This window comes from Amphiura filiformis, chromosome 7 (genome assembly GCF_039555335.1).
Source record: "Amphiura filiformis chromosome 7, Afil_fr2py, whole genome shotgun sequence".
In the NCBI taxonomy this organism is placed as follows: domain Eukaryota; kingdom Metazoa; phylum Echinodermata; class Ophiuroidea; order Amphilepidida; family Amphiuridae; genus Amphiura; species Amphiura filiformis.
This window is the reverse complement of record NC_092634.1, coordinates 692,144-836,322: the sequence shown is the minus strand read 5'-3', so window position 1 is coordinate 836,322 and position 144,179 is coordinate 692,144. Positions and strand designations below refer to the sequence as shown.

The 144,179-nt window shown below is 36.3% G+C and overlaps 2 protein-coding genes across 2 annotated transcripts; one reads left to right on the top strand and one right to left on the bottom strand.

Annotated features, from left to right (window-relative positions):
* Positions 1-27,846: 27,846 nt before the first annotated feature.
* LOC140156536 (uncharacterized) lies at positions 27,847-90,241 on the bottom strand. Its single transcript, XM_072179477.1, is given in 13 exon segments — positions 27,847-29,671; positions 29,673-30,692; positions 31,803-31,903; positions 33,922-34,116; positions 35,904-36,004; positions 41,093-41,239; positions 42,709-42,835; positions 47,536-47,627; positions 49,341-49,526; positions 55,561-55,713; positions 57,531-57,722; positions 78,560-78,791; positions 90,110-90,241. Coding segments are annotated over 12 exon segments (4,227 nt in total). The 5' UTR covers positions 78,782-78,791; positions 90,110-90,241; the 3' UTR covers positions 27,847-27,980.
* Positions 90,242-95,220: 4,979 nt separating this feature from the next.
* Positions 95,221-116,815, top strand: LOC140156606 (glyceraldehyde-3-phosphate dehydrogenase-like). The gene is made up of 10 exons (XM_072179544.1): positions 95,221-95,307; positions 107,463-107,520; positions 107,886-107,985; positions 108,968-109,074; positions 110,562-110,768; positions 111,739-111,877; positions 112,654-112,748; positions 113,275-113,437; positions 114,298-114,395; positions 115,260-116,815. The coding sequence occupies exons 2-10, from the start codon at positions 107,498-107,500 to the stop codon at positions 115,324-115,326; spliced, it is 999 nt and encodes a 332-aa protein (XP_072035645.1). The 5' UTR covers positions 95,221-95,307; positions 107,463-107,497; the 3' UTR covers positions 115,327-116,815.
* The last annotated feature ends 27,364 nt before the right edge of the window (positions 116,816-144,179 follow it).

Sequence of the window (144,179 nt, the reverse complement as noted above, 5' to 3'; positions counted from 1 at the left end):
TCTTGACTGCAATAATTATCATATTGATAGCCATTGCTGGCATTGTGGGAAATTCTATGATTATTACTGCTGTAGCTTTCTCAAGAAAACTTCACACGGCAACCAATGCGTTTGTGACTAGTTTGAGTGTTATAGATCTGCTGACTTCTTTCATTTTGATATGGTTTGCTGTTAGTAAGCTTGGAAAAAATGGTTGGCCTATACCGCAAGCCTATTGGATTTGTCAAGTAACTGCTTTCATGATTTTTGCTTCCATAGGGACCAGTTTGTATACTTTGGCAGCCATTGCTGTAAATCGACTCATTCGCATCACAAAACCAAATCTATACAATAAGATATTTTCCTCTTGGAAAATGATACTTATTCTGGCCTTATCATGGATTATCGCACCAGGGTCCATCATGATTTCTTTGTTGGCCGGACATGGAACTCTGGGATACGACCCAATATATCGCGAATGTTCTATACCAAGCGAAGAAACTGACGTGTTTAGTATCGTCATCATAGTAGTTGGTTTACCTATTCCATTTAGCATCATAACTGTTAGCTATATATGGATATACATCTTCTTAAAGAGACATTTTAAAAAACAGAGGCGACGTTTTTCTGATTTTCCTTCTGCATCAACTGATCAGTTCCAAAGTGGAAGTGAACCAAGTGTAGCTACGTTAAGATCAGGAATTTCAATACAAGACCTCACGCAACAACAAGATAACCGAAGAGAAAGGGTTTCCAAGCAGCAAATTGAAATCACTAAAAACCTGTTCTTGGTTGTGTGCGCCTTTTGTGTATGTTTTCTTCCATTTTTTGCCATCCAATTATTTCCATTCGCAAATGCTTACACAAGACGTGCTGAATTTTATATAGTTGTAATTCCTTTCGTCAATAGTGCCGTCAATTTCGTACTTTATGCCAGCAAGCATCCGGATTTCAAAGTTGTGCTGGGACACATGATGAGGTGTACATATCGCGATATTCCGCAACCTTCAAGATTACTTAAGTTTCTTCTCCCCAAGAATAACAATTAATAACTCGAGTTTAAATTGCAATTTAAGGCTCCGGGTGAGCTGACAGACCTCTCTTACTTCCATGGACAGAATGAAGAGTAATAACGTAAAAGCTCAATCTGCCTGACTGTAGGTTCTAACCCCCGCCATGGCGTTCTGGAGCTCAATGTAATTATTTGTTTTTTACTTAATTTCTATTTACGTGCTCGTGTTTTTTATTATAAAGCGCCTTGAAAAAAATGGAGCTGATGTCAATTGAGGTCGAAGGTCAGTTATGGGTCAAATCTGAAAATCTCCCCATTTTGGCTTAAAACTTGACCATAATAGATCAGGACAAACACATAATTGAGAGTAATAGATTGTCCAATGATTGGAGTCAAATATCATGCTGAGGTCATCAAAATCAGAAGCCACCACCTACCTTTGTGGCTCTTGAGCCACAACAGCTCTAGTTGAATCTCTGATGGTTGTAGGCCAATATCACTTGATGATGTCAGGGCATGGAAGTAAGAGACATTGAAGTGGCCTTTTGCCTTTGTTTGGTGTCCCATCAGGAGGGGTCCAGAAAATCAGTCGGGAGACAGGCTGATCAATTGTGCGAATGCAGCGATCAGCAAAACATAAACGACGTTTTCTAATCAGTGATGACACAAGGGGGATGCTGCCGTACAATGCAGTGTTTGGAATGTGGTCTCGCCAGCTGACATTTAACATCCGATGGAACAGTTGTGTGTAGCATCCATTGAGTCGGTCCTCCACTTTCTTAGTAATGGTCCAAATTTTGACCCATACAACAAAATGTTTTCAATACAGGCTCTTCAAATCAGACTCAGAATTCTGATTCGGAAATTCAGACTCTAAAAAGCCCTGGGCTTGTAATGGCTCTCGGCGGCACTGGTGCAGAAAGTGGTAAGCCTACAATGATTGCATGATTGTCATACGGATTTGAGCATTTGCGGCCATGTGTTTATTGAGCTATGAACAAATCAACTAGTGGCTGGATGTCAAATAGTGTATTTCCCTTTATTATCACCTTCGCCTATTTTGCTTAAGTACGTGGGCAAATGATTTCAGCGGTGATGGTGAAGGAAGTGGAAAATTCAAATTGTATTTACTATGTTGCATGAGTATTATTTATTATGGATGGCAAATCATTGTACTGGCAATTATCAAGCAAAGCAATCAAGACACTGTTTTACTGTCTGTCTCTCCCGTTTCGGCAATGTGGAATTTAACCCTTATCCAAGGGGTGTTTGCCACATGATTTGCCCTTTTATTCACGACATTTGATTTTTTTTTAAAATAAATCATAAATAATACTGACGCTGCACATTGTACCCAAGCCCGTATTTCACAATTGACTTGAAATAGACTTTATATACTGGTGCCATTTTGAAAGTATGATATTGAAAATTGGTCCCTTCGTTATGTTGTTTTGTAATTTGGACTTCTTGAGTACATTTTAAAAATGGTGGTCCACCTTTCAGAAAAATTAAAAAAATACAAACACAAAAAACAAAAACAAAAAACAACAACAACAACGGGACCACTTTCCCATTTGAAACTGTTCAAAATAATACCAATAAGTATTTGGCGGGTGTAGGTTTAATTTTGAATGTAAGCTATTATTGGAGGGTAATATCCTGGTTATGGGCTTATTTATACCTCAATTGATTGCGGAGGGTCTGCCCACTGCCAAAAGTTATTTTAATAATGGTCTTTCATAGAACTACTTCAGGTAAAGCTATGTAGAATTTAACATTTGCAGAAATAAGATAATCCACAATCCTCCGAACTTTTTTGTTCTAGTTCAGAGTAGAGTTACTACAAGCAGTACTAAAATAATTGGTACCAAAAGTTTAATGGATGAGTCTGACACATCAAAAATCAACATAAGATCCAAATACTTTGTAGACTAATAGTCATAAACTATTCATTCTGGGCATTTCAAGAGTATCTACTGTTCTATTTAAAAGTGACAGGCTATATTATATTGGTCTAGTTTCACTTTCTCCTTTTGTTTTGTCTAGTTTCACTTTCTCCTTTTGTTTTCGAATGTTGCCTACGCACGAAACTGAGTGAGCATTAGGGGCTATCCAAAAATTATGAGTCCTGGGGTATTAAAAATAAAGCTTACGGAACGACAATATTTTAGTAAGGGGTTGTGTAATAATTAAGAGTCCGGAGGGGTACAATTTTCAAACGGCGTGCCGTCAAATGCTGCTTCCTCCTCCCGGCCTGCCAAAAATCGCTTGCGTTCCTTCTCGGCCTTTCAAAACATCTTTGCTCCCCCACCTTGTACATGCCAAATTTTTGGACCCCAATTTGCAAACCTTTAATGGTCTAGATATATATTACGAGCGCAGAAGCATATTTGATCGCTTCCGCACTGTTTTCCTGAGCCTTTTTAGAGCTTGTTATTCAAAAATCGCTCCATGCATATGTGCAACAACAATCGCTTAACCCCTCTCCCTCGGTTTGCCAAAAATTGCTTGTTCCCCCTTTCGGCTGGATATCCACCCCCCCCCCATTTTACCCTCCCCAGGACTCATAATTATTGGACAGCCCCTGATGCTCATTCAGTTTCGAGCGTAGGCAACATTCGACAACAGAAGGCGAAAGGGAAACTAGACCAAATAGACCTTGATCTTGTTCCAGTGTTATTGAATTGAATATATTGACCGAGCTTTTATACTGCAATGAGGAAGCATGTTTCATGTAATCAGATCAAAAGAGTCAATGGTTATAGTTGGTTGTCAAGCTGAAGAGATCTGAAAGTAACGCAACTTGATTGAACTTGGAAGACAAAGCGTTTTATCTTATCCATAGCCGCAATGGATAACATAAACTCTACATCTAATGACACGATCAACATTGACACAAGCGAAGTGTTGAATATAGCTTATTGGGAGCAAATTTTGACCGCATCACTTATTATATTGATAGGCATTGGTGGAATTGTGGGAAATTCCATGATAATTACCGCTGTTGCTTTCTCCAGAAAACTTCATACGGCCACCAATGCATTTGTGACTAGCCTAAGTTTAAAGATCTGCTATCGTCTTTCTTCATGATATGGTATGCTGTCGGTAGGCTTGGAAAAAATAGTTGGCCCATACCACAAGCCTATTGGATTTGTCAATTAACTGCTTTCATGATTTTTGCTTCCATAGGGACCAGTTTATATACTTTGGCAGCCATTGCTGTAAATCGACTCATTCGCATTACAAAACCAAATTTATACAAAAAGATATTTACCTCTTCGAAAATATTTCTTATTCTGGTTTTGTCATGGGTTATCACACCAGGGTTCCTCATGATTCCTGTGTTGACCGGACATGTAACTCTGGGATATGGCCCAATATATCGCGAATGTGGTATACCAGCCGAAGAAATTGATGTGTTTAGTGTTGTCATCATATTAGTTGGTTTACCTATTCCATTTATCACCATAACTGTTAGCTATATCGGGATCTACATCTTCTTAAAGAGACATTTTAGAAGGCAAAAACGAGGTTTTTCTGATTGTGCATCAACTGATATGTTCCGGAGTGGAAACGAGCCAAATGCAGCCACGGTAACATCTGGAATTTCCATAGAAGACCTCACGCAGCAAGAAGATAACAGAAGAGCAAGGGTTTCGAAGCAGCAAGTTGAAATCACTAAAAACCTGTTCTTGGTTGTGTGCGCCTTTTGTGTATGTTTTCTTCCATTTTTTGCCGTTCAATTATTTCCATTCGCAAATGCTTATACGAGACATACTAAATTTTATATCGAATCAATTCCTCCTTTTATCAATAGTGCCGTCAATTTCGTACTATATGCCAGCAAGCATCCGGATTTTAAAGTTGTGCTGGGACACATGATGAGGTGTACATATCGCGATATTCCGCAACCATCAAGATTACTTCAGTTTCTTCTTCCAGAGAATAACAGTAAATTAGCTCGTGTTTAAATTGTAAATTAAGGCTCCGGATGAGCTAACAGACTGAAGTGTAATACCATAACCATGGTAACGTAAAAACTATGCCTGCATGACTCGTCTTGTCTTCCCGGCTACTTGATTTGAATCTTGTTGCGCCACTGTGGTATGCGAACATTGTATTACACAAGCTTTCTAATGTATAAAAGGCCGAGTTGATTATTATGTTTATGTGACAACATTAAGGAGTCGCTAATTTGAAAGCTGCTGGTGTTTTTATCTGTAATGAATAAAGAAACTGAGACACAGTCATCATCATTAATCATGTTAGTCGGCTGCGGAGCAGGCGACTACAAGCTTTCTCCAACTATTGCGATCTTGGGCAAGCGAAACAATTTTGTTTGGCTGCAGCATCCCTTCAGTATCTCCCAAGTGGTGCTGGACATACTGTAAGTACAGTGTGCGCGGCCTGCCGTCCCTGTTTCCTCTTTCCATGTGGTGGAATATAAAGGCCATATTCTTTCACTGGCTCGTCGTCTTCAAGACGCAGTATATGGGCGAGAAATTTGAGTTGATGACTCTTGACTCTAGCAACTAGTGGAGTGGTGTTGGTCCGATTGTAGATGGTTTCATTTGGAATCAGATCCACACGCTTGATGTTTAACATGACTCTGTAGCAAGATGTTGCAAAGGCATTGAGCTTGTTTTCCATGTCCTTGGTGATTACCCATGACTCACACCCGTACAGAAAGACCGTAACACAAGTTGTCTCAAACAGCTTGATTTTTGTTTCGATTGGCAAGGATGGGCTTCTCCAAAGGCATTCCAGTTTCCGGAAAGCTGCCCAGGCTAGTGCTTTTCTTCTTTTTAGGTCTCCAGCATTAGAGCCCATCTTGGAACCCAAGTACTTGAAGTCTGTGATATGGTTAATGGTACTACCGTAGACTTCAAGTGCTGGTTGGGCGTAACAGTTTACAGTCATATTCTGTTTTAGGTGTGCTGATGACAAGGCCTAGATCTGCTGCTGCAGTTGCAGTCCTAGTAAGCTGCGACTGGGCCCGGGCTGTGGAAGATTCCAACAGGGCAATATCATCAGCAAAATCCAGGTCATTCAGCATCTTGGCAGGATACCTGCTTGACCGACGTGAGTAGGTAACAATTCCAGCGTCAATTCCAGAAGTTGATTTCATCAGAAGGTAGTCTACCAGGATAATGAACAGGAATGGTGCCAACACATCACCCTGAAGCACTCCAGTTGTTACTTGGAAAGGCTCTGAGATACTGCCATCTACCATAACGGCACTATTGGAGTCTTTGTAGAGCACCTGAATGGCATTGACTACAACCTTTGGTATTCCATAATGCCGCAGCACTGAAAACATGACGGACCTGTTGATGGAGTCGAAGGCTTTTTTGAAGTCCCAGTACGTAACATTTACCTTTAAAATAATAATGATCAGTTTTAATACTACTTGTTACGATGAGTATTCAGGAGTGTAAATACTAAGAACAAGTTGTATACAGAATACAAGACGTCAGGCCTGTACGCAGGATTTTGTTTTTGGGGGAGGGGGTGCTAATTTTGAAAAAGTGGACCTTTACTCCATGGGGCGATTTTATGAAAAGTGGACTTTCTTCCCAAAATGTGGACCTTTTTTAAACTGAGAGAAGATTCAAGTAATTTAAATACTAACTACACACCTGCTTAGTAAGGAAATCTTAGAGAAGATTTCATGATACAAGGTTTCTTAAGGCAAAACATAACATTCAACAAAACCTTATGTCAACAACGGCTAGGTACCAAGTACATGTGTATCGACTTTGTCTTTAATTAGCCTGCGGCAAAAATAACAACTAACAATGCGCAAAACATATAAATGGTTTATTTCATTGATATTTACTGGTGTCATTATTGACATTGGTACATGACAATGAAGTAAGAATAATGTTTTGTGCGTAGGTCAGGCCTAGTCCCAGGGGCCTAGTTGATTGAGAACAAAAGTAAGTTGAGAACGAAAGTATTGGAGTGCAAAAACAAGCAAGATATACAATATGTTCTCGTCATATCTTCAAAACACCAAGTTTCATGTTATGGCTGCTATCGTACTTGTGCGCTACATCAGCGACAATTGCACCAGCGTGTATAACTGCAGTCACTGCAATCCTTCATTAGATCCAAACCCGCCTCTCGTACCACAAAGGATTGAACTTGGAAATCAAAGCGTTCCAGCTTAACGTGGCGGCAATGGATAACATTAACACTACTTATAATGAAACGAACAACATTGACACAAGCGAAGGGTTGAATATAGCTTATTGGGAGCAACTCTTGACTGCAGTGATTGTTCTATTGATAGCCATTGCTGGCATTTTTGGAAATTCCATGATAATTACTGCTGTTGCTTTCTCTAGAAAACTTCACACGGCCACCAATGCATTTGTGACTAGCCTAAGTGTTACAGATCTGCTAACGTCTTTCTTCTTGATATGGTTAGCTGTGGGTAGGCTTGGCAAGTGACAATGGACGGCCTATACCCGATTGGATTTGTCAAGTAACTGCTTTCATGCTATTTGCTTCCATAGGGACCAGTTTGTATACATTGGCAGCCATTGCTGTAAATCGACTCATTCGCATCACAAAACCAACATTATACAAAAAGATATTTACCTTTTGGAAAATGGTTCTTATTCTGGCCTTATCATGGATTATCGCACCAGGGTCCATCATGATATCTCTGTTGACCGGTCATGGAACTCTTGGATACGACCCAATGTATCGTCAATGTGCTAGCAACCATCCAAGCGAAGGCATTGACGTGTTTAGTATCGTCATCATAACAGTTGGTTTACCCATTCCATTTATCACCATTACTGTTAGCTATATCTGGATCTACATCTTCTTAAAGAGACATTTTAGAAGGCAGAAGCGAAGTTTTTCTGATTATCCTTCTGCATCAAGCAATGAGTTACGGAATGGAAGTGAACCAAGTGTAGCTACGGTAAGATCTGGAATTTCCATAGAAGACCTCACGCAACAACAAGATAACCGAAGAGAAAGGGTTTCCAAGCAGCAAATTGAAATCACTAAAAACCTGTTCCTGGTTATGTGTGCATTTTGTGCATGTTTTCTTCCATTTTTTGGCATCAAATCACTACCGTTCACCAATGTTTATTCGAGACATGCTGCATTTTATATAGAAGTAATTCCTTTCGTCAACAGTGCTGTTAATTTCGTACTATATGCCAGTAAGCATCCGAATTTTAAAGTTGTGCTGGGACACATGATGAGGTGTACATATCGCGATATTCCGCAACAATCAAGATTACTTAAATTTCTTCTTCCCAAGAATAACAGTAAATAACTCGTGTTTAAATTGTAAATTAAGACTCCGTATGAGCTTACAATCTGAAGTGTAATTACGTAAAACCCCAATCTGCCTGACTGAACATGTAGGTTCGAACCCCCGACATGGTTCTGGAGCTCATTGGGACACGTCTTGCTTTTCCGGCCGCGTATATTTTCTGCAACCATAGTGCCGCAATACGTTACACCCTAACCCTAACCCTATACCTAACCTTGAACCCTGACCGTAACCCCTAACGCTAGCCCTACCCTAAAGGTGAGTTGTATAATTGCGGCCCCATTATGGTTGCAGAAAGAAAAGAGCTTTCTAATGTATATAAAGGACGAGCTGATTATCACGTTTACTAGTATGTGACAACAAGAATCGCTAACTTTGAAAGCTACTATAGACGAATCCATTTTCACGCATTCCTACACCTCAATGGCATGGCTGGGTCCCCCTTTAGGTCTATTCCACCTAAAATGTGAAAAGATGTGGCCTTGGCTGGGATATTTAACTGCATTCCATCACCCGTGTTATACGTAGACAAAAGAATGATGAAAGTTTACAACACAATACAATTCAACATCGATTTTTAAGCGGATTTAATCCACCCAATTGGGAGTATCAACACCAGTTTGATGCAGTAATGGCCGACTGAATACTGACCATCACTTGGCTCGTTGGAACTGAAAAACAGTACGTAACATTTACCTTTAAAAATATTAATGATGTGTATGTTGTGTAAAGAATACAAGAGGTGTTGTAGTGAGAGATGATTCAAGTAATTAAAAATAATAACTACACAACTTCTTAGTAAGGAAATCTTAAGAGAAGATTTTATACTACAATGTTAATTATTAAGGCAAAACATAACATTCAAGTGGGAAAAATATAAATAGTATTCTTAAACACTTGAGAATGTTCTTGCAATCTTATTGGTTATTACCCGTGTGATATGACACGAAATCACACGGGTCAGCGCGTGTGCATTTCTTTTGTCATGAACATTCCAGGAAAGGTTGTTGCTGATCCAAATGCCGCGGAATTCTACAGAACTAGCTCTTTCAATTGGCTGGTTGCCCACATAGAGTTGCATCGGTGGATCATCAGCTGCAACATCCCTTCAGTATCTCCCAGGAGGTGCTGGACATACTGCAAGTACAGTGTGCACGGCCGTCCCGGTTTCCTCTTCCCATGTGGTGGAATATAAAGGGCATATTCTTTCACAGGCTCGTCGTCTTCAAGACGCAGTATATGGCCGAGAAATTTGAGTTGATGAATCTTGACTCTGGCAACCAGAGGAGTGGTGTTGGTCAGATTGTAGATGGTTTCATTTGGAATCCGATCCACATGCTTGATGTTTAACATGACTCAGTAGCAAGATGTTGCAAAGGCATTGATTTTGTTTTCCATGTCCTTGGTGATTATCCATGACTCACACCCGTACAGAAAGACAGTAACATAAGTTGTCTCAAACAGCTTGATTTTTGTTTCGATTGGCAGGGATGGGCTTCTCCAAAGGCGTTCCAGTTTCCAGAAAGCTGCCCAGGCTAGTGCTTTTCTTCTTTTTTTAGGTCTCCAGCACTAGAGCCCATCTTGGAACCCAAGTACTTAAAGTCTGTGACATGGTTGATGGTACTACAATAAACTTCAAGTGCTGGTTTGGGCGTTACAGTTTGCAGTCATATATTCTGTCTTAGGTGCGCTGATGACAAGGCCTAGATCTGCTGCTGCAGTTGCAGTCCTAGTAAGCTGCGACTGGGTCCGGGCTGTGGAAGATTCCAACAGGGCAATATCATCAGCAAAATCCAGGTCATTCAGCATCCTAGCAGGATACCCGCTTGACCGACGAGGGTAGGTAACAATTCCAGCGTCAATTCCAGAAATTGATTTCTTCAGAAGGTAATCTACCAGGATAATGAACAGGAATGGTGCTAACACATCACCCTGAAGCACTCCAGTTGTTACTTGAAAAGGCTCTGAGATACTTCCATCTACCATAACGGCACTATTTGAGTCCTTGTAGAGCCCCTGGATGGCATTTACCACAACCTTTGGTATTTCATAATGCCGCAGCACTGAAAACATGACGGACCTGTTGATGGAGTCGAAGGCTTTTTTTGAAGTTCACAAAAGTGACTGTCAAGGGAAGTTGGTACTATTTGAAGCCTTCCATGATCCTCCTGAAAATGTATATTTGCTGAGCACAGCTGCGACCTGATCTAAAGCCAGCCTGGTTGCTTCTCAGTAAAGGATCATCGGTGGATAAGGTTCCTTTTTGGTGGAGATGAACATGGTCTTAGATTTACTGGCATTGGCATATAGATAATTAGAACTGAACCAGTTAGCATCAATATCCTTCTGGAAGTCAGACAGATCAGCAATGCAAGTGAGTGGTTTGTAAAGTGTTGTGTCATCAGCATAGAGCACCAATGCACTATCATGGGAGAAATGAGAAAGGCAACGATCATTATCACAGATAAGAAAAAGAAGGGGACCTAGGACAGAACCTTGCGGTACGCCTGAGATGACTTGGCCGGATCTGAAGTAACGCCATGAACCGCAATAACCTGAGTTCTGTTTGAAAGATATGAACGTAACCAGGACAAGAGTGGACCAGTGATGCCAACAGATCTTGCATTTCAGCTGCAAAGGATCACTGTCTAATGTCTTTCATTGCCTTTGTGAGATCGAAATGGGCCATAGTAACATTTTGATAAAAGTGGTTTTCCAAGTAAAGTGTCGGATGCGAGCCGTTAGACCAATATGCATATAATAACCTTGTCTTCTAACATAGTAACATTGTGCCGATTCTCCAGAACATTAAACCAGTCATGATGAAGGGCTGTTGTTAAGTCAATTGCCGGGAGTGAGACCGTTATTCTGATTGAGATGTTGGAGGATGTGCTGGTGAATGACTCTTTCCATGAGTTTACTGATAATCGTGTTACTCTGTGTTGTATTGTTGCCACAATACCATTTGGCATCGTGAATATCTGTACAATCTTTCAACTTTCCACTGGTAAACAACAACAATAAAAGGCAAAACAATATTTTTTTATTCTATTCAAAAAGTTAACGATCAAGTTAAAAATAGAATTCCAGTAATTTTTTGTGCGTAATCAACTTTTGGCAACAAAGGCGAACAGGTCAAATGGTTTTGAACAGCAAAGCATTACGGTCAGGTGGAAAACTGGTCATGATTTACGTAAGCACAATAGGTATAACATGGTTCAATAAATATAGAACTGCAGATTCATAGGTAGTGGTTATAAAATCAGAATAATTTAAGTTGTTCTAATGGTTCAATATTAAGTCTTAACTTATCAGAAACTTGTTTCTCTCTTATCATGTTTAATAACACGATGAGCCGGCTTTTTTCACTGTAATGTGGGAGAATGATACATGTAATCAGACTATCAGATCAGTGGATGTTATGCTGAAAAGTTCGGAAAGGAAGGCTGTCTGATTGAACTTAAAAATCATAGCATTCCAATTCCATAGCGGCAATGGATAACTTATACACTGCGGCAATGGACAACGTAAACACTACTTCTAATGAAACGAATAACATTGTCTTAGGCAAAGTGTTGAATTTAGCTTATTGGGAGCAAATCTTGACTGCAATAATTATTATATTGATAGCCATTGCTGGCATTGTGGGAAATTCCATGATTATTACTGCTGTTGCTTTCTCAAGAAAACTTCAAACAGCCACTAATGTCTTTGTGACTAGCCTAGGTGTTACAGATCTGCTGACGTGTTTCTTCCTGATATGGTATGCTGTCGGTAGGCTTGGAACGAATAGTTGGCCTATACCACAAGCCTATTGGATTTGTCAGGTAACTCCTTTTGTGCTATTTGCTTCCATAGGGACCAGTTTGTATACTTTGGCAGCCATTGCTGTAAATCGACTCATTCGCATTACAAACCCAAACTTATACAAAAAGATATTTACCGCTTGGAAAATATTTTTTATTCTGGTCTTAACATGGATTATCGCACCAGGGTCCATCATGATTTCTGTGTTGAGTGGATATGGAAATTTTGGTTACAACCAGCTACATCGCATATGTACTATAACAGGCAAAGGAGTTGGGGTGCTAAGTATCGTCATCATAACAGTTGGTTTACCCCTTCCATTTATCACCATTACTATTAGCTACATATGGATCTACATCTTCTTAAAGAGACATTTTAGACGACAGAAGCGAAGACTTTCTGATTTTCCTGCTACATCATCAACTGATGAGTTCCAGAGTGGAACCAAGCCAAGTGTAGCCATATCAGTAACACCTGGAACTTCCATAGAAGACCTCACGCAACAACAAGATAACCGAAGAGGAAGGGTTTCCAAGCAGCAAATTGAAATCACTAAAAATCTGCTCTTGGTTGTTTTCGCATTTTGCGCATTTTTTCTCCCATATTTTTGCATCAATATTCTTGCATTCACCAATGTGAATGCCAGACATGCTGAATGTTATGTTGATATATTTCCTCTCGCCAACAGTGCTATTAATTTTGTATTATATGCCAGTAAGCATCCGGATTTTAAAGTTGTTCTGGGACACATCATGAGGTGTAGGTATAGCAAAATCCCACAACCATCAAGATTACTCAAGTACATACTTAAGAGCAAGTACTAACCCAGACCCACCAAGTGATGGTTACTCCAGACTCCTGACGACTCAATAGCATTGGCATAAGGGGCTGCCGTTTTCTTCGGACCGATTAGTAATCAAGAGTAAATTTTGTATAACCCCCTATTTTCTCACGTATTGAAAAATGTTATGTACACCATTCCGCACCTATACAGACAACTTTTTTTATATATATATACAGGAAGGATTGTAACTGCAATTTTAGCCAATATTTTATATCACAATTAGTCACAATCCCTTTGATTGTATAAGGTATATCCTTTATATCGTAAAAAGGGTTACTTCTCATGAAATCTCCATACATCTAAACATATCGTTATGATATGAGTTTGACAAAGTGCCGAATACGCAAAATCGTTGTTCTGAAAAAAAAAAACACCGGAGTTTGAACATCAGTTGGTACCATTCCACCGGTCCTTCTAAAAATTGAGAAATTTATAATCAATCATACGCGGACTTGCCGCTTGATGCTTAAATAAGCACATATTTCTAAAATTATACCATTATACTAAGACAATAAAATATCCTGTATCGGTGTGTTTTCTTGGTAAAACATGTCGTGTGTACTGTGTTTTAATAAATGGGTCTCTCATTTCCTCATTGCGACTGACTAGTGAGCTCTTATTATATACTTACACCTTTTTGTAGCAAAACGGATACTTAATAACCTCAATGCTTTTCTGAGTAAAGGTGTTCCTTCAGTTTTCTCTTTTCCTGATAAATAGTCTAATTTGTGTCTGTCCTGTTGTTGGTAATCAACAGCAGTGGACAGAGGCGGTGTAACGATTTTAGGTATGTTTTACCTTTTAGCTTGCCGAGTTTATTAATCAGGCATGAAAATGATCATCCATGAAAAAACCTGAACAATTTGAAAAAGCCTGAAAAAGCGCGTGAAATGAGGCTAAAAGGTAGGCTGAAAACGGGCTGAAATTAAAAGAAAGTGCGGAAATTTGGACCACAAAAAAGCAGGAAAATTCTCATGCTTGATTAATATAGTTTTACCACTTTCTGCTCTGTCGATGTCAACTACAGTTGCGATACATCTACTGTCAAATCAGTGCAGACTAGGTTTGATGTTTTAGGAACATTTTAGATTGATTTTCATATGTTTAGAGACATATACCTCGGACTTGTTCTCGCTGGAAGATAACGGGATTATAATGACTCAAATTGTGGGATAGGCTTTCACGACAGGAGTTCATAACAATTGGTAAGTTTTTAGCAGGTTTGACGTCGGATAAATTTAGAACTGTCAAGCTTTCGTCAGAAGGACTTCTTCAGGACAAAGTACCTAAGAATGAGACATGTTAGTAGGCCGCCCCTTGACTACTGGTGGCTCTGAAAAGAGCCGTTCAGTTCACTGAAGACTACCCCTTGCTACCAGTAGGCAAAGACTGGCCTACGTGTCTCAGTATTACTAATACTGAGTATTAGGTACTTTGTCCTGGAGAAGTCAGAGCTACTTCTGACGAAAGCTTGACAGTTCTAAACTTGTCCGACGGCGAACCCGCTAAAAACTTACCAATAATTATAATGACTCAATCAGTCTTTATTGTATGGATTGCCTGACAGACAGCTAATCAATAGATCTGCAATCGACAACAACCATGACGTCATTGATATAATATTATTATTTTATTTTATTATTTTATTTATTACTATGTAATTTATCTAATTATTATCTACTTGTACTTCTTTTGACTCATACTGAAAAGGTTTTTGATTAAAGAAAATCAAGAAAAACTTCGTTATTAAAATCATATCAAATCTTTCTTACTCTCTTTCTTTCCGGTGAAATTTTGCTTGAAAATGCAATTTTTTCTTGATTTCTCAAGAAAAAAATGCGGTAAACTTGCTCCCAAAATGCCTAAAGACCATTCTTACAAAACCAGTAGAATGCGGTAAAAGGATGTACACTCACCAGCTTACCTTTCGATTATTCGTCTAGACCAGTCAGATTTCTCTTAGTGTGAGAAGCTCTGCTACGGCAGTGTACGGTGGGAATTAGTATTGCCAGTCCTGGGACAAGTGGAGAGTTATTATATACTGCGCCAAAAAAAGTATCCTTACACTTGGAAAAATAATCACAATTTCAAAACTGAACCATATTGGGGTAAAATTGTTTTTTAATCAGATGCACTGCCTAATCCTGCACATTATGACACAACATTGAATCTAATGTGACCTCAAGAAGTAAATTTAAAAGCAATTGACTAGACGAAGGTCCACTTTTAAAAGTGACAAACTGGCCTATACAACTACAAGGCGCAAAAAGATTCCAACATGCGCAACAAAGAAACAACACAGTTTCTTCAATGAAGCTTTATTTAAATCGGCATTTATTTCAGTGTTTAATTTTCTGTACTTTTCATAACTTCCATTATTTGTCAGCTCTTTTGTTTCAGTTTTCTTTTGTTCCTTTTGATTTAAATTAAAGGCACACATAAATTAGCCATTTGCCACTCAAATCAGATGTCTAGTCCGTGGAGTTTTGAATAGGCCAGTTTATCACTTTTAAAACTGGACCTTCGTCTAATCAAATGCTTGTAACTTTGCTTCTTGAAGTCACATTAGATTCAATGGGGTGTCATAATGTGTCGGATTAGATGGTGCATCTATTAATAAAAACAAATTTACCCCATTATGGTTCAGTTTTGAAATTGTGATTATTTTTCCAAGTATAGATATTCAGAAAGAGTGAATGTCAAGTAATGGATAAAGGAATCCAAATGGATGCGGGGAAGTTGTAATATCATGAACAGAGATGAGGGCACCTACATAAGCTATCTTTACAACCATGTTACTAAATGACCAAAGGACTGGCAACACTAGTTCCTGCTGTAGCGAAGATTGACCAACATAATCTAGACCCTAAACTATTCTCTACCTCTAAGCACACACACATCAAACCTATGATAATGCACACAGTATAGATTTCTTTGTATTTCTGTGAATTTTATTAACCTTTTAAATACACAATACTACTGGTATATTTTACAACTTTTCAGTTGCAATTTAGTAATAACATGTAAATGTTCAATACTTTCACACTCCCAGTATCAGCATAACATAATACTTTCTATGAAGTTCTTTGAAGTTTAGTTTTTATTAGGTAAATTTGCCATTAGTTTAGAGCACCAAACATTTTGAATCAATAAACTTAACTATATGTTTAAAAGAAAACAGCAGAGCTTTCAATTTGCATACACAACTCATGCATAATAGTTGCCAAAGTAGGAAAATAAAAAACAGAAAAAGTAAATTACAGTTTCAAATGATATGTGATCAAAGAAACATATGACAGCGTTCAAGCTTTGACTTACGTTTGGCGGACAGAATGGAGGAAACTTAAAGTGAAAGATATCCTACTTAAAGGAACTTTTTCTAGGGTGAAATTTTGTGTAGAATCTGAATCTGACATAAAAAATGCATAATTATCAACTTGAAAATTTTCCCCATAGCACTGTACAGGCATATTTCTGCCCAAAATCGTCAAATTTGAGCAAAAATTTTTGTTAAAAAAATAAGTCCTTCAAAATGGAGATACTTAAGGCTAAACAAAAAACATGTTGCTCTAGAGAAAGGTATTGGTTAGAGCAACATGTTCTTTGTTTAGCCTTACACCTCCCAGTTTTGAAGGACTTATTTTTTTAACAAAATCCATTACTTTTTTCACGCCCTCAAAATTCTTAGGGGTGGGGGTAGCATATTGCAAGTTATTTTCTTTTCTGTAAATCTAGCTTACTTATTTGTTATATCACCATTTAAATACTGAGCAAAAAGACACTTAAAACATCCCTATAGCTCATACCATTGTGGAGATATGGCATTTTCAAATCGAAAATGAGGCAAATATTATACTTTTTTCCAAATCAATTGTCACCCGAACCCTCAAGTTTCTACCCCTGCTATGAAAATAAAGAAATACATGGATCCCATTCAATGCTTTTAATAGCACAATTGTACCCTTGTTACACAATTAGCATAGAAAATTAGGCACTATTTGATAGTTTTCATGTTCATACACTCACAGGAAATTAGCAAGTCAAAATTTTTGTCACCCTAAAACAGCCATTTTCGGTCAAAATTGGACCAAAAAATGAATTTTTCTCAAAATCAGTGAAAAATAAGGGGTTTTAAGTGCCAAAATCTGAAAATAGGTGACATTTTACCCCTAATAACATTTAAGTAATCAAGAATTTTGACTGTTTTCACCCCTAAATACTTTTTTCACGGTTTGTCCGCCAAACGTAAGTCAAAGCTTGAACGCTGTCATATATGACTATTTAAAATTTTTGAAAATAATCTCAGCGAGTTTCTCAATTGAAAAGGTCAGATATAGAGGGTATGCAATACGACGTCACTCATGGCAGTCATCCTCATTTAAATAAAATTCTGCCCTCCAAAATGTATACTTGCTAATTCGCACGATAAATACAATAAAATAGATATGAATAGTTGTGGAATCGATCTAGAAACCTGTCCTCTGTCGTCCCTATCTTAGAATGGTCCTTCAACATGGCTGCCACTTCAATTGTTATACCGTTCAATCCTGTTACATAATAATAGTTTACTTTAATTGGTGAAGCCCTCTCTGAAAGCACAAGTTTTGCATTGCTATCATAACTTATTTGTCACTGATTTTTGCCAACAATAATGGCCTTTATATCTTGACCACACATGCATCATGCTACACTGACTTTCAAAAGATTTGTTTTTCACATTGGGCATTTCCAGTTGAATGAATTCAGTTTATTCACCTGGTGTATAGTCACCCATTCAGGTAACCCCATTTGAAGTTCACACTCCATGTGTGGGAGATTTAAGGTCATATGTTCTATAGAGGGTGTATGGATTTCAACTGGAATATCCCATTTCATACAATCTAAGGAATAAGTTAACAGCCTTAGGCCCGGTTCATAGTTTTTATTTGACAATAAATAATCTATGCAAAAAGTATTCATTATTGAATCTACTTCCATTCTTTTTCCAAAATCAATAATATATTTTCACCAGATATTTGACATCAAACTTGATTCCAACAATTTATTACAAAAAGACTGCATTATGGTATGTGCTGCTAGTTCAAATCCTTCACTTGATTTCAATCGATGCATGCAGGACCTGAAATGCCACATACAAAAATATATCAAATGAGAGGAAAACAAATATAAATAAACCATACAAAATTTGCATACGACAGTGCTTTATAAAAAAAAAAAAGTTTTGAAATATGATAGTAACTGGGAACTAATAGGAACAGATTAGGCCCCTTTTTACAAGACCAAAACTCAAAACATAAAATATGCAGCAAAGTTTCTGAAAAAGAAAACCCACAATATGTTCAGCAAATTTTGATACCTTTGTTGCCAATAGCCAAAGATTTGATATGATGAACCTTTAAATGAAAAATTACAGATTCAAAAAATACACCAAAAGCTACATTGTAAACAAACCAATATAATGACATTCGCTGGAAGAATGGTTATGGCTGACCAAGCTGGCATAAAAAGCAACAATTTTAAGCATAACTTTGAAATCTGTATCTTTTTCAGTCAAAGGATTAAAGTGGGAATAATTTTGGGGTTGATCTTGTAAACTAGAGGTCCTATGTTCCATTCCCGGTGACCCTAACCATGAAGCTCCTGTGGCCAAGTGGTTAAGGTGCTAGTCTCATAAATCAGAGGTCCTGGATTCAATTCCCATGTGGGATCACTTTTCCCGATTCCTTCTTTAATAATGGCTCGACAGCAAAAATTATAAAAATTCACAATGTTGGGGTTATTGACACAAAATAATGAGGTATCGAAATGTCCAAAAATAATATAATTGGGCTTTGTTTAGCTATTTCACTCTCCAGAGTGAAATAGCTAAAAAATAATAAAATGTTAAAATTTTAAAAATAATACAATTTAAAAATCCCCATATTTTGAGTTATAGTCTTCCAACAAGCAGGGTAGTTCCTTTTCAAGATATATTTATGAACACCAATTCACAGTATATTTCAACTGAGTCCTTACAAAATAAATTGTATTTTGAGTGACCAAGCATAATAAAATCCACTTTTAAACTAACTGTGGTCTGACCCCCTAAAAACTAACTGTTGTCTGACCCCAAGGTAAAAACAATCATATGGCATATTAATTTAATAAATATAAATTCACAAAAGTGGTTAAAAATAAGACTTTCTTTCACATTGTTTTATAACTACTACAGCATTTTTGATTGAGTTGGCAGTATTGTGTTTATATGCATGAGAAAAACTATAAGTATTATAAGTTGACTGATTACCAAACATTCTACACTTGTGAAGTTTACTGTTTTCAATAACATTCATGCAGTTATTTGTTCTTCTCTGGCATCTGGTTGTTTTGAAATCTTTAGGGTTTTTTTTTTGGCTAAAAGACTTGCAATGAGGTATTCCAGTAGAATTACATACAGGACATGACCTTAATCTCTCACACAGGGGGTACAGATTTCAAATCGAGTCACCCATTCAGGTAGCCCAATTTGAAATTCACACTCCCCTCCCTGTGTGGAAGATTAAAGTCATGTCTTCCATATGGGTGTATGGATTTCAACTGGAATTGTCCAGAATATAAATTGGAAGTGTCCCATCCATCAAAGAAGTGTTACTTGTGACCCACCACATCAAAACCTACCAGTTGTCTTCAGAAATGAAAATTGGACAATCTAAAAACTAGGATAAACAAATATTTGTTTAGCTTTAAAATGTTACAAAAGAAATGTTTTATGAGGCAAAACAAGTTCAAATTTGTTTTTTATTTTCTCATCTTCTTTCATTGTTATCTACGAATTAAGCCAGCCCACAACTGGGTTTGATCTGATGGGTCACAATACGCTGTAGAAGTGACGTAGTTAATCGGATTAACTACCATAGCAATAGATGAATACAATTTCCACTATACCGCCCTGCACTACAACGTTCACACGGTACCGATGCATTGAACCATAGATGTCAAAGAAAGGCTGATCACTCGCACCTGTAAGATAAGTATCTTTGAAAAAAGCGGTATTGTATTCAATCTATGTTTGCTGACATACACAGGTGATTAGTGCAATCTGCTTGTAGTGCAGGGCGGTCTATTCAAACATTGTATTCAGCTATTGCTATGGCAGTTAATCCGATTATGACGTCATTTCTACAGCATATTGTACTTTACACAAGGTTTGCCATCAGCTGATTACATGTCTATGTATGTGCTGTTACCCGTGCTTATACACTGCTCCCCTTTGGTCTTTTTATTTTATGGAGTAAAAAACAATAAAATACATAAGAAAATAGACATCAAGAAACTTCATAACTTTAGAACCAATTATGCTAGACCTTTGGTGTTTTCAGTAAATGATAGCCTATTGTATGTATAATGTAATAATTACAGTAACTCAATTTTCAAAAATGCCTCCTTTGGCCCCCATGGACCAGATCGTGTCACATATCGTTTATACTGTGCATGGCACGCAAAAATACTAGTTAGTCCCCTGGAATGATCATTCAGCTATTTATATACGTATATCAACAATTTCTCAGTACCATGTTATACAAGCTTTCAGCTGTATATATGTAAACAAATATAAAATAATTATACATTATTTGAAGAATTAACAATGAGGATTATTTATATACTGAAAGATATAGAATAGTTACTTCTTTGAAGAATTAATATAGACACTGAGTAAGACATGATTATATACATCACTCATTGATCGATATAATTACACAGAGAATTAATACAAATAATATATCTGCAAGTTGTCAATACATGATACATCACAATCAAAATATATCATATTCATGCTATACAATTGTTAACTTATAATCTTGATCATATATCTCAATAAAAATATAGTTACCATATATGTTAAATGGCAGTGTCCAAGCAAACTATCAGGCATGTGCAAGAAGTACGACCTGGGGTCCATTTCACTAAACTTTTAACCCTTTGTAACTCAAGTGACCGTTCGTAAAGTTACGAATACCCAATACTAGACGTAAAGTATGAAGGGTCCCTGTAGTAAATCCCTATTACTTACAAAGGGTTCCGTTCGTAAATAAGTTAAGTAACATGGAACTTACACCTCGTTGTAAGTTACGAACGATTTAAAAAAAGCTTCGTAAAGTTTAGTGAAATGGACCCCTGGTCAAGCAAACTGAGAACAATGGCGCTATCTAATGATTTGGGTGCTACCAATAGGCTTCAACATAAAATATCAAGAGCTATCTTGAGAACCACTGAATCAATACTAGGCTTCTTTGTACTCATTTTAATGCATTTTTCAAGCTGATTCCAAATATGGTCATGAAAATTTACAATTCTAAAAGTTTTGAATTTAAAAAAGAAAAACTTTGTACTCATTTTAATGCATTTTTCATGCTGATTCCAAATATGGTCATGAAAATTTACAATTCTAAAAGTTTTGAATTTAAAAAAGAAAAACAAAAAGAAAGTTTTGTCTGCAGTCTACACCTGCGTGGAGACAGTTGAAGTTGATTTTAAATTACAAGTTGATCTACCACCCAAATCCTGACAGGGGGGTTAGATTTTAAATCATTATGTGCTTAAATGTTTAAATACCTAAATTAGGCTCATGTTTCCAATAGTAACTTGGCTCTTGTATGTCACATATGGATTTGGATTTACCCCTATGGAAAACATGACCCTATAAATCTTCCACAAAAGGGGTGGAGGCACACACTTAGGTTACCCAATATGAAATTCATTCTCCCTGTGTGGGGGATTATCCCATATTCCAGAAAAATACAGCACTAATTTTTTTGAATAGTCAAAAAACATTATTCTGTTTTCATGTTATTACCAGTTAAAACTATATTTAACTACAGGATTAGGATTTAGCTATTTCACTTGGCAAAACAAGATAGTATTTCTTTAATTAAAAAAATAAATAGTGCTGTATTTTTCTGGAATCAGGAGTAAGGTCATGTCTTCCATACAGGGTGTAAGGACTTCAACTGGAATAGCCTAATTGAGCCTATGCTCAGGGTTGCCAAATAATTTCAGCCCAAATCGCAGGTCAAATATTCCAAGAGATGCCTAATTGTTCTCTTAACCATTAGGTTTCTATGGAACAAGAAACTAACGTAAGTCATGTAAGCTAATGTTGAATATTCACCAAATGTTTTTCCTATCACTGGGGTCTATGGGACAGGAAGCGGTTGTTAGTTGTGGCAGTGTCTGATTTCTCTCAGTATATTTCATGGGTTGTCTTCAATAAATTGTTCTAATACAGATCTTTCAACTAATTCTGTGTCCATCATAGAACACTTGGTACACATGCAGCTTCATGTGCAGCAATACACGCATGTACAGTGCATCTGAAATCTACACAGACCTGACCAATTACACCAGGATAACAATCCAGAAGACAGCGTCTTACGTTGTGTTCGCTACGTGTATGCCATGGGTATGTTCCATGATGGCCATAAATTTTTTGAAAGTCCTGCAGTTACAACAACATGAATGAGAGTTAAAAATCCTGAAATAATTAGAAAATACCCTGTAAATTAAGTTCCTGTACACAAGACACACTCTTGATAAAATCCAATCCCTGTCTTAATACAGTAATACCACAGAGGTTGTATAATGAAAGACAAAGATAAAGAGAATTTATCGCCTGACGTCATCTGTCAATCAAACTCGAGCACGGTTTGTTTACAAGTGTCGTGATGATGACTTGCTGAACGCGGATTTATAACCGGGCGCCTTATTGTTAATTTTGCACCTTTCGACATGCAAACCAGCTCACAAGTTAACCCTTTATAGTAGGAAACGTTCTTAACCGAAGGCACCATGTCCACAATGCCTAAAAAGTTGCTTTTTGCCTTGTAAAAGTACGTAATTTTTCGCCATTTGCTGCTATTCCTTTTCTCCGATCAGCACCAGATAGATCGGTCTTCCTTTTACGCGCTGATTAACCTGTGTAAACCAATCAAGGATCGTAATTGACAGTGACATCAGACGCGATAAATTCTTTTTATCTCTGTCTTTAATTATAGTTAGAGAGTCACAGCTATGGTCCATCAGCCATATTGGATTTGTATGCTTTGGTGACACACAAACTTGATGGAGTCTGCATTCTCTAATTTAATCTCTTTGGTTAATACTTTCTTTATAATCAGGCACTACCTTCTGAGGTAATCAAGCACAGCTAAAGTTGTTCATTTCCTTAATGGAGTATTTTGTGATCGGTGATTAGTTGTTTCGTTTTCAAAAACTTCCTTCACCCAAAATCGGTGATTAGTTGTTTCGTTATCAAAAACTTCCTTCACCCAATGGAATTTGGGGAGCTGCAGAAAATGGGTGGATGTTACAATCTAAGTGCGGATAGGTTTGCGCCAGGTTCGGCTGCAACTAGCCTAGTTGATGCGATCTGATTGTGATGATTCACCACGCAGCGAAATTACAGCGCTTTGAATCCTCTGGAAAAAGCGCTATATAAATTCCGAAATTTATTTATTTATTTATCCCATCCCTGATATATCCACGAAAAAAGCTCATTCCCAAAATTTCAGTTGATTCTGATTTTGCATTTGTGAGTAATGCATGTGCATTACAATGCTCCATAAGCCACTGTGCTGTAATTGTGTTCTGTTAACAGAACATAAATACAAATATGACAATATTTTTGCCAAGCGAATGAAGCTGCAAGAAATATTTTTCACACAAACATTACATACTACATAACCAGGGGTTTCCAGTATAAAGTTTCAACTTCTTCTGTGAAAATTTGTGGATGAATCTGTGTATCACAAAATGCCCCTTTAAATCAGAACAAACTTAACAGACAACCAACAATTTCTTGAAGAGGTCCATAAGTTGTCTGCTTTTTTCAATATACAGAGTCTGAATATTAAAATAACATTATCATACACTATACCATGTTCTCTCTAATAAAAACCCACATGTTCGGGTTTTTTTACTTTCCACAAATGTAGAGGTCAGTTGGAAGACACCAATATATTATTCCAGAAGGAGACTTCTTTTGTAGATATTTTTGTAGATCTTTAGTTCCATTTACAATTTTTTTCTTTTTCACAAATAGAAAAAAAAAAAGGAAAAAAAAAAGGGATTTTGAAAAAGCTGGTGAAATTGATAGGCAGTTTGGTTTGAACATACTGGGGATTTATTAGAGAGTGTATATGTATACATACTTTGAATATTTAAAATTATAGGCGACACTGGATAAGTCCTGTATTTGTGTATGTACCCATTATTATATCAGAAGTTTATACAATTGCATACTTTTAATTCAATTTTACAGCAAAACCAGATGATTTTCATATCACACAAGTCACCTATGAAATGACAACAAAAAACACCATTGTTATTCTATGATGATGGTACAATGTGTACGGTATATATTCACATCACAATCATTCAATTAGTTTGCACTGGTATTGATACCTAATTCTTTTGATATACCGTGTCTCGTCTCAAGATGAGAGTGCCGTCATTGTGTTTTTCATCACCACATCCATTGGGCTTCGACAGATTGTGACTGTGGAGCGGCAAAGTTGATAAAAGAATTTGATTTTTTTGGCTAGTGTCATATTCAGCACTATCAGTGACAAACAAGTTTTTTTACAGAGCAGACTAAGACTAAGTGTCTTCAGGCCTTTTAATAGAAATACTTTGTTGCACAAAACCTTTACTATTATTACGTTTTCACTTGCATTGCCTTATAGCCACAAACATATTGTACATTCATACACTCCTAGATACTGAGAACCAATCAGATGAAGCATTAGTAAATTACTAGCCATGCATAAATATTGTATAATTGCACGAGCGTGCACTCCATGTAGTACGCGCAGTGCTTTCGGACGTGTTCATTTTTCTTGTGGGTGGATGCATTTATATTTGTTTGCATTTTCCAACATTTTTAATGACAATTTTGCTATAAAAATTGCACAAAATAGTCTTGTATGAAATAGGTTGATAAATGCGTATCACTTGTTGCTCAAGAAATTGTATAAAACAATTCACTTGTACTGAGATGTTGATGCATCTAAGACACATCAACATCTCAGTACGCATGCATTATTTTGTACAACTTCACTCGCAACAAGTGATACGTGTTTATAAACATATCAATATATCATGCAATGTCATTCTTGAATGTAATACCCTGTATTGGGACATTGCAAGTAACCATTTAAAACTGCACAAAGTCCAGATTCAGTTTGAACATGTGTGATACAGCACATTAAAAGAGGGGACTATGCAGATGAAGTCAATTTGAGTTCTGTATTTCTGCTTTGAAAGCATTTTGCAAGCTTTAAAATGACACCTCATTTGCCAGAATTGATCAAGGCATTCATATTTTATAAGTGAAAAACTTTGCAAAGTTCCCCTTTTGATGTGCTGCATCACATTATGTGGTAATTGGCAATGAATAATAATCTTACAGATCATATACCTATATGCCACATATGATAATTGCAACCCGCCACATACTTTTTCCAATCTCATGTGTATAATCACTGAATGCCTAACATACAACAGGTATTGGTTCCATGATTTCATTTCAGTATACATTTAGATACTTTTTTTGCATTCAACATTATTTTGAAACATTGGCTTCTATTTACCCCTGGGATGGTCCCGCTATATTGGGGCAGAGAAGAATCCTGTGCAACATGATATATCACCTCATTTGATCTAATGACATTCCAATTATTTTATGCAGGTTCCTTTTTTTTCATTTTGAGACTAGACTGGTTAAACATGGATCAATAAAGAAATAAGTCAAGAAATAAACATATTTTGCTAGATCTGGATGTGTTCTGTTCATTAAGGTACATTTGTTTTACTATCGATCCATGTTGCACTAGATAGCAAATCAGTATTCGCTGTCGTAGTGCACGTTAGAATATGACCGTTGCTAGGTCAACTGGATCACTCTTTCTTTGTTACGAACCACTGATCGAAATAATCACAACACAAAGCCTATGGCATATCAAAATTTGGAACAGGTGTTTGAGCCCAGGCTTGGAGCAGTAACCAATGGTTACTAACGTGCACTACAACAGCGAATAGGAGATTTAAATAGGAGAAATGCATTATCTGTGTTTAAGGATCTACCATCAACATGATGACCATGCAAGGAGTGAATTCTATCTTTACTTTAGTTGACAGTTACGCAGCCCAATCTTGCCTATCTAAACATGTATCTAAATAAATATATAGTTGTACACTCCCACTTTTACTCTAAAGTTGCATTCTTTTACTTAATTTGATCTTTTTAGTGAATATATAGGTCATGATCACTGGAAGTAAAATAGTATTGCTCTACAGCAAGAGGACAAAAGATTATATAATATGGTTGAACTTTGTTCCACAAATGGCATAGACTATAAATTATCATGGCAAGCTCTTTGCAATAGATACAGCATATAAATATAATAAGGCTAATAAAGTGCCATCAAGCTTGTTTCCTGTTACGTACATGTGATGTGATGAAGCAAAATCAGTCAGAAGTTGGAAATATTGATTATGAGATATAGCCAAAAAAGGAAACATTTTCTTTTGTTTCTCTTGTTTTGGTAATTCTTTAATTGCTCATAAATATCTTTTGAAATAGTTGTTCAATTTCAAATGCAGCTTTCCAAACACTTTTTACTATCCTATAAGAAATTGAAAATTGAATATGACCGACTTCAGACTGATTAGGCTGATCACACCACAAATTTAGACTGAGATGAGGTGTCTCTTCATTTTTTACATTTATGCAAAACAGTCATTATTTGAATATTTTTGTGTAATATTTAGAGCTACATAAGGTCTGAGGATTGGAATTTATATGAAATAAGTATAAATTATGCAGGTAGAATATTAGAGAATTGAGCCGAGTACTGTAAAAGTTGAAATTTTTTGTGCGATTATTTTTTGTGCTTTGCTTATTTCGAACGGTTTACCTTGTTTTTAAATTTGCGATTCTAAGTTTCCTTACACTGACCTATGCACAAAAGGAATATATTCGCCCCTGAGGCCAATTCCACCGTTACGGACGTTACAGATACATGCAACTTGCAACTTTTAAGTGAATAGCACACATGTTTGCTGTTAGGATAACACTTTATTTCTTAGTATGCTACTAGTAAACACTCTAATGTTCATATATTATGAAGCAATTTTGTTTTGGCTTTCTTAGTTAATTAGCTACAGAAATTAGAAACGCAGCGTTCACGGACGTTACACGCGAAAGTGCCTGCCTTTTGACAGATGGTACATATCCTTAAATCTCCATTCAGTTCTGTGTTTTATTTTTTTCTGTTAACTACATTGAGCAAGCCCTGACTCCATTCTATGTAAACATGAAAAGCAAGTTTGAAATTTATACTCCTGTATTGTCCTACACTGTTGATTTAGTGTTACGGACATAACATTTTATGTCAAATGTAACGTCCGTAACGTTTTTCATGATGAAAAAAACCTGTCAAGGTGCTTCCTCAGATTTTTTTCTTTACTATCTTGAAGTAGGTGTGACATCAATCTATGGAGGCATGATAAGCAAGTTTGAAATAAATGCTCCTGTTTTGAGCAATAATGTTCCAAAATTTTGTTACGGACGTTACAAAGGCACTTTTGGCATGGAATTGGCCCTATGTTATTTTCGCTGTAACAGCTTGGATCGTGAATAGTGCAAAAATAAATGCAGTGCAAAATATTCCACTTTTAAATTATTTGTGAAAGATTACTAGTATTTTGGCCTATACAAACACTATGTAATGGCATCATAGCTATATATATATATATATATATATACTCGTATACCCCTTATACAAAAAAAATGCATTTAATTATGGAAGAAATCCTGTGAAAGGCATATTCAAATTGGAAAATTTAAGAATATTAAAAAAAAAGTAATAAAATAATGACTTTTTTCTGTAAATAATGAATTTTGACACAGCTACCAATGTCTGCCATATGTATACACCAGGAAACAAGATGTGGACTTTCACTGGCCTAATCTATCACTACATTAATATCATAAGGCCATTTTATGTTCCTGGGTGTGTATTTTGTTCTAGCATCACTGTACTTGCCAATTCAAGATCCCAGTTCATTGTCTTGAGTAGATCTTCACACTGTTCACGTGACACACCACCAAGTTGAAACAATGCTTCAGTTTTTAGTTCATGTACTGCTCTGTCAACGTCCCATGCATTGCCTATAAGAGCACCACGACTTTCATCTTTGGTGACCCCGTGAACTTGAGACATGACTCGACGCACCTTTTCTGTTGCTGTTGCAACCGTTTCTGACTGAAGCAGATCGTTGTCATCATCTGCGCTTGAAGTATGAGAACTCTCATGACGTGGACTACTATGTTGAGAACTACTACGATGACTATGTGAAGGTTTATGAAAGTGCGCCGTATGGGAGAATTTGGAAGAACTGCTACTTAAATTATCCTCCGGTAAAATAGGTTTCCATGACGACAAGTCAAAGGTATGGTTTGACTTCTTGTCTTTCACTGGTGACCCGTGTAAGTGATTTACATGACTTTTATGTCCGCCAATAGTGTGATGATTTGTGCCATAACCTGGTAAGTTATTGGTTTTAACAGATTCAGCAAAGAAGTCCTTGCTTCCTGCTGTAAGTGGAGGCGGGGTTACTAAGTAGTGTGTATCATTACCGTCTCTCATTATGGGTTTTATATGAGCCGTGGCTGGCGTACTACGTGGATTCTTTCCCTGAAGGGGGACATTGACAAAGGTTTCATTTTCATCAGACATATGAGCTGGTTTTGGAGGAAGTAAGAAATAGTGTGTGTTACTGATCTGCTGTCCGTCCCTCATAATGGGCAATATGTATGGTTTGTTTGAGTTATATTCTTCTTTGGTTCGCGGATGCGACATTTGTCGATGGTACGAAGGTCGGGTATCCGTGATTGGATCCCGTGGTGGGATTGGGGGTGCTGTGGTATCTTCCCGTCCAAAATCGATTGGGCAACTTTGACTGTTCTCCTTTTTGTTCTCTGATTTATGGAATACATGAGCTCCTGTGCGTGACGCTAGCGGATCTGATCGTCTCTCCTCTCGTGGAATAGTGCGCCTTCCACTTCGCACACTCGGTGGCTGTTGTAACAATGGTATTCTTGGTGGGAGATCGGGTGTTGTAGGGTCTAACACATACGTATTCCCAGGAGTACCATCTGCGATTGGGGATAAGTCTATCAAATTACCAGCTTTTTTGTCTTTCTTTGGATAAGACATCAAAAGCAAGTGCTCGTCATCTTTGTATTTTTTGGATCCAACAAATGTCGCTTGGACATCTTTAGGCTTCTCAAAGTCAATATCTTTGCTCGGAATCTTGATGTCATTTGCTGAGTTTCTTCTCAGCGATATTAAAGGGGCCTTATCATTGCTTGTAAAGTCATCATGATTTGTGGAGGCAAACCTTTGTGCATCTGTGTACATAGCTGGTGTGACATGATATGTCATTGGGTTAAAGTTCAGTTTTGAGTTCAGCATTTTAGCTCTGTCTGCCACCGACACTGTTGTCCCTGTACTCGTTGCAGCACCACTTGATTGCGCAACACCACTTGATTGCGCAACACCACTTGATTGCGCAACACCCGTCTGTCTCCCCGATGACATACTGTTATTCTGTGATTTCTGTGTTTTACTTGCACTTGCTGAGCTCGTAAATTTTTTCACTTGCCCATACACTGGTTCATTATTAGGCAACGTTTTTTAACGGATCAAAACTATCTGCCACCTTTTGGTGCTGATCATTTGGAACAGGGGAATACATGTGTTGTGGCTGAATTGGAGTCACTTTACTCACACTTAGTGGTGCGCAAGCTGCAGCTGGTTTACCTGCTTGTAAAGCTGCTTGGATAGGGTTCAATTGGCTGCTATTTGTTGAAGTGTTTTCTTTGGGAACATCATCATAACGTGGTGCTGTATTCGAGTTGGTTTGGTTGATGCTATCATTCTCCTTAGGTACCTCGTCGTAAAATCTTACCCACTGATTCGGTTGAGAAGTCGGTGCATTCCAGTCGGGACCGGATTCAACCGGTACATCATCATATCTTGGAAGTTGTGTTTCCCTTAGATTGTTTGCAGTCGTGCCCATATCTGCTGCCACAGGATCATATCTTGGCGCAGGTACTGTGTTAGTACGTTCAAATGGATTAGTTCTCACGTTTTGTACTTTTTTGGCTTCTTGACTTTGGCTGACATTTGACTGCTGACCTGGCTTCCAAGATGACTGTGTTTGTTGTGGAGCAATGCTTGTGAATGGATTACCAGTGGTGGAAGTTGTTGAGCTTGCATTCACATTGCTTGTACTTGTAAGTACATTACTCGTTTGTACAAAGAAGTCTTCATCAGGAACCAGATCATATTTAGCCCCAACCGGTGGAACTAAAGGATTTGAAAGAGACGCCTGCGGAGCACCCATAGCGGCAGGAATTGATGGTAGACTTGTATCTAGTAATGACACCAAATTGTCCACAGTGGCACTGTCAGATTCTGCTGCTGTTGTCTCACTCTCTGAGAAATCAATCAATAGTCCTGTTTGTGCTTCTTGTCCTCCTTGTGGATTGTTCTCATCTTTGACATAGAACACAGATGCACCTGCTCTGACCTGCGCACCTGTCTCAAGTGCATTTGTTTTACTTTTGCTTTTTGGTCTGGATAGTGAGGCAACAATTCCACTCTTTGGCCGTTCACCGCTTTTGTTGGATTGATCTTTGGATGAACCTGCAATAAAAAGAACAAGAATGGGCAAGATGAGCAAAAATCAAGAGAATACAAGAAAGAACAAAATCATTTTAGTTATTGCAGGCAGTTCAGTGCACATTACTTCCTTCTTGTGTTTATTTAATTTGGTGGTTCCAAAATGGGCTCACAATTTTGTCTTCATAATTAAGATAAATATAACTAATTACATTACAATAATCCTGAGACAATAGATTATGGAAAACAATCTCAAAGGCTAATAGGGACAGAAAAGCAGCTATTCATCCATATTTTATTTCACTCTTCTGCATTTTTTGTTTTTGTGAGCATCTACAGGAAAGATCATTAGTTGTGTTTGCTGCAATTTTTCTGATGAATACCATTTCATTTTATGTTTACAGCAAACACTTAATGGATAATTGTTTTGCCTGTATGAAAAAGTTGACGAAATATGATAAACTACAGTGGAAACTACTTCACACAACTCTGTTAACACATATATCACACAGTTAAAGTCTCAGGTATATAGCTTATAACTTGAATGCATTTCACTAACATTTACAATGCATTTAATGTCCTTGAACCCATCATAAGTCTGCATTATTTCTAACTCTTACATAAATCCTATAGAAGATTTACAATCAGTTTGGTACTCAGGATGGATTTAAGACTTCTGATTTGTCATACATGTTAATTAAATGCACCCCTGATTAGACAGATTCCTGTTAACTTTAATCAACTTTCATGAAAGGTCTTCACAACAATAGTGTCAACGAGGTTCCATTTTATACTGCAGGGATGTAAATGGGCAATATATCCATTTCCTGAAATAGAGGGGGCCGACTGAGGGCTTGCATGCGGTATTGAACATTTAGCAGGTGTGTCCGGAGAATAAACTGCCTAAAGGTTTTTTGGACCTTTTTATGACAAATTATCATCATCCAATCTTCCTGAAATTACCGGAATTCTGGAAATTTTGCACAAAAAATAAAAAAACGGAAACACAAATTTGTTTCTTTTTTTTTTACATTTCAGGATTTTTTGTTGTTGGCCAAATTTCCGGAATTCCGGTAATTTCCAAAAGGTTTCCATCCCTGATACTGTGCAGCAGAGCTTACATGTTCAACTTACGTTTTCTGTGAGTTAGAAGAAGTGATGGTTTAGATTCAGGATCTTTGTCATCATGATGGATGGCATATCCATCTGGTGGTTGCATTGGCATACAATAAACCCTGCAATACAAACATAACACACACATTTACTTCATTACCATAGTACAGTAGAACAAATGAATTTTAAAAGTCTTACAAAACCAACTTCAACAAGTGACAATCTACATGATGCAGGCACGTAACAAGTGGGTGTATACCTACACTGGGTTTCAGAGAAGAACGGCAGCCCCTTGCTCAGATTGACGTGAGCTCCCTGTTAATGAGCGACATATGCGGAGCTTTGTGTTCATTTCAAGGGCGCCGATCTGCTCTGACCTACCATTTGAAGCACAATCGGCTAATCAGATTATCGGTATGTTGCTATGATTGTCAGACGATTGATTCAGCCAATCAGAACCACACTTCCGTGTATACGTTCTGCATGCTCTCAAAATGTAAACAAGCGCCGTTCTTCTTTGGTGAAAACTTTAACAGGGGTAATGCAAGGTGAGGCTAGCACATTTTTAACCATGATATTTTTTGTTTTGCATTTAGCCAAGTGACACCCAAGATATGTGCCTCCCTTTAAACTAGCTACAAATTATTCAAGGATTTTTTGAAATATTGTAAGTTTTGGAATTCTGAACATGTGCAGATTATATTTATAAAAACAAATTTGTCATAAGAATAAAGCCCAGTCCACTGTACAGTTTGCCATGTTGTGTCTGCTAACGGCATGCTTCAGAATATGTGACAAACGCATCGGCAGTTTTGCCCAAGTGGCAAAACATCTGAAAAGCTAGGGATAAAATTACAACTGAGAATCGCATGCAAGAGACTTGCACATGGTAGACTGAAACATTGAGACATTACACAATAGTTCACAAGTTAATAATGCTTACCCACAATTCTTAACATATTAATAAACATCTCCAAGTGGGAGAAATAACATGTATCACACACTAGAGGTTTTTTAAGTAATTCGAAGCCAAGCTGGAACATACCTGATGCATCTATGTTGGGTACCATGTGTGTACGTAGTGCAAGGCATGGGCATGCATTCTACTTAGAGAATAAGCGATAGGAATTTTTATTTTGCCTATCCTCTACCGTGTGATAGGCGACAGGCAGGTCCAATATTTTGAGTAGTGGATGCCGGCGCAGCGGTATCCACTACGATAAAAATATTGGACCTGCCTGTCGCCTATCATAGGTAGAGGATAGGCAAAATAAAAATTCCTATCGCTTATTCTCATTCTTAGTCAGTTAAATATTATTTTAATAACTGTAAACAATTTTTTTAAAGCAAAAACTAAGTTACCGTCATAAAAACTCCCCTCAGTATAAAATGAACGAAACTTGTTTACAACTTTACGTATTCTGTTGCGCGTACTCCTAGCGCATTCGCGTATTCCGCACTAGTCTACGCATCCAGCGCGATACATACGCGCATCTCTACACGCGTGTTACGGATTATCAAGACGCATGATGACGTGGGGTCGTCTACGGCCTGATAGACGGCACCCAAAATCATGCGATTGTCCAATCAGAAATGTGTCTACGAACTAGACCACTCCCACTGACTAAGAATGGATCGTGTTATACATATGTGCCTTTATCGCTGAGCTACAAGTGTGTTGTGTATTCCATCTTGGCCAAGAATTATTTGAAATACCGGTACCTATTATTCATGTACATTAAATTACATTGTAAATATAACATACACAGGCAGATAAGCCCAGAGAAAAAACTGTTGACACACCTGCCTGTGTGGGGACTTAAACCCTGGACACACCTGCCTGTGTGGGGACTTGAACCCTGGGCACCCCTGCCTGTGTGGGGACTTGAACCCTGGACACACCTGCCTGTGTGGGGACTTGAACCCTGGACACACCTGCCTGTGTGGGGACTTGAACCCTGGGCACCCCTGCCTGTGTGGGGACTTGAGCCCTGGACACACCTGCCTGTGTGGGGACTTGAACCCTGGACACACCTGCCTGTGTGGGGACTTGAACCCTGGGCACCCCTGCCTGTGTGGGGACTTGAGCCCTGGACACACCTGCCCGTGTGGGGACTTGAACCCCAGTCCTTGTACTTACTCATCTATTGTATCTGGTTGACCCCATGAGTTGCCATCAATAGCTCCATGACCTGTATGTATACAGCTATCTTCTAATGGCATACTGATATCATCATGTTTTAGATTGCCTGTCAAGGACATCACCATCTTACGTGGGAACATACCAATCTTTCTTGTCCGTCTGTTCTGACCTCGCCACCATGTTAACTCAGCGCTGTGTGTAGAAGAATGGAAGATGAGGCAAAGGTTTGTTAGGTGAAAAATGGAAAAAAACTTGCAGGTGGAATTTAATGATAAATGTTGATCAAATGAGATGGAAAACCATTATGGTGGTAACTGTACATACAAACAAGTTGCTAGTGGCTCAGCTTTTCCTGACAAAATTTGACCAGCATAGTGCATTACCAAAACTCACCGAGTACATCACCATTATGATTACTAAAAATTGATTTTTTTTTAGAACTTGTGGAATATAGTCGCAAATATAGTATTTGACCATTTCCAGAACCAATCACCTGCATCTGTTCTTGTCACAATGAAAATAATGGCTGTTTCATTGTGATCAAACATTAGTAAATGAAGAGCACAGTAGTGGTGAGCTAAACAAATTTGGGAAAAGTGGTCTTCATCCAAGCATCATCAAACGTGATTAACCATCATTGATGTTATAGCCATCAACGTGTATGACAAGCAGGTATAAGCTATAATAAAATAGCAGTGGCTGCAGTGCTAACAGCTAAACTTACATCAGTCGTTTGAAGTTGCGAGTGATTTTGGTCACGACTGATCCGAGAGACAACCATTGGATTGCATTCACATAATCCTACCAGTAATTAAGCACCATGTGATTGCATGCACATGTAAACCTCTGTGATTGCTACCACCTTTATGGAGCAGAGTTCAGTATTGGCAAGGTGCCATACGAGTCAAGCACTAATAAGTCCCTAAGTGCACCTGAACACCCACAGTACTTGTAGTAGAGGATTTCCTTTTCTCGTTACATTACTAACTGGAAGGATACTTTCAATATATGTTGTCATTCTATTTCTACATTATAATGCCATTTTCACATCAATTTATTTTCATTACTTCCCACACAAAAAAACCCACAAGAAGAGGATGATACAAATGCATCAGTGGAAGTTACATGCAGTGTACACATTTCACAACAAAGTTTAATGCTCTGCGTGCTAGCCATAAGCTTCTACATAAAATGTCCAAGTTTTGAGATATTTTCTTAAAATATCAAGAGCTATCTTAAGATCCACTGAACCAATACCTTGTTTGTACTCATTTTAATGCATTTTTCATGTTGATTCCAAATATGGTCATGTAAATTTACTTTTTTGAAATATTTGAATTTTGTAAGCAAAATTTGAAACTTGTCGTCTGCAGTCGACACCCGCTTGGAGAGAGTTAAGGAACAGATCAAACTGAAACCGGTACTTTTGTAATTGGAATTGGGCTAATTTTATACACATTAACATAACTGTGTACATTAGTTGGATCATTAAAGGTCATAAACGGATATTTCTTTTCCTCTACCACCTGGTAGTATGCTTGTTTAGCACAAGGCCACAGCTAACCTGGGATATAATGAGGAAAACTAACACTTCCAGTGATTGTCAGTGGAAAGCACCTTCAGTATATTTACTTCTAACAAGTTCTGACAAGTTGGTGAGGCTATTAGTTACCATACTGTAAAAGTATTATTACAAAAAAATCTAAAGAATGCTTTTTGTAAAACATTCAAAAAATGTAGTATCATTATTATTTTGAGAAACACAATGCCTCATGTCCAATTAAAAAAGAAGAAGATTTTGGTATAACATCTTCAAAAAGATATTTCCTTTCCAGTAACAAAAATCCTCACCTCCATAACTCACCCTTTTCAGTTGTAATTCAGTATAACAAGCTCTCATCATGCGGGTATATATATAGTATTTCCAAACCTCAATCGCCTTTAACAAGCCGAGGCAAAAATAAAGTTCATTTTCTCACCTGCCCTCTATTACTGTTATAATGTCCCCTTCTTCAAACTTAAGCTTATCTCCTTCTTCCAGTTCTAAGCTTGTTGTTGCTCGCATCTCAGATGGTCGCAACTGTAAAAGAACAAAGCAAAGCGGTTAGACTAGAGAGTCAATATCCTAGGTGGTCAACCTGCCATATTGGATAGTTGCACATGAGAACCAAAACCTTGTAATCTATAAGCCAATATTTTCACGTACCGACATTTTCGCGATTAAAAGCTTCACTAACATTTTCGCGGGATGATGATTTCTTAGTAATTAAGCTTTGTAATTAAGCTTTGTCAAGCACATTCGCTGGGTGTTGAATTCGCTGACCTATGGCAAACCATGAAATGTGCGAAAGTAAAACAAAACTACACAACACCACAGAATACATCTGCATTGTATGAAATCTGGAGTAAAAATGGTACACAAAACCCAATTCCAGCTTTGTCTTTTTATTTTCCAGCATGCCTAGTCTTTAATTGTATTCAATATCATAAGCACAATATTTTCTTTATTTTAAGAAGGTCACCCATATATTTCACAGCTATTTCTTACTTCTTTCAGGTCATGTATACATACATTGTCTAGTTACTGTACAATAGACAATTGAATATAGCCTTGGGACATCAAATTTGGATACAAGCAAGACCCAAAGTCAAACAAAGAAGAAAATTAATAGCCGATAACAGCCTAAAGACATTTGAGCAGACAGCAGACTTGACAGTCAACATACATGGCAGTAAGCCATTATTGGTGCCTGCTAACAGAGCCATAATTTACAAATAAGAGCATGGTCAGATCAAAGATGGAGTATGCCAGCATGGCATGGCATGGAACAACTCAGATGTCACTGTCAAAGCTAGATGCAGTCCACAGGAATGCCATTTGCATGCACCATCATAGATCACCCTGGGGAAGAACCCTCCTCCCTCCAATTCTGCCTTTGGCCCACTGTGACCATAGACCAGTAGATGCCACCACAATGTTCCATCAATTGTAATGCTCCAGAGCTCTTATGCCAACTACTACATGTACCTAACAAGCTCCAAGCTGACCCTTGTCTTTGTACGACCTTGCAGTTCAAATTCCAAGATCTAACTTTGTTAGTCATGAACAGTCCTTCATTCTATCTACAGCCCGCAGATGGAATGTACTCCTGCCTCACATCCCAGGAATTGTGAAATGGGCTAGCTTGAAAAAGAGGTGACAGCTATCTAGGTGCCAACCCATCAGCTTTACCACAATGGTAGAAGCTGTCAATGTTTTGATTTGTCTTGACATAAAAAAGGCATCTTCCTTGGTGATACCCAGTACCACATTTAACCTACATGTACTTGTAAGTAATGCCCTTTCTCTTATTAGTGCCCCTCCCCATAGACTCCACTATTACTAATAAGGATGCCCTTTCAGTGTGCCATTAGAATGGAAATGATTTTTTTAAAGTTTAAAAACTTTAAATCCATTGGAAAATTTGTGCATTGAGTTGCAATAATGACCAAGATTTTACATTCCTACATCTATTTATTTACAACATTGTTTACATGGTAAATGATCAATTTGACCTTCAATACAATGTAAATAATAAGCACCCTCCAGTAATGACAGTATGTGCCTGTGGTGCTATAATATAAATTAAGTTGTATACATAACCAACAAAGGTGTAAAATAATATAAGTAACATCCTGAAGTGGTCAAATATGGTCATTGTTAACAACTTAACACAACACACTTTTAAATTACAGGAAAATACTGCTCAATGTCTTTCATAATACTTTGTCACCTCTGTCAAATTTACAGTCAACAGACAAGGTTATCCCTGAAGGGTAAATATTGCACTTTACATCAAAATATTAGTGTATCACAATCAGTGGTAGTACCACAGGGGAGGGGGACCAAATGCACCCCTGGTCAGAACTGCTGCCCTCCTCAGATACTCCCACTGAACCTCCTCAGATACCCAAAATAATCACTTTTTGCAGCAATTGTGCAAAAAAAAAATTTGTTGATTTTACCCCCCCAATTCACTTTGCCCTCTCCCATGTCCCCTGATAATTGTTTTTGGGGATGCATCCTCTGCCTTTTGGCAAAATGGCCCCTTTTTTGTTCTTTTCAGCCACTTTTTGACAATTCAGGCCGATTGCCAACCCCCCCCCCCCACATTTCAAGCTGGATTGGTGCTAATGGCTGCCACTAATCACAATGTGTTTCAATGACAATGTCACATCAAGTTGACCTTTTCAGCAAATATTTGAAACTGATCAGTACCAAATTCTTACATCACACATGTACCAAGTCAGGATTTCAAATTGAAACTGATCCAATATTAACCTGTTTTTCACTTCCTATTCCTATTATATACAATCCTGAAACAAGATTCCACTTCCTAACTTGATCACAAAAATTTCCAGAAAAATGTTTCAAAACTCTTATAGAATATATTCTTGGCATATTATGATGCCATATTATGACATGGTGTAGGTTATTGGCCCCATTCATTTCCTGACTTGTCTGGTAGTGTGTTATATATCCATGGATATAATAAGACAGGAACTACAATGATATTAGACATAACCAAACTTTGGCACCAATTTATTAAAGTGATGCTGTCCATCAAACTGATTTTGATCATGTTAAAAATACTATCTCTCATACAATTTTGTCAAGTTACTTACTAAGTTGTATTTGGAAGAAAAAAATAAATATTAATTTTTATAAAGTTACCCAAGCTTATTCTTTGGTAGTCTCATGACCCCTCATTGGGCAATTCTTTAACATCCACACTCCCCCTATGGAAGACATGATCTTAATCTCCCACACAGGGTGTAGATTTCAAATGGAATCACCCATTCATGTAATTCCATTTGAAATTTATACTCTGTGTAAAAGATTACAGTCATGTCTTCCATATGGGGTGTAACCCTGATCTAGATAACTCATTCGGGATGTATAGGGTTGGATGGAGGAACACTTAGCCAGGCTTTATCCTGATAGGAACTGGCAGTGAAGTGTTTGTCATCCAGTGCATAAAATTCAAATGTAGCGGCACATACAGTGAACACATTTATAGTAAAGTTTTCATGGTGCATGTACATTAATACTATTTATAAAGGGTTAAAAAAATCCCCCCTTTAAAATTACAAAACATTTGACTGCATATTCAAACTGAGTTTGATGATTTAAAAAAATTCTAAAACCTGTAAATAGATGAAACATTTTTCTTTTTCTAAAATAATCCCAATCAGTATCACCTACATGTAAAAGGAGTTTATATTATTTCATTGATATAATAGAGCCATGTTACACGACAGGAACTAGGCCGATATTAACACAGTCCAAGCATAATGCATGTATGGCACCGATTCATTTAATGGCTTCAGTTGGATGTTATCCAATATGAATGAGGAAGTATATATAGCCACGATGGGATGATATATCATACAGCGCTGGGGTTATATTGCAACCATACTTCATCAGGAAGAAGTGCTGGTGCAGAAATGAGCATGATTAGATGTCTAGCTTTGGCGACCTGCAGGCTTCGAAATAAGAAAAAAAATCAAAGGGGTCTTTTGGACCCCTGCCTCTGAAACTCTGGGGGTCCTCACTTATTCCAAGGGTCCAAAAATAACATGACACTTTTTCCTGGTTTTAATTACAAAATGTATTATTATTTTGAACAGGTTACAAAATGTAAACAACTTCAACAGTTCATGTTAACAATTATTACACACCCGGCGAAAGTAAAAGTAGTCTTGGTGAAATTGGGATGTTTTTTTGGCCAAAATAAGTATGGAACAACAAATATAGTACATAATGTACTGTCCCTGCTCAAATCTTTGTGGGTCCTAGGGACCCTTATGATAGGAAAGTTGAGGGTTCTTGCTTACTTTTGATGGATTTGAAGCAAGGACCCTCCTTATTTCGAACCCTGGCTACCTGTTAATAAGCAATTAACACTTGTTGGATTGGCTGATTTTGTTCATCTTTCAATAACACTAATCATATCATTCTGTTTAGAATTCATAAATTACAAAATACCCATAGAAGTCTAAACGGAAACATGCAAATATTTCACGCCACCAATGTCAATACAGGGTGAGTCTGAAAGTGCAATACTCAGGTGGCAATGCTGTTCTGAATTATGTGATGTAATCAAGCAAAATCAGTCTGAAGTCGGATAAAATCAAATTCCGCACTTTTATATTCCTAAATTTAGAAATTTGTAAGCTTGGTTTCACTGAAAATTCCATGTTTCTATTATCTATTGTTAGAAAGTTCTTCAAAATTTAGTCATCACAAAAACAAAGGAATGCATAATAAATACTGACATACTTTCCCCCATATCTGCTAACTAGTTTTTGTTGATGGACAGCTACAGAGATTTGAGGTCACGTTCACTGAAAAGCATTCAATTATCTAAAGAAACCTGCACTATGACTATATTATAAATCATTTAGCAACAATCAGGGACTTGCAGAAAAGAACACCATAATCTATTCAAATAACAATAAACTACTGCAGCCCGGATCAGCTCCCTATTGATGTATGCCAGTAAAAAGGGAACTACCTGTACAAAAATCTGTGGACAATAAATTTCACATATGGTACTTTGGTGAAGTGTATCTTGTTCAAAAATACAAACTGCAAAATTTGCCAAATAACCCTGATTCACAGTTTTTATAGAAATATGAGCACTTCTGCCTAGGAGTATTGTTATAATATGGCCCTATTAAAAAAGCCCAGTGATTCATAGTGCGCTATATATACACACAGGCATACACCCACAGGCCCCAGCACACTTTACAGGAATATGCTTACTACTGTTGCCCCAGACACAACATATAAATCATTTAGCAACAATCAAAGACTTGTAGCTAAGAACCGCACACCCAATTCAAATAACAATAAACTACTGCAGCCAGGATCAGCCCCAAGTTCTTGTATGAGGGTAGCCAAGACAGTTAAGCAAGTAGTTCCTTGCCCAAGGTATTTCAAGTTAGCTCAATTATTCCACAAGAATAAACAATGACTGCGGTGGGGCTCAAACTCACACCATTACACATTCATAGAGTCTAACGCCATACTGATTGAGCGAACTTGACTGGAGGTAATTTTCGAGGTCATAAGAAGTTATGGAATGATAAATCTTTGCAATCATGAGAAAACTTTGCCACCTACCTTACAGAGTTGTTGTCTAATAGTATCAAACTTTGGTCTGTCATGAGGTTCTTGTTGCCAGCATTGTTGCAATAGTGTATAGATAGGAGGAGGGCAATTATCTGGCCTTGGAAGACGCTCTCCTTCTTTACCAATCTTCTGAAGAATCTATCAGGATGAAATCATTATGATTATGAAGAGTTATATAATGGGTGCAAAATAACACAGGGTCTATAATAGTCTGTCTCGTCTCAAATTGAGAGTAACGCCATGTTGGATTTTGCAGTGGCAGACTCGAATAGCGTGTGCTACCTAATCTCGCAGGGCGTATACTCATACGAAGAAGGGCGATTTGTCTGTACACTGGTAACGCAACAGCAAAAACGCATTGATTCAAATCAGCACTGCCACTGCAAATTCCAACATTGCGTTACTCTCAACATGAGACATGACAGACTATAGGGTTGTACCTGATAAGATTGTAAGGAACAAACATTGATTGGCCAAAATGCACTGATTTATATACTTTGGTTCATGTTTGTTATTGACGTAGGTACATATTACGCTGGTCGCAGTTCAAATTATGCGATAAAAGTAATATACTAACAATGCAAATGCATGCATACATGGGCTGCTTGTCGGCATGCTTTCAGTGCAACCACGAAAAAGCACTGATGTAACTACTTGAAGTGAATCAAAGTATATCAAGATTGAGCCAAAAATCAGGGGCTACAGCCATACAGCCAGCACATTTTGGGCATGCCATGGAAACCTATGATAACTTTAAAATTTGGCATATGAAGATCCAATTGATGTTTGAAAATAGACATTATATGATGCTTTATTCAACAGCAATATATAATTGCATACCAAATTTTGAGAGAAACAGATTTAACTGACTTCTTTCATTTTGCTGTTTATTATCATTTCCAAATATACATAATCGAAATATCTTGAATCAATAATTTCAACTCCTTTCATTTCATGATTAAGAAAATGTAGAACATCCAATGTGATCGCATCATGAGAGTGTTGTTTGTGAAATTCATTTCATAAATGCCCAACATTGTAATGTGCGTTTTGAAGTATATAAAATAATAGGAGCAGCAAATCAGTTGTGTGAGATTCAGTACATGTATTGATTCCCTAATCATTGATCCCCTGCAGTTGCTTGATATAACTCCTGATAGCTACACACATTGGCCTGATCATAACATCTATATTCCTTCAATATTTAAATACTCCATGTTCTTAAGGGGTACTACACCCTGGCCAATTTGTGCCTATTTTTTAGCATTTTTCTCAAAATTATAAGCGCATTGGTGACAAGTAAGATATGTATATTATAGGGGCAAGGACTACAACTACTGCAGTGGAAATTTTATTTCAGCACAGACAACAGTTGTGGAGTTACAGTCAAAAATGAGGGAAAACCAATATTTGATCAATAAATCAATAACTACTTACCTTGAGTTGCTGAATTTTCAGTGCAGTAGTTGTAGTCCTTGCCCCAATAATATACATATCTTACTTGTCACCAATGCGCTATAATTTTTGAGAATAATGCAAAAATAGGCACAAAATTGGCCAGGGGTGTAGTACACCCTTAGCAGATGTTGTAACAATGTACACCCTACCTGAGCACCATTATATCCCAACCATGGTTCTTCACCACCGCTGAATATCTCCCATAGAGTCACACCAAACATCCATACATCACTGGCATGTGAAAACTGACGAGTCTTTAAGCTTTCTGGAGCACACCTAGAGATCAAGAAATAAAGCAGCACTATATAAATGACTATAACAGGTGAAATAGGGATGCAATATATTATCATGCATACCAACTTGGCTAGCTCATATTAGTATTTATAAAACAGGTGTCCTTCCATCATGATGTTATAATATAAATAAATATTCTAAACTCTATTTTCACACTGATTTTATTTCGCAAAATCTGGAATATCTATTCATTTCATAGCCCAGAAAGTAGCTTGATCTTCCGGTATATTGCAGAAATATTGAAAATATCAGAACTATTCAGGACGTGATCTCTCAAAAAACGATTTGTCAAATTAAAAGGCACATAAAATGAAGGCACTCGTCTGTCAACAAATAGCCATGTTACATTTTACAATGTTTTATTATACTAGTCTGATATGATAGAACCTTTCTCATCCTTTCTGCATACCTAGCTCATTCAAAAGAATCACTTGTGCACAGCAGTTTAAAAAACATAAAGTACACTTTTACAGATTTTGCATTCTGAAGAATAAAGGTTAGCAAGGTGAGGATAGAAATATGTTCCATCATGTAGGACTAAACCAGCCTTTACTTGAACTTTCGAGTATTGTATCAAATGTATGCATACTGGTTTAAGTAAAACTGTTTTAAACATGACAATGACAAAACAAACACATAAAATAAGAAAAGTGTGTGGCTTTATGACAATTAAGTTTTGTGTATTATATTGTTTTTGTAACTTTATTTTAATAAAAAGAAGTAGCTTTTTTGACAAGATTTTATATATTATTTTTGTAACTTTTATTTTGATATATCGACAACAGTGTATACTCTCTCTGGATGCGTCAAATCAAGCATTGAAAAAATTATTTATTATAACATTTGGCCGAAGCCAGGCAAAGCCCAATAGTGCTTAGAGGCTACTTAATTAAGGCCAATTACAATTGATCCTTAGTTTCCTGTTTCCCTTGCGTGTCCAAAATCAAGAATGGAAAAATATTTAATTATTTTATTTTTATTTAGGTATTTTCATCTTTTAATTGACTTTGTAATTACTTTTATTTGCTAATATCTGTTTTTGATCATCTCAACTTTGATTATGAATATAAAACAAGAACATTGTCCCCAACTAATATTAATGTAAAAAATCAATTATAAAGGTAAAATAATTAAATCCGTAGTCTTAGTCAAAATGACCAAATGGACTGTTGATAATAGTCGCGACCACATTTTCAAAATAAAGAAAGTAATAGATAATTAATAGATAATTAATAATTAAAAGTCGCCTCGTCCTTTATTTTCAAACTTGAAACAGGAAACTAAGAATTAATTGTGAAGGGCCTAAAGGGATGACAACCAAATGTGATGGGACAGGGATATAGGAAGAGGTCCAATTTTAGAAGCAGGAGGACAAACGGAGTACCCTGAGAACCTCTGAGGACGAGCATGGATCAGCAACCAAACTCACATGTAGCACCGCGGGAAATTGAACTCGGGCCACAGTGGTGAGAAGCAATTGAGATGACCACTACACTAACCCGTCCTCCTAAATTGGTCCAATTTCGGCTCAATAATTCGTCAAATTGATGTCAAATTGTAACACAGAATTAAACAATTTTAGTGTACCAAATCTAATTTTCACTGGGCCAAAATGGCAACATACAGCCACTGAGTAAACACTGATCACAAGGTTACAATATATTTTTAGAGTTTTTATTCATATTTTAAACGTAATACCATTAACTTATGACAAGTCAATTAAAAAGATTTACATTTTAAATGAAAACATACCCTTCTAAATGACTCTAACAATTATTTTTTAAATAACATTTTATAAACCACGAACCAGGTGTGTACTCTCATATGCACTTTCAAAGTTTATTTATTTTATAATAGCTATTTAGTTATGGCAGACAAAAGTCACATCACAAAATAATGAGAATGGTGGTCTAACGACCTGTTTTGTCATTATTTGCACTATTCTTAATTGTGTGACCAATTGTGTAAAATATTCTAAGAAACAACAAGTTGTACTTGCAACGATATTAGGCAAACATTTGGAAAAATTGTAAATGATAATAACAATGTTATTAAATTTTTAAAATTTCAGGGTTGTTTTTTTTTGGACAAGTTGTCAGCCTTTATTATACAAATATACATATATTTAAATCACTAAATCAACCATTTTCAGAACAAAGACTATTACACTATATACAAGTACAACAAAATGCGACGGCGAACCTGATGAAAATTACTGTTTATTGATACAACAAAATCAATTAACCAGTTTGGTACATTGCAAACTGCAAAGTTGAAGTTCATTATCAAAACAAAAGGAGAAGGTTGGGGTGGTTACCAATATATTTTTGACAAACTTGTGAAAATCACTCTGCACCAATTCTCTGGTTATGGCCGGGCATTAGAACTAATCATATGGTATACTGATTGACCATCTTTGATTAGTGTTTATGTAATATATCTCTGATATGAATCATATATAGGGGTTATCCCTTATTTCCCCTTTCCAGTAGAAGATAATATTTATTCCAGATGTGTATTCAAACACTGTGAAGTTGGTTAATGAATGGGCTATTCCAGTTGAAGTCCATACACCCTCTATGGAAGACATGACCTTAGTCTCTACACAGGGAGTGTGATTTTCAAATGGGGTTACTTGTATGGGGGTGATTCCAGTTGAAATCTACACCCCCCTGTGTTGGGGATTAAGGTCATGTCTTCCATAGGGGTGTATGGATTTCAGTTAGAGTAGCCCAATGTGACCGGATCTGACCCAATCAATGTCACATACAAAGTTATAATATTTTAAGATTCAGATACAAGCAAAAACCATAGAAAATATGATGCATTTAAACAGTTAGTATTATTTTAATAATATGTACATATTTAAAAATATGTACGTAAAATGTTCCTACATCAGAAAAATTTCCCAGCTTTCTGTCAACCTGTAAAACATGGTGTCGATTTTGTATACACTTCTAAAATCTGTGAACTAGTAACACAGAAGATCAGCCAATGGGATGCCAAAATATATCATAACCTATTTCAATCAGCCAATCAGGTAGCACCTTTGTGCCTTCACACCTATATATATATATGCTACACTGGCAAAAATGCACTGATCAATTGATGCTGGTTTTTTAGTATCCTTTTTGTGGTTATAAATTTGACACTTTCAGCTCAAATTCAGGAAATCAGTGGGATGATATTGTCAATCATGTGATGCCACTTAAACATGACATATAACCCACACAAATCCTATATATTGACATAATTAAACCACTTTTACTTCCATTTATTTCCAATTTAGTGTAATATCACAAAACACAAGGGCATGAAATAGCTATCTGCTAACCGACCGACCAGATAACTTTCCCTACCGGATACTTGGCCTGCTCGGTGCCAAATGAGCCAATCTTGGAAGTAATTACCAACGTGGTGTGACCATTAGCCTTGGGAAACTGTAATATTCCATGCATGGTCAAGGTTAATTAGACCATAAATCAAAAGGACTTTACTCTATTTGTCAATTTTAGCAGCAATCGTAAGTGTGAATTATTACCTTCTGTAGTTTGGATGACAAAAAGTTGTCATTGCTATTTTATAGCTTCTTTGCAAGGTTGGATCATTTACCTTTCATATATACTGATCATCACTACAATATATTACAGTTTTAGTGCCTTCTGCAATTATTTTGACTTTTGCTGCATTCTGAAGATTCCAAAGAGCTCTATAGTCATAAATCAGATGCAAAATAATGCTGCTTAGAAAATCAAGTGTTTCATAATACAATAAAATCTAGGAATATAAAAATGAAAAGGCTACTACTTGCAGAAGCTGAGATATGAGGGTGCAGACAGAATTTTTGTAGTGACCCTTACAGATCCATTCAAAGCCAAAGCAGTTCACCAAGTTGTAATCTCAGATTTAGAAAATGATTGGATTTTGTTTTTTGCCTATTCAATATTGTGTCATTATGGATTCGCTGGCCAATATTTTCATGGGCAATTATCACATAAATGTAACCAGCATCTTTGGGGGACATGGTACAGGCCTATGTAGTATTGTGCATGCTTCTATCTCTTATTCATCTTTTCAGTAATTCCAAGTATCCTTTGCTGCTCAAGGGTTTCATTTGCAGAGGCTGACACGCTATACCCAAATGGTCAATTGCCACAACAATTACGTTTCCCACCATTTTGTTGGTAGATAATAGTTTGTTCATAATGGCAGTTTGGTACCTATGAGAGGGGAACTTAGCATCAAACACATAATTAGACAGTGTTTCTAGTCCATTGCACATAAGAGTCAGAGTACACACTTGCAAATGCAGCCACTTTTGCAGGTTTGAGTGTGTCCTCATCCTCATTTGTCATAAGACAAATGAATTTGACATGTTATCAACCAGAAGATATCTTGTATTTCCCACAATGCAGTTCTCCCATTTCAAGTTTCTGATTTGATTTGCTATTTAGTGCGACATGGGTCGATAGTGACGAAATGTACCTTTAATAAACAGAGCACATCCAGATCTTGCAAAATAGGTTTATTTCTTGACTATCGACCCATGTTTAGACAGTTTATTCTCAAAATGAAAACAAAGGGAACCTGTACAAAGTAACAGGAGTGTCATTTGATGAAATGAGGTGATGTATCATGTTGCTAAGAATTCTGGGAAGGGTACAATATCTTCTACTACTCACCATGCATATGGCACTTTCTTATGTTCTGTCATGACATAGTAGTTTTCTGTGGAAGGTAATGCTCTCATCAAACCAAAGTCACCTATCTTAATCTGGAGAGAAAACAAAATATGGCAAAGAAATTTAGTTGGTAAGATAAGAATAGCTACTATATTAGTTATTTTTAGAGAACCGCCATCTATAAAGATAGTGACTTGGGAGTAAAGGAACAGCTAACTATAACATCAAGCATGTAAATTAAACAGATTTAAGCTCGGGAAGTCCAGAGAGTATCGTAACATGGATGGAGCTACTTAAATCTATGTTTTCAAAAGTTTGACTATAGGGCAAAGTGCCAAAAACTCTTCCCTGTGGAGTCCATTTGGTTTCCTCAAGACAGTAGCATCTGTATGTGATGCACAATTACAGGAGGTGTATACTCTTTTGAAAAGAGTTTTTCACAAGTATGAGCACCCTCCTTTGTAATTTGAATATCACCATGAGTACAAGACTCAGGGTCATGTATTGCTATGTACTACCAATTAGTTTAAAAGATAATGGAAGATCGATTGCAAGTGAATGAAATGTGGCAAATGAAATGTTGACAAGTCACTTAATTAGAAAGTCAATATTACATAGAGATTGCAATCCACAGATGCTCTTGACGAAGATCCAGAAACTGCAACCTGATTTCCTAGGCCACTGTATGAGGAATGAAGATCAGGGAGTATTTGCTTCTTATGGGGAAGATTAATGCAAGGAGAGATAGAGGGCAACATGCAGAGGACAACATAATTATCATCAAAGCATAAAAGCCAGGACTGGTGTGAATAACATCAAGCTGTTGAGATTAGCAAAGAACAGGCATTCTATGGTTGCCAATGTCACTGGATATGGTACTTAGAGAAAGACACTCTTTTGAGGAAGCCAAATAGGCTATACATGTATAAACCAAAAATCATGTGAATAAGATCATTTTTAGCTTGTTTTCATTGTTGAAAGGGGTTCAATATTACAGTGGCTCAACAGAAATGACCAACTCTGCACTTGATGTGTCTCCATATTTTATACCATTCAGGCAGCTAAAAGCTGCCCTCATTTAGTTGCCCTCGCAATGGGCTATTCTATTTAAAATCCACACTCCCCTGTGGAAGATTTAGCTAAAGTCTGCCACAGAGGGAGTGTCAATTTTGATTGAATAGAAAACACATTTGTGTAACTTCTATTTGAAATACTCGCTCCAGTTGTGGAAGATATAGGTAAAGCCACAATACATGGGGAGTATGGGTTTCAAAATGAATAACTCTGACCAATTACATTTGAAAAACATACTCCTGCTGTGGAAGATATTTCCAAAATCTTCCACAGGGGTAGTGTGGATTTCAACTGAATAGCCCAATATACAAATATGCAGACAAGTGGGTGCATTGTTATTAATTTCTGATGTTTAAATCCCTGAATAAAATCACAGGAAAATGAAATCACAGGAAGAATGGTCTGGGATTCTAGTTTCAATGATTTTGACCCTTACTAATTCTATTATTAGTATCCTGTGCTGAAGCATTACAATGCATTCAGATTTGTCAAAAATGACTCAAAAATAAGACAGTAATCACAGGAAAATGAAAAGCTGTCACACAAACTTACTTTTTCCATAGATGCCAAGAGCATATTTCTAGAAGTCCAATTTCAATGATTTTAACCCTTACTAATTCTATTACCCTGTGATGAACCAGTACATTGCATTCAGATTTGTCAAAAATGACTCAAAAATAAGACAGCAATCATGGGAAAATGAAACGCTGTCACACACAAAAAAAACTTACTTTTTCCATAGATGCCAAGAGTATATTCCTAGCAGCCAAGTCCCGGTGTATGCATCGTTTGGATTCCAGGTAGTTCATACCATTGGCTATCTGTATAGTGTAATCACATAGTGTTCCTAAGAGAAACCGCTCTGGTTCTGATCTGATACGATCCACTAACGCTCCAAGTGATGCTAGCTCTGTCACCTGAGAAAAGAAAGAAAGAATGGAAGGAATGACAAGTGAAAGAAGAAAGAAAAAGAGAAAGAAAAAAGAAAATGAAGAATTGGAGAAAAACAGAGAGTAAGGGAGAATGGAAGAAAGAAAGAAAGGAAAAAAAAAGAAGGATTTTTTTTTAAAAATTTCATTTTGTATATTATTGTACTAGGAACTTCATATTTAACGTAACTCTACATCACTACACCAGCACATCAACTCCTATCTGAAGGACTAAGACCCACCAAAAAGACTAAGAGGAAGGCTGGCAACAACTTCGATCTTCATGATCAACAAAGTTCTCAAGAATCTAAAACCTGCAACTGAAATTTGGATCAGCAAAATTCAATGAACTAACTGATGGCATGATGACCATTTTGGTACATAGAGTGAATGTTATGCTGAACAACGGTGATAAGGTGTAACAGAAGAAGAACATCATAAATTAAACAGACTAAATGATACACTGCAATCCTGAAACCTATGAGCGAAAATGATTAATTATGGAATTAGATTCAACTTGTTCTCTATTTAGATTTATTATGTGACAACATGTTGTGGCTGCCAACATCTGTTCACTTTATAATAGTAACTGATGTACAAATGCACTTTATATATTCAGCATAACTGACAGTGATACTCAGATCAAAGTTAATTTAATTGCACACTTTAATTAATGTTCAAGTGTATAGCAATCACTCATAATATTTTATTGATAGCAATTATTACAGATGACCTTATAGACATGCATGGCTCATCATGCCAAACAAACTATAGGCCTACACCATACAGGGCAAATACACTATGTAAATATCAGGACTCAAGTCAAGTTAATTATATCAATTAAAACTACATTTGAAGATCCACAGAGCAGGTATATCTTATGTTCAAATAAACATGAATAAAGACAATATAATTATTAATTAGAAGATAATAACATGAATAAACATAGGATAATTAGAGTGTGAATGATTTGTAACTTGCATGTATGTCAAACTAGATGCAAACTAATACGCATGCATCCCATTGACAACTTATATTATCTGTTCCGCATTATTTCAGAACACATTTAGTCTCCATTACCTACTTATCCTTGCCTCCCCTAGTTTTAGCCTGTCAAATTTACCTCGCCTCCCCCTGTCTGTATGGTTTGAATATGAATAATTTTGAACATTTTCAAATTTAAGCCAAATTTTTTGCGCACTAGCACGCTTTTTTGTAGTGTTCCACCACCCTTTGCTTAGCTCCTCTAAAATTCATGTACCTCCTTGTAGTTGTAAAACATATAAAAGAGCAATAGCAATACAGACTTTTGAAAAAAAAGTACAATTCCTTCAAGCTACAAAATTTATAAATTGCATTATGTCAATATAGTAAAGAAACTTTTATTTCATGACATAAATTCACCATAATTCATAATCTAAATTTGCTAGCTTCCTGTAAATTTACATAAAAGTATTCAACTTAAATAAATATGAACAGTACACAGAATTTTATGCTTCATTTAAATCATTATATTATAAATCATATTAGTTGTCTGTACTGCACTGGCATCATTGCAGACTTCTTTCCATGAACTGCTCATTACTAGACTCTACGTAATAAACATCCAATTACTAATGTCATATATCGTTCACACAAGATCATATGCCATCCATCCCTCTCTACCCAGAACACTATATGTGACCATCCACCACGAAGTGGTAGTAAAGTCGGCCCTAGATCATTTTCTGTTTATTGCAGATTTTGAAAGAATGCACTTTCAGCTTTACAATGACACCTCAACCAGCTTCATTGGACATCTGGAAATGAAGTTATGGTTCATCAGAGGTCAAATTCCTAGTATATTTTACATAGAAATCCATATACTATTTTTGATTGTATCTCAAAATGGAAAATGCTGACTTTACAACCAGTTTGTGGTGGATGGGCACATATGTGACCTGTTTCACGCCACAAGATTGTCAATTAGTTGGGCCTCCCTAAATGTCACAAAATTTAATATGCTACAGACTAATTAGTTCCATACTCTGATCTCTGCAAAATGGCCTAGTTTATACAATGTGATATGTACTGCATCTAGGAGTATTTAGGAAAATACACTTTCAATCATATAATCGGTTAATGTATTCAGAAACTAATACAGTCCTTTAGGCAACAAGGCATTTCGAGTAGAGTTGGTCGGTCAGGATTTTTTTGTGGATCTGGCTAAAATGACACTAAAATGACACAGAAAGCTTGAAAAATCTGGCAAAAATTTTGATTTGTTGCGAACATATTTTGAAAATGTTCTGATTTTTTTTCAAAAATTTATAGTCAATATCATACATGATTTTAACAACAACAAAAAATCCCAAAATGCAAGGGCTGTAAAATACGGTGTTTTTTTGTCGCTTATCCAACTTTAGGCCAAGGAAAGTCGATTTTGAGATTCCCGTCACCCGCCCTCACTTCATTTTCTGACCCTCACTTGAATACATTATTGTGATTTTCCAAAAAATACTGATAAAAACTGGTTATATTTGCAAAAAAATATAAATATCCCTATATTTTTTGTGGAAAAATCAAAATCAAAACATGTATTTTGCTGTCAACCTTTTTTGTGTGCAAATAACAACACATTTTACATGCGTGTTGGTCATAATAATGAAAGGCAGAAAAATAATGAATAATGAATAATGAAAAAGTTACCTCACTTGTTTTCAGAAATTATGTGATGGAGAAACTCAAAATTGACTGTTAGGGGCCTTATAAGGAATTCTTATAACAAAAAGGAACATTCTCATGCCTGAATAGATGAAGTGGGAGCTGAGTGGCTCATGATTTTTGAAAGGTTTTTGGTACATTATCAAAAGGATGGATTGAACCCACAAAGCTCAATGCATACCAGCCAGAATACATAGTCTACAAACAAATAACTGCATTATCATATGTATGTACTTTTCCACCAAGGCACAGGAAAACCAAACACACATCCTAACTCATAGTATCAATGGCAGCTTATACTAGCTAGTTCATAGTCATTTAACGTACACTAGTGGCATGTTGTCCTTTATCTTATGGATGTGGATATAGCAAGGGAAACACCAAACTTCCTTGTTTATCCAACTACTTCCACATTGGTGTATCAATTCCCCTTTTGTTTCATCTTATTGTTACATTATACCAGGCGTGCCAAAGCTGGTCATATCAACAAAATGCCGCACATTTTGCCTCTTAACTCTCCACACACGGGTGTCAACTGCAGACAGTGGTAACGCCATGGAGGCAAATTCCCCCAGTCAGAACTCTTGCCCCCTTGTTTCCCCCACTAAAACCCAAAATTACGAAAAATTTCCACTTTTTACGGCAATTTTGAAATTCCTGGCAACGCCACTAACGGCAAACGACAAGTTTCAATTTGTTTTTATTTCAAAAATTCCAGAATACTAAATTTTCATGAACATACTTGGAAGCAGCATGAAACATGCATTGAAACAAATACAAAGTAATCTAGTATTGGTTCAGTGGTTCTTAAGATATTTTGAGAAAATACCTCAAAATTTGGACTTTTTACGCAGAGCATTAACCACTTGATTTTATGGGACAGGTAACTACAGAAAATCACCTGCAACAATGTTGAAGTCACCCAATTTTTTTCTAAAACATTTGTTTAAATGGGATAGGAAATGGTCAAAAGTCACAGGGAAATGTTTTAAAGTAACCCAATTGGGCTGCAAAATTGCTGGTTTGGCAACACCACACTCTATGTGTGTAAATTGTGCGGCATTTCATACAACATGAAGGTCAATTGGTCAATGTTAAAATTAGAAATATGTGACAATGGAAAGAAAGTTTGTTTCCCTGTTGGCCATATGCACAACACATTACCTGTAGGTCAATTGTAGCATTTCGGTTGAACTTTTTTTCTCTTAAACTGTTATTTTAGATTAAAAAAAAAGTGTTATAAAAATGCCTCTTTGTAAATACTTCTTATACATGTAGACTAAATACCGTGTTCAACCTATAAGTGGTAAAAACTACTTGGGTTTTGTTACTGCGCTGCACCCATCAATAATGTTCCACTTTACCCTTGCATAAAGCTACCACCAATCACACATTACTTGTAGAAACCCAATTAGGGTACAGGTGCAGCATCCAACTACATCAATACACAATGTAATTATATTATGAGACTTGCCACTTCCAGCCTGAATAAAGTTTAGGATATGAATTCCATGAAAATCCATCTTTAGTTTTTTGAGACAAAAATTATAGCTATCAAATCAATATCTGCAACTGATTTGCCATTGTAAGGATTTAAGGTTACATTTCATTAATCCTCACTGAAACTAAACCCAAATAATAATAATAATATTCTGACATACTAAATACATTTATGTGCTTAGTTTGACACAACATAAGCTCATTGCAAAGGAAAAAAGGAAATAAGTTTTGACTTCTGTGCTGTTCAAGGGTCAACACATATGATCCCAATGCAATTCAAAATTGCCAATTTTCTGCTCAATTAATAATTTGTTTCTATCTTTGACAATGATTTAACAGCCGGCTGAATCTGGCCAAGATTACGCTTTTGATGCTCCAATTTATAGAAGTACAAATTACATGCAATTTTCCGGTAAGGTAGCAGCATTTGGCAGTGATTGGATGCGGGAATTACCTAACTAATTCTACACTTCTGACTCATTCTGTTCATCACACTTGATCAGCACAAGATCCTGTAATAGACTTCCTATTACAACACATCTGTGATACGATTTTACCTGAAATTCTGACTAGAAGATATTGGCAGAGGAGTGCAAACAATCCTATGTATTGCTCTTTCTATGACACCATGGGACTTTGATATATAAATGGTGGTCTGTAAATGATCAACCAACTGAACACCACATTTGAGGGGTGTTCAAAACATTTTGTTTTGGGACATGTCAAGCAGACTTTAAAACTGTGAATTCTTTATACATTTACAAACCAATTTACCATTTTCAGAAAGAGGACCAAATTTTGTACAAATTGGGTACTACTTAAAATTTTCCCATGACTTTTTGCCATTTCCTGTCTCAAATAATTGTAGAAACCAAGGGTTAGAAAAAAATATTGGTGATTTTTTGACACTCTTCATCATAATGAATGTTAAATAGTTTCCTGTCTTATACAAACCAATGGCAAAGGGAAATTTCCCCCCCCAATATTATGCCCTGTATTCCAGTTGAGATCCCAAAACCCCCTATGGAAGACATAATATTAATCTCTCACACCGGAAGTGTGAATTTCAAATAGGGTTAGGCAAAAAAAAAAGAAGTTTTGTCTCAAAGCTCACGAAAAATTTAAAAAAAAAAGAGAAATGCGATTTTTTTTTTTTTTTTTTTTTAATTCCCGACTGTTTAGTATGGAACTCAAATATCACTGTAAAGAATTCCAAATTTGGAAAAGATAATGTTTTATGGTTCATTGATGGAACCCCAGAAATTGTGTACTGTTGTTCTATGGGCCACTGATAATACACAATTTTTGCTTGCTGGAGAAAAGGAATTCCAAATTTAGAAAATACAGTGTTTTGTGGTTCATTTATGGTTGTGTACTGTTGTTCCATGGGTCAATGGGATACACATTTTTGCTTGCTGGAGAAATTTAACTCAAAATTTTGGGCCAAAAATGCTCAGTTGATGAGCCTCATTGGGGTGGACCCCCAGAAGCTGACTATTGTTGTTCTATGGGCTACTGTGATACACATTTTTGCTTCCAAAATCTGAATAAGATTGGAATAAGAATGTTTGGGTGGTGGGCCCCATTGGCATGGAAAAATCCAACATGTTACAATAAGATCACACAATGTTATTGTGACGTCGTTGGGCAGGAAAAATCTCCTTTGTGTCATTGGCCCCTGAACATGTTTACAGCAAAACCTCCTATGTAACCTGTTGGCAGTTTTGTTTTAAACATGTTCAGGGGCCAAAAGCACAAAGGAGGTTTTTCCTGCCCAACAACGATGATATAAAAATAGTAATTTCTATGTGTTTCTTACCATCATAAGTGGGGCAGATAACACCACTCCATATAATCTAACCAGGTTAGTATGGTCTAATAGATGCATCGAGTTGATTTCCTTCACAAAGTCTTCAAAGAAACCTGGTTGTCTAACGGTATCACTACGCAGACACTTCACTGCTACATTCACCTGCAAAAGAATAAAAAAAGAAAAAAATCTTTCTTGTTATTATGCTGTCCATCGGCATAGATCGCTTCTTCCCATTGGTTGCTTTTGCCGAGATTTTGCTGTTCTATCTCACCCCCTCGGACACGATGGGTACACTTACCACTGCACATAATGGGGGGGTCACAAACATGCCATAAAATAAACACCTCTTGATAAAACAATTCTAAAAGTTTGATTTCTTATCAGGGAAATGAACTTTAAATAATAACAAAAGACAAGGCAAATTGGTATTTTCTGTGCTGAGAAAATTGACTTGAACTAAAAGGCCCTGTACAAACCAATAGCGATTTCATGAGTGTGTCCCCTGACATGAGATGTGAGAAGTGGGTAGGTAAAGTTGTTTTCTTTAAACTTCCGTGGTCGTGCCTGTGCGTATCACGTACACGAGCGTAAACACAAAAGCAATAAACAATCACGCTGATTGGCTGATCAATGCACTTGACAACAAGCCGGCTGACCCATTGGTCTTTGGCGCGCGTAGCGTAGTAAGGCTTAACCTTGTCACTTCTACGCGATCACAATTCACCAGCGCGTACCCGGACCACGGAAGTTTAAAGAAAACAACTTTAAGTGCAATAGATGGCACAACCCTGACTGAGAGAATAATAGCTATATACAATTAGGAACAACCCAAAAGTTTGATGATGTCCTAGATATTAAACAAAAGTGCTTTTGTTAGGAGGCTGACCCCCTCCGTCCCTCCCTGTAATGAATTAGTGTGATAGATAGCAAATTCCAACCTCAACAATCAATAATCAGACTTTTTGATCTCTCTCCCTAACGAAAGGACTTTCATTTATATGACTTTTGAAGTTGTTCCTTATACATTAACCAGAGATGTAAAATGCCTGAAATCTGCCAAAACCTGTGCATCACATTAGTGATCTAGTTGCAGGAAATTACCATGAAAATAATAGAATGCCTGAAATCAATTGCAGGAAAACTTCTACATCCCTCCAGTACATCCCTTATAAACATTTCAATTGTATGTACATTTTCTCCATCTGGCTTTTAAGTCAAAAATGCTTAAATCTTTTCTGAAAAGTTGGTCATGTAAACAGCCTGTTAGGTATGTGGTTCTTGAATAGTGCAAACCGAACTTACTTTGTGATCAAGATGACATAACCTGTCATAAATCTATGAAATAATCTGTCATCAGAAGCTCAGAAATGAAAATATTGGATTTGACAAGAATAAAATAACCAATCATTTGAAACAAATGAAACTCTTTCATGTAACATAAGACTTGTTTGGACAACTCAGGGATGCAAGTGGGTAATTGCTAAATTTCATAAAAATCAAAGTGGCCCAGATGACTGAGCACTTGTGCGTGGCATTGAACATTAATGAGAGCTTGTCCGAAGATTAGGCTTTTGCAATTCCCCCCCCCCCCGATACATTTTATTTTTTACCCAAAGTCTCAAAACACCTGTATCATTTTTTGATATGAAGTAGGAAGGTTGAATCTAGAGTGGCTCAAATGAATGATCGATTTTGGTTATTATTCAGGAATATTTTATCATTTTATCAGGGAATGATTGAAAGCAAATGGGCTATTCCAGTTAAAATCCATACAACCCCCATGGAATACATGATCTTATTCTCCTGGGCAGGGGGGGGGGGGTGTGTAGATTTCAAATGGAGTCACCCATTCATGTAAACCAATTTGAAATTCACACTCCAGGTGTGGAATATTAAGGTCATATTTTCCCTAGGGGTGTATGGATTTCAACTGGAACAGCCCAATAGCTCATGAATCCAATGAATGTCAACCCTACCTTGCTGCCCTGTGGTGTGGTCCATACTCCTTTGCGTACCAACCCAAATGATCCATCTCCTATTTTTTCCGCCAGACTCAGCTCTGCTTCTCCTATCAGACAAGTCAGGTAGAGATCTTCTTAGGGGTCACTGGCTCCGACATGGTACCCCCTGGACCTTTGGGTTTGACCCGCGGTTGAGTGTCTCCTCGTCTGTTTAAAACCTGATGATGTAAAAATAAAAGTATTCATTAAAAAGTTGTTTGAATTATTACATATTTCAGGGTACTTTCTTCTTAGTTATATATGGTCCCTGCTCAGACCATGTTCTGACACGGTATCCCCTGGACCTTTGGGTTTGCCCCATGGTTGAGTGTCTCTCGTCGGTTTAAAACCTGATGATGTAAAAATAAAAGTATTTGTTAAAAAGTTGTTTAAATTATTACATGCTTCAGGGTAATGCCGCCTTAGTTATGGTCCTATTCTCAGACAATGCTCAGACATGGTATCCATTGGACCTTTGGGTTTGCCCAACATTGGTTTGCCCTGGTTTTGAGTTTCTCTTCATCTATTTAAATCCTGTAATATGAGAATAAATGCATTTTGAAAGTTGGAATAAAATATTACATTTTCACAGCATAATAAACCAATAGACCCAAATTAACCTTATTTGGATCAAATTGGTGTACAAAATACACACATTTATCCTGATAAAGTGACTTTGGGAGGGGGAATGCAGCACAATGTCTAATTATGCCCTACTTGAAACGGTTTCCCAGTTTGCTGCCACACTGCTGTCATCATTACTATCACCACCACCGCCTTGATTGAAAAGTGAAAAGTAAGTTGTGGTGTGGCCAATTTATAGTTACGACGGTATCACCAAAATTGAAAATTTAGTTTGCAGAATTAAGTAAAATTTAATATTATGCCTGTCAATCAAATCGTTAAACATGTAAACCCTATAAAGCATGTACTCAACATTGTAGAGGACACACCACGACTTACAATTGTGCCATTCTTCTCTGTACAAGGTAAATGCCACATCCTTCTGTAACAACTCCTAAACCCTATTGTTCTTACTTAAATTATTCAAATAGAAGTACAACCCTCAGGGGTTATTGTTGGTAATTGTTCCCTATTTTACTTGGCTAACAACTTGAGAAATTGCAGTGTTTTCATGGTATGTTGATTATTGTGACAAGTTGAGAGGGATTTCCGTTTTGTGTAAGGTGTGGAATGTTTTGAGTAGATGTTCAAGTATTTATTCAAGACATTGTCAGTTGTCAAGGATAGCCTTGATTGACTGTCTTTCAGACTGATGTATCAGGCAATGATTTGAAGGTTTTGAAAACTTTGAGTAAAATGCTAAGGACTTAGAGTGTGATAAAATATTATGGACAAAACAAATTATACATTTTGGAGCTTACAAACTATCAATAAAGAAAAGGGGAAAGGTATACCAACTTGACATGGGGAAACAAGTAAAATACAGACTAGACGGTACACAGAAGCATAGAAGTAGGTAAAGTTCGATAGTCAAAAGTTACCAATTCCAAGGCAAGTGGGATCAATGGGAATACAAAAGTGCACTGGAACAAGTGATTAACATCACTGTGCACATAAGCAGACCTAAGATACTCATTAAGCATGTTTGAGAGAAACTCAATAAGTATCTTTGAGCAGACACAATAAACCAAACAACAAATGTAGGCACAAAAACAAGCAAAGTTTGATGGCCAAAAATTACCAATTCCACAGCCCACATAAGTGTCAGGAAAACAGCACAAACATATGAATCTAAGATTATGTGGCAAATCTGAACTTAAATCTACGTAAAAAATCCCAAAGCTGTATTCCAGATTGATATGTGATATAATGCAATTACAAGAAATGAAACCTTAACCTGCCACAGGCTTTGACTTTAATGCTGTCTGAGTCTGGCCACGTTCATGAATAGTCATTGAAGCTTTAAAGGTACAAGTGTGACCAATTGAATTGGTTTCTTAAATTTTCAAAGACACCAGAATATCTGACTAATTTTTAGATTGACTTTGTTACTTAAAGGGGGGTAACCCTATTGGTTTTGGATATGGATTGTCTTCAAAATTACGTAATAATATCAAATATCGCCCCCTTTATGCTGCTTTGTGAAAAAACGAGAGCATTTTCAGCGTAAATGTGAATAAATAGCCAAATTTGCAATCCAATACCTTGGTATACGTGAATTGCATTCTGGGTAGGCAAGCAACAACAACCATTTCCGTTCAGATGATGGAATTTAATGCTGACATGCTGTACAATCAATGCCCGGCCCGTATTGAACGAAAAATATTTGTTTTTTTCGTACCGTTTCAGAAAAAAGGAAACAAAATATATTTCCCCTTGCAATATGTACATTTCAAATGAATATAAAAAAGTTTGGTTTAAAAATGGAGAGGGAAAAAAAAACATTCCGACACGGATTTTGAACCGATTACCTCTCGGTAGAAACATGAAGCGCGCTAACCGACTGAGCTAATCGGCCCGCTTCCTCCATCGTGGAAATTTTATAATTAAATACGGCACACCGTCTAGACGCGTCTCCTCAGCAGTTAGTGTGGTTCGCTTTTTTCACAGAATGTGTATGACGCGAAACCAAAGTAGCTGTTGAGGCGACTGATATTACGAGCTATTTCGCTCATAATTCCCGGCCCAGAAATCAAAGTATTTACCATTGTTTACAAACTGGTATACCTGTAAAAGCCGATGTGTTTCATGATTTCTCCGGAAATACATCGACTTGGAGCGTCAAATTTCAGGATAGTAATGAGAAAAATAGTATCTATTATGCGATACTAAAACCTCATCAACAATGAAAAAAATCGGGGGGATGATGCTGTCGATCGGGTTACGGACCTTTAAAGTTATGATAAAAATGTTGCTAGTTACGATGAAAATATTATGAGGAGGAATAATAAACAGAGTAATTTACCTGATGACAAAATGAACCATGTGACATGCCAAAATAAAAAAGAAAAGAAAAATTAAACTCACAATCTCTCAATTTCCCTTTTGTCACTGTTACTTTATTTCATTCAAATTGTATTTGTGGGTAAATGACAAAATCAAGACAGGGAGGTCTTCATAGTGGGGTGGTTCTAAGTGGAAGTGACGGTGAAGGGATGACCAGATTCATGGTGCCTTTGTAGCCATTTAATTTTTAGACTTGGGGTGCCTTTACAGTTATTGATTATTGGTTATATATGGTTACTGATGGCCCTCAATTTTCATGAAAATTTGGTAATGTTGTCTTTTCAAAGTGTTCTTGAAAAAACCCAAATTTTTCATCATTTTTAGCAAAATTTCTGAAAATCTTAAAAAATTCGATATAATTTTTGTTTTTCAAATTTGGTGTAAAGTCAGGTAGTATTTCTGGGTCCCAGCCGCATCCACCCAAATCAAAGTTGAGACCCCCCGGGACAAAAAGTCTATGCAAATACATACAGATCTGTCATACATCATCTGGATGACAATTCACTAAAAAAATTTCCCCTTACTACAGATCCTGGTATTGCATACAATGTATGGTTGACCACTGTTCCCACACAATTTAAAATTGGGATTTATGAAAGGAAATATATAGCACCACTCTGTTAGCCTAATCACTATGGAAGTAGGCAAAGTTGTGATCCATCCTATGTTTCTGTTTATATAACCCACTGCCTCATGGTTTCCTATGGATTTCAACTGGGTCCTGGTAAAAAGTTCAAGTTAAGGTCATTATCATGCATGATGATGATTATAGATATTAGAATTTGTTCATTTTCAAAACAAAGTGAAAATTACTTCACATTTGTCACAACTGCAATTTCTAAATAGTGACCAATATCCCGTATAACAGATCCCATTGTGTAATGGGGGTACTACTCACATAGTAATTGCATGCATACAGGAATGTGCCACTTCAAAGGATAGGTTTTTCACACAGGATCTCTAGACATGAATGTTTTGAACACAATTGGATTTTGTTTTTAAAATTTCTGTGCTACACACCAAAAAAAAAAAGGTATTACTTTTTAATACTATTTTCAAGCTCAAATCCTTAGATATGGGTCCTTATTTTCTGAAAAGGGGTAAAATTACCTTTGGTAAAGGGTTCAGAAGCTCAAACTGCACATCCCCATTGAAAAATGATCCAACAGGTGTATTTAATGCTTAAAAATAGAAAATATTATCAATTTTAATAACTTTTACAAAAACAAATCTGGGAAAATTTGAATTTGAATCACTTTTTAACAAACATTCCAAACTAATAACCTGTACATTGAATATTGTATGAATCACACACAAACCTTTCATTTTTTGTCACAAACACCTGACACACAATGGGCTATTATAGTTGCAGTCTTAAGTCTTCCACAGTGGGAGTATAGGTTTCAAAACAAATAGACAATTGGGTAACTTCCATTTGAAATACTCACAATTGTAGAACTAGACGATATCTAAGGTAAAGCCATATGGGGAATATGGCTTTTACCTTTGTCAATTCCATTTGAAAAACATATTCCCTATGTGGATTTTTTTTTTTAATCTTCCACACAGATTTGGCAGATTTCAATAGGAAAAGCCCCAATAAACAAACTAAACTTCACATTCCCTTCACTGTAGTCAATTTCGACCTTGTAACCAGAATTAGCTTGAAATCCCTGAAAAAGTGATATTTCTAGGAAAACAGTACAAATGTCCAATTTCAGAACAAACTTCCTGTCACTTTCTCTACCAGTACCACATCTTTTCTCTGGAATCATGTGAGCAACTCATGACCCATACATTTTGAAATTTCAGTTTAATGATGTATATCAAATATCTCCCATGGTAGAAACATATTTACCATGATTACATTACATTTCTTCTCACCATTTCTTTTCATAGTTCTGAATCATTGCAAAATTGAGGTTTCCTAAATTGGAGTGGATGTGAAAAAAAAATCCAAAACCAACTTTCATTTTGTGCATTTATGATGCCACATCCTTCATTTGTCATCATCTTGCTTCAACCTTACTTTTCCTTTATTTCTTCATTTAATAATTTCTAAAATTAAATAACTTTTGTTTCCTGTGGATGCCAATATTTTGTTTTGAGTAGCAATTTTAATGTATTTAATTTTCTATTCCAGAAACCCAGAAAAGTAACATTTCCATGTATAAAATGCCTCATAAAATATTATCACAATATTGTTCTCATAGAGTTTGTCATAAGGCCAAAAACAACACGTATGTTTCAAAGCTTGTAAAGATTCAAAAATCCAATATGACTCAAACTCAGTCAAAATAAGCTTGAGATGCTTGCAACTTTCAAAACTTCTTTTTGAAAAAATTCTTACACACATAATTGAAAACATGCAACAAATGCTTCTACAACACATTTTTACCGACAATTTTGAGTATTTTTGTAAAAAAATAAATAAATAAAATTTGTGCAGCACCTTTGAGAGATACTAAATTTGTTGGCTTAAGCATGGTGAAAAACTTACTATGCAACTGATTGGACAAAATTTGGTATTTAAAGCATACTTTATCCTAAGCAATCCTTGCACAAACACAAATAAATCAAAAAACAAATCTTGCTTTTTTTCCTGTACTTTATTCTTAGCCTTATATTTATACCCAAAATGTGAGATGCAAGGGCCAAGATATTTTGTACAAATGTGCCACATTGTATAATTTGAAATTTGAGGGAAGTTTTAGAATAAATGGCCACCACTGCCAAACCTAATCCTAACCTTAAAACATAACCCTAAATTCTAACCTTAAAACACAACCCTCATCTCTTAGCACCCTTAATTCTACATTATTAAAGCCTTCCAATTTCAAAATGAGTCTATTTGGTACTACAAATCAGAAAAGAAGGGAATCAATTCAGGATTAAAAATTGCACATTTACTTTGCTTGGGTTTTTAATAGCCTAATTTAATTTTTTTTCTCAAAATAATTGTTGCCTCTTATCGCCTGTCATGCATAGGTTAAAATGTTTATTTTGGCCTACACTTCTCTACTTTTCTAATAAATTGAATTTTCAAAGGTTTCAAGCTTGTTTTTGTTTTCTTGACACCCAAATTTCTGCCTGAATTGTTTGCAATCCTATGCCATATAACATCTATGCTTGACTTAGCAAATCAAAGGTGTACCCATAATAGGATCAGTTGGATAAATCCCATTGGCATCTTGTAAACATGTTTTCAACATAGGGTCCCTTTGAATTCTTCCTTCAGATTTTCGCTTGCGTAAACAAGAATGACAAAATATGACTTCTTGAAAGTACAGTTGTCGATAATTGGCAGATGTCATACATTTTTCCAAAAGGTGTTTATTGCGGTAAATGTATTTAAAAATACCATTCCTTTTTCTAGGCTGAATTATTGGAGGGTGGTCAAAATGTATGAATCTGCTATATACAAATATCTTGACCAGAGATAAGACTTCATATTGCCAAAAAAATCTGAAATGCCTAATCAAGTCTCTAATGCACTTTTCCAATCCTTTTGCATCTAGAAATATTAAATCAGAATAGAGATGAGAAAATACCACAACATGGATCTATATAGAACAGTGAGGTGGGGGTAAGGGGTTGAGTGAGCGGCCCATCATGGTACCAACAGTATTCAATGCCTGGGGGAGGTACTCAAGTTTTATTTGGGTATAGAACTGGTTCCAATTCCTCACACCCAGGAGGGGATACACACGTACGAAGCCCATACAGCCATGATGAAGTGGCCTACAAGCAATTTTGTAATGTCAGAGAGGGCTTGTCATGGTCCCTACGCACTGAACAAACTTCTATTTGGTAGGATGTGCCTCAGAGAACCTGCAAATCAAGTGGACCCCTATTAATGGGTGAACTTTAACATAATTTATAAATATTTTAAAATACAAATTGGGCTCCAGATAGGGGTATATATTTTAGAAACATTTGAGGAAACATGTTACCAAATTTTTATACCAAAATTAGGGAGACCATTTTTATACCAGAAAGCCAAAATTGGTACCAATGGCACATCGCCGTATGTCATTTGTACAATTTCTGAAAATAGAAAAGTGACATCCATCCCAATCAGTATAAAAAAGTTATTGGTCACAAAATATTGAAAATATCATTGCTAAATTACCAAATATGTATACTCACACAAACTTGCATTCTCTCCTTCATGGTTCTCCAAAAGTACAGAAAAAACTACAGGAAAAAGTTGAGAAATTGCAGATCTAACTGAAGATAGCTATTTCCGCACAGCCAAAGTTGATTAACAGGTAACACCAAGAACAGCACAGTCTTAGTAAATGATTTGCCATGTATTTTGGCCTCCAAATTGATACATTTTCCACAAATTCAATGGCTCAACACAAGTAACAAATGTTGTATTCTCTTGTAATTTACTATGAAAGCAATTTTGTTACTGAACACTTCAGAATATTAGAAATGTCAAAAAGTCACAAAATCTGTAAAATTGGCTCAGATGCTCCTCTGCAATACAAGATAGATGTACACCACTCTGTACTCTGATATTTCAGCTCCAAACTGTGGTTCACTGGTCAGGAGAGTATCAGTCCACATTGATGCATGATCCACTACGATCTATCAAATTCTGATTCATAACACCAAGTATTCTTCTCCATTGGAGGAAACCACCACTATTCGCATGGGGGTGTGTATTATGTACCAACAACTTCCTTCTTCACCAGTGGTCTGCAACTGTGTAAGTTTATTTTAGCGCTCCAGGCAGTGGAACTTGTTTCCACCTAAGGACCACTTCCGATGAGTGGTTTAGCCTTTCACACTTGGCTGATCAGTTACTATTAGAATTTTTAGAAAGGAAATTTTTGCCCGTTTTATTTTCATCTTGATGATTTATATAGGCCTGTATTTTTCACAGCATATATCTCCAAAAAAACACATTTTATTTAAACTACCGTACATGTAACAATATCGGAGGTTAAATTGAATTTGTCATAATTTATGTTCAAGTTGCTGCAAATTTGCATTTTTGGAAAGTATTTTGTGAAAGACTACTTTTTGTTCAAATAATATGTTTGATTTTAAATATTCCTAAAACCTGATACTCCAAAATTTGTCCCATGATGTATTTGGGTACATCTAGGGTCTGTGATTTAGGAAGTATTTTTTCAAAAACCAAATTCCAGTCTAAATTACTAGCACAAAAATTCCATTCATAAATGTATTGTTTTAGACAATACCTTAGTACCTCACCTGAGTTGGTGTCACCAGCACTTAATTGTTAAATTTGAGGTTTTGAAATATTTCATACAGTTACCTAGCAACTTACAACAGTACAAAACGCTCTACGGGGGTTTGAAAATCTGAGAAACTTTCTGTGATTACCAGGTGTAATATGAAAATTGAATAGATAGTTGAACCCACACAGATAATTTCTCTTGTTTACATTGAACGCATCATGGTGTTTACTTCTGTAAACAATAATCTTTGTTTGGTGGTAACCAACTTGAAGTAGCCTGTGGATACTAAATGTCAGAAAGAAAACCCAAGTTAAAAAGATTTAATATAAAAATATAAGACTGGTAAAAATTTATCGAAAGACTAGATATTTCGGACATTTGAGAAATGGTGGGAAATGCATACATTTCAGAACATATGCTTGGCAGCACACATTAAAATGACAAATGAACCACTGTGCCATTAATTTTACGATAAACTGTTCAAAAAAGCAACTTCTAGAGGGTTAATTATCCACTTTTTGCATGTAAGCAAATTTAGTTTGGAAAAAGATCCATATTTTAACAATTTTCGCACTCCTGCAAAAAATACATTCGCTGTTAAAATCTTGTTTCCATGAAATATAGTTTTCTTTTCAAAACATGTTTTCTGTTTGTCCCAGAAATTTGAATTTCAAGCATTATTGAATATCTATTAAGTAGTAGCAAATTACAACTACAAGTAGCAGTAGTTAGAATTAAGATATTATTTTGTTTACCAACTGGCATTAAGCAAAGAAGAATGCACACACGGTAAACAAAATGTCACGGCCAATTATAGGAATCTCATTTAACATGGCACATGTTACTCAGAAAATGCAACTCGTAAAATATCATCAGACAAAACATATGAAGAAATTAAGTGCAACACATCGTCAGTCAAGTGGCAAGTACGAAGCCTTTCTGTGAAATGGTATGACGTCCAGACTTGAAAGACGATATATGATAGCATCAAGTACACATCAACACAATAGCAAATGCACTAGTGGAGGCATTGTGGGTCTTAACTGAACAATCACTTGGAAATATTTAAGGGGGTTTATTTTTGATACTTTGACCCTGTTTATTTATTCACCATTTCTAAACATTGGAGCTACATGCGTATCAGATTTCAAGTTATGTTATGCAACACATTTCTCAAATCTTTTCTTAAGGGGTACTACACCCCTGTGGTAAATTGTGACTATTTTTGCATTTTTCTCAAAAATAATAACACACTGGTAACAAAAGTTATGTATATTATTGGGGCAAGGAATCCAATTACTACACTGAAATTTCAGTGACTCAAGACAAGCGGTTCAGTATATATGATAGGAAATGAGGTACATTCTAGCGGTACCTCTTTTCTTATTATAAATAATGAACCGCTTGTCTTGGGTCACTGAAATTCCAGTGTAGTAATTGGATTCCTTGCCCCTAAATATACATAAGTTTTGTTACCACTGGGTTATTAGTTTTTGAGAAAAGTGCAAAAATAGACACAAATTTATCGAGGGGTGTAGTACCCCCTTAACCCAAGTTTTAACATTTGGCGTCCGTATGAACAATTGTGATTTTAACCCCACCAGATATATCATTCTTTTTAAAGTGACTTGAAAGCCATGGGAGCCATCATCAGCCATGGGTTGACACCTTTTCTATTCATGTAAATGTACATTGTATTCTGAGCCTGACTGCTGGGATGTACTGTATAAGTGGTAATTTTCGTGGATTTCGCGAATGGAGTGCCATCCGCGAAATTAACACCTCGCGAATATATATGTATATTGTATAATGTATTGCAAGTATAGGGCAAGACTAGGCAATCGCGAAAATAACAATCCCAAAAATGTTTCTCTCACTCCAATTTGCGAAAATAACTGTACGCGAAAATAACCACTTATACAGTATTGAAAATCTAAAAATATTTCAGTGTTTCCCTTCATAATTGATCATAATTTATTGCTTTAAATATTTGAATTTTTAAACAAAGATCATGAAAAATGGCAGGACCCTTGATACAATTCAAAAGCTTCAAAATGCAGAGCCAAAAAGATCAGAGTACTGACAGTGATTGGGCTAATAAAACTAGGTTTGGTTCCCTGTTGCCTGAAAATGCCTTTATACTTTATAGTTTTATATTTTTTAATTTTTAGAATGACCTAGATTCAGGATTTATTGTAATAATCAAATCACAAATACATATTGTTTTAGTGCAGAGTGGGTTAGACCATAGATTTTTTAACACTGTTATACGTATTTAAAATATATGGTAAAGACATTACGAGTAAGTTTTAGGAAAATTATAGATTGATTTATTAATTTCATACTTTTGTCATTCTATTTTTGCTTGAAATTATTATTTTTTCTAAAATTTCTCAAAAAAAAGAAAAAGAAATCTGCTATAAAATTGCTAAGAAACAAAATGTGTGAGGCCCACAAGAAACAAACTAGTTTTTTTTTTTTTTGGGGGCATTTTGCATCAAAAAATGTGCATAATTTGTAACTGCCTTCGGGGGCACTCAAATTTGTTAAGAAATCACAATATTCTGGTTAAATCTCCACAATGAGTTTGGTAATGGTATAGGCCTACAATCAATGTACACGGCTAAAGAATTAAAATTCATCATGAAATCTTCATTCAAATATAAAAAAACCCAAAAAAACAACAACAAAAAAACAGAACACTCACAAGATTATGTAAATGTATGTTTCCTTGTATAAACAGATACATTTACAAAAACTGTAAAAACTGATATATGTGGCTGTTCCTGTTCACTTCCCTCCCCTCCCTCCCTGTATCTTGGCAACAGGAGATTTATATCCCCCTCCCTGTATCATGGCAACAGGAGATTTATATCTCTCCCTCCCTCCCTGTATCTTGGCAACAGGAGATTTATATCTCCCCCCTCCCTGTATCTTGGCAACAGGAGATTTATATCTCCCCCCCCCCTCCCTGTATCTTGGCAACAGGAGATTTATATCTCCCCCCTCCCTGTATCTTGGCAACAGGAGATTTATATCTCCTCCCTCCCCTCCCTGTATCTTGACAACAGGAGATTTACATTTTGATTCCCTTTAATTGTCTCTTCCTTTTGAAGGAAATGCATGATACAAACGTAGAGTAGACATACGTAAGAGCAGACAGACATTAGATCTATTTTCAAATGGAGCTGTGAATAAATAGGTCACTCCTACAGACAAGTCTACACAATGTATTTATTTGAAAGGAGGAACTGCAATAAAAAAAATTGTTTGATTGCCCTTCCATGACAAAAAAATTGGAGGGTTGGTAGGTTGATCCTTTCTTTTTTTCATGGGCTCTTCCTCCATTTTGAAAAGGCTAGTATCGACAAGTGCTTGAACATTTTACGGTAAAAATTTGTGTACTTTTGGACTGAACTTAAATGGAAATACTTCTTGTTTTTAATCAAAACAAATATCAAATGTCCTTGATACTGTCAAAACAGAATGCGAGGGACACCATAAGTATATAATTTTCATCCCTGACTTTGCATGTTTCATAAAAAAAATATGCAGTTCCGATGCCTTCCGCTCTATTCGAAGAACACCATTTGAACCTAATACAGTATAGATTATAATCTTCTGTTCTTCTCCAGTGTGTCTCTGTTGCTCAATTGGCAGAGAGTGGTGCAAATAATATGAAGGTCGCCGGTTCGAATCCGGCCAGATGCACTGGTGTGTTTTTTTTCAACGTTTATGTGTGCTGGCTGCTCCGGGTAAAGATTAAAACTGGTTCATCCTATCAATCCAGAGAACTACGTATATAATTTTCATGTAATGTACAGACTGCTTCAAAAAATGTGACTACCTGTGAAGGTCTGGTAAATCATTTGAAATCATGGCTGAGACAGACTCTGTATTCAGAATGACTGTTTGAACTCTTCCAGTTCAAGAATCAGGGCAACTGGGCAAAATAGGGAGCATTATAAATACAACATGTTATGTGGTTTCCTGTGGATATAGTAAAAACTATAAGCAATGTCCAATGAACGGCTACGGTGTCATGCTCAGATTTGCTTGAAAATGATACAGAATGTGGAGATGGGTGAGAAAAACTCACCTGCCAATTTTTATTTTTTTCCAAAAGAGCGTTTTGACTTACGTAATTTTTGTGATTGGAAAACCCCATAGACTTTACACACGGCATGTTTTTGGCATGTTGCCAAGTTCTTCAAATCAGCTTAATTTTTGAAAACAAGTAATTTGTTTAAATGTGATTTTCTCTCCTTTATACCTACTGCATAAATCTGGTTTTTAATTTATTTTATTGCAAAAATGCTACTTAATAAAGGACAGCAATTTTTGTGTCAGTTCCTGCAGAACTGACACCTTTAGTACAGGTTTGACGATCACGTGACAATTCGAATCATCATATCGAAATATCACGTGGGTAAAAATATCAATATCGATATCAATAGGCCTACTATTCGTCAATTCAGCCCCAAACCAATTCGCCCACATGCTAATTCGAACCCTGTATATTGATGTAGGCCTACAAAAAAAGTTACCAAATTTAACTATTTCGTGATTTTCTCCATAACCGTTGTTCTTACACCAAATCTGTATATTTAGATGCCTTGATGTCTTGCATTCGGTCACAAACCAATTCGTTGTACTTTGTGCACTTAACCCTCTATCTTTTAAACCAAATATCCTAAAGAGTCGTGTGATATGTCGAACTTTTCCTCAGGTCATAAAGAACAAAAAAGTCAGCGTTCACGTATCTGCGTGGCGGGTGCGTAGCACGCAGTTATTGTGGCCCTCACAACACGGGCTTCCGGTAAGCTGCCGGTCCTAGGAAATGGAATATTACTGATAAATATATAAAGATGGCAAAATCAGTAAACCAGTTTAAGTTACAAATAAAGAAAAGTCTAATAAAAAATTACATCTGATATTTAGGCATTATTTAATGACCTCACCCATCCCCACCCATCTCCACCCCAACTATCAATTTCTTCTGTGAACTGTGGAATGTCTAGATATGAAATGTTATAAATATTTATATTGCTTCTTTCTTTGCATGTTCTTCTCCTCTTTCTTTTATTTGTTAGCTTTGTGTAATTGTATGTTTTAACTTAAGGCATTGTAATGGGGTTTTTTCTTCATGCATTTTTAGCATCTCCTCATTCAAATGTTGTGTCTTTTATATATATTTTGTATGTCGATTTCGGGTCGATTTGTATGAAAATAAAATGATGATGTATGATGATGATGATGTACATCATTTCCTACAGAGTCGTGAGATATGTCAAACTTTTCCCTTAGTCATAAGGAACAAAAAAAAAAGAGTCAGCGGTCGCATATCTGTAGGATCATTGGTCAATAAGATATAGTCACTTTTTAAAATTTTTAACCAAATATCTTAGAGAGTCGTGCCATATGTCAAAAAGGAACAGAAAAGTCAGTGGTCGCATATCTGTAGGATCATCGGTTAATGAGATATAGTCACTTTTTTGTAGGCCCTACGTTGTGCACTTAACCCTCTTGTTTTTTTACTTCTGGGTATCGTTTGGAGTCAAATGATTTTTCATTTTAAAGCTTATGATATATTTCTAAACACGAAATAAAACAAAATTGACCGCCAGCCGACTTTACAGCTGTTTCGTGATGGACGGTCACATATATTCATTAACATATTAAATCGTTTATCCCTTTTGGTCAATATCGAATTGGTTTGTGGCTGACTTAGCTTGGGGCCAATGCATGAATTGGCATATGGCCAAGTCAACTGTGGGCCAATTGGTTTGGGCGAATCGACCTGATACCAGGAAATGCCCAAAATTACGTGACTTTTACAAGGCAAAAAGCAACTTTTCTAGGCATTGTTGACATGGTGCCCCGCTAAAGAAAGTTTCCTACTATAAAGACCTAACTTTTGAGATGGTTTATACGGTTTGAAGGTGCAAAATTAACAATAAGCTTAAAATAGGCGCCGTTACCGCCGGGTCATCATCAACAACTTTGACAGATGACGTCATCAGACGCAATCTCTGTCTTGATAATATCGACATGGACTAATTCAGAGCACGTAGTGTGATGGACTGGAAACTTCACGCATCGATCTGAGGACAGCTTTCAAACATAAGTCTTGATAGTAATACGCTGTTTTAATTAGCCTATATCTGGTGGCAGCAGCATTTTGCTACAGTCACGTGATAATGGCACCGGCGAATAATACACGGGGAAGCCGACGGTGTCCACATCTTTTTTTTTTTTTTTTTCAGCTTTTTGTATTTTATCTGTACTTGGAGCTGGTGGGGAGAGAAAGCATAAAATACATTCAGGAAAAATACAACTCGAACCAAAGATCAAGGCTCCATTTCAAATTTAACCCTAAAAATCACTCATTTTTGAAACCGGACGTTGTTCAAATTTGCCAAAACTTCACCTCTGAAATAAAATATTGGGATTTTTTCTCAGATTCCTTCATGTCACACTTGCCAGAAGCAAATGAGCTGAAAAGCAGGCTTAATTTTGACAATTATCTTAGAAAATAAAGCCGCAAACAAGCTCAAATAAGCGGTGGACTATTTTAACCGAATTTCACTGGTACATAAATCGTGGAGTGATTTGGTGGTGCGCCCTCTGAAAAGATTTGAAGAATAGAAGGCTGACGTTGCGCCAAAACATGTGGGCCTATTTAATGATATATATATGAACTACCACTCATGTTCTTGTCAGCGCTACAGTGCAAAACTTCTCTTTAACATTACATTCAAATAATAATTACATTGTAAATTGGAACTGACACCAATTTTTTTCAGGAATACTTGTTTCCAAGATATTCGCCTTAACAAAGGAGATATAAAATGGTAATGTTAGTACTTTTTTCAATTTTCTTGACTTTTTCTAGAAACACTAAATTACCTAAATTCTAGAATTTTTTTTGGAGCTAACTATAGGTCCAATTTCAACAAACAAGGTGTCATATGAAAGGTAATCAAATTTAGAAAATTCTCTCGCCAGCTTTTTTTAATTAAGTGTTTCTATTTTAAGTTATAGGTGTTTCTAAATTTCCTAAAATCAAAATTTAAAAATTAATTTTCTACAAAATTAAACACTTTATCCAAAAAAGCTGGCGAGAGAATTTAGATATTAAGCTTATACACCATCCCTGAAAGTTTGGAAACCATAGCACACTCCATGTTGGCAAAAAAAATTATAATGTGGAAAAATTTAGGTAATTTTCAAAAAATAAAGAAATATATAAGAAATGGTAAAATTTTTATGAAACTCTAAAAATAAGTGGAATGAAGACTTATCTTTAGTTTGTTCTAAGTTTTAAATTAATATACAATTCCAATTTGCTATTGTGGCTATTTTGCTACAAGCTTGATTAGCCGTTCATACTACCTTAAATTAAATCTAAACATAGAGGCTGTGCAATAAATTATGAGCCCTGGTGGGAGGGTAAATATAATAAAATGCTTAACATTTATGCAAATTTTCCTGCTCACAGTATTTGCATTTTGTGACTGCATTTGTATTGGCAAAATTGCATGTTTTTTGCCCATATATTGCAAACATTTGACTTTATTTCACACACTGTACAGATGAAGCTGCTGTTACACATTGTTAATGTTCAAAACAACTTATTCCGTAGCATAAAATTAGCAACACACATTAAATCATACTTACAGAGTGTCTGTCTGCGCACTATCGCGTGCCCGCGGAGTATCAACGAGCGTGTGCGCGGAGTACCGACGGGCGCAGTGCACTGCACGCATCGGAAAGCATTACAGTTTGACTAACAGGTGCATCTCATCAGACCAATAGGGCTATTTTCAAAACAATTTCAATACAGAACGCATGCATAGGCCTATTTCAGCAGAACTTGACTATTTTCGGGGTCCTCCAAAACGGTTTTAAAACATAAAAATAATCAGTTATGGTAAGGCCTACAGGCCGTTATTTTTATTAGGCCATATTGCGTTCACATTTCTCCCGATTGATTTAATTACTTTAGTAATACTAATAGCTTACATCCATATGTGACCCTCCAGCACAAATGAGCCCTGAAGTCGCCAATCATCATTTTTGAGATATTCAACCAAAATATTCTGCTTGAAATTAGCTTTAAAATGATGTATATCATGTCTATAGTACTTGACATTTAAGTACTGAAAAATCAATAAAACAGTCAATAAATCCTTCGTTTCCTATTGTTTATTGTTAAGTTCAATGGAGCATATCTCAATAGTGGCACTGGTGACATCCGGGCTCAGTTGTGGTGGATGGTCACATATACCAGGGGTATTTTCGGGGTCCTCCAATGTAGCACGCTATGCCACGTTTAAGTAGGGGGTGGAATTATTTTACAAAATAACAGGTATTATTTTTCTGCAGTGCTTAAAATATGTACAGACCCTAGATAATAAATTATCAAAAAGAAAAAATCAAATCAATAAAGCTAACCCCCCTGTACATACCCCTGAAGATTTGAAATTAAGGTTGCCGAATTCGGAAGACTTGCACTGTACAAAAGTATAGGGAATTTTTGACCTTCGGGATAACATTGTTCAAATACAACTTATTTCCACAAATGTGGTAATTTAAGAGTCTATAATTGTTTGGCAAACATAAAAACATATATTTTATGATATTTTGCATTTAATATTCAGTCAACAGAGGGGGGGGGGGGGCACATGCCCCTTCATGTATTCATTCACACATCTCAGTTCATTGAGCTAAGTATTCACTAAAGTCAAAGTTTCTCTGTTTTATATTGTAACTAACCTACTTGGTAAGTAGGTCATCAACATCATCATTAAAATCACCAATGCTTGCTTCAGCCTTTGATGTAACATTACATTGTTCAGATAAACCTTCAAGTTGTTGGCATAGGTGATTAAGGGCAGGTTCTTGTAATCCTTTTTCAGTCTACAAAAACCCTACATATGTCACTACTTTTTGGTATTGACAGAGCAGTATCCGGGCGTACCGTACTTCAAGATAAATTCTTGACACCTCTTCTTCTATTTCACTATCTAGGTTTTGGTCTGCAGTTGTGAAAGGCCCACCTAGATCTTTCAGTTTCTGAAGATCCTTATTTATGACTGGAATCTGAAACAGGAAGCGCTTACCAAGGAAGGTCTAACTGTAACTGTCAAATCGCAAGTGTTAGGGTGGATAGAAGAAGAAATCAGGTTATCTTCAGAAACTGAAAGATCTAGGTGGGCCTTTCACAATGATGCAGATGAGGTAGACCCCGGGTACTTCAATATGAAATGTATCATAGATAGTGAAGTCTCCTTCACCGTATCTCTGATGGCTGGCACTTTCGCACCAAGTGGCATTCGGTGAGAGCAAAATATCAAAAATATGGGGTCGTTGGGTGAGAGTGTGTTTTTTGGGATTCGGTGAGAGTAAAATTTACAAAATATGGGGTCATTGGGTGAGAGACGGACCATTTCGATCTAAATTAGGGAAGCGTTGGGTGAGAATATGACCTTTTTTAAATGGTGTCGTTAGGTGAAGGCCAAAAGAAGCCTCGAAAATTGATTTAATGGCTTCTAAATGGCTTGTAAATGGTTAGTTGTAAATGTCTTCAAATGGCTTGTTATTTCCAAAGAAGTAACAAAATCAGTGACAGATGATGTGTTGCTGTTCAAATTTAAGGGTCTTTTGGTGACAGATAGAAAGGAAATACGGGGTCTTTGGGTGACGGAGCATGTGCCCATAAAAAATATGGAGTCTTTGGGTGACAGTGGTGTTGAAAAGGGGGGGTCTTAACAGCCCTACATACGCGTCACATCCAAAGTTGGAGTGCCCCCCCGGTAAACCAGCACCTAGCTCTGTCTCAATACCAAAAGGTAGTGACATTTTAGACTGAAAAAGGATTACAAGAACCTGCCATTAATCACCTATGCCAACAACTTGAAGGTTTATCTGAACAATATTACATCAAAGGCTGAAGCAAGCATTTGTGATTTTAATAATAATATAAAACAGAGAAACTTTGACTTTAAGCTACTTTAGTGAGTACTTTTAATAGCTCAATGAACTGAGATATCTGTGTGAATGTAAACATACTGGGGTATGTGCCCCCCTTGACTGAATATATATATGCAAAATATCATACAATATGTCTGCCAAACAATTATAGACTCTTAAATTACCACATTTGTGGTAATAAACTGTATTTGTACAATGTTACCCCGAAGGTCACAAATTCCCTATACCTTTGTACAGTGCAAGTCTTCCGAATTCGCAACCTTAATTTCAAATGTTCAGGGGGTATGTACAGGGGGGTTAGAATTATTTGATTTCAAAATCAAGTTGATTTTTATGTTAAGATAGGTCAGCTACATATTTTAAGAGGTGCAGAAAAAAAGTTGGTGCTAATTCCACCCCCTAGTTTAAGTTTACAATTTAGCGCACACTAATCATGGATTATGTGACATTGCCAATTAGTGGTTACTTAAGGATTAAGATTTTAGAGATGTTTCATAGCAAAACTGGACTGTTTTAAAATTTTTTTTAAAGGGCTGGAATCCGGAATGCCAAACTTGTTAATGAGATCTATACAGTATCTAACTCCATCCTCAGGGTTCATTTCAATACACCAGTTTCTGTTCAAAACCATGTTTTCCTGTGGACATGTGGATGTGGTAAAAGCCACTAAAGTTCTTTTTCACGTATGGCACTTGGCTTCTGCACATAAAACACGTAAAAAGGTACATACCACACCAGTAGTCCACTCTCAACATCTATAACATAGTCTACTTCCTAGCCCATTCTAATTTATCATCCCTGCTGCAATCTGGCCTTCCCCCTCTGACCTGACAACTATGTCTTCAATATTGGTGGTTCACTCCGAAAACTCCTCAACCCTGAGAAATGCGCCACCTGAGTCTCTTTATTGGGGGTGTAACGGTTCTCCGGGTTGAGCGGTTTTCAAAGTGAGTCACCAATGTTGAAGATTTACAGTTTTCAGGGCAGAGAGGGGATGGCCATATTGCAGGGATGATAAATTAGAAGGAGCTACGATTAGATCATCTCGCAGTAGTCCAGTGTGACAGACCCTCTCTGATACTAATTTTAACTATTTCCCAAAAATCTTGTTATAACTTTGTTGCATTAAACCCCAACATTTTCCTGAATTCCTCCGTTCAAAATATTAGGATCCAAAGATGATGGAGAAGTTATTCAACCTTCATGTAGAAGTTGAAAATGCATCCTTTACATACATGTATATACATGTGTTTACATTTGGAATGCCCTCTGTAGGTCTGAGCAAGCCTTGAAATAAGCGGGCACTGGGTAAAAAGGCCACCAATTGCTCCTGGTCCTTGTCAAATTCATATGAACCGGGAGCAATTTTCTAAAACAAATTGCTTCTGGTTCCAGTTTTGCACTCACTTAGTGCTGGTACGGTATGGTATATTGCATAATGCAGAAAAGGGATTTAATATTTTGAAAATTGCTCCTGTTTCTTCAGAAATTGGTCCAGGTTCTTGTAAAATTCCAGTTCACCAGGAGCAATGTTCAAAAACAAATTGCTCCTGGTTTCAGTCCGCAAGTTTCAAGGCTTGGGTCCGAGATAAAATGTGCCATGCAAAACACCCTGAAGTCTACATGGGGGAAGTTGATTTGTTTGCATTGGGCCTAATAATAGCAGATCAATGTTATAAATCAAACTTGCTTACAGGTTCCATGCTAAAAGCTACATAATAATATCACAAAATTAAAACAACAACTGACAAGTTTGGTTTTGAAAAGATTTTATGTGGTTTGCCATAGTCACTAGTCATTTTGCCTTGAAGAAATAACAGAAAACATTCTAGATGTAAACACGTGACCTTGTGTCAACTCATCTACAACACTGGGGTCTCAAACATAATTTAATTCTTTTTTGTTTTTTAATTTACAACTCATCTGCAGCTGTGTTTCAAAAATATTATAGCTTATAGTACAGATAATAACTACCTGCATAAAATGTAATCTGTAGCTTGAGTTCCTGCCTGATGCTTATTTCATGAAAATATCATATGAAATTTTTTAATTATGAAAACCAGACACAGAGCAGGTTCAAAGATCCACTGAAGGAAGACTTTGATGCAGAGTCCTGACCCGATCTGAATCATTTCATACGAAAATTTTGACCTTTTCGTAATGAAGATGTTAATTTCCCCCCAAAAGACCTCAAATTTTTAGGTTTGGGGGAAAAATGAACATCTTCAATATAAAAGGTCACAATTTTCATATGATGGATGGCTTTTCCTCCCAGCTACATACACTTTAAAGCCTTGTAAGTCAAAATGAAAAAGTTGGTATATACACTTTATAACATTTTACTGACAAGAAACAAAACACATTGATCAGCAAGGACTACCAGTTATCGTATTTCATGTATATATTCAATTCAGAGGTGTACATGTAAGTGAGGTAACAATCCACTCCCTGAAAAAACATGCGAGCCAAAGGCGAGCACATCCCCAAATTTCCAGAAGTGCAAGGGGGCTTGTCCGGGAATAGGCTGGAGGGTATCACCCCTCCCCCTCAAAAAAAATTTTGGCTCTTTTTATGACGAATTATCATCATCAATCCGAAATGTAAAAAAAACAGATTAAAAAAAATTTTTTAATTTTTTTTTTACATTTCGAATTTTTTATTTTTTGCCACATTTCCAGAATTCCGGAATTTCCGGAAGACTTACACCTCTGTTCAACTGTTCAAAATAAACACAAAAACTAGAACCAAATTTGTCAGCAATCATCCACCAGCTCCTTTTTTGAATGCACTAAAACACACAGCATATGCAATACACCAACTCACCCTGCCAATGATAGACTTCCTTCGTTTCCTCTTGACCGCATCCAGAAGTCGTCTGGCAGCTGGCCGGCCCATCCCAATCTTTTCGAGGTCATCGGCTTTAACAAAGTCAAAGTGGTCGAGCCGTGATACCTGCAGGTCATCATGGATACGGCTGAAGAATTTCTGCAGCTGTGTTTCTTGGAGGAGCTCCTCCAACCATTGTAGACTCTCATCGTCACTCATGATGACACACCTGTAATTGGGGTGAAAATGGGATGAACCACAAAATTGTAATTGAGATGGTACTAGCTTGATTTCAGAATAAAGCATGAATTTTAAAATATAGTAATATGATCATAACATTTGTTTGTCTGTTGTGTTATTTCTCCTAGTCATGTTCTGCCATGTAAAAGAGAGAAATAATACATTGTACTACCGGTACGGAATATTTTCTGTACATTTAAGAGCTAGTACTGCCATGCCCTTGGCCTATTTAAAAACCTATTCTGAGGTTTCCTCCTTCTATGTTCTCTTTCTTCTTCTTCTCTTTTATCTCTGTAGATAGACCCTAGTTCTACAGTCTATGGTATGACTATATATTCTCTCTCGCCCAGTCTCACCCTCTGGGTGGCCTTCCTCTTCTCATAGAAATTTATTTTTAACACTTTTCACAAAGCCCTCTTTTCATAAAATAAAAAGATCAGTGAAAATCACATTTTTAAGTAAAGATTTATAGTTTCAAAGGTACCAAATGATGCTTGTATGCTGGTGCTATTAACCTGCTAATCCTATGTGGACTTGTTCTGTATCTATCCATCTATCTCTTGTTCTGTATCTATCCATCTATCTGGAGGCGAGTTAAGCGCAGCGATAGTTCCCTCGCTTTGCACCACTGAGGTCCCGGGTTCAAGCCCGGCGCGCCCAAGGACTCATGTGCACTTGGTTTATCCCATTCCATGCTCGCTCTACAGGTTTTCTCCGGGATCTCCGGTTTCCTCCTGCTTTCAAAAAATCGGTGATTAGTTGTTTGGTTATCAAAAACTTCCTTCACCCAATGGAATTTGGGGAGCTGCACAGATAATTGGTGGATGTTACAATCTAAGTGCGGATAGGTCTGCGCCTGAGGTTCGGCTGCAACTGGCCTAGATGATGCGATCTGATTGTGATGATTCACCATGGCAGCGAAATTACAGCGCTTTGAATCCTTCAAGATCTACCTGGAAAAAGGCGCTATATAAATCCGAAATTTATTTTTTTTTTTTTTTTTATCTCTCGCAGACCATTACGTATGCATGGTATCCCCCAGCTGGTGTATGCATTCATAGAGCCAGTCATTCATTCAACCATGTTTCCAGGCAAGTCTGAGTTACCTTTGCAAATTATAATGTGCATCATTGGTTGTGTGCAGCTAGCGTACCAGTATATTAATAAGGTGTACTAATAAGCTCAGACTAAAAATGAAGTAGTTCTTAATTAGGAACTTTAAGACTTGTAAATCACAAGATGACATAGCAATGTGGTTTGGTCTGTGGTTTGGTCATGACTATGATTTAGACATGTTGCTTTGCACAGGGGGGAACCACAAGGGGCAGGCTGGGCACCAGGAGGTATGAAATGCTCCATCCCTCAGTATGGCTTCATTAGTCCATTTCACAATTTTGAGACTTGTAAATCACAAGATGGCATAATAAAGTGGTTTGGTCTGTGGTTTGGTCATGACCATAATGTATATGATGTGTTGCTTTGCACTGGGGGAATCATAAGGGGCAGGCCCAGCACGAGGTACAAGATGCCCATCCCTCAATATGGTTTCCCTTCACAATGATCTGTCATATAACTGTGCAGGTCAATTAAGTTTCCCCAACACCTTTCTGTAGAATTTACAGAGATGTCACAGGCTGACCCAAAAAAATCCTGAACTTGCGCAACACGGCGAGGGGCTCTCGCGCAACACGGCCGGGGGTCCGTCGAGGGGGCGAAGCTTCCCGAAGCCAGATGGTTTCTGCACATTTAGCACCACAGTAAAGGCCATTTCAGAGGGAAAAAGAACAGTTCAAAGCTCCTGGCTTGTTCTACACTTTTAATAAAAAGTGCTTCCTTCTTCCAGAAAACATGCTTTAAAGTTTTCAGTTTCCTATACTTTTATGTACAAGAGACACTCTTAAAAAAAGTTTTTTGGCTTTATTACATGGACAATATGGCTGATGTTGATATATGGTCATTTTCACGGTAAAGGGTGTAACTTTGGATTTTTAACATTTTGATCCGTAGTTTTCTAATAAAGCCACAGAATTCCATGATTTTTGGCCACATAAGTCATCTAGTTAGCAGCTACCTTGGGTAGCATAATCATCTTCGGGAGTTACTGCGTTCAGTTTTAGCAGGCTTAAATGTACCTAATATTGCCATTTTGAAAAACTGTAAAAAACAGTAACATTTTGTAAAACCCTGTGTTTTCTTCAGTTAGTTCATGGATAATTTTTCTTATCCTGAAAGTACGGTCATATGTTCAGTAAACACTGCCACATTAGATTTAATTGTGAACAGCCCTGTATTTTTGAGAACCGGACTACGATATTTGTCGTTTCGGAGGCTTCATTTTCCGTTAACAATTGTTAACAAACTTTGTGGGTATAGCTTTGGTTCATAATTCTTGGTTATTTCTTCACTTCTTCTTGATTCATAACAGTTGATATCTTAACTTGAAATGGGTAACAAAAATTAGTTGATTTGCAAGCTTTTAAAATTTTTATAAAATCTTGACTTCAAAGAGCCGATTTTCCGTTAACTTTTTTTAATCCTCCGAAACAAACTGTTCAGCAAGCTTGGGCAAATATAAATAAAAGAGCTCATCCAATCTATTGATCAAAATGTAGCAAAGTAGATCCTCAAGTCACTTGTTTTTAAATCATGGAGATATATATCACCGTTTGAAAATGGGACCCAATACAAACTTTCCGTTAACAATTGAAGCCTCCGAAACAAATGAAGCCTCCGAAACAACAGTAAACTTAATTATCATCTATGCATATCTAAATTGGTATGTTCCATATTGATATCTGCATTGTAATTGTTGCATGATATGTGCAGAATGTCATAAATTAAAAAAAAATTGATATTATGGTTAATGCTTGAAAAATATACTGATATCCAAGAAAGCCCGTTTCGGAGGCTTCACATGCAAATAACACCATACTTAACAAATGGGTGAACAAATTATCATGTTATAAATCTGCAATATCTGCCGCATAGAATCATTGATTCAATACACACAAGAAAATAACAGCTTAGATGATCCGAACAGTGTTGTTTTCAAAAAAACTACTTCTGCCATGTTTAACCATTGTAAACATGAAGCCTACGAAACAAAAAAAATGACTTGCTGTGATAATTTAATTTTTGTCACAACTGAAATTCAATACTTAGAAGCAAAGCATGAAAATTGGTAATTGTGATATTTTTACCTATTTTTTCATGTCAACTTGTAGTAGTTAGCCAAATATTTTACTTTTATGATCACCTGTGTTGTTAACTGAAGCCTCCGAAACACAAATCGCTTGAATTGCCAATTCTAAAAAATAACTCCAATTTCTGTGAAACTTGGCTGGGAGGTTCCTTTCATCAAGTAGTATTTGTACATGAAGTTAGACATTTAAATTATTTTAGGAACCCAATTAAAACTTTAAAAATATGTTTAAGGTTGGGAAATTTCCATTGCAAATGACCCTTGATGTTAAAAATTTTCAAAATTGCAATTACAAACATAGCAAAACATGGTATAAAATTTAACTTATATCTGTTGACTTACTTTGGAATGGGATTTCACATGTATTCCAGCTTTCATGTCATAATTTTAATCCCCAAAATCCGGAAATCCGGATAAATCCGGAAATGTGACATCTCTGAATTTATGATATATTTATCTGGCCAAGATCCGCCCTCTCCCCCTTCATTTGACAAAATTGACCCCCCCTATAAATCTGCAAACCAATCCATGCAGACCAGAACCATGAAAAATGGCTCCGCACAAACTACCTTAGATCCAACAAGAACGGGCGACACCATGACGAACATAATTCCACACCCTATACAGAAACATCACCTGCAGGTGCCCCACCGTACCCATACCCACGGCATGTGACGATATATATTGCAGACTCTCTGTAAGATGTTCTAAATGACACAAATATTCAGCAACCGCCAAGTCAAATCTGTGGTAAAGAGTCTCTTATAAGTACAGCTTACTCCTGATGTTTTCAATTGATGCTGTCATAGAGAGGATCTGGATCACCACAAAGATTGAATCCAATATCAAGCAATCCGTTTACAAATGCATCAAAATGTATCTCATCACATTGAGCCTTTCAATGAACAAGTGTTCAGAGCCTTAGAAAAACGATGACTTGAATCTCGGCTTGATGGCACAAGAGCAATATAGCTGTAGGAACTGCAAGCTACATCCCAGAGGCCCATGTTGAGAACACCACATGTAAATGTCCATCATTTGTCCATCATCTTACAGTGGATTACTTTGATCGTTCCATCAATCATCTTGGATTTTGAAGTTTATCATGCTCAAAAAGACCAAGTATATCACAATAAGAAAAGATACAAGAATATAGGAAAGTCACTGAAAACTTTTTTAAAACTAACAAGCGAATGAACAGTTTATGCAAGTCCAAAAATGGCTAGATCGTAGATAAAATATATGCTCAAAATCTTTACAAACACCAAATGAATGTTTCACAATTAACCTAACTGCACACAATTGATTGACATGCCTGTAAAAGAAAGAGTATTTTGCTTATAATTACAGTACTTACAAGTTTCAGAATACAAAATTTTTCCACAATGTTAACAATTTCTCAACTGTAATCCACACACATACTTTCCAAGTGCTATCATTTTACCGTCCTACACTGTTACTATCAATACAACACTGTGATGTCATTTCCTTATATTCAATACATTATTTCATTGTCAACTATGGATCAGTTTAATTAAGAACGTCACTTGTGACTAAACATGCTTCTAAATTTAGTGTATGATTTCTCACATCATGCCTGTTCTGACTATTTTAAAATAAATTATGTAATAATATTATGTAATTATAATTATCTTTGGTTGAAGTACAAAATGTCTTCGTAAGTGGGTTGCAGCATATGGACAATTGGGTGTGCAAAATGTTCTTGTTTCAATATGGTAGGTATTCCAGTATGTGGGTACACCAAGCTGTTAATGATGGAGGCTATTTTGCAAGGACTGTCAAGGGTTCCAGTTCTGGAGTTTTTATTTGCATTCAGGCATGGAATACTCTCCTTCCCATTGGGAAGGGAAGTTTCCATCAGGAAGGGAAGTTTCCATCAAGGTTTTCAAATTCTACAGAGACCTAGCTTCTGGCAAACAAATTAAAATTTGTTCTTCCAAAAAATTAATATGACACATTTTTGGGACAACTGAATTTTTTTAAGGGCTAGTGGAACCTCCATAAAGACAGAAGTTTGGAGTTATGAATGAGAGAGTTGACAGGAAGTTGTAGGAGTTAGATTGTTATGGACAAAGACATGATGGGTGTTTATGCGCGAAAATGTTGAAGGTCAGGTCAAGGTCATCCGAGGTGAATTGAGCATAGATTGTCAGATTTTCAAACACAATTCTGCGCCAAAATTGTTAAAGGTAATTTGAGGTCGACTAATAAGTAGCCTATATTGTTGGATTGTCAGAATGTTCCGAGTCTTGTCAAGGTCATTTGATGTCAACTGAGTATTGATTGTCGGATTGTCATAAAACGTGGTGCATGTAATCACAATTAAGTGTCAAAACCAAGGTCATATCACGATTAACAGTTACTGATAATAGATAGTTGGGTTGTAATGAAACTTGGTTGATATGATCACCCTTGAGCAGCAAACATTCGTAAGGTCGTCTGAATATAGATTGTTAGATTGAACATTGTGAAACTTGGTGGATGTGATTTTGCCAGGGGGTGGTTCATACAATCCCCCCCCCCAATGTTGACACCTGTATGTGGTTTTCTGACTAAATTAACCTCATTGACCATTTTAGCCCCATACATGTAAGTGCCATTGTTGGCGTGCTTTGCACAAATTTATTCCAATTTTACACCATATTTCATCAGTTTAGCTTCAATATGACAAAACTTATTCTGACGCCAAATGTGCTGGATTCACTATATACCGGTACTTCAAGAAATTTTTCAACACCACCCCCCAATATGTCAAAAAAGAAATTGATGCCACTGAATAAGATAGGTTCCGTTTACAAGTAAAAAGTCCATGACGTGTTGATATTTAACAACAATGTTGATTTGTACGACCAGGGTTTTCTTAAAATGCACATAGTGTTTATACGCGTTCACACACTTTGTGTACCCCTTCAAATCCATAGCGGTCCATGGAGGGAGTATAAAAGTTTTGAGCCAAAACAATTATCAAATTTTCTGGGGGGAAATCAACAAATTTAGCGCAATTTGGGTTTTTAAGGGGGGATGAGGTTAAATTGGGGGGAGAAAATTTTGGCTAGCCAAAAGGGGAGGGGCAAGCAATTTTTGGCAAGCCGAGGGGGAGGGAGGTAAGCCAGGGGTGGAATTTCGCGGGAGTCTGAGAGTCGACTCTCGCAGAGACTCCCGTAAAATCCTATTGCGAGAGTCCATGTGGACTCTCGCTGGAAATGATCGGATCAGCGAACTTATGTTTAAGTTCAACACGCCTTAAAACTCAAAGCCTGCAAAATATAAAGGAAAAGTCGCCAAAGATGCAATGACATATGGTCATTTTCACGGTAAAGGGTGTAACTTTGGATTTTTAACATTTTAATCCGTAGTGTTCTAATAAAGCCACAGAATTCCATAATTTTTGGCCACATAAGTCATCTAGTTAGCAGCTACCTTGGGTAGCATAATCAGCTTTGGGAGTTACTGCGTTCAGTTTTAGCAGGCTTAAATGTACTTAATATTGCCATTTTGAAAAACTATAAAAAACAGTAACATTTTTGTAAAACCCTGTGTTTTCTCAGTTAGTTCATGGATAATTTTTCTTATCCTGAAAGTACAGTCATATGTTCAGTAAACACTGCCACATTAGATTTAATTGTGAACGGCCCTGTATTTTTGAGAACCGGACTTGATATTTGTCGTTTCGAGGCTTCATTTTCCGTTAACAATTGTTAACAAACTTTGTGGGTGTAGCTTTGGTTCATAATTCTTGGTTATTTCTTCACTTCTTCTTGATTTATAACAGTTGTTATCTTAACTTGAAATGGGTAACAAAAATTAGCCGATTTGCAAGCTTTTAAAAATTTTATAAAATCTTGACTTCAAATAGCCGTTTTTCCGTTAACCTTTTTGAAGCCTCCGAAACAAACTGTTCAGCAAGCTTGTGCAAATATAAATNAAAGAGCTCATCCAATCTATTTATCAAAATGTAGCAAAGTAGATCCTCAAGTCACATGTTTTTAAATCGTGGAGATATATATCACCGTTTGAAAATGGGACCCAATACAAACTTTCCGTTAACAATTGAAGCCTCCGAAACAAATGAAGCCTCCGAAACAACAGTAAACTTAATTATCATCTATGCATATCTAAATTGGTGTGTTTCATAATGATATCTGCATTGTAATTATTACTTGATATGTGCAGAATGTCATAAAATCAAAAAAAAATTGACATTATGGTTAATGTTTGAAAAATATACTGATACCTTAAAAAGCCTGTTTCGGAGGCTTCACATGCAAAAAACACCATACTTAACAAATGGGTGAAAAAATTAATGTGTGATAAATCTACAATATCTGCCGCATAGAATCATTGATTCAATACACACAAGAAAATAACAGCTTAGATGATCCCAACACTGTTGTTTTCAAAAAAACTAATTCTGCAATGTTTAACAATTGTTAACATGAAGCCTCGAAACAAAAAAATGACTTGCTGTGATAATTTAATTTTGTCACAACTGAAATTCAATACTTAGAAGTAAAGCATGAAAATTGGTAATTGTGATATTTTTTACCTATTTTTTATGTCAACTTGTAGTAGTTAGCTAAATATTTTACTTTTATGATCACCTGTGTTGTTAACTGAAGCCTCCGAAACACAAATCGCTTGAATTGCCAATTCTAAAAAATAACTCCAATTTCTGTGAAACTTGGCTGGGAGGTTCCTTTCATCAAGTACCGTAGTATTTGTACATGAAGTTAGACATTCAAATTATTTTAGGAACCCAATTAAAACTTAAAAAATATGTTTAAGGTTTGGACATTTCCATTGTAAATGACACTTGATGTTAAAAATTTTCAAAACTGCAATTACAAACATAGCAAAACATGGTATAAAATTGAACTTATATCTGTTGACTTACTTTGGAATGGAATTTCACATGTATTCCAGCTTTCATGTCAAAATTTTCTGAGGTTATGTAAAATACATTTTTTCTTAGATTTTAACCAATATGTTATGCAAATGTCAAATTTTTTATTAGAAATCAAAAGGATTAAGCCTTGAAACATTATTTTACTTGAATTTAAGTTGCTTCTATGCATGATTTCAGTAAACAGAAACATATTTAAGTGTTTTGTAATTTTGACCCTAAAAATCAAAAGTTACACCCTTTACCGTGAAAATGACCATATATGGAAGTGAGAGTATGATGACACATATATTAGGTATGCTAGGTGAATTTAAATTTGCCATCAAACTGCATCATTTTATCAAATTAAAGCCCTTGAGTAAACAAAGCCAAAACTGAAAACCATTTTTTCATAGCACTTTCCGTAGCAAAGTTACATCTTGTCAAAGATTGACTTTCATCAAAAAGTTTCAGCTAGCAAAATTCCCCAAAACGGCATTTCGGGGTGTTTCTAGATCTTAGTCTCATTATGATAGCAGCTTTTTTAATGGAAATGCTATCCAAATCCTCTAAAATTCCATGTGCGGGTGACTTATCACCATAAAAAATCATATATTTGGGTCAAGTGAAGTATAGAAAACATATTTATGTAGGTTTCTTTCTTCGTGCACTTGTTTTAAATTTCTATGTAAAAATGCATTGACATTGTCGGCGAATTTGACTGACTAGCAAATGTGTTAACTAAAGGTTTGCCTGGGTTACCTACATATATTAAAAACTTAACTTTGTTAGTTTATTTGTTAGTTTGTTTGTTTGAATGCATTTTACGTAGGCCTACATATAATACCTTTTGGACTCCCGCAAGATTGTACAACAAGAATCCATTTACGGGAATCCATGGACTCTCGCAAAACTCTCTTGCGAGAATCCACTTGGACTCCTGTGGCACTTTACAAAATTCCACGCCTGTAAGCAATTTTTGGCACACATTCATGGGGTGCCTAAAATTATAAAATAAAATGCTCCAAAAATGCTTCTAGGAAAACAGTATGCAAACACTATATGGATGTCAAATATTTTTATTATTTTTCTTATTTGCTGCCTTTGTTTCCAAAATGGCTGTGAGGCAAAAACATAAATTGTTTCTTCAATAGGGGTAGGGCTTTGGGAAAACAACAATATAATATTTAGGGGCCTTCCTGTTTTTATGATCTAGTGTCAACTGACAAAGCAAATTTCAATTTCAAGTTGCAAATTTCAATTTTACACAGAAATGAATGGTTTTAGTTAGAATATTTTCAAAACAATAAAAACCTTTAAACTAAAAGTTTAAGTAGGTTGAGTTTGAGAAATTCATCCACATTTAAAAAATGTTTCTTCAAATTTTTCTAAGAATTCATCAACCTGGCGTACCGGTAGTGGTGTTATAATTTCCAGTGACCGACCGCAAATGTAGGTATGCCAGGTGAATTCAAATTTGCCATCAAACTGCATTTTTTTTTACAAATATCAAATTAAAGCCCTTGAGTAAAGAAAGCCAAAACTGAAAACATTTTTGTCATAGCACTTTCCGTAACAAAGTTATATCTTGTCAAAGATTGACTTTCATCAAAAAGATTCTGCTAGCAAAATTCCCCAAAACGGCATTTAGGGGTGTTTCTAGATCTTAGTCTTATGGCGATAGCAGCTTTTGTTAATGGAACTGCTATCAAAATCCCTCTAAAATTCCATGTGCGACTTGATTATCACCATAAAAAATCATATATTTGGGTCGAGTGAAGTATAGAAAACATATTTATGTAAGTTTCCTTCACCGACCTATTCTCGAAAAAAATTCAAATTTCTATGTAAATGCATTGTGTTTGGGCCCCGGTCTCGGCGAATTTTGCTGACTAGCAAATGTGTTAACTAAGGTTTGCCTGGGATACCTAGCAAATGCTTAGCTAGTTGATGCACCAATAAATTAATCTCCTGACCAGTTTAAACTGAAGCTATTGTACATGTAGCTCAGTTAGTGGGTCGAAAACTGGTCTACCTTGACACAGTCACGGAATGGACTTTTTGCTACTTGTAAAAATCACTAAAAAAATCATCGTTTAAAGTATTTCTTTGGACAAAATCTGATGCGTAGAACAAGTTGAGCAATTACAGATGACAGCAATCAGTGACACAGGTTACTAAGTGAGTATTTCACTAGATATACCGGTACTTAAAATTTATTAATTTAAAAAGCAATAAAGCTTGCCAACAAATTAACACTATACTATAGGACACCCTACCGAAGGTTCTGCAACTTGAGAACAAGTACTCCTCAAATGTTCACAATTTGTAGACTTTACTATGTACATGTAGAAGAACAGCAGTCCCTTGCTCATGATGCGAGCACCCTGTTAATGAATAACGATGATCGACATACGTGGACACAAGGAGCTCTAGCTCATTTGGGTTCCTTTCATTCAAGAGCGCTGCTCTGCACCGACCAGGACGTTTTTCGCGTAAAATCAGTTTATCGCAAAATCCGTCTGTTAATGTACGACTGTCAGACGACTGAATCGGCCCACTTCCATGTTTACACTGTGCACACTCTCAAAATGTAGGCCTATTGTAATAAATGTAAACAACTGCCGTTCTTCTCTGCCACTGCAAGAAACTCAAAGTGTCACATGACCAGCCCAGCGGGTCAGTTGCCTGATGAAGTCTGATGGTTTCAGACGCAACGTAGCAAGTTGCAAAAAATGTAAGTTCAGTATTTGATTTAATTCAAAACCCTTGTGATTTTATTCGACTGGAATAACTGAGAATATTCACTATTTTTTACTGCAAGAAAATGTCGAGTACCCAGCGCACAGCCACTGCGTGCAGCTGCGCATAGTTACTAAGTTAGTTTGCAATGCAAACTTTAAAAAAAGTCAAAACAGACGTGTCTTCTTCTTCTTCCTTAGTAGTACCAACTTCAGAATCCTGAATAATATCGTACTGCGGGATACTGTGTCATTTATCATATATATATCGGTATGTCATTTTCGTTATTGATGCTGCCCTATTTTTATTTTAACGGTATGAGTTCCCTGTACTAGCGCAGAGTATTCTTTTTGATCATCATGCATGAATGAATGGGTCCTGTTGCTGTACGTTATTTGTGCATTCAAAATCAAAACACCAAACAATCCTAGCTAAAAAACACTGTTTTAGTAACTCTTACCTCTTTACAAACTGTGCAAACTTGGGGAAAACAACTAGATGTATGGCGTCAACTGTGTACCACAGCAGCACGTCTGTAACATTTTTATAAACACAGAAACTTTATTGTCAAATTTACACCACAGTATGACAATTCAATATCATCACTGCCATGACTGCACTGTAGAGGTACTTCCGGTCTCTGAGGTCGTTCATATAGCAGACTCGGATACATGACTCTGATCACCCAATCACCGCGCATGGTATCGTGATCTAAGCGAATAATTAGAATGTTAGTTAAAGAGTTTAAAATTACGGCAGCCAATTTAGGCCGTATTTGCGCTCAGAAATTAAACCAAATTGAGGGCAGCATTACAAACCAGTAAGTGACCCAGCCAGCAGATCCAGCATGCAGTTTTAATTTGTAGGCCTAAATGTCACTATTGTTGAAGATGAGGAATTGAATTATTTTACAGTGCAATGTTTACCAACATGTTGCGTGATAGAAGTATATAGAACCTTGTAATTATAATAAACAAGATTCACTCGGTCGGACATCCGGGAACAGTGTCCCCTTTGCACAAGCACGCGCATGGCAACCAGCTCGGGAAAGGGAAATGCACATGCAATGATGCGCACACGGTTTTACAAGGCTATTTCCCCCTTTGTGACGTCAGCCCGACCAAGAGAATGCATCCATTCCCATGGGGAGGCACTTTGGGCGCTGAGCCCAGCCGGGCAGCGCCGGGCCCGGTAAAAGCAGCCTGGGCGGCAAAAAGTAGAGGCGACAAAAAAGAAAGGGCATCTACCAAATTATGTTATTTCAGCAATTTGTATTGCAAACAATTCGGGAAATAGAATTTTGCTCCATTTTTTTTCAAAATTTTCTACCTGATGACCCATTTTTTGACATAGGCCTATACCCAATGACCCCCTTTTTCACTTTCACTTCTAAAGTTGAGTGCCCCCCCCCCACGGAAGGCTGAGCTCATTAAAATCTGCTCTGGCATATGAACAATTCAAATCAGTGGCATAGCTGGGATATTTTCCAGGGGGAGGCAAGCCTGTATGGGGCCGGGGGGCACTCCAACTTTGGAGGTGATGACGCTGTATGTAGGGCTGTTAAGACCCCTTTTTCAGCATCGCTGTCACCCAAAGACCCCATATTTTTTACGAACACATGCTCGCTCCGCGCTCTGTCACCCGAAGACCCCCTATTTTTTTTTTTGCTCTGTCACCCAAAGACCCTTACAAGTTCCATTTGAACAGCAACTTTCATTTATCACTGACTTTGTTACTTATTTTGAAAAAATAAAGAAATTTGAAGCCATTTAGAACTAGAAATTCGATTTTCGAGGTTTTTGTGGCGCTGTTTTGGTTCTCACCCAAAGATTCCATTTAAAAAAAAGGTCATGTTCTCACCCAATGACCCCATATTTTTTACATTTTGCTCTCACCGAATGCCAAAAGTCATGCTCTCACCCAATGACCCCATATTTTTTACATGTTGCTCTCACCGAATGCCCCTTAGTGCGAAAGCGCCAGCCCTACACCTATATCCATTTCAAATTGAAGTGCCCCCCAAGGTATGGGGCAGGGGCCCAAATCCACCTAACAAAAATTTTGCCGCCCCTTCCTCAAAAAGGTTGACCCAATTCTTTTTTCGGTGGTTTGAAAAAGTGAAGAGCAAAAAAAAAAAAAAAAAAAGGATAGCGACTTCATTTTGATATAATATAGTTCCAAGTTTTTAACAAAATTTTAAAATTGTATCAGCACCTTATATCGTTGGCCTCTCTTTCTTGTCCCCTTTTTTCCATCTCTCTCACTCCTTTATTATTATGCCCTGCGCTAGGGGTTGGGGGCGGGGCCCAAATAGGCATTGCCAGGGAGGGCAATGCCCCCCCTGCCCCCCGGCAGCTACGCCACTGATTCATATTGAGGTCAAATGACAAAGGTCATTTGAGGTCAACTTGTAAAATGGAAAATGAACAAAAAGTGATCACAAAAATGTAGACAAAAATACTTTTTTACATGAATAGGCATATTTACTACGTTACGGTATGCGTGCATGGTGTTCACATACCCATATCTTCGGACGGGCCCAACTCTAACCATGAAGGTATACGGTAGTACTACTACCTTCATGCTCTAAGGGGCTGTGCAATAATTATTTCCCAGGGGAGGGTAAAATTTCAAACGGCCCGCCAAAATCGCTTGCCCCCCCTCTCGGCCTGCCAAAATCGCTTGCCCCCCCCTCTCGGCCCGCCAAAAAATCTTTGCCCCCCCTCACACATGCCAAATTTTTGGGATCCCAATTTTCAAACCTTAAATGGTCTAGATATATGTTGCGAGCGCAGCGAGCAGGAAAATTTGCATATTAAAGCGTTTCCGTACTGTTTTCCTAAGCCATTTTATAGCGTTTTATTTAAAAGGCGCCCCATGAATGTGTGCCAAAAATCGCTTGCCCCCCCCTCTCGGCTGGCCAAAAATTGCTTGCCCCCCTTTCGGCTCGCCAAAAATTTCTTGCCCCCCCCCCCCAATTTTACCCTCCCCAGGGCTCATAATTATTGCACAGCCCCTAAATAAGACCTGCTTCAAAGCGAAAATAGTCAAAATAATGGTAGGCCTATGAGGCCTGGGTTAATTTTCCTTCACTATCTGTGACACTTTAGCCTACCACCCTTAGTGACATCAAAAGCTATCAAATCTATTTTTTTAATTTTTTTTCTGGTCTGAGCCGCGCGCCCGTGGAGCAAGACGAGACAAAACTCCGATGGCGAGACAAAACTTTTTCATTCCTTCAAAAAACTCCTGGGAAAACGGCCCTACCCTCGGGCCCTACCCTCGGGCCCTACCCCGCCCCACTGACCCCGCCCCCTCTATGGCCTAGTAGGCCTTTTGAGTCGGAAAGCTGGTCAATCTGCTCCGGGAATCTGGATAGCGGGAGCTATTACTATTGGCCTACACCACTATTTTCCAGATTTCCATTATGACGGAACGATATCCGGGATCCGCGGGACGCGATGGGATGGGACATTCCCGGGGGACATTCCTCTAATTACCATATAGGCTAACGGGACAAAATAGGACACCGAGGTTGCACCTGTCCGTCGCATGTTCATGACGTCATACAGCGCTAATTGATTTGCACATGCGCACATTATAGATAACCCTCGACGGCTCATTTTGACTCTGGGATATAACGCCCAATTGGGCGAGTGATGAAAGTGATGTTCGTCGTTTCGCTGTATGGCCCTTGTGTACGGTGTACTATGAACGCCAATTTCGCCAGCGGTTTGTCACAGGTTATGATGGTCAGGACTCCAGCAGACCAGCACCTCCCTTTTTCCTTCAAAAAACTAACCTGTCCGTATTTCAATTTGGCCTAAGTTCATGTATGCATCATGATGGAGAAATTCTTCAAAAAAAAAAAATTATATATAATTGCCATAAATTACAAACATGAAAAAACATTAAAAGCAATTTAAAAGGGCATTTCGTGATCCACAGCCTCATCCCCCACTTTTCTCAAAAAAAGTTGAGATTTTTATATCACTGGAAACCTCTGGCTACATAATGTTTATGTACAAAATATTTCTTGCAGATTAATTCGTTTAGCAAAGATATTGTGACCAGAACGAAATTACAACGCATTGTCTATGGAGCAGTGTAATACACATAATCATGCATAACTCGCGAAAGCAAAATCGGAATCAACTGAAATTTTGGGAATAGGTTTTGTACGTTCCCCCTTTTTGTGGCCTACGGGTAGGCCATTCATTCATTCATTCATATTTATTCAGTACTCACATAAAAAATATTACAGCACATATGATAAAAAGATACATTATAAATACATACAAGATGTGGTCAATTGCATGAAAAACCAGATATAGCAACGAAATGGATGGATTATGGAGTAAACACCAGACGAGTACCAAGGAGCAAGGATAGCCCAAAAAGCCTCAATAAAAATTGAGGCTTATTTCCATTGGGGTCCTTAAAGAAAAAAGAAATGGGGGAAACAAGCAGATCAGGCAACAGAACCAAATAAATAAATAAATAAATAACCCCAATAAATAAATAACTCCCAAACCCAAAATAATGCACATAAAATAAATAAATAACACCCAAACCCCATATATTGCACAAAAATTACGACCAAAAGGGAAAAGACCAAGATTCCTACCTACCTATTATTACTAGCCAATGAAAAATTCAGGTAGGGCCCTACTCAATGATTATTGCTGCCGTCCAATGACCCCATCTTTACCGTTTTTCTGAGTGGTATTTATGTTCGTTCTCCTCGAGGAATATAAATGGGATTTCTCAAATTCCCGCTATAGAAATTGCTTTTTTTGCCAATTTGGCACTTATTTATGTATCTTTACTTGACCCCATACAATTTGTTACCTCAATGGCACAGGGATTTTTATTAAAAGTTTCATATACAGGCTATGTTTTTATTCAGGCTATAGGGTAAGATGGGGTAAGTGGGACAGGGGATATAAAACTCATGTAAGTGAATAAAAATTTGCATATTTAAGCGTTTCCGTGCTGTTTTCCTAAGCCTTTTTAGAGCGTTTTACTTAACTTGAAGGCACCATGAATGTGTGCCAAAAATCTCTTGCCCCCCATAAGGCCCTTCACAATTGACTCTTAGTTTCCTGTTTCATGGTTGAAAACAAGGGTTGAGGTGACTTTTAATTATTAATTATTAATTATCTATTATTTTCTTTATTTTAAAACAAGCGATCGCAACCTACTGTTACCTACATCAACCCGTTTTGACTAGGAACATGCATTTAATTATTTTACAACTATGTTTGATTTTATACATTAGTAATGGTACAGTTATGTTCTTTGTTTATTCATCATTATAGTTGATATGATCAAAGTCGGAAAGTAGCAAATGGAAGTCATTAAAGTTATTTTAAAAGAGAAAATCCAAAATAAAAATAAAATAATTAAATATTTTGCAATTCTCTACTTTGGGCGCGGGTGGGAAACAGGAAACTAAGAATGAATTGTAAAGGGCCTAAATTATTGCACAGCCCTAATCGTTGTGGAGTGCCATATCCCTGACAGGATTTTCTTTCGGCACACACCATTGGGCTACTTTTACACCTCATTTCCGCACTTTATAATTGTAAGTACTGGCAACACTTGTTCTCTCCCGTTCTTACACGCTGAAGGTCCGGCTTACGTGAGGATTTGCAGGTAAAATAATTTCACTTTTCTGGTAAAACTAGTGCATTTTTCATTTATTTAAAGTAACTAACGTAGTCTTTTACTGAAACTGCACATGGCATTTTTTTATAAACGATGGAAATTGACGGAAAATGCTTTAAATTTGGATCCGATTTTGCCTTGCAGTTCAGTAAATTGACTATTGTACATGTAATGTATGTGTAATGCATACAGCAGCATGAATGCGTGCAGTACATGCATGCATGTTGTGCATGCACCACCGTACATGCATGCATGTCTAAGACTGACCATGAACTTGATGAAGTGGATGTTGTATAAACTTGCAAGTTGCATGCTTGTGTACACAATATGTCAGGCATGAGAATTTTCCTTTTTTAAAAGGAATTACTTTTTTGTGTTGCCCAAATTTCCACGGTTTTATTTCTTTTTAGCCTGTCAGTGTTGAGCATTTTTTGCCCCGATTTTACACACTTTACATGCTTTAGTTTATGATCCTTTTTTTTCAGAATTTTCCTTTTTTTTCATTGAAATGTATTCTCATACCGTGTACTTGTAACAGTCAACAGCCACTGTTAAAATAATGTTTTTTTGCTACGGAAAGCGCTACATGACAAAACAATTTTCAGTTTTGGCTTTCTATTTCAAGGCAAGAACTTTAATTTGATATATGTATGTAGAAAGCCAAAACTGAATTGTCATGTAGCGCTTTCCGTAGCAAAATTACACATCTTGTTAAAGATTGACTTTCATCAAAAACATTCAGCCAATATTTATCATGCAAACAGCATCAATTAAAAAACAAAACTGCAGCAGTTTTTTTTAAATTTGATTTTGGCTATCAAAAATAAATCCCTCTAAAATTCCATGTGCAATTCTCTCGTCACAAAAATTAAATTGTGGCCAATTCCATGCCAAAAGTGCCTTTTGGAAATTTTGTTAATTTTGGAACATTATTGCTCAAAACAGGAGCATTTATTTCAAACTAGCTAATCATGCCTCCATAGATTGATGTCAGACCTACTGCAAGATAATCATCTGAGGAAGTACCTTGATAGTTTTTTTTCATTATGAAAAACGTTACGGACGTTACATTTGACATAAAATGTAACGTCCGTAACACTAAATCAACAGTGTAGGACGGTATAGGAGTATTAATTTCAAACTTACTTTTCATGTTTACATGATAGAATAGTCAGGGCTTACTCAATATAGTTAACAAAAAAAAATAAAACACAGAACTGAGTGGAGATAAAAGGATATGTACCATCTGTCAAAAAGGCAGGCACTTACGCGCAATGTCCGTAACGCTCGTTTCTAATTTCTGTAGCTAATTAACTAAGAAAGCCAAAACAAAATTGCTTCATTATATTGAACATGAGTGTGTACCAGTAGCATACTAAGAAATAAAGTGTTATCCTAACAGCAAACATGTGTGCTATTCACTTAAAAGTTGCAAGTTGCATCTGTAACGTCCGTAACGGTGGAATTGGCCTAGCTTGTATATATTTGGGTCAAGTGAAGTATAGACAACATAAATATAGGTTTCCTTGATCTATCTTTTTTTTAAAATTTTCTATGTCCAAAATGGGTACAATTACCGAATAGGGTGCAACTTGCTAGACTTGAGTCCAGTCCTCGTTTACGGAGGTTAGGGTTAGGGTTGGGGTAGGGCAGAATTATATTCTGGTACACCAGAACTAGGGGTCGATTTAGAAAATAAGATGCATGCACCACTCAGGGGCACTGCAGTTGGTCTTCCTTGAATATGGGCTGTATACAGTATCATAATTTTAATTGTGCATGCACATCAGGCAAAATTTTACATGCACATAACCATTATGTTACAATCATGCATAGAGTGCATGTAAAACCCCTCAAATCGAACCCTGACCAGAATGAAATTACAACAACACATTGTCTAGGACTATGCCTGCCACTTCCACATACTTGTGCATAATACGGAAGGTCGATTTGTGCCCATAAATGTTTAGGCCTATGTTAAACTGTATGTTATACAAATTGTACAGCTATCATTTCTACCCTATGACGAACCGACATACCTGTAAATCAAATAGCCCACAAAAAACTGGTCATCGCTGGTATTTTTCATGAAGAAAAACGACACTTTTTACGCCGAACATGTCCAAAACACGCCAGCTGACGTACAAGCCTCCCCACGCATGTACATAAACAAGCCGTGTTCATTGTTTAATTGTCACCTGCAGCTGTTCGCAAGAAAACTTTCTGCATAAAATTACCTGGGGTCGTTATCAGGCCTGAGACACACGGGCGCGAGTTGGAGGACAGTCACTATGAGTTACTAATGTCGGCACATGCAGAAAATGCGTGATGGGTCGCCATTTTGTGACTCGTGCAAACTAACACAAACAAATTATTGGACTTAATAATCTTTTCAAGTTTTAATAAAACGTGCATCTATCATGATAATATTACATTTTATTATTTTATTATTTGAATTACATAAGCTATGTCAATTTTGTGTCCATGTTAATTTTTGGCTCTGAGCGGAGCTTATCAGTGCCTTTGTCATGCAACTAACTAGCATTCATTTTCAGGCCACAATACGCTGTTGGTTTTTATGCTAAGGATCATTTAATGACTGATATGAAGACTTAAGTTTCGTTTCTAAGTTTGGCTAAGTTATTTTCAATCTTTTGCATTCCTGATTTTTTTGAATTTTAGGCGATAAAAGTATTATTTTTGGGTAAAAAGACCAAAATAGTCACGATAATCGAGTTATATCTTGGTTCCCTGTGTGTGCTAGAGATTATTCTGGTCTGTATAATTTAAGATGCGTAATACAGACGGAAACCAATGGAGGTACATTTCTTAAGATTTAGTTCAGATCAGAAATTATTTGACTACTTCTTAACTTTTCTTCACTATTTCTTTATAATTTAAATAAAGAGATAGGTAAGGAATGTCAAAAAATAGTCAAGAACATGTCTGACTCTTGAATAAATCCCGAATAAATCTGAACAAATGACTTTTCTGGGGACTATTTGGCTTGCGCAAGTGCAGTACGAAAGCACTGTGCCGATTTTTTTTTTATATGTTACGTTTTTAACGATAAGCTGCGATGCTCAACAAACTTCGTACTTTTCTATGAGGCTATTTTGAACCAATAAATCGATTAGTTTTTCTTGATTGATGACATCACCATTTCTGAACCAATCAGCAAACAGTTTTGTGTGATTGATCGATTCTTGCAGTAGTCTCCACAGCAGCCAGTTTGGTTCCGGCCCTTCCACACATACATTTTTGTGGAGGGAGCGTAACCAAGCTGGCTGCATAGGAGACTAAGTTCACTGACCCACTGACCTTGCAAACTCAACCACAGAGAGCTACGGTGCATAATCGAGGTGAAAATACGCTAGTTTGTTTACCATTCTGAGCTCATGAGCTTCTGGTAAATGTCATTCCGAAGCATTTACGAGCATACCATAATATTTTTTTTATTAAATATAAAGATGTTTATTTAAGTTATTTGTAAAATTCAGCGATGGACTTAATATAGAAGTGGTTTGATTTTAGTTGTAAACGCTGGACTCGACCGGCATGACAAGTTGAACATGTGAAGTTCCAAATTCGGAAGCCATGTACTACTATTCCATGTAATGTAGGTCTCACACGAACTGCTCCGAGGTTATACTGACTACTAGATTGTCTACTTTTGTACTTTCGTAAGTGATGAAATTGAAGAAAAAATCATGAAGTGAAATCTATCAGAAATAAACACTGATGTGATGTAGGCTAGTCCTGCTTAATCGGAGTACAGCATCCAGACCAGGCAGATCCAGATCCGAACAGAACTTACGATTGTTCGGTTGGACCGGTTCAACACACATGACACAACAGACATGTCAGGACAGAACAGTTTTGGTGTTTACAAAAAATGCAAATGATCTCAAGTCACAAAAATTTGTTATAAAATTTCATTTTTTGTCTCGCCTCAGTATTTCTGTCTGTCCGGGGTGTGGATGTCCGTGTGTCCGTCTGGAGCTGTATCTGGGAAACTGTAAGACCTACACAGTACGTGGACGGTACTTGGTGGGAGGAAGGGTATCTAAGTTTGCTCCGTAATTGTATGTTTTTGGTGAAAAATAATGCAAATTAACATAGCTAATTTGCATAATTTAAGCAAAAATCAGCGCAAATTGATAAAATTTCATTTCTGAACTTTGTTCAGGATGGGACTTAGTAATCACTATTTCCGTCTGTGTGTGGGGGTGGGATGTCCGAATGTTTGTCCGGAGCTGTATCTGGGGAACCGTAAGACCTACGGGCAACGCTACTTGGTGGGAGGAAGGGTATCCAAGTTTGCTCCGTAATTGTATGTTTTCGGTGAAAATATGCAAATTAACATAACTAATTTGCATAATTTATGCGAATATCAGCGCAAATTGATAGCGGTGCATGGTAACGAAACCTTGTGACAGGAATGATACACACCTGCTGATCACCTGATTAGTTTTTGGTGAAAAGTATATCGCATTTAGTTGTTAAGTTGCATAATTTATGCGGGCAACGCTTCTACAAAATGGTTGGAAATCTGAAGAAATCCGCCTTGTGAAGCTGTTTCTGGGGATCCGTAAGAATGCTAAGCCCTATGATGATGAAACGTGGTGGGGGTAGCATGACCAGAGGATCTCGACCTGATTCGATTTTCAGCGCAAAATATGGTAATTACCTACCTAATTGGCATAATTTATGCATAATATGCAAAAACCTTTTTTATCGGAGACTAGGGGTCGCACATTCTTCAAACTTGGTGGGCGGGTGCATCTTGACCCCAGACAGAACAAGTTTGTATTGGTTAGTGGGTGAAGGTCACTCGAGGTCATCCAGGGGTCATCTAAGGTCAAATTACTAAAACTGTCGTATGGGCATGAAACTTGGTGGGTACAGTTAACATTTAGAGTCAAATTTTCTGACGGGTCATTTTGGGGTCATCCGAGGTCACTTAGGGGTCATCCGAGGTCAAATTACTAAAACTGTCGTATGAGCATGAAACTTGATGGATACACTTAACATTATGAGTCAAAGTCTCGGAAGGTAATTTCGGGGTCATCCAAGGTCACCAAGGGGTCATCTGAGGTCAAATTACTAAAACTGTCGTATGGGCATGAAACTTGGTGGGTACAGTCAACATTTAGAGTCAAATTATCGGACGGTCATTTCGGGGTCATCCAAGGTCACCAAGGGGTCACCTGAGGTCAAATTACTAAAAACTTGTATGGGCATGAAACTTGGTGGGTACACTTAACCTTTAGAGTCAAATTTTCAGACGGTTATTTTGGGGTCATCTGAGGTCACCAAGGGGTCATCTGAGGTCAAATTACTAAAAACTGTTGTATGGGCATGAAACTTTGTGGGTACAGTCAACATTTAGAGTCAAATTTTTGGAAGGTCATTTCGGGGTCATCCGAGGTCACCCAGGGGTCATCTGAGGTTAAGTTACTAAAAACTCGCATGGGCATGAAACTTGGTGGGTACAGTCAACATTTCAAGCCAAATTTTTGGAATGTCATTTTGGGGTCATCCAAGGTCACTCAGGGGTCATCTGTGGTCAAATTACTAAAACCTCATGTGGATATGAAACTTATTGATGGATGTATTATGCTCTGCAAATAAGATATAGCTACCAACCAGCAAGATGTATGATTGCGTGTGATCTGGCACATACAATGTATATGATTTCACCTGTTGCACATTCGACTGCAATTACTTTCACATTCAAAAAAGCACAGAGCCACAGCGCCATTGGTGCTCTTGTTATATGGATTTACCTGTGTTGATTTTAAACTGTTGTGAACGTGGAGCTAAGCAAATTGCCCACCATGCAATGCGAATACAGGGAAACGATCCAGTTTAGGATGCATCGCAGTTCCTGTTGTGTAAACCAGGCGTAACACCTGATCGTGTGCACAGGATTTGTGCTGGAGGCTAGTTAATGCGCACAACCAGTGCGCAGAAGAAGACCTTGATACTAGGCGGAGCTTACGTTTCACTAGAATGATTGACAGCTGTGAGTAAGTGAAATTCTGTTCTGTGATTGGTACAAAAATATGGTTCTCGTATAAATGAATATATTATCCATGGCTTCAAAATTAGGAACCGTTTCTTCCACAGAGCCCTATATGGGGCTCTATGGTCTCTACTCATCATACACGACCGTAGAAGATCTGGCCAGCGACGACGCTTGCCAATCAGGCTAGCTATTTGTACGGCGTGGCCTCTCATCCTTTTTATTATCTCTGGTCTTGTCACGCTGGTAGATTCGCCCACCTGTGAATCAGTGTGATTACTGACCTGGATCTGACAGAAGATTGTGGAATTTACGATTTTCAGCAGCAGGATTTTATGAAACTGCCAATATTTGCAAGTATTCTGAAGGATCGGTAATAATTAAAATATTTTTCATGGTGTCGGTAGTGCAAGTTGAAGTTAGTGAATTTGTGGTTTTGTATGTTATGTGCAAGAGTGTTTTCAGGAAGCGTAAATAGGCAGGCCGTTATGCTAAGCTCTCCATGTTATATGCAAGTTCGGCGACGAACTGGACACATCACACGGTAGTGTGATGTGTCCAGCCTGGATATAGTCTAGGACTAGGGAGCAGTGTAATACACATAATCATGCCCAAAACTCGCAAATTATGCAAAATCTGAATCAACTGAAATTTTTGGAATCGGCTTTTTTCATGGAAATCTGCTGAAAAATATCAAGAGATACTAGGATCACAGAATCTCTCTCTCTGCTTGGCTTTGCTAATGAAGATCTAAAAAGGCTGTTGTCCATGTGTTTGCTGCGACAGGCTCGCTGGTGACTGATGAGGCCGATGCAGGATAGGCAGGTCCAACTGCAGTAAAATCCCCCTACATGTAGGTAAAAGTCTGATCAGTGGTGGGAGTCCTGTTGCTGCTCTGTTTCAGTCGCTTTCTCTTGTCTTCCTCTGGGTTCTTCTGGTAACTAAGGCAGTAGACAGCTTGCTGAATGGTATGTCTCCAAACAATACAGTCTACTACAGCCAGGGTAGACCTATTTCTGGGGTCGATGTTACAGGCTTTCATGGATGACTTACGGCAGTCTTTGTACCTTTTTTGTACCACTGCCCCTACGTTTCCTCGCCCAGATGACAGCTCGCCATACAGAATGATCTTAAGCAAGCGTTGGTCTTCCATTGTATGCATATGTCCTGCCCATCGTAACTAGTTGTGTCTGCAGTAATAACATGGTCTCAGTGCCAGAGTTGTCTGCTTGCTTGAGGACTTTGACGTAATGAAGTCACTCCAGTGGATGCCAAGGATACGACAGAGGCAGCGCTACGCTAATGGAAGCCTTCAAGGAGTCGTAGATGCTTGTGGTATCATGCTATCCATGACTCGGAGCCATACAGGGGGGGGGTGGACAGAATGATTGGTTATAAAATGAAACATGTCTAGTTAACAAAAATTAGAATGCATAAATTAAAATTAAGAATTACAAGTCTCTTGACTTGATTGTCAGAGCATGTGAAAAACACTCTAAAAATGCATGTTTGTGGCCTTTTAAAATTCATAAAGTTGGCCAAATAGTTAATTTAAATTGCCAATTAGAACTAACTAAATGGTTAGGATTTAGCTATGTTTCATTTGGCAAAACAGGATAATATTTTAGGCATACTGTTTTTGCAATGTCCGTGCTTCCGTCCGGAGGCTATATCTCGGGCATGGATGGACGGATTGACTTCAGATTTTCAGGATAGGTGGGTCATGGTCAGAAACTCTGGCTACTTTTACTTAGGTAAAAGGTCATTTGAGGTCAGGGGGCCCATTTTCCTTTACCTCTTTTCTCAGAGACTGGGGGTCGCACATTCCTCAAACTTGGTGGGTGGGTGCATCTTGACCCCAGGCAGAACATGTTTGTATTGGTTAGGGGGTCAAGGTCATCCAGGGGTCATCTGAGGTCAAATTAGCAAAAACTGTCATATGGCCATGAAACTTGATAGGTACAGTCAACATTTAGAGCAAAAGTTTTGGAAGGACATTTTGGGGTCATCTGGGGTCACTCAGGGGTCATCTGAGGTCAAATTAGTAAAAAGTGTCGTATGGGCATGAAATTTGGTGGGTACAGTCAACATTTAGAGCCAAATATTTGGAAGGTCGTTTCGGGGTCATCCAAGGTCATTCAGGGGTCATCTGAGGTCAAATTAGTACAAACAGTCACATGGCCAGGAAACTTGGTAGACATAATCAACATATAGAGCCAAAATTTTGGAGGGTCATTTTGGGGTCACTAGGGGTCATCTGAGGTCAAATTAGTAAAAACTGTTGGATAGGCATGAAACTTAGTGGGTACAGTCAACATTTAGAGCCAAATTTTTGGAAGGTAATTTTGGGGTCACCAGGGGTTATCTGAGGTCAAATTAGTAAAAACTATCATATGGGCATGAAACTTGGTGGGTAAGGTCAACATTTAGAGCCAAATTTTTGGGAGGCCATTTTGGGGTCATCTGAGGTCAAATTAGTAAAAACTGTCAAATTCTTAATATTTGTCCTATGGGCATGAAACTTGGTGGGTATTGTCACCATTTACAGCCAAAATTTTTGAAGGTCATCCGGGTTCACCCAGGTGTCATTGGAAGGTTGTTTTGGGGTCTTCCAGGTGTCATCCGAGGTCAAATTCAGTCTCCTCTGTTAGGCTTGAAGCTTTGTATCAACTTTTGAGTGCCACATTGCTCACTTTGGTGGAGGCATCACGGGCAAAAACCGCGACATCCGAGAACCGCAGTCCATCTAGTTTTAATCTCAAAAAATTGTTGCTGTATTTTTCTGGAATAGGGAGTAGTAGGCCTAAGTGTCTCATCACAGATCCTAGAATATCACAGACCATTCTTTCTGGGGGTGTGCTTATATCATGAAAATTTTTTCATCAAACATTTCACTGATACTCTACAATAGCACTAGCAGCCTGGGCTACCCCATCCAGGCCAATATTCTAAAATATCAGCTGGGACAATAAGAGAGACTATAGCTGCCATAGTTAGGTTTTCAATCGGGTATGCCATGTGTACTATGATATGAAGAATTTTCAAAAGGGTGGTTGACAGGCAGAGAAAATATCTCACACTTCCCACAATGCATTTCCCTGTACTAATTTGCTATTCAGTGCAACATGGGTTGATAGTGACAAAAAATACCTCAATTGCAAGTTCTGGATTAGCTGTTTCAACATGGTATTTTTTGTCACTATTTTGACCCATATTGAACTGAATTTGAAATCGGTCCAGGGAAGAAATGCATTGTGGGAAGTGTAAGATATTCTCTCTAGTAGACAGGCAGGTGTAGACATACATGTAAGGAGCAATGATCAGTTGCCCCTGTGGGCCATCTGCGAAAGTTTCCAGGCACACTAGAAAAGGCTCACTAAGGGACTGTTCAATATAAACACCAGGGGGAGTGGGATTTTTATGGGGAATCCAAATTTTTTTGGGGTCTTGAAGGAGGAATCTGAATTTTGTACTTGAATCATGAGGGGAAAATAAAGGGGATTGCAAAAAATTTTAGCAGATGCAAGGAGTAAACGCAAAATATGTTGGCAATTTTTTTAAGTATCAAAATTCTTTACACACCCCTTGTACAGTCCCCAATAAACTACAATTTTTGAAAAAGTTTTTTGGAGGCAGGAAATGCTCATGATTCCAGGTTTGCCACAATAGGTGGTGCTGGTGCATGCCATTAACACTGATTAAGACATTAGAGAGCATGCAAATGACTTGAGTTACCGCAGTGGAAATAAAGTAAAAAAAATGTCGCAGAATTTCACACCACAAAAACATTGTTCGGCCCTGGACATCAGGCAGCAATGACTCGTACAACTATATTATACAATGTATGGCTGAATGAAAATGTCAAATGGGTATCAGTTCTACACGTATGCCAAATCTGGGTTAAGCTGAGTGAGAATATCTATGATGTGATGTGTTGCCAGCCTGCAGCTCAGATGTGTTAATAATGTTTTATTTTGATGGTGGGTTTCTTTCACTAAATATTTTTGTCTTTGTCCATAAATTATCTGGTAGTAAAGCATTAAAGCAGGCTTGTAAGAGCATATTATTATTTACATCGGTGATCACTAATTAATTTGTTCACATTATTTTACTTTTCTATGTTTATATAATTATAAATGTTTTCCCATGATATTTTTTCAGTTGAAAACACATATAAGGTCACAAATCCAAATGGTTTGAACTTCTGTTCTGTTACTCATATTAAAAAATCAGTAGTTTTACAAAATTTTGATTGAATAGTTCGTAATTTATGAAGTGAATACAGTTTGGTACCCAGTCACTGGCTTTTTAAAGCAATTCTTTGAAATTATTTGTGACTTGATCTGCTGCAACCAGGCCATATTAGGCAATTTTGAAATTAATTTGCACGGTTACCAATTGTGAGGTACATGTACCTATTGTGGAAGACCATCAAGATCCATTGCATACTTAATTTACAAAATAATGCTTTGCATACTTAGTACAACGTTATAAGCTTTTATAATTCCAATTTTAATTTGCTCCTCTTTTTATCTTTGATCTCCATTTCACAATTGTCGCCTTTGGCTTAGATCAGATTGCATCCAATTTGACTGAACTACATAATGTTACACGTGTGCAATCTGCAATCACTTGGCCGTGTGTTGAACAGAAGGGCATGCTATATTTAGACGAGACATCCCCTCAATATGGCAACTGGTTTTGTGCCTCAGTGTGACATTAACAATTGCAGGTCATGTTTTAATTCCTGGCATGCCAGTCAGCTAGGATGGGGATGCCTCTGCAATCTGCACGTGCACGTAGGCTAGATGAGATGTCAGTGAAATTGGATTTGAAATACAGCAGCAAAAGTTTTTGATTTCTTTTTTTTTTTTTCCTTTGTAAAATTATGTTATATAGGGCCTATAGTTTGGACTAAAAACAAATGCCTTTTTTTCAGGAAATTAAAATTCTTTTTTAAAAGAAATCAGAATTTACCTCATAGGTTCATAAGGAAGTAAACAGACTTGGAAGCTAAAATCTGGTATTAAAAATAGTTTGCACCCAGGGTTTTGCACCCAATTCGATTTGCATGATCTAATATTCATAACTGTGATTGAGGTCACCAGACAGACTAAAGGCTGACAGCATGCTGGCACGTGCAATATTAAAGTTACATTGCCCTGGGTCGAAGCATTGTACACATACACCCAGCAGTATATTTCACAATACGTAAAGGTTGAAAGTTATCTAGCAAAAAGATCAACAATATGTGAGAAGAGAGAAAGAGAGCTATATCAATTTTGTAATATTTGTTAATGAGGTGCTTTGATTGATCCATAAAAGCAAGATATGTTGTTGTCGAATATTTGGTATGACTACATTTGTATGAGTTACATTGCATGTGGATATTGTTTTACAAAATGTGCTCCATGGTTGGAATATGAGCAGGCAGTGCTCTACATGAGTCAACTGGTAATTCAACATGCCTAACTTAATTGTGGGTTCTTATTTTTCATGTGTCCTTATATGTAGAGTTGACATTTGGGAGAATCATCCTTATGAAAATGTTTTTGCAGGCCTTCATCTAGAATTTGATGGAGCTTTCTTTTTTTACACTCATGGACTTGTCTAGGAGCTCAACAAGGAGCTCCATTAGAAATTGTCAGCATCAAAATAACAGGAACAAGGAAGAACAAGGAGCTCAATAAATAACTCTCAAATAGACTCAGGAGCAAGTCAAGGAGCTTGGTAGTGATTGAGCTCCCAAAAAATAAAGGTCTGTTTTTGGTTATGAATTAGGCATAAAAAGTTGGTTGAAATCTTCCGGGACAATGCAGAAAATTTGCTTCCTTTCAAATTAAGCAATGTAGTTTGCACTCCCAAAATGTTTCTAATGTTATACAACCGTCAAAGGGCAGTGCAAAATTGCGATTCAACCTTTGAAACATAAATAAGCATTCTATTGCACCACTTACTTTCATTTTGAAATTACTTCACACATGCAGATATTGGGGTTTCTCTTTCAATTTGAGCCAAAATTCCATCCCACAATCCAATATGTGTATTGCGTAACAACAGTTTGGAGGTTAATCCATTTCATATAAATGTTTGGAACTGTTTTGTTTCTTTTCAGATTCCTAGCTACAACAACCCACATCAAAACTCAACATGGTTAAGGTTGGAATCAATGGGTAAGTACATATTTGAAAGGATAAAAAGTGCCATAAATGAGATCTGCTCCCACAAAATCCAGACGAAGTCACCTAAGCTTAATCTAAGGCCTAATTCTGGAAACAAAATTGAGCGCTTTCATGACATAATGGATGTTTCTTAACAATGGTTGGTGTCAGAGGGTGATGGTATATTACATGCATTTGTCCTAAAGCCAATTTGTACTTGATATGGCAATAATGTGAATAAGAATTTGAATATATATGAAATCGGTTAGAAATATATTGTAGCCTTTTCTGCTGTTAGTCTCATCACAATTGTCTAGTTTAAAACCTTAGTGCAATACATTAGAATTGAAGTGTTGTGTTCTTTTGATGTTTTTCAGATTTGGCCGTATCGGTCGTCTTGTCCTGCGTGCAGCCCTCGGAACACCAGCGGTAGAGGTGGTGGCCATCAATGATCCATTCATCAATTTGGATTACATGGTGAGTCAGTGTGATAAATTTATTAGTTTTAGAGGGAGGTTGAATGAGAGTTAAATCACAATCAACCACATTTTGTGTCCCTTCTTTAATCTGAACCCCTTTGGCATTTTCTTACCATTTGTTAAAAAAAGTACCAGGTACTTTAGACTAATTGAATTTAAAAAAACAGGAGAAATAATTTGGTGATTTAGTTGCAGTGCCAGTGGCTTGGACATTTTGTTCTGCATTGCCTCTTTTATCATCCTAAATTATGGCAATTCTTTCAGATAGTTCCTATTCATTTTCTGACAAACCTTTATTGGCCATACAGGGTGTCCCAAAAAAAAGAGGCCCCTCATTGCGCCCTCTTTTTCTCCTATTTCAGAAAAGTTGATCAAGTATATGTTGGTATGTAAAGAAGCCTCTATCCGTTAGCTTTAATAAACCGAAACAATTTTGTTCAGGGTGTCCCCCAAAAAAGTCAGAACTTTCAAAACTTTATACATTTCTTCAATCTTCATACATAAAATGAATTATTTCACTAATTTAAGGGGGTACTACACCCCTGCCCAATTTTGTGCGTATTTTTGCATTTTTCTCAGAAATTATAGCACATTGGTGACAAGTAAGATATGTATATTATAGGGGCAAGGACTACAACTACTGTACTGAAAATTCAGCAACTCAAAGCAAGTAGTTATTGATTAATTGATCAAATATTGGTTTTCCCTCATTTTTGACTGTAACTCCACAACTGTTGTCTGTGCTGAAATACAATTTCCAGTGCAGTAGTTGTAGTCCTTGCCCCTATAATATGCGTATCTTACTTGTCACCAATGTGCTATCATTTTTGAGAAAAATGCAAAAATAGGCACAAAATTGGGCAGGGGTGTAGTACCCCCTTAAAGAATGAATAATCACATAATTCTTCCAAGAAATTCTTTTAAAACACATTTTTACCAATATTTATGTTACATTTTGTGATCCCATTTCTTTCTACCAGGTGTACATGTTCAAGTATGATTCCACACACGGCACATTCGATGGAGAAATCAAGGCAGAAAACGGCCAACTGTTTGTCAACGGCAAGGGTATTGCTGTCTATGCAGAGTAAGTAGCCAGGAATGGGCTATTCCAGTTGAAATCCATACACCCCCTATGGAAAACATGACCTTAATCTCCCACACAGGGGTGTAGATTTCAAATGGAATCACCCATGATTCAGGTAACCCCCATTTGAAATTTATACTCCCTGTGTGGAAGATTAAGAACATGTCTTAGATAAGAGTGTAATGATTTCGACTGGAATAGCCCATTGTGCATCAGAACAAAAGCATTTGGAAATAAATGGTTGCAAACTTTTTATTGTCAAGAAATGAATAATGTCATTGTTGTAAAGCAGGTACCAAGGTTATTGCCTGGTTTACTGAACTATCAAATTGACAGTTACAAAGATGATATATGTTTGTGCCATGGTGTTTATTGGCAATTGAAAATGGTCACTGATTAAGCCCATTGCATTTGCCCTTGCATTGTAAAATAAATAATTCACAGGCTGAAAAAATGTTTTTTTCCCTGCAAGCAATCCAGAATTTCCCTCCAGTTTTACCAAATTTCCCTCCAGTATGACATATTTCCCTTATGTATTTCTTTATTTTTTTGGTCAAAAACCAAAAATTTCCCGACAATGAGCTTCCCGTATTGCTGCCCACTTTTTCCTGCTGTGATAAATATGGTACTTGAGAGCATGACATTTGGCAATGTCTTTTTGAACTGGAACTAGACCCATTGACTGTCCCCTTTGTGAATGAGGAACTGGTTGTTAAAAAAAAAGAAGCAAAATAGAGAATAAGATGGTATTTTTAGGAGTCATGTTAAGAGTTTTCATGACTGAAAAATGAAAGCTAAGAGATTGAATGGACACTGTGATCCCAAAATGGGAAATATATTGACAGATGTTTGTAGGACACTCTTCTTTGACCTCAATATGCTTCATAAATTGACCTGTGGAAGCATTGTGGAACGGATCTGTGAATGAAAGAGGAAGCAATACAGTTAAGATATAGGCAAACATGCATAGCAGTTGGTTTCCTGAAGTTATCAGTTTTGACATATGTAACGTGCAGAAATCCCAATAGGAAACTCAGGGAAAGGCAGATCGCCTTTTAATGGGAGGAGTCCAATTGTAATTGATGTATTTTTGGTGAAATGAACAATACAGCAAAATACCTCTAACACCACACAATTGCCAATGTGTAGACCTGAAACCTTTCTCTTTTACCTGATTTCCTCTTTTTTTATTCTGAAATTTATGCATTATTTGTTATTTTCAGCCTAATTTAAGCTTTTTTTAGCATGATTTTGCACTATTTTTCTCTTTTTTAAAGCATTTTCCTCTTTTTTTACAAATAGTCAGTTTCAGGTCTGAATGTGAGACTGTGTATTGAAAAGCCAGGTCATAGAATGTGGCCGTACTTGTTCAATGAAAAGAATTCAAGTACAAAACACCCATTTGTATAGTTTGTTGTTGGGCTGCAAAAACATCCTATGTGCATTTGATCTTTGAAATCAAAACTTATATAAACATTTGATTGCAGGACAAATCCAGGAGCCATCCCCTGGTCCAAACATGAGGCCGAGTATGTAGTAGAATCTACTGGTGTGTTCACAACCATTGAGAAGGCCAAGGCACATATAGCGGGAGGAGCAAAGAAAGTCGTCATCTCTGCCCCTTCAGCAGACGCACCCATGTTTGTCATGGGTGTCAACGAGAAGGAGTACAAGAAGGATATGAACATTGTCAGGTAGGTTGGCAATAGTTTTGTGAATAGTGTAATTGAATTGAAATTCATACTCCCCCAGTGGAAGTATTTCCAAACATTAAGTCACCCAGAACTCCACTCTGACAGTTATTACTTATATTATTTCAGTGTTTTGACTTTGAGTAAAGAATAACAAAATTAAAATTTGAAAAAAGTATTTTCTGAAATGCAAGATGAAATCTTCGTCCACAATTTTGAAATGAAAAATAATACCGGTAGTTTTTGCTTTACCTCATATAATAAGCTGAGATGACCCAATGTAGATTAATTTTATTTAATTAAATATTCATCTAAACCAGGCCAGGTGCTTTGTGGTCTCCTGTGTAATTAATCAAATTTCACGATGTGATGTAAAATTTCATTAAAACTGATTAGAAGAGGAATCGAATTCTGGCATAGATGTATCATGTGTCTCATATACATAATTTATTTTTTAATATTCTGAGGTTAATGACTGCGCATTCTTTGTTTGGATGGTATTGTGAAAAAGTTTGCTTTTGGAACAGAAGCAAAGTGTGAATTTTTTCACAATGCCAGAAAAATAACTGATGTATTCATAACCATCACTTTGCAATTTGTTTGATTCAATCTGTATGCGACATGATCAAGGGGAATGAGCGGATGTCACTAAAGATATTGTCAAAAACAGTGTTCAGATTCTTTTGTTTTATATTGTTTTCAGCCATTGATTAATTGCTCATGAATCGGTAACCAGATGTCAATTATTTGATGGGGTTTGCATCAAACTATAGCATTCGTAAACTGCCAGAAAATGATGTAAAAAATTCATTCCCCTTGATCATGTCACATATTATTTTGGAAAAGAAAATGCAATTTTAACTTTGTTTTTCGCAGGCACATCCCCTAAATCTATACTTTGTTTCATCATGTTGCCGTAAAAGATGCAAATAATTCTCATCTTTTTTTTTTCTGTTTGTAATTTCTCCCATAGCAATGCATCCTGCACAACAAACTGTCTAGCGCCACTTGCTAAAGTAATCGATGATGCGTTTGGTATCAAGGAGGGGCTTATGACTACAATACATGCATACACAGCAACACAAAAGACAGTAGATGGCCCCAGCGCAAAGGTATGTACACTTTTAGGAGCTTATGACCAGTGATGTAACACAGTTTCTTTGTGCTGGCATATCAAGCCATATAAGTAGCAAACTCGACTAGGGTGTCTTGCACAGAATTGCTCTAAAATGATACAGGATGTTATGTTGATAAGAAAATCTTACCTGCGATGTTATAATTTTGCTAAAAAAAGCATTTGTTGACTCCATTGAAATGGTACGGGGAAATGTTTTAGGCGCTTTTTAAATTTCGCAAAATAGCCAAACTTAAAATGAAAATAAAGAGTTTGATAAATACTACTGTGTTTCCACTGTACAGGTGGATTTTGTTTATGCTGCTGCTAATATATCACTGAATAACTACTACAAGCAGAGTTGTAGTTACAGTGGGCGGTGGTGGGTGACAGAGCCCACCACTCAGCTGCAATTTTGGCATTGGAGCCCACCACTCAGAATCAAAAATTGCACAATTTTGTTGAATTAGTTAAGAATGACAACAAATGGCCAAATATGCAAGACTTTCAGCAAATGCCACCCAGCACTAAAAATGTCCTAGCTACAACCCTGACTACAAGCAAAGTTTTTCTCTACCTTAGCGCTTCTGAAGAAATGTTGGTACTTTTTTTTCTAGAAACACCAAATTACCAGCTAACTGTGGTCCAATTTTAACAAACTAGGTATCATATGAAAGGTTATTGTAATAATTAGGCCTATCTCTTAAACTGTAGGTATCCCAGATCAAATCTGATGTTTGTTTTAAATGTTCTTGCGTTCTTGTGTGTTTCCAGGCATGGCGTGATGGCCGTGGTGCACATCAGAATATCATCCCAGCCTCAACTGGAGCAGCCAAGGCTGTAGGCAAAGTTATTCCAGCACTTAACGGGTAGGTTACTTCATCATACCTTTAAGTAAATTATATGTGATGCAAACATCACAGTGAGACACAACAGAAAAAAATAACCAGATGCAACAAAGGCAATTGCCTTGGGTGCCCCATGCCTTTGCTGTGGCGTGCTCCTCAAATTTGTAACTTAAGATATATTCTTTAGCATGGGAATTTTGCTCCCAAATTATGTGATCTGAAAATGTAAGTAACTAAAAGCTTCAAAAAAATGTAAAGTAAAGCAACATCGTACAGTTATTGATTACAGAGGTTTTGTCATCAAAATTTGTCAGTTCTGGTGTAATAGCGAACACACTGCATACGCCTGATTTTTCAATACTTTTTTTCATTATCTGCGACTTCGATATGATGATTTTCTTCAGATAGTGATATCGGCGATATTGATTTTATTAGATAATCAATTTATTGATTATTATCGATATATCAAATGTCCTTACATTTGTTGTACTCTCTTTAGTTTTTTCATTTGTTTAAATTTGCTTCTTCTTTATCTTATTACCAACAGCAAATTGACAGGTATGGCTTTCAGGGTCCCTGTACCAGATGTGTCAGTCGTTGATCTCACAGTGCGTCTGGATAAAGCAGCTAGCTACGATACTATTAAAGCAACTGTAAAGAAGGCAGCTGAAGGCCCTCTTAAGGGTATCTTGGGTTATACAGAGGATCAGGTAAGGAATTAGTCTATGGCTCATAATCAAGCTCCCATATACAGTGGCAACTCGTTAACATGAACCCTCTTAACATAAAATGCCTGATAACAAGAAGTATGTTTCACATTCGCTAGCATACATTTCACATGTTATTAGAACTGTATAACACAAACTTCTGATAACAAGTAAAATTTGAAATCCGCACAACTTCGTGTTAATGAGTTTCCACTGTAAAGTCTTGGGGATCTCCTTTATAGAACCCATGCCATTCCTTTTGTGCATCACCTTTATTGGTCTCAATATTCAAGTGCAAATACCGCTAGGTTTATTTCTTCTTTACCATGTATCCATTATTCAGAGGGAAATTTATCACTCTGTTCTTTCATAATAATTGCCCAGCAACAATATAAAAACACATCAAAAAGACTTAAGATTATAGCATGAACAAAGCTCTAACATACTCCACATTTATCATAATCAGTAGTAAAATTACTTTACATACACATGGTATATCAGAGAAGTCTTAAAATGTTATGCCATCGTAACTAAGAAAACTTCAATTTTCACATAAAAAAAGGCATAAACCTTGTACCCTAAATAGTAAAATTGACATTTTCACAAGATAAATTTAAAAGCACAATTTACCCTACATTCATGCTCCACTACGATCGGCTTGAAGTTGGAATGATTTTATTAAAAGAGGTTGGACCTTGCATGTAAGGTGCTGTATAAATCATAATTTTCATATTTAACATTTTGCACCTTTAATCATTAATGCAAATTTATTGTAATTGGGGCCCCTTATTAAAAAACATGGGCAAGTGATAACAAACTTTGATAAATCAGTGATTACCTTGATCTCATTTATTGACCAACAGGTTGTGTCTCAGGACTTCCGTGGCGATAGGCAATCCAGTATTTTTGATGCAGGTGCAGGTATTTCACTCAATGAAAACTTCGTCAAGCTTGTATCATGGTAAGTATAATCTGCACGAAAAGTATATTTCATCTTGGCTAATCAGTGAGTATTTCATTGGGTGTGGCTTCAATTGTGAGCGCTCTGTTAAGGTGCTGGCATATGAAAGTTGTGCGCAAATAGATTCCTCAATGCATTGACGTCACTGACTTGACTAGATGAAAAAAATAGTACATGTATACCAATGTGTATTGATACCATTGAATTCCATGCACATGTTTTGCACTGCATACCAGAAAACCTCCACACTTGCTTACATGCACGCAATATGGCGTAGAAAGAACAGTCGCATAATCATCGATGCTACGTGGCATGGTTAATAAATAAGGTACTGTTGTAAAATGGTGTGATTCAATCAATCAATCAATCAATCAATCAATCAATCAATCAGATCTCCATTCCAGTGTTTATACAATGAGCCATTCCACTTGAAATCCCTACACCCCCTATGGAAGACATGACCTTAATCTTCAACAAAGGGAGTGTGAATTTCAAATGGCATTTGAAATCTACACCCCTGTGTGGGAGATTATGGCCATGTCTTCCATAGGGGTGTAGGGATTTCAACAGAATGGCAAGAAAGAGCAAATTATTTTGCTGATATCTAGTGTAATAATTAAACAGATGTGTTTGTTATGTAGAGCTTGAATAGACTGTTGATGCCCAGTCTTGGTAAATTTGCTGGAGCCTGTGTGTGCCAAGACTCAAATGGGTTTCTAGATAATGCAAAACTGATAAGCATCTCATTGCTAGTGAACAGACTGCCATAATGGTATCAAAATTATTTGTGTCATTCAAGTTGGTTATGAATTGTTGAATTAGAATTAACACATTTTTACGTTTCCTTTTTTTTTTAAATCACAGGTATGACAATGAATTTGGTTACAGCTTCAGAGTGATTGACCTCATCCTTCACATGGCCAAGCAGTAAAAATATTTTAACCACCTAAACAAATATAGATATGAATAATATTGATCAGAAAATATTAAGTCATTTAGAATATATGTAGTTGGAATCGAAACTCTTGGGCAATGGTGTTTCTAGTTTTTCTTCAGTTTCTTCAATTGCTAAGCTAATCGAATTGACTGATGTATGTAAATAGTTGTGGAACACAGCAGTACTGGCCGTTGTAGTGGCATGATATCTGTGGCTTGCCATTGCTTAATAAAGTATCTACTCGGTTATGGGTGCAAGAAAGCTTAAAATTGGTTGCTGAATTTGTTGACGGGACCACAGAGTGAGACAGACCGGGTTTGAAAGCAGGGAAATGCCATTTCACAAGAGTTTCATCCCCTATTTTTGCATGACTATTAATCCAAAATAACTGTGTGACTTCAATGAGAAAGATTTTTTACTATCGTTTGCCATCAAATGTGTGCATATTTCTGCCGATACTTGGGTTTTTTAGTTGTAATGGTAATCATGTTTCATTTCATTTGGTGGGTTTGTTAGCAGTAAATATAACTGTATGGCACCTGTTCATGCAAAAAAAGGCATTTTCTTCTACAAATTAATAGCAGCCTTCAGTCTCGCTTGCATCAGGTAGGTTCATTAATGGGCATTACCATTATGTAAGCATACCAGAGTTAGCCTAGTATCAAGACAGAGATTATACAACATTCTGAATAAAGCTATAATAACTCGATGAAGTCTTGAACATAAACTAATTTGGTGTAGACATACATGAAGGATAGATCTGTTCACCAATTTGAAATTTAATAAGCAAACTCGATAACCTACCAATTCTGATCAAGCAGCACTTAAATACGAGTTAGTGACACTAGTTACCAAGTTATGACTGTATTGAATACTTTTATGTAGAACTTCCACCTTGAATGTAAATTATTATGTGCTCTGTGCTTCTTACTCCCACCTTTGTGTAACCATAGTAATTTTGTGGGTCATGACCTCTGAATGACATTTGACCTGCAGGTCATCTGTTAGCTTACAATTGTGATACACTTACAAAGTTGGAAAGCGTGGATTTCGATGAGTGGGGAAATTGTGCACATAGAGTACAGACCAATCATCAACTCAGTCGACAAATTCATAATGTCATAAAATTTATTACATTTAATATAAACACTGTGTGTTGAAAATAAGATATAAACAACTACAACAAAGTCAAAGTAGATCTTGCACATTTTCGTAGTGAGTAAAACATGGTCAGTAAAACAAGTTTGTTGTGTCTTAAAGCAGTTGAAAATTTAAGTTAAACAACTTAAAATAGCACCAAAGTGAATTTATAGTACCGTAGTTGAAAATATAATTTTTTAGTACATGATATCTAAAATCTGTCCATCAAAAACACAACTATGCTGATAGGCTAAATCCAGATAATTATGTAGAGGTTATTGTCTTTCTTATATGTGTCCCCTATAAGAGTGGAATAAAACAATCTATAATGGTAAAAAAAAAATAGATTTTACTTAGAATTTTGTTATTGTGTGTGAAGTGTATGTAAAGTCTGCACAAAAAGTAACTCAGCTGTTATAAATACGCCTATAGATTCAGAACTCGGGCCCTTCGCACTTGATTATTAGTTTCCTGTTTACCGCCCGCGTCCAAAATTGAAAATCTAAAAATAATTATTTTATTTTTATTTCTAATTTTCTCCTTTAAAATAACTTTCAACTACTTCTACTTGCCATTTTCTGACTTTAATAATATCAACAATAATGATGAATGAGCAAAGAGTACAACGTTACTCCACCTTCACTAAATTTATAAAATCAAATATTGTTGTGAAATAATTAAATGTCCGCTCTGGTCAAAACGAGTCAAAAGTTGCTTGTAATAGTTCAAACTAAATAAAGAAAATAAAAGATAATTAATAATTAATAATTAAGTCACCTCGTCCCTTTTTCAAAATCTTAAACAGGAAACTAATAATTAAGTGCCAAGGGCCTAATAATTGTTTTCACAATATTTCAACATAGAGAGAAGGATGATTTATTTACACACATTTTGATACCCCATTCGTCAAATGTTGTTCAATATTAACAACACAGTAGTGCTTTTACAGAAAAATACCCGAATTTAAAAGTTGCAGTTTACAGTGATCAATGGTTATAATGCCAGCACTGTAAACACGTAAAACTCCGCCATTATCTTCGGCATACTTCAAATCAATACAAATAACTGCAACTTTTAAATTGGGGTATTTTCCTTTCAAAACACTGCTCTATTGAACAAAATTGGACAAATGGGGTATCAAAATGCGCGTAAATAAATCATCCTTCTTTTTATGTTGAAATATTGTGAAAACAAATTATTAGTTCTGAATCTATAGGCGTATTTATAACAGCCGAGTTACTTTTCGTGCAGACTTTTTACATCCGTGTAGAATAGATACTAGATTCAAATTACTCCCAATTGCAGAAAATACAACACTTATTATTTTGGATAAAAACATTGCTATTCCCAGAGAAGATGTAAGGAAGAGGAGGTTGATCAAGCTATCCTCAAACAAATTATGTGTGAGACCGCTCATTCAAAGTAAATGATGATTCACCCTATTTAGCCGCTTAACAATAGAATGGGCTATTCCAGAAATTAATGGCACCCCCCCCTAAAGAAGACATGTGAATTTGTAGAATAAATTTTTGGGAATTCCCAGAACAAAATTTTATCCCAAAAAATTGGGAATTCCCATTTTGATAAAAAAATGCTTAAAAATATTGGGAATTCCCAGTGACCCTAAAGAAGACATGCAAATTTTTGCCAAAATCTTTGGGAATTCCCATACCAAAATTTTAGCAAAAAAAATGGGAATTCCCATTTTGATAAAAAAATGCTCAAAAAACTTGGGAATTCCCAGTGACCCTAAAGAAGACAGGCAAATTTTTTTCAACATTTTTTGGGAATTCCCAAGCCTAAAAAGGGCACTTTTCTTGGGAATTCCATGTCTTCTTTAGGGTTTCATCAATATGCTGCCCTTTTTTGGGGAATTCCCACTGCCAGAAAAAAAATGCTTTAAAAAATTGGGAATTCCCGGTGTCCCTAAAGAAGACAAGCAAATTTTAGCCAAAATATTTGGGAATTCCCAAGCCTACAAATTTAGACACAAAATTTGTTCTGCCCTGCCCTTTATTCAGATGTGTAACGACCGGGGGAGTGTTTCCCCGGGAGTGTTTCATAGTGGAAAATGGGAAATCGCACTGAAGCAATTTTTCTTTTTAATTATTTCAAAATGTTTTTCATTTTGTTATTATAAACATATTTGACATATTTCCACTTTTATTTTTCTAAATGCGTTGCGATTTTAGATTTTTTACCAGTGATTTTACTTTTGTTTTAAATATTGTTAAAGCGATTTTTGAATATTTCCCAATTTCACTCTATTTTTTTTAATTGTTGAAGCCATTTTTACTCATATTTTACCCATTTTGAAATATTTACTGTGTTTTCGCAATTTTTGGGACATTGTAAAAATATATCCTGGAATTCTACAAATGTTAGGATGTTTTCAGATTATTTCCTGTGATTTACAATTGTTTGCATTTTTTAAAAATATTTCCTGCGATTTTAATAACAACTTTTTTGGCATTTTTGTAAATTTATATTAACGATTGTATAATTATTTGGGAAGTTTTCAAATAGGCCTATTCCTTGGGGTTTTACCATTTTTGGGGCGCCCTCTACGGAGGCGCCCACAATATAGGCATGAGTTTGTGAAAAGCTTCTAATTTCACTCTTACTAGATTTACTCCGCAATTGTTTTGCTAAAATTATGCCCTTGCTCAGAAATAAAACCACAATATGCTTGGATTTTATTTTATTATTGTTTTCTGATATGCACGGGATAAAATGGTGTGCGTATATTCTATGTTTAAAATACAAAATTAATGGATTTCTAAAAACACCAAATAAATCGAGACCTATGACCTTTGTATGGCCATAGATTTTAAATACCAGTTTACCGCCTCTTAGAACCCGATAGACGGTGACCAACACTATATGGACTACAATAGCCTAATCTCAATGGCATAGTCCAATAACCTCAAATAAACAATCATAGTGCAAAATTTGACCTAACTTGCAGAGTATGAGTTTTTGTACCCAAAGTTTCAAAGTCATTCAATGAATGTAATGTATGTTGTATAGTTGTCCTTGTTTAATACGCTGTAGTATGGTAGGCATCTTATCAAGATCAAGATAGTGATAGTGACATAACAATTAACATGCTTATCTTACCAAGGTCTTATCTATCTGCATGTAATTGAAAATATGTGTATTTGTTTTAAGGATGAAAGAACTGGCTCCTTTTGCATGGAAATTAGAACAAATTACTATACAAGCTGTATCAAAAAGTTTGGTACCCAGCAGTTTTGATATTTTGTCAACACTTAATATTTGCACCTAGCAAACACAGAAATATTCTTACAATGTTTTTTACAAAACGTCTTAATAACATTTAAATGTCGGGTTATATAAAGGTCGTGAAAACATTATAAAACGTTATTTAAAATATTTTGGGCAAACATTTTTTGCAAAAAATTTTTTCAACCCCAAAATAACATTCTGTTTAGAATGATTTGTACCAAGTTTTCACAAATGTTTTTGGAATGTTATTAAAACGTTTTATACCCTTTATATAACCCGACATTTAAATGTTTTCTGTAAAACATTTGTGTTTGCTGTGCAGTAAATTACCAACAAATGTTATTTAATGTTATGAAAACGTTTTATACTCTTAATGTACCCTTTATATAACCGACATTTAAACGTTTTCTGACAACCTTTTATAACCTTTTGCGAATGATGTCGAAAACGTTTTGTGTTTGCTGGGTAGCCACTTTTATGAAGAATGAATGTTCTGACACCAAAGTTGTCTGATTTTTCATATTTTGAACCTTAATTAATACAAACATTAGAGTTTGCTAGTAATAAAAAAAAGAAAACGAAAAAAAAAAAAAGAAATCCCACGGCCGACCGACCCAATTTTGACAATGCATTTGAGAGCGAGCAAACAATTTTTTTTATTGGCCTAAGATCAAACAAGGCAGTGACTATGTAAACATGAACAAGGCCATGTTTTTGAGTAGTATACTGATAATGATTATTGCAGTCACACACAGCACGCTAATTAAATCTGAATAAAAACCGCTTATTTTGTAAACAGATAATACTCTGTGATTATTTATGGCAGAAAGTTAATGGAACTGCTCTCATTGAAATAATTGATATATTAAACATACATTTTGTTTTTTTAACGATGGAAATCCGTTCACAAATAAAGTTTTTACGACATTATTTGACAATTCATTCGGAAAATGCAAGATTGATTCCAGGCGGCGAGTGAAATGATAGAGCCGGCAACTTGTGAAACCGTCCGGCCGTATGGCATTTTCCATATACTCGGTTAGTTTTGTGGGGTTCACTATCAAACCCGAACGGTTTTAGCTTCTATTTATATTAGCTTATATTATTTATTAACATAGGCCTATTTGATTGTGATATTTCAAGCGTTTTAAAAATTCAAAATAATCCCATTCAATTACACGGTTGACGATGGAAATTTACTGAATCTAGAGAATGCACGTCATTCACCACCTGATTGGATCATGAAGATGTTTGCTTATCTTAATGGTACAAGACAAAGGGCAAAGAGACAGAAATTTAGAGTTTTAAATTAGAGAGTTTACAGGAAGTTGTAAGAGTTAAATTGTTTATGGACATGATTGGTGTAAGCGCGAAAATGTTGAATGTCAGGTCAAAGTCATCCGAGGTGAATTAAGTAATGTCGATCACAATTCTGCGCCAAAATTGTTACAGGTCATCTGAGGTGGACTAAGTATATATTTGGATTGTCAGAACACCTTCCCCAATCAAACACATTTCTCTTGCATTTGATCATCTGCTACTCTTCCCTAGAAAAATCATTATAATAACAAATCTACACACCATGGAATTCACCATCACATCCAAGCTCACATTGGGCGCCCCATTCCTTTTTTAAAGGAATTTTTATTATAAATATTTTATGCGATTTAACCATATCTTTGGGATTTAAAAAATTCTTACAATTGTTTGATTTTTTTGGGCAGTCTTAATCATTTCCCGCACTATAGGCCCTAAGGGACGCACCATTTGATACTCGGGGGGGGTAGGAAGTTGGGGTCGGGGAGGAAGAATTTTTTTAGCCGCCAAAGTTGTTATTTTTTTTAGCCAAGTTTTTTTATTTTTTTTATTTCATGCATCATACACAGTTAGGTGTGGAAAGTTTTTTGTTCTTTTTAGTGTTGGTGGGAAAGTTTTTTTTTTTTGCTCATGTAGTGGGTGAAGTTTCTTTTTTTTTTAAACTTCCTACCCCCACCCTGAGAATCTAATGGTGCGTCCCTAACTCTTTATCGCCTGCACCATGGAACATGTGGAAGAAACACAAAACAAAACAAAATGTGTTAGGTCCTTTTTTCATCAACTTAATTTTTTCCCCAAAAATATAAATAATATTATTAAAGTTCTGGAAACTTCATCTCTTTATTGTGCGGTATTGAAATATCAAGTATGACTTTGTGTCCATTGCCCAACATTTAAAAAGACTTCAAGGGGCAAGGAAATTATATTTGTCTGCATTGTGGAACTTCTTGTTTCAAAAACAGACTTTTGCAAAAATATAAATGCTACATAAATTTAAGACAGTATAAACATGATAAACACAGATATCAGGGAACACAAACCCTTGGTGTTGGTAGCAACTACCAATATTACATAATTATGACCTTGACCCTTGCTAAGACTCAATACATAGTCTGCATTGTTGTGTGCAGTATGTGTTCCAATTATCATTACAGGTTGATCTCGATAACTTTTCAGTCTTTGCGGACTTAGCATTTTTTCCTATCTTCTGATACACTTCTGATCCCCGGTTCTGGTGATACATGAAATTGTGATATAGCCCTCAGTCGCCGCAACAGCTTGTAAAGATATATCTATAGGAGGCCTTACGATCCCTCCGTTTTGGAACTGTAACCATGGTAGGTCTAACGCTTATTTCAAATCCTAACCCCAAAACATATTTCTAACTCTAATAGAAAATCCTAACCCTAATACGTATACCCTATTTTGTAACCCCAAATCAAAATTCTAAATTATACACCTGAAGACCTCTAAAAACGTATGGATAGCCATGTTAACGCTTGCTCTACAGAGTCTAAGTATTTATAAATGAAATTCTATCGAGAACGCCCATTAAAGTAATTTCTAATCCCACCGATTGATCATAACTGAAAAAAAATATGAATCCATAAATTCCACAGTCTTAGGTGTCATCTGAAATTTATAAAAGGGATACAGAGCAGAAAAAAAAAAAAAAAAAAATCGGCAATAACGAGACACGAACTCTAGACCTCGTGATCACAAGTCAGTAACCTAACCACTACACTGTAGCAGAACTGTTGGTAGTCGTGCGAATTTATTTATAATAAGGATAACAATAATTAATGACGCAATAACGGTCTACCAACATAATATAACTTCAAAAGGTAATATCTATTTATTTTACACCATGGTAGACCGTACTAATTTGGCTTATGGAGAAATAATTACCTATATACATATCGCAGACACAAAGATGTGTAATGTAACCGTGCATATTTTTAAAAACAAGTGAGATAAATGCATCAAAATAGGAAAAAACCATGGGTTTTAACACAATACAGTAGCATGGACAGAGCATTAAATACACTGAAATCGATTGCGATTATAAGCTTCCCCAGTGGCTCATGGTTAGTTCTACCGCTTCTCACCCGAAGATCACAAGTTCGAATCCATGTAATGCTGCTATTTGTTTCTTTCTTTTTTCTCTTCTATTTCGTTTTCTTACTCCGTTACTTCAATTGAGGTAGACCGCATTCTTTTAAATTATTTTAAAAAAACCAAGTATGCACGGGTTTATTTTTTTTTTTAATCAAGAGATGTTGCGTTTACTTTTATTTTCTTCTATGGAGTAAATGTTGGTGAAAACAATAATTCACACATTTCCAATTTACCTTTTTGACAGTTACAGTCATGAATAGTAAACTTAAACAGGGCCCAAAATATGGTTTTAAGATTTGAAAGTGACCAGTCTCTAAATTTCGAAATTAATGATAGAAACTTCCACGGTTTCAAATTTGGTATCAATTATTCCTTCCTTCATTCATTCATTCATTCATTCATTCATTCATTCATTCATTCATTCATTCATTCATTCATTCATTCACTCATTCATTCATTTATTTATTTATCTATTTATTTATTTTTCACTCATTATAACAAAAATTATCTTATTTACTTTGTGTGTACAACTACAAATGTGTTAGAACACTTATGGAAAACGTACACTATGTTATGGCCTTATTTCCGTAATTTTTAACGTGATGAAATGAAGGTTTTGTTTGGTGTCAAGTCTATATTTTTCCAAACACCTCAATCCTCCCCTTCCCCACCAATCAATGTTGATGTCACTATACTAGGCGCGCGTGATTTTTAATGTGATGAAATGAAGGTTTTGTTTGGTGTCAAGTCTATATTTTTCCAAACACCTCAATCCTCCCCTTCCCCACCAATCAATGTTGATGTCACTATACTAGGCGCGCGTGATTTTTAATGTGATGAAATGAAGGTTTTGTTTGGTGTCAAGTCTATATTTTTCCAAACACCTCAATCCTCCCCTTCCCCACCAATCAATGTTGATGTCACTATACTAGGCGCGCGTGATTTTTAATGTGATGAAATGAAGGTTTTGTGTGGTGTCAAGTCTATATTTTTCCAAACACCTCAATCCTCCCCCTTCCCCACCAATCAATGTTGATGTCACTATACTAGGCGCGCGTGACCAAAAAAGTAGGACTCAACATTGATCGGGGGAGGGGGACTCAACATTGATCGGGGGAGGGGGGGCTTATCTTGGCACTCACATAAAATTATTTGATTTTCCACCACATTATATAAGTATACGGCCACTTCATGTATTCTACAGTGCGTTATATGCATAGCATAGTCTATAAGTTGCTTAAAATGACGCTGTATTTCCAAAGAGTAGTGATTTAGTCGTCAGAAGTACATGACATTTGTATGAAATGATTTGTTTGAACATATTTACAGCATTAATCCCAAACCTTAACCATAATACGTATACCGTATTTTGTAACCCAAATCAAATTCTAAATTATACACCGTAAGACTTCTCCAAACGTATACCGGCCCATTTCATCGGCTGCCGAATTTGGCACCTTACTTGGTCCGGAGACTAAGTCCCAGACCCCAGGCTGCTTGGGTAGCAATGTTAACGCTTGCTCCACGGAGTCTAAGTTTTAAAGACTGAAATTCTATCGTGATCGACCAGTAATGGAAGGAGTACAAAATGCTTTGTTGTAGCATCATGGGGCTTGCATTTGTCAGCACAATTTCCATGTGTGTGGGGGGCAGGGAGGAGTTAGGGGAATTGATAATCGATTATCAATAATCGATAATCGATCAATCAAGTATCAATATTAATCGATGTTGATAACTTAAATGCAACGACATACTGGAAAATGAAATGGCTAATAGCTAGGTTGGTTGTATATGGGGAGGGGTAGAGGAGGATCAAATGATTATTGATTATTGATAAAGAATTGGTTATCGATTATCAAAAATCAATATCGAAAATCAATAGGCCAAAAAAACACGTTAATATATATGCCAAAGAGAAATCGGCTAGGCCTTTATAATTATATATGCCAAAATGAAATCGGTCAGAAATGATGACCGCGTGTAGGCCTATTCGTAGGTAGGGAGGGGGGAGATTGGCATTCAAATAATTATTAATAGATGATAATAGTTATTAGGCAATAAACCAAAAATCACTTGTCAAAGAATGGTCATAGAATGTAATATTTGGATTCCTATATATTATACGAACCATACAGTAAGTAGTTTTGAAATATTATTTTCTTAGAAGTGCTGGAAAGCGACTTTTTCGAACGTTTCTATGCATATTATATCTTATGTATATACTCGAACGAAAATAAGTTGTTTCCATTTGTGATTTCAACAGCTTAAAATTCGCATTTGTTTAAAATTCAATTGAAATATTTTGTTCTGAATTGCAAAATCTGACTTCGTATAAAACGCTATGGCCCACAAGAGCCTCATCCCAATGACATAGTCCAATAACCTCAATTACATAATCATAGTGCAAAATTTGACCTCAAGTTGCAGAATATGAGTTTTTGTACCCAAATCTTCTAAGGTCATTCAATGAATGTACAAATGTGTTGGGGTTTAAGAACTGTTCCCCTGATAGATGAGCATGCTGTGGATCTTAGTGTGGCGATTTTGATCATGGTCATTGTCAAACTTTATTAACTCAGTCAACATACTCAGGGACATTCCTGATCTCCTATTATGAAAGTCATAAGAGTTTCAAATTTCACAAACGAATCAAAACAAAAATATCTTTAAAAAAATTGTCGTTTTTGCAAGAAAAATCACAAACCTGCATTTTTCTCAAATTTCTTAAAAATCGTTTTCAAATTCCCTATAATATGCTTGATAAGATTTTTTTTTTTTTTTTTCAAAAAAATAAAAGCGGAAACATATTACACAAAATGTATGAATGTAGGCATATAGGCTGTCATCGTCAGGAGTACAAAATGCTTTGTTGTAGCATCATGGGGCTTGCATTTGTCAGCACAATTTCCATGTGTGTGGGGGCAGGGAGGAGTTAGGGGAATTGATAATCGATTATCAATAATCGATAATCGATCAATCAAGTATCAATATTAATCGATGTTGATAACTTAAATGCAACGACATACTGGAAAATGAAATGGCTAATAGCTAGGTAGGTTGAATAAGGGGGAGGGGTAGAGGAGGATCAAATGATTATTGATTATTGATAAAGAATTGGTTATCGATTATCAAAATCAATATCGAAAATCAATAGGCCAAAAAACACGTTAATATATATGCCAAAGAGAAATCGGCTAGGCCTTTATATATGCCAAAATGAAATCGGTCAGAAATGATGACCGCGTGTAGGCCTATTCGTAGGTAGGGAGGGGGGAGATTGGCATTCAAATAATTATTAATAGATGATAAGGCTAAGTAAAAAATAAAACATGTTTCACGTCCGAGTTTTCGAAAAAAAGGAGGAAGAGGGGGCTTTTTATTTTCTATTTTTTATCGCAAAATTGGTGTAAATACCCATACTTAGAGCTGTTTTATAGCGAACAATCCGTACATACAATAATGCCTGGAAAAAGGAGGAGGCCCTTTTTTATTTGTTGTTCTGAGAGTTACACCCCCTCTAATGATCACAAAACCTTCCTAAAATGTTTCTTGTATCTTAACAAGGCTATAGAAAGCATCCCAACTTCCTAGACATATTTTTTGAAAAGTTATAACTGAATTTCAAAAATAAAAATTTATTGAGAAAACCTCAAAAAAGGAAGCGGGAGGGACGTGAAACATGTTTATTTTTTTATTTGGCCTAATAGTTATTAGGCAATAAACCAAAAATCACTTGTCAAAGAATGGTCATAGAATGTAATATTTGGATTCCTATATATTATACGAACCATACAGTAAGTAGTTTTGAAATATTATTTTCTTAGAAGTGCTGGAAAGCGACTTTTTCGAACGTTTCTATGCATATTATATCTTATGTATATACTCGAACGAAAATAAGTTGTTTCCATTTGTGATTTCAACAGCTTAAAATTCGCATTTGTTTAAAATTCAATTGAAATATTTTGTTCTGAATTGCAAAATCTGACTTCGTATAAAACGCTATGGCCCACAAGAGCCTCATCCCAATGACATAGTCCAATAACCTCAATTACATAATCATAGTGCAAAATTTGACCTCAAGTTGCAGAATATGAGTTTTTGTACCCAAATCTTCTAAGGTCATTCAATGAATGTACAAATGTGTTGGGGTTTAAGAACTGTTCCCCTGATAGATGAGCATGCTGTGGATCTTAGTGTGGCGATTTTGATCATGGTCATTGTCAAACTTTATTAACTCAGTCAACATACTCAGGGACATTCCTGATCTCCTATTATGAAAGTCATAAGAGTTTCAAATTTCACAAACGAATCAAAACAAAAATATCTTTAAAAAAATGGTCGTTTTTGCAAGAAAAATCACAAACCTGCATTTTTCTCAAATTTCTTAAAAATCGTTTTTCAAATTCCCTATAATATGCTTGATAAGATTTAAAAAAAAAATAAAACAAAAAAATAAAAGCGGAAACATATCACACAAAATGTATGAATGTAGGCATATAGGCTGTCACCGTCATTACAGGTTGATCTCGATAACTTTTCAGTCTTTGCGGCCTTAGCATTTTTCCTATCTTCTGATACACTTCTGATCCCCGGTTCTGGTGATACATGAAATTGTGATATAGCCCTCAGTCGCCGCAACAGCTTGTAAAGATATATCTATAGGAGGCCTTACGATCCCTCCGTTTTGGAACTGTAACCATGGTAGGTCTAACGCTTATTTCAAATCCTAACCCCAAAACATATTTCTAACTCTAATAGAAAATCCTAACCCTAATACGTATACCCTATTTTGTAACCCCAAATCAAAATTCTAAATTATACACCTGAAGACCTCTAAAACGTATGGATAGCCATGTTAACGCTTGCTCTACAGAGTCTAAGTATTTATAAATGAAATTCTATCGAGAACGCCCATTAAAGTAATTTCTAATCCCACCGATTGAAAATAACTGAAAAAAATATGAATCCATAAATTCCACAGTCTTAGGTGTCATCTGAAATTTATAAAAGGGATACAGAGCAGAATTTAAAAGCCAAAAAAATCGGCAATAACGAGACACGAACTCTAGACCTCGTGATCACAAGTCAGTAACCTAACCACTACACTGTAGCAGAACTGTTGGTAGTCGTGCGAATTTATTTATAATAAGGATAACAATAATTAATGACGCAATAACGGTCTACCAACATAATATAACTTCAAAAGGTAATATCTATTTATTTTACACCATGGTAGACCGTACTAATTTGGCTTATGGAGAAATAATTACCTATATACATATCGCAGACACAAAGATGTGTAATGTAACCGTGCATATTTTTAAAAACAAGTGAGATAAATGCATCAAAATAGGAAAAAACCATGGGTTTTAACACAATACAGTAGCATGGACAGAGCATTAAATACACTGAAATCGATTGCGATTATAAGCTTCCCCAGTGGCTCATGGTTAGTTCTACCGCTTCTCACCCGAAGATCACAAGTTCGAATCCATGTAATGCTGTTATTTTTTCTTTCTTTTTTTCTCTTTTATTTCTTTTCTTACTCCGTTACTTCAATTGAGGTAGACCGCATTCTTTTAAATTATTAAAAAAAAACCAAGTATGCACGGGTTTATTTTTTTTTTCTAATCAAGAGATGTTGCGTTTACTTTTATTTTCTTCTATGGAGTAAATGTTGGTGAAAACAATAATTCACACATTTCAATTTACCTTTTGACAGTTACAGTCATGAATAGTAAACTTAAACAGGGCCCAAAATATGGTTTTAAGATTTGAAAGTGACCAGTCTCTAAATTTCGAAATTAATGATAGAAACTTCCACGGTTTCAAATTTGGTATCAATTATTCCTTCCTTCATTCATTCATTCATTCATTCATTCATTCATTCATTCATTCATTCATTCATTCATTCATTCATTCATTCATTCATTCACTCATTCATTCATTTATTTATTTATCTATTTATTTATTTTTCACTCATTATAACAAAAATTATCTTATTTACTTTGTGTGTACAACTACAAATGTGTTAGAACACTTATGGAAAACGTACACTATGTTATGGCCTTATTTCCGTAATTTTTAACGTGATGAAATGAAGGTTTTGTTTGGTGTCAAGTCTATATTTTTTCCAAACACCTCAATCCTCCCCCTTCCACACCAATCAATGTTGATGTCACTATACTAGGCGCGCGTGATTTTTAATGTGATGAAATGAAGGTTTTGTTTGGTGTCAAGTCTATATTTTTTCCAAACACCTCAATCCTCCCCCTTCCCCACCAATCAATGTTGATGTCACTATACTAGGCGCGCGTGATTTTTAATGTGATGAAATGAAGGTTTTGTTTGGTGTCAAGTCTATATTGTTTCCAAACACCTCAATCCTCCCCTTCCCCACCAATCAATGTTGATGTCACTATACTAGGCGCGCGTGACCAAAAAAGTAGGACTCAACATTGATCGGGGAGGGGACTCAACATGATCGGGGGAGGGGGGGCTTATCTTGGCACTCACATAAAATTATTTGATTTTCCACCACATTATATAAGGGTACGGCCACTTCATGTATTCTACAGTGCGTTATATGCATAGCATAGTCTATAAGTTGCTTAAAATGACGCTGTATTTCCAAAGAGTAGTGATTTAGTCGTCAGAAGTACATGACATTTGTATGAAATGATTTGTTTGAACATATTTACAGCATTAATCCCAAACCTTAACCATAATACGTATACCGTATTTTGTAACCCAAATCAAATTCTAAATTATACACCGTAAGACTTCTCCAAACGTATACCGGCCCATTTCATCGGCTGCCGAATTTGGCACCTTACTTGGTCCGGAGACTAAGTCCCAGACCCCAGGCTGCTTGGGTAGCAATGTTAACGCTTGCTCCACGGAGTCTAAGTTTTAAAGACTGAAATTCTATCGTGATCGACCAGTAATGGAAGGAGTACAAAATGCTTTGTTGTAGCATCATGGGGCTTGCATTTGTCAGCACAATTTCCATGTGTGTGGGGGGCAGGGAGGGGGTTAGGGGAATTGATAATCGATTATCAATAATCGATAATCGATCAATCAAGTATCAATATTAATCGATGTTGATAACTTAAATGCAACGACATACTGGAAAATGAAATGGCTAATAGCTAGGTTGGTTGTATATGGGGGAGAGGTAGAGGAGGATCAAATGATTATTGATTATTGATAAAGAATTGGTTATCGATTATCAAAAATCAATATCGAAAATCAATAGGCCAAAAAAAACGGTAATATATATGCCAAAGAGAAATCAGCTAGGCCTTTATAATTATATATGCCAAAATGAAATCGGTCAGAAATGATGACCGCGTGTAGGCCTATTCGTAGGTAGGGAGGGGAGATTGGCATTCAAATAATTATTAATAGATGATAATAGTTATTAGGCAATAAACCAAAAATCACTTGTCAAAGAATGGTCATAGAATGTAATATTTGGATTCCTATATATTATACGAACCATACAGTAAGTAGTTTTGAAATATTATTTTCTTAGAAGTGCTGGAAATCGACTTTTTCTAACGTTTCTATGCATATTATATCTTATGTATATACTCGAACGAAAATAAGTTGTTTCCATTTGTGATTTCAACAGCTTAAAATTCGCATTTGTTTAAAATTCAATTGAAATATTTTGTTCTGAATTGCAAAATCTGACTTCGTATAAAACGCTATGGCCCACAAGAGCCTCATCCCAATGACATAGTCCAATAACCTCAATTACATAATCATAGTGCAAAATTTGACCTCAAGTTGCAGAATATGAGTTTTTGTACCCAAATCTTCTAAGGTCATTCAATGAATGTACAAATGTGTTGGGGTTTAAGAACTGTTCCCCTGATAGATGAGCATGCTGTGGATCTTAGTGTGGCGATTTTGATCATGGTCATTGTCAAACTTTATTAACTCAGTCAACATACTCAGGGACATTCCTGATCTCCTATTATGAAAGTCATAAGAGTTTCAAATTTCACAAACGAATCAAAACAAAATATCTTTAAAAAATGGTCGTTTTTGCAAGAAAAATCACAAACCTGCATTTTTCTCAAATTTCTTAAAAATCGTTTTTTTTTTTTTTTTAATATGCTTGATAAGATTTTAAAAAAAAAAAAAAACAAAAAAATAAAAGCGGAAACATATCACACAAAATGTATGAATGTAGGCATATAGGCTGTCACCGTCAGGAGTACAAAATGCTTTGTTGTAGCATCATGGGGCTTGCATTTGTCAGCACAATTTCCATGTGTGTGGGGGGCAGGGAGGGAGTTAGGGGAATTGATAATCGATTATCAATAATCGATAATCGATCAATCAAGTATCAATATTAATCGATGTTGATAACTTAAATGCATAACGACATACTGGAAAATGAAATGGCTAATAGCTAGGTTGGTTGTATATGGGGAGGGTAGAGGAGGATCAAATGATTATTGATTATTGATAAAGAATTGGTTATCGATTATCAAAAATCAATATCGAAAATCAATAGGCCAAAAAACACGTTAATATATATGCCAAAGAGAAATCGGCTAGGCCTTTATATATGCCAAAATGAAATCGGTCAGAAATGATGACCGCGTGTAGGCCTATTCGTAGGTAGGGAGGGGAGATTGGCATTCAAATAATTATTAATAGATGATAAGGCTAAGTAAAAAATAAAACATGTTTCACGTCCGAGTTTTCGAAAAAAAAGGAGGAAGAGGGGCTTTATTTTCTATTTTTATCGCAAAATTGGTGTAAATACCCATACTTAGAGCTGTTTTATAGCGAACAATCCGTACATACAATAATGCCTGGAAAAAGGAGGAGGCCCTTTTTTTATTTGTTGTTCTGAGAGTTACACCCCCTCATAAGATCACAAAACCTTCCTAAAATGTTTCTTGTATCTTAACAAGGCTATAAAAGCATCCCAACTTCCTAGACATATTTTTTGAAAAGTTATAACTGAATTTCAAAAAATAAAAATTTATTGAGAAAACCTCAAAAAGGAAGCGGGAGGGACGTGAAACATGTTTATTTTTTATTTGGCCTAATAGTTATTAGGCAATAAACCAAAAATCACTTGTCAAAGAATGGTCATAGAATGTAATATTTGGATTCCTATATATTATACGAACCATACAGTAAGTAGTTTTGAAATATTATTTTCTTAGAAGTGCTGGAAAGCGACTTTTTCGAACGTTTCTATGCATATTATATCTTATGTATATACTCGAACGAAAATAAGTTGTTTCCATTTGTGATTTCAACAGCTTAAAATTCGCATTTGTTTAAAATTCAATTGAAATATTTTGTTCTGAATTGCAAAATCTGACTTCGTATAAAACGCTATGGCCCACAAGAGCCTCATCCCAATGACATAGTCCAATAACCTCAATTACATAATCATAGTGCAAAATTTGACCTCAAGTTGCAGAATATGAGTTTTTGTACCCAAATCTTCTAAGGTCATTCAATGAATGTACAAATGTGTTGGGGTTTAAGAACTGTTCCCCTGATAGATGAGCATGCTGTGGATCTTAGTGTGGCGATTTTGATCATGGTCATTGTCAAACTTTATTAACTCAGTCAACATACTCAGGGACATTCCTGATCTCCTATTATGAAAGTCATAAGAGTTTCAAATTTCACAAACGAATCAAAACAAAAATATCTTTAAAAAAATGGTCGTTTTTGCAAGAAAAATCACAAACCTGCATTTTTCTCAAATATCTTAAAAATCGTATTTCAACTACCCTATAATATGCATGATAAGATTTAAAAAAAAAAAATAAAACAAAAAAATAAAAGCGGAAACATATCACACAAAATGTATGAATGTAGGCATATAGGCTGTCACCGTCATTACAGGTTGATCTCGATAACTTTTCAGTCTTTGCGGACTTAGCATTTTTTCCTATCTTCTGATACACTTCTGATCCCCGGTTCTGGTGATACATGAAATTGTGATATAGCCCTCAGTCGCCGCAACAGCTTGTAAAGATATATCTATAGGAGGCCTTACGATCCCTCCGTTTTGGAACTGTAACCATGGTAGGTCTAACGCTTATTTCAAATCCTAACCCCAAAACATATTTCTAACTCTAATAGAAAATCCTAACCCTAATACGTATACCCTATTTTGTAACCCCAAATCAAAATTCTAAATTATACACCTGAAGACCTCTAAAACGTATGGATAGCCATGTTAACGCTTGCTCTACAGAGTCTAAGTATTTATAAATGAAATTCTATCGAGAACGCCCATTAAAGTAATTTCTAATCCCACCGATTGATCATAACTGAAAAAAAAATATGAATCCATAAATTCCACAGTCTTAGGTGTCATCTGAAATTTATAAAAGGGATACAGAGCAGAATTTAAAAGCCAAAAAAAAATCGGCAATAACGAGACACGAACTCTAGACCTCGTGATCACAAGTCAGTAACCTAACCACTACACTGTAGCAGAACTGTTGGTAGTCGTGCGAATTTATTTATAATAAGGATAACAATAATTAATGACGCAATAACGGTCTACCAACATAATATAACTTCAAAAGGTAATATCTATTTATTTTACACCATGGTAGACCGTACTAATTTGGCTTATGGAGAAATAATTACCTATATACATATCGCAGACACAAAGATGTGTAATGTAACCGTGCATATTTTTAAAAACAAGTGAGATAAATGCATCAAAATAGGAAAAAACCATGGGTTTTAACACAATACAGTAGCATGGACAGAGCATTAAATACACTGAAATCGATTGCGATTATAAGCTTCCCCAGTGGCTCATGGTTAGTTCTACCGCTTCTCACCCGAAGATCACAAGTTCGAATCCATGTAATGCTGTTATTTTTTCTTTCTTTTTCTCTTTATTTCTTTTTCTTACTCCGTTACTTCAATTGAGGTAGACCGCATTCTTTTAAATTATTAAAAAAAACCAAGTATGCACGGGTTTATTTTTTTTTCTAATCAAGAGATGTTGCGTTTACTTTTATTTTCTTCTATGGAGTAAATGTTGGTGAAAACAATAATTCACACATTTCCAATTTACCTTTTTGACAGTTACAGTCATGAATAGTAAACTTAAACAGGGCCCAAAATATGGTTTTAAGATTTGAAAGTGACCAGTCTCTAAATTTCGAAATTAATGATAGAAACTTCCACGGTTTCAAATTTGGTATCAATTATTCCTTCCTTCATTCATTCATTCATTCATTCATTCATTCATTCATTCATTCATTCATTCATTCATTCATTCATTCATTCATTCATTCACTCATTCATTCATTTATTTATTTATCTATTTATTTATTTTTCACTCATTATAACAAAAATTATCTTATTTACTTTGTGTGTACAACTACAAATGTGTTAGAACACTTATGGAAAACGTACACTATGTTATGGCCTTATTTCCGTAATTTTTAACGTGATGAAATGAAGGTTTTGTTTGGTGTCAAGTCTATATTTTTTCCAAACACCTCAATCCTCCCCCTTCCCCACCAATCAATGTTGATGTCACTATACTAGGCGCGCGTGATTTTTAATGTGATGAAATGAAGGTTTTGTTTGGTGTCAAGTCTATATTTTTTCCAAACACCTCAATCCTCCCCCTTCCCCACCAATCAATGTTGATGTCACTATACTAGGCGCGCGTGATTTTTAATGTGATGAAATGAAGGTTTTGTTTGGTGTCAAGTCTATATTTTTTTCCAAACACCTCAATCCTCCCACTTCCCCACCAATCAATGTTGATGTCACTATACTAGGCGCGCGTGACCAAAAAAGTAGGACTCAACATTGATCGGGGGAGGGGGACTCAACATTGATCGGGGGAGGGGGGGCTTATCTTGGCACTCACATAAAATTATTTGATTTTCCACCACATTATATAAGGGTACGGCCACTTCATGTATTCTACAGTGCGTTATATGCATAGCATAGTCTATAAGTTGCTTAAAATGACGCTGTATTTCCAAAGAGTAGTGATTTAGTCGTCAGAAGTACATGACATTTGTATGAAATGATTTGTTTGAACATATTTACAGCATTAATCCCAAACCTTAACCATAATACGTATACCGTATTTTGTAACCCAAATCAAATTCTAAATTATACACCGTAAGACTTCTCCAAACGTATACCGGCCCATTTCATCGGCTGCCGAATTTGGCACCTTACTTGGTCCGGAGACTAAGTCCCAGACCCCAGGCTGCTTGGGTAGCAATGTTAACGCTTGCTCCACGGAGTCTAAGTTTTAAAGACTGAAATTCTATCGTGATCGACCAGTAATGGAAGGAGTACAAAATGCTTTGTTGTAGCATCATGGGGCTTGCATTTGTCAGCACAATTTCCATGTGTGTGGGGGGGGGAGTGAGATAGGGGAATTGATAATCGATTATCAATAATCGATAATCGATCAATCAAGTATCAATATTAATCGATGTTGATAACTTAAATGCAACGACATACTGGAAAATGAAATGGCTAATAGCTAGGTTGGTTGTATATGGGGGAGGGGTAGAGGAGGATCAAATGATTATTGATTATTGATAAAGAATTGGTTATCGATTATCAAAAATCAATATCGAAAATCAATAGGCCAAAAAAAACACGTTAATATATATGCCAAAGAGAAATCGGCTAGGCCTTTATAATTATATATGCCAAAATGAAATCGGTCAGAAATGATGACCGCGTGTAGGCCTATTCGTAGGTAGGAGGGGGAGATTGGCATTCAAATAATTATTAATAGATGATAATAGTTATTAGGCAATAAACCAAAAATCACTTGTCAAAGAATGGTCATAGAATGTAATATTTGGATTCCTATATATTATACGAACCATACAGTAAGTAGTTTTGAAATATTATTTTCTTAGAAGTGCTGGAAAGCGACTTTTTCGAACGTTTCTATGCATATTATATCTTATGTATATACTCGAACGAAAATAAGTTGTTTCCATTTGTGATTTCAACAGCTTAAAATTCGCATTTGTTTAAAATTCAATTGAAATATTTTGTTCTGAATTGCAAAATCTGACTTCGTATAAAACGCTATGGCCCACAAGAGCCTCATCCCAATGACATAGTCCAATAACCTCAATTACATAATCATAGTGCAAAATTTGACCTCAAGTTGCAGAATATGAGTTTTGTACCCAAATCTTCTAAGGTCATTCAATGAATGTACAAATGTGTTGGGGTTTAAGAACTGTTCCCCTGATAGATGAGCATGCTGTGGATCTTAGTGTGGCGATTTTGATCATGGTCATTGTCAAACTTTATTAACTCAGTCAACATACTCAGGGACATTCCTGATCTCCTATTATGAAAGTCATAAGAGTTTCAAATTTCACAAACGAATCAAAACAAAAATATCTTTAAAGAATGGTCATAAAAGAAAAAAAAATCACAAACCTGCATTTTTCTCAAATTTCTAAAAAAACGATTTTCAAATTCCCTATAATAAGCTTGATAAGATTTAAAAAAAAATAAAACAAAAAAATAAAAGCGGAAACATATCACACAAAATGTATGAATGTAGGCATATAGGCTGTCACCGTCAGGAGTACAAAATGCTTTGTTGTAGCATCATGGGGCTTGCATTTGTCAGCACAATTTCCATGTGTGTGGGGGCAGGGAGGAGTTAGGGGAATTGATAATCGATTATCAATAATCGATAATCGATCAATCAAGTATCAATATTAATCGATGTTGATAACTTAAATGCAACGACATACTGGAAAATGAAATGGCTAATAGCTAGGTTGGGTGTATACGAGGGAAGGGTAGAGGAGGATCAAATGATTATTGATTATTGATAAAGAATTGGTTATCGATTATCAAAAATCAATATCGAAAATCAATAGGCCAAAAAAACACGTTAATATATATGCCAAAGAGAAATCGGCTAGGCCTTTATATATGCCAAAATGAAATCGGTCAGAAATGATGACCGCGTGTAGGCCTATTCGTAGGTAGGGAGGGGGGAGATTGGCATTCAAATAATTATTAATAGATGATAAGGCTAAGTAAAAATAAAACATGTTTCACGTCCGAGTTTTCGAAAAAAAAGGAGGAAGAGGGGCTTTTTATTTTCTATTTTTTATCGCAAAATTGGTGTAAATACCCATACTTAGAGCTGTTTTATAGCGAACAATCCGTACATACAATAATGCCTGGAAAAAGGAGGAGGCCCTTTTTTTTGTTGTTCTGAGAGTTACAACAACCTAATGATCACAAAACCTTCCTAAAATGTTTCTTGTATCTTAACAAGGCTATAGAAAGCATCCCAACTTCCTAGACATATTTTTTGAAAAGTTATAACTGAATTTCAAAAATAAAAATTTATTGAGAAAACCTCAAAAAAGGAAGCGGGAGGGGACGTGAAACATGTTTATTTTTTATTTGGCCTAATAGTTATTAGGCAATAAACCAAAAATCACTTGTCAAAGAATGGTCATAGAATGTAATATTTGGATTCCTATATATTATACGAACCATACAGTAAGTAGTTTTGAAATATTATTTTCTTAGAAGTGCTGGAAAGCGACTTTTTCGAACGTTTCTATGCATATTATATCTTATGTATATACTCGAACGAAAATAAGTTGTTTCCATTTGTGATTTCAACAGCTTAAAATTCGCATTTGTTTAAAATTCAATTGAAATATTTTGTTCTGAATTGCAAAATCTGACTTCGTATAAAACGCTATGGCCCACAAGAGCCTCATCCCAATGACATAGTCCAATAACCTCAATTACATAATCATAGTGCAAAATTTGACCTCAAGTTGCAGAATATGAGTTTTTGTACCCAAATCTTCTAAGGTCATTCAATGAATGTACAAATGTGTTGGGGTTTAAGAACTGTTCCCCTGATAGATGAGCATGCTGTGGATCTTAGTGTGGCGATTTTGATCATGGTCATTGTCAAACTTTATTAACTCAGTCAACATACTCAGGGACATTCCTGATCTCCTATTATGAAAGTCATAAGAGTTTCAAATTTCACAAACGAATCAAAACAAAAATATCTTTAAAAAATGGTCGTTTTGCAAGAAAAATCACAAACCTGCATTTTTCTCAAATTTCTTAAAAATCGTTTTTCAAATTCCCTATAATATGCTTGATAAGATTTAAAAAAAAAAAAAAAACAAAAAAATAAAAGCGGAAACATATCACACAAAATGTATGAATGTAGGCATATAGGCTGTCACCGTCATTACAGGTTGATCTCGATAACTTTTCAGTCTTTGCGGACTTAGCATTTTTCCTATCTTCTGATACACTTCTGATCCCCGGTTCTGGTGATACATGAAATTGTGATATAGCCCTCAGTCGCCGCAACAGCTTGTAAAGATATATCTATAGGAGGCCTTACGATCCCTCCGTTTTGGAACTGTAACCATGGTAGGTCTAACGCTTATTTCAAATCCTAACCCCAAAACATATTTCTAACTCTAATAGAAAATCCTAACCCTAATACGTATACCCTATTTTGTAACCCCAAATCAAAATTCTAAATTATACACCTGAAGACCTCTAAAAACGTATGGATAGCCATGTTAACGCTTGCTCTACAGAGTCTAAGTATTTATAAATGAAATTCTATCGAGAACGCCCATTAAAGTAATTTCTAATCCCACCGATTGATCATAACTGAAAAAAAATATGAATCCATAAATTCCACAGTCTTAGGTGTCATCTGAAATTTATAAAAGGGATACAGAGCAGAATTTAAAAGCCAAAAAAATCGGCAATAACGAGACACGAACTCTAGACCTCGTGATCACAAGTCAGTAACCTAACCACTACACTGTAGCAGAACTGTTGGTAGTCGTGCGAATTTATTTATAATAAGGATAACAATAATTAATGACGCAATAACGGTCTACCAACATAATATAACTTCAAAAGGTAATATCTATTTATTTTACACCATGGTAGACCGTACTAATTTGGCTTATGGAGAAATAATTACCTATATACATATCGCAGACACAAAGATGTGTAATGTAACCGTGCATATTTTTAAAAACAAGTGAGATAAATGCATCAAAATAGGAAAAAACCATGGGTTTTAACACAATACAGTAGCATGGACAGAGCATTAAATACACTGAAATCGATTGCGATTATAAGCTTCCCCAGTGGCTCATGGTTAGTTCTACCGCTTCTCACCCGAAGATCACAAGTTCGAATCCATGTAATGCTGTTATTTTTTCTTTCTTTTTTCTCTTTTATTTCTTTTCTTACTCCGTTACTTCAATTGAGGTAGACCGCATTCTTTTAAATTATTAAAAAAAAACAAGTATGCACGGGTTTATTTTTTTTTCTAATCAAGAGATGTTGCGTTTACTTTTATTTTCTTCTATGGAGTAAATGTTGGTGAAAACAATAATTCACACATTTCCAATTTACCTTTTGACAGTTACAGTCATGAATAGTAAACTTAAACAGGGCCCAAAATATGGTTTTAAGATTTGAAAGTGACCAGTCTCTAAATTTCGAAATTAATGATAGAAACTTCCACGGTTTCAAATTTGGTATCAATTATTCCTTCCTTCATTCATTCATTCATTCATTCATTCATTCATTCATTCATTCATTCATTCATTCATTCATTCATTCATTCATTCACTCATTCATTCATTTATTTATTTATCTATTTATTTATTTTTCACTCATTATAACAAAAATTATCTTATTTACTTTGTGTGTACAACTACAAATGTGTTAGAACACTTATGGAAAACGTACACTATGTTATGGCCTTATTTCCGTAATTTTTAACGTGATGAAATGAAGGTTTTGTTTGGTGTCAAGTCTATATTTTTTCCAAACACCTCAATCCTCCCCCTTCCCCACCAATCAATGTTGATGTCACTATACTAGGCGCGCGTGATTTTTAATGTGATGAAATGAAGGTTTTGTTTGGTGTCAAGTCTATATTTTTTCCAAACACCTCAATCCTCCCCTTCCCCACCAATCAATGTTGATGTCACTATACTAGGCGCGCGTGATTTTTAATGTGATGAAATGAAGGTTTTGTTTGGTGTCAAGTCTATATTTTTCCAAACACCTCAATCCTCCCCCTTCCCCACCAATCAATGTTGATGTCACTATACTAGGCGCGCGTGACCAAAAAAGTAGGACTCAACATTGATCGGGGGAGGGGGGACTCAACATTGATCGGGGGAGGGGGGGGGGGGGGCTTATCTTGGCACTCACATAAAATTATTTGATTTTCCACCACATTATATAAGGATACGGCCACTTCATGTATTCTACAGTGCGTTATATGCATAGCATAGTCTATAAGTTGCTTAAAATGACGCTGTATTTCCAAAGAGTAGTGATTTAGTCGTCAGAAGTACATGACATTTGTATGAAATGATTTGTTTGAACATATTTACAGCATTAATCCCAAACCTTAACCATAATACGTATACCGTATTTTGTAACCCAAATCAAATTCTAAATTATACACCGTAAGACTTCTCCAAACGTATACCGGCCCATTTCATCGGCTGCCGAATTTGGCACCTTACTTGGTCCGGAGACTAAGTCCCAGACCCCAGGCTGCTTGGGTAGCAATGTTAACGCTTGCTCCACGGAGTCTAAGTTTTAAAGACTGAAATTCTATCGTGATCGACCAGTAATGGAAGGAGTACAAAATGCTTTGTTGTAGCATCATGGGGCTTGCATTTGTCAGCACAATTTCCATGTGTGTGGGGGGCAGGGGGGGAGTTAGGGGAATTGATAATCGATTATCAATAATCGATAATCGATCAATCAAGTATCAATATTAATCGATGTTGATAACTTAAATGCAACGACATACTGGAAAATGAAATGGCTAATAGCTAGGTTGGTTGTATATGGGGGGGGTAGAGGAGGATCAAATGATTATTGATTATTGATAAAGAATTGGTTATCGATTATCAAAAATCAATATCGAAAATCAATAGGCCAAAAAAACACGTTAATATATATGCCAAAGAGAAATCAGCTAGGCCTTTATAATTATATATGCCAAAATGAAATCGGTCAGAAATGATGACCGCGTGTAGGCCTATTCGTAGGTAGGGAGGGGGAGATTGGCATTCAAATAATTATTAATAGATGATAATAGTTATTAGGCAATAAACCAAAAATCACTTGTCAAAGAATGGTCATAGAATGTAATATTTGGATTCCTATATATTATACGAACCATACAGTAAGTAGTTTTGAAATATTATTTTCTTAGAAGTGCTGGAAAGCGACTTTTTCGAACGTTTCTATGCATATTATATCTTATGTATATACTCGAACGAAAATAAGTTGTTTCCATTTGTGATTTCAACAGCTTAAAATTCGCATTTGTTTAAAATTCAATTGAAATATTTTGTTCTGAATTTCAAAATCTGACTTCGTATAAAACACTATGTCTCACAAGAGCCTCATCCCAATGACATAGTCCAATAACCTCAATTACATAATCATAGTGCAAAATTTGACCTCAAGTTGCAGAATATGAGTTTTGTACCCAAATCTTCTAAGGTCATTCAATGAATGTACAAATGTGTTGGGGTTTAAGAACTGTTCCCCTGATAGATGAGCATGCTGTGGATCTTAGTGTGGCGATTTTGATCATGGTCATTGTCAAACTTTATTAACTCAGTCAACATACTCAGGGACATTCCTGATCTCCTATTATGAAAGTCATAAGAGTTTCAAATTTCACAAACGAATCAAAACAAAAATATCTTTAAAAAATGGTCGTTTTTGCAAGAAAAATCACAAACCTGCATTTTTCTCAAATTTCTTAAAAATCGTTTTTCAAATTCCTATAATATGCTTGATAAGATTTAAAAAAAATAAAACAAAAAATAAAAGCGGAAACATATCACACAAAATGTATGAATGTGGGCATATAGGCTGTCACCGTCAGGAGTACAAAATGCTTTGTTGTAGCATCATGGGGCTTGCATTTGTCAGCACAATTTCCATGTGTGTGGGGGCAGGGAGGAGTTAGGGGAATTGATAATCGATTATCAATAATCGATAATCGATCAATCAAGTATCAATATTAATCGATGTTGATAACTTAAATGCAACGACATACTGGAAAATGAAATGGCTAATAGCTAGGTTGGTTGTATATGGGGAGGGGTAGAGGAGGATCAAATGATTATTGATTATTGATAAAGAATTGGTTATCGAATATCAACAATCAATATTGAAAATCAATAGGCCAAAAAAAACGTTAATATATATGCCAAAGAGAAATCAGCTAGGCCTTTATATATGCCAAAATGAAATCGGTCAGAAATGATGACCGCGTGTAGGCCTATTCGTAGGTAGGGAGGGGGGAGATTGGCATTCAAATAATTATTAATAGATGATAAGGCTAAGTAAAAAATAAAACATGTTTCACGTCCGAGTTTTCGAAAAAAAGGAGGAAGAGGGGCTTTTTTTTCTATTTTTATCGCAAAATTGGTGTAAATACCCATACTTAGAGCTGTTTTATAGCGAACAATCCGTACATACAATATGCCTGGAAAAAGGAGGAGGCCCTTTTTATTTGTTGTTCTGAGAGTTACACCCCTCTAATGATCACAAAACCTTCCTAAAATGTTTCTTGTATCTTAACAAGGCTATAGAAAGCATCCCAACTTCCTAGACATATTTTTTGAAAAGTTATAACTGAATTTCAAAAAATAAAAATTTATTTGAGAAAACCTCAAAAAAGGAAGCGGGAGGGGACGTGAAACATGTTTATTTTTTTATTTGGCCTAATAGTTATTAGGCAATAAACCAAAAATCACTTGTCAAAGAATGGTCATAGAATGTAATATTTGGATTCCTATATATTATACGAACCATACAGTAAGTAGTTTTGAAATATTATTTTCTTAGAAGTGCTGGAAAGCGACTTTTTCGAACGTTTCTATGCATATTATATCTTATGTATATACTCGAACGAAAATAAGTTGTTTCCATTTGTGATTTCAACAGCTTAAAATTCGCATTTGTTTAAAATTCAATTGAAATATTTTGTTCTGAATTGCAAAATCTGACTTCGTATAAAACGCTATGGCCCACAAGAGCCTCATCCCAATGACATAGTCCAATAACCTCAATTACATAATCATAGTGCAAAATTTGACCTCAAGTTGCAGAATATGAGTTTTGTACCCAAATCTTCTAAGGTCATTCAATGAATGTACAAATGTGTTGGGGTTTAAGAACTGTTCCCCTGATAGATGAGCATGCTGTGGATCTTAGTGTGGCGATTTTGATCATGGTCATTGTCAAACTTTATTAACTCAGTCAACATACTCAGGGACATTCCTGATCTCCTATTATGAAAGTCATAAGAGTTTCAAATTTCACAAACGAATCAAAACAAAAATATCTTTAAAAAAAGGTCGTTTTTGCAAGAAAAATCACAAACCTGCATTTTTCTCAAATTTCTTAAAAATCGTTTTTTTAATTTTTTATAATATGCTTGATAAGATTTAAAAAAAAAATAAAACAAAAAAATAAAAGCGGGAACATATCACACAAAATGTATGAATGTAGGCATATAGGCTGTCACCGTCATTACAGGTTGATCTCGATAACTTTTCAGTCTTTGCGGACTTAGCATTTTTCCTATCTTCTGATACACTTCTGATCCCCGGTTCTGGTGATACATGAAATTGTGATATAGCCCTCAGTCGCCGCAACAGCTTGTAAAGATATATCTATAGGAGGCCTTACGATCCCTCCGTTTTGGAACTGTAACCATGGTAGGTCTAACGCTTATTTCAAATCCTAACCCCAAAACATATTTCTAACTCTAATAGAAAATCCTAACCCTAATACGTATACCCTATTTTGTAACCCCAAATCAAAATTCTAAATTATACACCTGAAGACCTCTAAAACCGTATGGATAGCCATGTTAACGCTTGCTCTACAGAGTCTAAGTATTTATAAATGAAATTCTATCG

What these genes read in the sequence shown, in the direction of transcription:
- LOC140156606 (XM_072179544.1), top strand. Translation starts at nt 107,498, where the DNA reads ATGGTTAAGGTTGGAATCAATGG. An exon ending in TGGGTTATACAGAGGATCAG is followed by an intron (nt 113,438 to 114,297) that starts GTAAGGAATTAG and finishes ATTGACCAACAG; the next exon opens with GTTGTGTCTCAGGACTTCCG. An exon ending in TTCGTCAAGCTTGTATCATG is followed by an intron (nt 114,396 to 115,259) that starts GTAAGTATAATC and finishes TTTAAATCACAG; the next exon opens with GTATGACAATGAATTTGGTT.